This window comes from Alligator mississippiensis, chromosome 1 (assembly GCF_030867095.1).
Source record: "Alligator mississippiensis isolate rAllMis1 chromosome 1, rAllMis1, whole genome shotgun sequence".
NCBI lineage: Eukaryota > Metazoa > Chordata > Crocodylia > Alligatoridae > Alligator > Alligator mississippiensis.
This window is the reverse complement of record NC_081824.1, coordinates 23,002,702-23,146,880: the sequence shown is the minus strand read 5'-3', so window position 1 is coordinate 23,146,880 and position 144,179 is coordinate 23,002,702.

Genomic DNA, 144,179 nt, shown 5'->3' with positions numbered 1-144,179 from the left:
TCAGGAATTTACAAACATTTAAAACAGGTTATTCAACTGTTTGTGCTGACCTTACAATAGCAAAGTATGTGGCTATAAACCAACATTTGTTTTCTCTATATATAACCTTTAGGAAGAGACAGAGGAATGCTTGCTATTTTGATGTTACCAAACTTGTGCTTTCAGGATGCCATGTGCTCCCATTGATAAATTTGGTGAATTTGTGAGCTTTATTTTAATAATTTTCCACAGCAGATTCATATCTGATCTCTTGATTCACAGGTCTCATGCAGAGGGGAGAGCAGAAATCTCCTTTAATAAGATTAAGCAAGACATTAGTTAAGTTATATCAAGAGATATTTAAATGGAAATGTGCATGTAGGCCTTTGCATTTCTGTAAAATGAAGACTATCCAATCTGCCTGAGTAGAGGAGAGCTTATGGCCTTTAAAAAAGGAGAGAAAGTGCAGCAAAATATCTCGAGTTCCACCAAAAATAATTACATGTATTTGCAGTAGTTCCTAAAGGTCTCAAAAAGTTATGCCCTATTGTAGTTTTCCCTGTATATGCAAAAAAAAAAAAAAAAAGAGACAGATCTGGCCTGAAAGAGCTTAAAATCTATTTAAAAACTTAAGAAGTAGATGAAGCAAGCTAGATACCTGAGGTGGGTATAGGAAATAAGGAAACAAATATATATTAGTATGACATGAGATACTGTAGTAAAAAATGCACAAAATGAATGTAATGATAGGGACCCTGGTTTTCTGTGATAAAACCCCCAATTTTCAGTTTAAAAAAAGTAGCCCAAAAATCTACATTTTTCCATGATTAAATTGAAACACCATTAATATATAAATAGATATATAGTGGTGTTTCATTTTAATTGTGGGAAAATGTGGATTTTGGGCTACTTTTTTTAAACCGAAAATTGGGGATTGGTTTTTTTATCAGAGAAAACTAGGATCCCTGGTAGTGAGTGTGGGTATTACAAAGGACAATACAGCACATACAGACTCAAACTCAAAGTAAAAGTTCATTACCCAACATTGGGATAGGGAAATAGAAATGTTGCTGAAAAGAATCTGGATGTCATTTATACTAGAACAGAGATTTGGAAAATAAAAAAGATGAAATCATTCGATATTGCGGCAGTCGGAGTCATTCAGGGACATACACACTAGAAACAGAAACAAGCATGTTTCTTTATGGTCAAAAGAGTTTGTGGAAAATCACTGACAATCTAGGAAGACTTTAAATTGCCTTCAAATCCTAGCATTCCATTAGAAACTATTAAGAAAAATGCCTGCCAAAACAATGGTAGAGCAAATTAGACAAGAAGATATTTGAATGTGAACAGAACAGAGATGCTTGAAAAAAATTCAAACCGGGGTGGGGGGGGGTTAAACATTTGAGGACTTATATAAGAGCCAATTGATTTATGGTCTCATCTCTGTCTAAATACGTATTCATATATATGCTTTACTATAATGCAGGACAATGAAGTCATCTTTCACAATCTGTACACCTAGGAAAATTGTGAAAGTTGGAATTTTTGTGGGCATTTCCTTGTGGGCATTTCCTGGAATTGGTCTATACTATTTCAAAGTGATTAACCTTTCAGATGTCACATATGATCTTTATCTTGGTGTCCAGGCCTGAATGGCGGGGGGGCGGGGGGGGGGGGGGGGAGATGGCAGGCAAATGGGTAACAGTCTAGCAGTTGCTAGTGGCATCAAGAGTAATAGAGTTTGGGTCAGAAATTCTGAAGGACGGTTGTTGGGGACGTCTTCCCTTTTACCTTGCTAAAGTAACCAGGAGGTAGGGATTATAATGAATGATTAGAAGATATTGAAGGTTAGGTTGGGGATGTTCGGTCTCCATGAGAGCAGTAGATTGGCTCTCTTATGATATAAACCAGTTCACTACCTAGGCCTAGTTTGGGTGTAAGACAGGCAAGTGTGGGGAGGAGCTGGAGATGACTTCGTAGTCTGCTAAAAATTAGTAAGAATGAAGGTTGAGTTTTGGTTGGAATTGTCCCTCGTTAAGTTCATTTTCTTTTAACTTATTTTAACTTGTATAACTGACATACTTCCAATCTATTGCCAAAAGTGTGGAAGTATTCTCTGTACAGCATCTTGGTCAACCATATGGAGGTTAGAGAGAAGAGTGAGAAAGGTCTACATGCATTTTACTGAGCCACCTAGGATGCCTGTTGACCCTAATTGAAATTTGCATCAGTAAGTTACTTCAAGTCATTTTCCTAGATTTATGATTTTTGTGGGTGATGTATTTTATTGAACCAGCTGCATAGTTTGGAGGGACATGGATGAGCTTCATATTCTATGCAGTGACTATGTGGCAAATCTGAATTCTGACTCTGAACCCTGTCAAATAGTAAATAAGCAAATCCAATCTGTTATATAAATGCACATACTTCCCAGTAAATATTCTAGTAATGCAGAGAAAAGGCTGCAGCATGATTTCATTCTCATGTATCTCAGCAAATCTGCATATCTGACTTGTGACACTATGCTGTGAAGTAGCATAAAGTAGAATCCCATTTAAATCCCTAAATATTTTTAAATGGCAGAAAACAAACCACAACAAAAATGTCAATGAGCTGTGGTACCCAGTATAATTGATAGAACTGCACTGAAATTCAATTTAAAAAGCACTGCTTTTTAATATAAATCACAGAGTTAAAAATACATAAGTTGAAAATACTGCTACTAAATTCATGTTATAAATATGATAAAGTCAGACACTGCAGCAGTGGAATCTTTGCAGGATTTAATTCCTGAAAAGGTGAAAAAAAGTGTCCATCAATCACCTGCATTGCACATCTCCAGAAATTTAAACACATTGTAATACAGGTAACAGTTTACTTTCTAATTGCATTGGGAATAGTTATTTTGGATGAGAACACAAGCATAATTAAGCAAAATGATATCACAGACAGTTTAAGTTGTAGGAGATAATTAATGCCTCAGGGCTCTGTGTGAATGCCAGGCAAGGAATATGACAGGGAAAAATTCACTATCCCAAATTTCTTCTGCAAGCTTGGAGATCAACGTGCTGAAGGGACAGCCAAGTTTACACAGGTACAAATGTAGTGCAGGTACATCATGTCCCTGTATTTCTATTTGAATTCTCCTCCAGTATGCCTAGAAGGGAGTCTATCCACTGCAATAATGTCACTGGTAAAAAGAGACTACAATGGAGTCCTTCAATAGTCAGTATATGGTATAAAGAAAGTTGGAATATGTACATTGAATTTGCAAGACATGGCATTTCGTAGGTTTGGCCAATAAGTTAAATATAAGAACTTGTATAAATGGAAGCACGGGTTAATCCTGTCTCCTTCCCACTAGTCTCCCATGCTTAATGACAAAGGTAATTAAAAAAAAAAAAATGATCCAAAGCTGGCAAGTTACAACTGCATTTTGGTGTGCCACCACCACTCCATCTATATGATTCAACCTTTTTAGAGACCCAGATTCAAAGTACTTTGTAATCATCAGTGAACATGTTTGCAATCACCTTGTGAGTAGGCTCACAACCATAGGCTCCAAGCACCTTATGGAAAGTTAATTCATGATTTAACTATCATTTGCCAGGTATGTTATTGTTTTTGCCTTTTCTTATCATTCAAAAAATGGGTGAAGCTCATTTAAAATTTATTTTGGTTTACTTTATTTTCTGTCTTCGTTCTCAATTTGCTACTGAAGGCAAGGTCAAAGAGATATGTTGTGCACTTGGAATGGAAAAAGATGAACCAAAAGGGGATTGGTGTCTTGCACTTGGTATCTTACACTTATCTTTGAAGTCAACATCTCCTCTAAACTTGAGGAATAGAGTTGTTAACATGATCTTCATCGCAGAACTTTAACTGATCTTTTAGCTATCCTGATAGACATCTTGAACTTGAATTTATATTTTGTAAGAAGCTAATTTTGGAAGTGATGGAAGGGTGAGATGTGCTTGTGGTGGCCCACATTTCTGAGGAGATACTCTATTGGGTTCTTTGAACTTGCTTGAGTTTTTCCTATGAGCTGATGGTTTCTTTCCCAGATATAGCTAACAATTCTCCAGAGAAGAGCATGTCTGTCTCCTGTCCAGATATAGATGCACTAAACTTGAAGCCAGTTCTTCATCTGCCAGATTGGGATAGAAGCACTGAGTCAATAAGAGATGGAAGGAAGGATTGCCCATGAAGATTGCTATGTAAAAGCCGATCATCAGCAAGGAATCCAGTAGCACCCCTAAACTGCCAACTGAATTGGCAAATTGTAGATGACTACTGTAGACTACACTCTACATAGTAAAGTCTGTGTGACAAATACCAGTAGCTTTACTGTTTTCTAACTTTGTTCCTGAAGCTATTAAAATTCCAAATAGCATTTTTTTAAATGTTTTGAGTCTATTAAAAATTTATCCTACTCAAAAAATGATATAGTAATCTCTCTTTGAAAGTTGGAGATGAACACATAACAGTTCTCAGGTTTAATTTTTCATGATACATTTTTGGGAATATATTGGTTTCCGGTCTGTGCTTCAGCAAAAATTTAACCCGAGTTACAAAAAGGAGTATAATAAAAGGTAAGGTACAGATGTGCCTTCTAAACTAACTGCATCAGAGGACTATAATAGGTACACATAACAAAGCTTCAACATATACCTTACATTTGTAAAGAAATTGGATCAAAGATGAAGTTTCAGTTACAGTGTAATCCTAAGGAATCTTGGAAGAATGAAGTTAGATCACCACAACTAGAGGGAGTGGCCATGTAGTTTATCTTCAGCAGAAGAGTTGTGTAAACCAAAAATATCATCATAATTCTCAAAGACAGCAACTCTTGTTTTATTCATTCTAAGCAAGGAAATTCAATCAAGGGGCTGTAAAGGTCAATGAATAGATATGGAACAAAGGAGGTAACATAGCAATGAATTTTAAGAGATTTGCATAGAAATTGTGCAGATGACTTCCCCTTAGGTATTGTGTTGGAACTGGCCCATGCACAGTTTAATATTCCTATAGCATCTGGCCATGGATCATGCAGAGTTGAAAAAAGGAATAATAAAGATTGTTGTATGCACATTTGTCAAGGGCAGCCATAGTGTTTGTCTTTTTCCACATGGAGCATAAGGGAGAGTCACAGCACTGTCCCAAACCCAAACTCAAACCCTCCTTCTACCTACTTGTTAATTAGGTTTAATGCTGCGCATCATACAACATCACATTGTCCACTATGGTATATGGCTCCCTAGTACACCTGGCAGTGTTCTGCTCTGAGGGAGCATTACTGCAGGGCATCTCCCCATGTCCCTATTTGAAAGCTTCAGTTACATAAAACTTAATGAACCTGTTAGTCCATTAATAAAGCTTCAAGCCAAAAAGTATATTTGTCTTTTGTTTTTTTCCCCTTGTTGCTAAAAAAAGGTTCTTTTCAAAGTAAGAGATTATGGCTTGTCTGTAAAAGGAGTCTCTCAGATATGCTCAAAGGTTACTTTTCAGCTGACCTTCTGTTTGAAACGCTAATCGTTCTCAGGATGAGTCAAACACCACTAAGGGCTCTCAGGAAGAAGTGAGATGAGAAGTGCTGCATGGGGAGGGTTATGGAGCAGCTTTGCAACGCATTTACAAGCAAAAAACTTAACCTTCCTGTACAGCTAAAGCTAAGTGTCACCAATCATACATCTACTGCCCATCACTCTGAGCTTGTTGGGTCTGTGGGTTCAATTTTCCTTGTGCTTACATCAAAGGAAACACCATTAAAGTCTACAGTAGGGAGGTGTAATGGAGGAGAAAAAATACCACCCAGTTCATATGACAAGCCAGTAAGAAATTAAAACAAACAAAGAAGCCAATCAGCACTAATAACATTAAACATTGCTAAGCTTTTGAGAAAAATGGCTGTACTACAAGCTTGAAGATACAGCCAATATTTGAGAGAAGAGCCCAGAAGAGTTTCTAAGGCACTAATAGCAACTCAATCAGAATTCTTCCAAGGAAATTATCTAGGGAAATGCACAGCAGATTTAGGATTCAACTACCTCTTAATGTGATACATTCTATATGTTTTCCTGCCTAGACTTTGACTGATGAGACTAGGGTGAGGATGTTTTCTATTAACTTAAGATTGTAGTGGTGGTCTCAATGTCTGGGTAGGGTACATGTGTTGGTCTGCAGCAAGTGTTTTAAATAAGGGGCTGTTCTCCCCATTATATCTTGCATAACTGGATTGGAAAAATGTTGATTTCCTGCCTGCATCAGATAGAATCTGTGTCTTCCCTATTGAAATGTAGCACAAAAGGTGCAGGTAGTTTTGCATGTGAAGCTTTGCTAAAGTAATCACACAAGTAATGTAATCAGACAAGCCAAGATATTGTGTGACAGGAAAAAAAAAAAAGATAAAAAAAATAAAAGCTTTTTTTTTCTTTCAACCCCAATAAAATATGCCAAAAATAATAAGTGTATTAAAATACATTTCTAATGGTGTTCCACCATACTTCCCCTCCCCTGCATCATATCCCTATGAGTTCACTGTAGCATGACCATCAAGTAGCAAAAAAAAAAAAAAAAAAAAAAAGGCATCTGGGTCCAGTTTTATAAGGATGCTTGTTAAGCCTAATTTGGGTGGAGCAATGAAAGAACTTCACTCACCTGTAGGTTGTAGGCACCAGCTGCAAGTATAAAACCCTAACTTTGGTGGTCTAGGGAAAGAAAGAGCTGTATTTTGCAGAAGTGTTCTTTCAGAGTGCTGCTGTTCCTCAGAAACATTTATCATTTTCTTTCTAAGGTTTATTTCTGGTACTATAGACTCAATGAGTGCTATTTCTGAATAAGGATTGAAACTTTTCTTTTTACATGGGAGGATGAAAAAACTTTCCAGAATAGAAGAATTGTAAATTAACTGCCTTATTTGCCTACTACCACATTAAGGGGCTAGACTATGGGCTGTGCTTTTTGTATTACCAGTTTCCTGAATGAACTATAAGACCATAAAGATAACCACTTTCATTTTCTTGTTTTCCTTTTCCTTTTTATCCTTTCTTAATGTTACCCTGTATTTCATCAACTATCAATAGGGGAGGAAAAGGGAAAGCAAAAAGAGAAAAAATGTACTTCAGTGTAGAGGCAATGGGAAAACTTAAATATTGTGTTTTATGAAATATACTTGTCTTTCCTCAACCAACTCTACTCATTGCACACTCATTATACATGTAAAGCATATCAACGGTGGGGGACACAAGCACCTTAAAAACACAGTGAAGATCTGTTCAGTCTAAGCAATATACATTTAAAGATGTGAGCTATGATTTGTTCTAAAATGATAAAGAGCTTGACAGAGAACACAAAACTATTGTAGTTTGATTAAATTTCTCTGTTTGCTCTCTTCCTGTATTTGTTGTTTCTGCAATCCCAAGAGCAACCTCATAAAATCAGACTTACCGTGTTGTCAGTATGTTTGTTTAAACTATAAAGTTGTCCTTACTCCTAAAATTGGTAAATAAGATGTGAAGGGTGTTTTCAAGGCTTCCTAGAAATGGAAAAATATAAGATCTATGACTGCCCCGAGCCCCCTTTCTCCTGTAGTAGCCAAATATTTATCAAAACATGAAGCAAACTCTCTTTCAATTTCCTTCTTCTTCCCTTTCTCTTGACTGTTTGTTTTGAGCCAAAAATATTTACCTTTCATATTTGAGAGAGGAAATATTTGAATTTAATTATAGGATGCATTTTAATAAATTCCATTCTAAAAATGCACAGTCACTTCCCTGCTAAAGATAATTTGTCACAACATTTTATATTTATGCTGGTACATTTTTAGGGCTTCTCATGGTAAAAAAAAATAATGAACATTTTTTATTTTTATTTTTTATAAAATACTGATAGATACTTCAAACTTTCCAGGTGTTGCCCCATTCCTGTTCATCTGGGACCTTAAAATGTATTCTAGCCTAAGGGGAAAGGATTTAGGAGAAAATTCAGAATTCCTGGCATTCCCTTCCATTTCTCTAGTAAAGGCTCTCCTTTTGCCCTTGGAAACAAAGTGGGCTGACCCATCTTCCAAATCCAGTAGATCCCTCAAGACTGAGGTAGCATAAAAGCCCTTATGGCTTTGCCTCCAATCTCCCCTGTTACCTTAGTCTCTCAGCAACGTGGTTCCAAGTCGCACCTAAGGATTAGCAGCATTTACTATTCTTCTAAAAAATTATCCAGTTTCAGAAGATGCTATCAACAGAAATTGGACAGCTGTGTCTCAAGCTTGATGAAGAACTCGGAGTTTCCTGATTCTGTGGAAAGACATTAGGATGGAGCACAAGTAGTACTTCACCCTTCCTTGCAAACTCTTCAGCAGGATTCAGCTGATATTTTCCCCTCTCATCTTAACCAAGGCCCGGTGAACAATAAGGCCCTGTGTTTCTAAGCTCAGCCCTCTACTTGTTAAAAGTTATAGACAGGCTAACCTTTAAAAGGGTAATTGGTCCCTGCTCTGTTTTGGTGGCTTCCTGGTGGCAAGTACTGAGAGTATAGCCCCATTTGTTCCAATGGATTGGTGCAAGTCATTGAGTTTATTCGTGCATTCCTTCTCACAGAATCATTAATTCAGAACCTGAATAATTTATTCTCTGATTTGGGTCACTCACATTATGTAGTCTGCTTTATTCTTGTCTTTGGCACTAAATAGATGCAAGCCAAAATATCCTCTTAGCTGCTTTGGAAAAATCTGCCAGAGCACAATAGACTCCTATGAAGTACTAATACAAAGTTTGAAATTGTGAACCCCAAACATTCAAAAACCAGAAAGCAAATAAAACAGAAACTCCAAATTACTATTTTTTTAAATCACATAATTTCATCATTCTGGATGATATGGCTCATGGGATTCATAGTATTAAAAACAAAATGACAGAAATATCCAAAGAGACTTCTTTGCAATCCTGAGACGAAAGTAAGAGTGTGTGGGGAGATAAATGACTAACTTGCAGTGTGGTAGCTCTATAAATCGGACACTATTCAAGATATATGAAATACTGAATCCATTTGTAGAAAGGATGGTATAATAGGGCAGAGAATTTTGGCTCAATAATCAGTGTGTGGTACATAAAATCATATATTTACAATCCCTATGTTGGGAAATAGGGATAACTGTCTTGCAGTATAGCGGGCATCTGGCAGCCACTGTTCCAAGTGTTTGATGGTCACTACTATGGGCCAAGATGAAATTGCTCCCCCCCGCCAACCTATGAATACTACTGGCTTCTGAGGAATTTTTTCACCTTTCTCAGAGATCTTGGGATATTGGCCAAAGCTGAATCAGGGTGCATTTTACTGGTGGCCTCTGATGATTCTGCTAACATTTTGAAAATTCAGAAGTTCCTGGCTAAAAGATATTGCTTTTCCAAAAATTAGGGGTCAGGAAGGAAAAGGTCAAACTGAAAAGGACTGTAAGATTTTTTTTTCCTTCCTCTGTATTAAGGGCCTGGTTCTTTCCCTAGGATATTCTGTGCATCTTTCATTAACTGGGCACTGCAGTGTCCTCTCCTGGTTTTACCTGTGCCATGTTATGAAAAGTTCCTGATGTTCTAATATCAGGCTTTGTGAAGTGGTGTGAAATGGTGATTTTGTATATTTTGGGTAAATGATGACCTGAACAGCGAGGCAACTGGATTTGATGGACCAGGAGGCTCCTTCAGCCTATGTTCCTGTGTTCCTAAATGACAGTCTCTCCCCCAAAAAGTCTGGAAGAAATATGTGACAGACAAGTGAAATAAAGCAGATGTTAGAACAAGGAGGGGGCAACAATAATTGGATGGTTTATACTAGACTCGTTGAGTGCATAGTTTAATCACAACTTATACCATCTGATCTATTATTAGAGAGTAAAGAGATCAATTTTAAGGTAGCACTTCATAAATTTCTGAAGGACTCAGCACCATCATAATGAAGGTGGTATAAAGCCATGAACCTTATTAGATAATGCCATGGCTGACATCACCAACAGGTGTCATAGTTGTGCCCAGTCTTAGCATGTGAATATCTATTGGCTTGGTTTCAGGAAGACATGCCACATCATAGGATGAGCTTTCTGTTATGCATGGTTCTAGGCAGAGGGATTTCTGAACACAGCAGAAGACTTGTCTTCTCTACCATGACCTTTGGTTGGAGTCAATGCTTGAAAGAGCATTCTTTCAGAAAATGTGAAAGGGATAGTTATAATCCATAATTTAGATCTTACTACTTAGATCTGAGGGAGTAGCATTTGTCCCTGAATGTATATATGAAGGATGTATATATATATATCTAAAATGTAAATCTGATTTTCCCCTCATTTATCTGAGTGTAAATCAGGAATTAAGTCAGTGCAATTTTATCAGTATAAATTATATCCATAGCAGGAAAGAATATGGCCTAATCCTTTAATTTTACTTGAGGTTAAATTGGCTGCTTCATATTTTTATCATCATTTCACTAGAATGCAGAAAAATGTAATCTCAGATCTTAGACTAGTATTAACCTGTACCTGTATCTGCCCAATATTTTTCAAATAAATCTTTTAAACCAAAATGTCAGCTAATTTCTTGAGAGTAAAAAATTGTTGAGTCTCCCACTTGACAGCAATTTCATGGTAGATCAGGGTTTGCAAAAAATATGAGCTAGCCTAAGGCTGTGTGTGTGTGAAAATCTGTGCAGGGTCTTTCAACCTTCTTCTATTCATTTCAGAACCTAGTTCTAGCATTCAAACAACTTTACCTTTCATCAGCCAAATGCACTATGAGAGTCTGAGTCAAGTACAGCACAAACTAAATGTTGGAGGGTGAATAAGAACATCCGCAGAGCTCTGCTGCAGGCTCTCTGATCTTTGAGTGCCAGGCAGCAGATTGATCCAGTCCACAGCAGGCTGACAGGTGAACAATACAGATGGAGGGGTTTTTTAGATTTTTTTTTTTTTATTTAGGCTCGTAGTGCTCTGTTTAAGAAAACTAGACCCATGTCTAGACCTAGTTACACTACAAGACTAAGTGATATCTCATTGTTCTTGCTGAAAAAGGACATTTCTCAGAAGATGGACAAAAACCAGGCCTAAGCTTTACTAGCAATACTGCATCGCTCTCATGCTGTCTCAATCCACAGACACCCCACGGCTTCACTCCAAAGCTAATGACCTTTTAATGACTCAATCTTATTACAAGGCAAGAAATAAAGAGCTATAATGTCAACTAATAGTTGGATTGAGGGAGATAGGACTGTAGGTTTGTTGCTAGCTCTCTGTAATCCGAGGCAGTGTATAATGCCCCACACTTTAAAGATCATCCACTAATTTTAAGTTCTTCCAATTCTGGATACCAACTCCAATTGAAATGTTTTGGGGGGTTTTGTAAAGGCATTTGTTTAGCAGCTCTGAACATCAGGCTTCAATAGGAATCTCAAGTTAGGTAGATAATTATGCAAGTAGCTAAATCAAATATTCTTTACCATGCTTGTCTCATTCATTTAGTACTACTTCAGTGTAAATGGCTGTAATAACACTTACTATGACTACATTCTTATGGAAAAGTCCTATATGTTTTAATAGAGTTAAATATAGTACTAACTCAGTTTGATGAATGTGGAAAAATTCAGGATATATATTCTTTATACAAATATATGAGTGTGTGTGTGTGTATGTATATGTGTGTATACACACACACACACAAAGTATAAATATATAAATAAATAACTATATTTTATATATATATATATATCCTGAATGTGTGTGTGTGTGTGTGTGTGTGTGTGTGTGTGTGTGTGTGTGTGGATAGATACATAGATAATGGCTTGTATGTGAATGCCTCTCAATCTTTAATGTATTTATCCTGAGTCACAAGACCCCATCAAAGTAGGTAGCGATCGTCCCAGGGACTAGTGCCTCGATCCACAAAAGAAAGCTGTAATAAATATTTAGTGTTGTAGCGCCTAACTTTTAGGCACCCTGCCATCTAGTAGAATATGCCTCCTCCAGTGATGCAGCCTGGCTTAGATTCAAAAATTGATTTTGTGTCTGCTAGTCCCTTTTTAGTTGGAATTTTTATGCTTTTTCTCTAATGTGTGATTCAGCAAAATCCTGCCAAAAAATTGATGTACATGTAGAGTCTTAGATGCTTAAGTGGAGGGTTTTTTTGCTCTAGTTCTTACAGAAGAATAGACCTAAGCATTTGAAAGTATAGTTATTGCACAGGCTGGGTATATCCACCACCTTAAAGGAGGGAGATGCATGTTAGCATTTGAATTTCCTCTGAAGCCATTTGGCTTCACAAACTAAGTGTCCTAAGGAGCTTGATCCATTAGGAAACTTAAGGCAAGCCTTCTGATATTTAGAATCCAACCTGAGGATAACACTTAACCAAGTCAAGTCACATGACCTGCCGCTTTCCATATAAATTTTGCTTCCCAACCTACAGTAAGGTGTTTATATTCTGCTTTCCCCTGCTTGTCCACACAGGTAAGATCATAGAATCATATAAAATTGGGGTTGGAAGGGGCCTCAGGAGGTCATCTAGTCCAACCCCCTGTTCAAAGTAGGACCATCCCTGAGATCATCCCAGTCACAGCTTTGTCTAGCTGGACCTCGAAAGCCTCCAAGGATGGAAATTCCACAACCTCACTGTTCCAGTGCTTTATTACCCTGCTAGTGAGCGAGTTTTTCCTAACATCTAACCTAAACTTCCCTTGCTGCAACTTGAAACCGTTGCTCCTTGTTTTGTCTTCTGCCACCACAGAACAGTCCAGCGCCATCCTCTTTGGAGCCTCCCTTCAGGTAGTTGAAGGCTGCTATTAAATCCCCTCTCAGTCTTCTCTTCTGCAGACTAAATAAACCCAGTTCCCTCAGCCTCTCCTCAGAAGTCATGTGCCCCAGCCCCCAAACCATTTTCATTGCCCTCTGCTGGGCTCTCTCTAATTTGTCTACATCCTTTTTGTAGTGTGTGTGTGTGTGGTGGGGGGCAGGCAAAACTGGACACAGGACTCCAGATGTGGCCTCACCAGTGCCAAATAGAGGGGAAGAATCATGTTCCTCAGTCTGCTGGCAATGCTCCTACCAGTGCAGCCCAGTATGCAACAGGGGCACACTGTTGGCTTATATTCAGCTTATTGTCCACTGTAACCCCCAGGTCACAAGATCTAAAGGGGCAGGGAATGTGAGTGTCAAACTTACCTAGAAGTTCAACAGAGCTTCCTGATTAAGGCCAGACTGTCATTGATGGCCAAACTTGGAGGATTTCAGTGTAGGTGGTTAGTGGGTATGGTCTTGTCCTAACTATCAGTACAGACATAACCAGAAGTGCATAGCAAATTTAGGTGCCTTCAGAATTAGAAAGCATAGAGTGGGAGTTTTGAGTACCAATCCTTTAGATTTAAGGCCCTATATATAAATATAGACCTTGGAAAGGCTTGTGACAGAGCAAGAAACTTAACCTAGGCCTTCTGAATCCCAAGTTAGTATAAAAAGGCACTTATACACATGCTTTGGGAGTGGAGGGGTTGCACTTTAATTACAATGGCTGTGAGACACTCTAATTCAAGCGCCTGGGGCATCTCGTGTATCAGCGTTCCCACACTTCAAAGTTGTGGCAGGGGTACTTTAACTAAAGTTCGTCGAACAAGCTTAGTGAAAACACCATCACCATTTTGAAGTGTGGGGACACTGATACATGGTTGCTGGGGCACGCCAACTATGCTGCTCTGACACACTATAATTACAGCACATTGGAGTAGCCTTGTTCGTGTATAGGCGCCCCTAATCACTTCATTTCTTCTAGTGACACGTTTTGCTTCCCTTTGGCACAAAAATAGTTAAAATTTGGAAACACACATACGGCAAAAAAACAAGGATAAGAAAGCACAGCTAGGAACAAAACTGTCAGGACAAAACCGGCAGCTGTTATCTCTTAGAATGACAACAGTTATTACAGCATCACCTCATCAAACCGGGTTGTCTTGCCTTTTCAGCAAGCAGTCCTTTTCTTTTAAGTTAAATATATTTTTATTACTATTTTCTGATTTAAAACTATGCCAAACATCCTTACAATTCCCTTTTCAAAAGAATTATAAAAAAGTTATAAATGAATATTTTGACAATGTTCTATATGGAAAAGAAGCTGGCCTAGGAGCTAGAAAGCTAATTCTGCATTGATGGAAAGCCATGAGGAACTTGTGGAATCTAAGTGACCTGGGAGAACTTGAAAATATAAATATCTATTTTGGATAGCAATCTATTTTGGAAGCATCTCACTACCACATTTCCTACCGGTATGGCTTTGTCACTCTTGTGTCTTGTTCAAATGCGTACCTGCACCATGGCAGAACCTATCTGTCATCTGAGGGAAATAACTTGTGTCCTTCTGATTCTCATGGTTCCAGGGACCAATTTTTTTTATCTGGCATAGATAAAGGCAATTCTGAAGGTTGTGCTTCAATAACCATGGGCAGATAAAGAAAATATGGAGTATAGAACTGCCTTAACAAAAAATTGCATATTCTTTGAATGTCATCTGTGCTTGGGTAGAGAGAGAGTAAAAAGTTAGCCTGTATTTTTAGATAGTTCTATACATGGAGAAAGTGGCCTTCTGTACTGGAGAAATGGAGCTACTGTGGTACAAGAATGATATTTGAAATAACAAAGTCAGTCTGGCCAAAACCGGTGCCTGGAACTGACTTTAATGTTTACAAGAATAAGGGGATTAACTCTTCTCCTTTAGGTTACAGATTTGCTGGAGAACTACCTTATCAAACACATTTAAATCATCAACTTGGGAGCAAGTCCTGTGCCCACGGTGCTGCTGTTTCCTGTATGCTATCACAAGGTGGCAAGTGCAGGTTATCTGGCAGAGTTTAGCTTCATGCCAGGCAAAAACTCTCCTATATTGAACCCTTCCTCACCCCCCCACCCCAACTCCTGATGACTGGGACCCTACCCAGCCCATGCTGGTGGGGATCAGATTTACATCCGAGCGTGAAAGGATTGTCCATGCTTCTGATTTTTTACCTAAATGCAGTATATGATTACTCTTGCTGATAACATAAATATTACCTGCTAGCTGGGGTAGCTGTATAAAATGAAATTAAATTCCAACTATAAAGCATTGGCTCTAGATTCTTCTGGGAAATTATTATGTTGGCTTTCATCCATCAAACTTTCACCTCTCCTTTCTGAATTGAGAACATTGCCTGTTTTGTTTTTTTTTTACTGTGAAGCTCTCTCGGCTTAAATATATGAACCATTGCCTATTTACTATTCAGCTCCTTGTATTGATATGATCTTACTGTAACAATATCAAATGGTATTTTTGCATTATGCTCTGGTAACCCACATTGCTACTGAAATTCAGTATAAGGGGATGCACTGATCAGGTTCCATTTAAGAATTTCAGTTTATGACATAAAACAGTAAGAAAACTGGGAATAATTATGCTGCTTCTCTGCATCCTTTATTTAGCTAAGGAGCTACTAAAACTGAACTTTTTACCCAGTCCTCTGCCATATTCTGTATCTCTTTAAATTTTGTTTTGCTGCAATGCAGTATTTTGTTTACTCTCCAAGAAATGAAGTCGAGGACAGTGCTAAAGAACTAGAGACAGTGATTGCAGAATAGACTCCATGTAATTGTGAGGCTGGTTGGGTTCTTTTAAAGTTTCTAGTCCTGACTAATCATTCAAAGCAAAGAAAAGAGCATAGACAGGAGGGGAACCTCTCACCAATACATTTGATGAGAAAGAAAGCACTGCAGGAGAAATGCACTGGATTTTAATTTTCACTTGGGAGGGTAAAGAAATTGCGTAGACATTGCTATGTGAATTCCAAAGGTTTGGTCTCTAATATTTTTTAGGGGGGGCATGCAGTTTTATTATAATCATCTACAGATGCACAATGTTTGCATAAAGAATAAACAACAGGCATCTGTGACTGTTTTGGGCTGGCATTACACCATGGGTTTCTGCAACATCAACCACCAAGAAGGTCAGTTGGTTTGTGTGGAATTCAACCCTGTTTCCCAAAATGATCTGTTTAGGGGTTTTTATGATTTCTGTGTATGGAGGCTTTCTGGAAAAGCTGTATTTTTATTTTTAATGAGTTCTGGGATTGCCACACAACAGTACTCACATATGGTAACATGCATATATGAGATTTATTCTCAAAAACAGAGCTTTTACATGTTCATTTGTACACCTAGACATGACACTAGTGAGTACATATTCACCATGCACATGCATGGATCAATAATCAATAATTACGTTGGTTATTTCTATATTATTTGTTTAATTTATTCTATTTGCATACTGCCTATTGTCCACTATATGTTTTAGAGGCAAAACTGAAGATCCTTATTCCAGGGAGTTAACAATCTAGACAATATGAATAGTGAATATTGTAAAACATAAAAAGGAAAGAGGGAAATGAAAGCAACCAAAATACTGTGAATGAGTAGTGAAGTTTAGCATTAATCCCCCAAACCAGAAGGTAAGAGAAGCTCTCTGCTCCCCCCTATAGGAAAAAAATGTAGCTTTGACAGCCCTAATTTACATAAAGTATAATTATGCCCAAATGCATTTCTTAAGAGGGCTCTTGTTCTTTAATTTTGCATTATTTGGTGAGTTCCTCTAGTTTGGAAATGTCTATGCTATATGCCATGCTGCCTGGAAATCTATTCATGGAAAAGAGAGAAAATTTTGAAAGGTAATAGTTCAGAGCACGTGGGTCACCCTGACTTCATTGGATTGGACTCTAATTGGGATGTGAGTCTTAATTTTACAGTTAAGTGGGCCTATTTATTTTTTGAAAGCCTAGAGGACTTTGTTTTCTTTATACTTTCACCCCAGATGTTCCTAATGTTGCATAGAATTGAATGCACGGTAATACTTCATTGATCTTTCCCCATGCTTATCTTGTTTACTCTCCTCTCTTCCTGTGATAATGTCATCTGCCTGTATTGTGTATTTCATTATTATTTTTTATGATGAGAACTTTGAACCTAATGTTTCTCTCCTCATATCTTATATACCTGTCCAAATTAAATGCAAAACAGAAATATAAGAGAAAAAAAAATCTGAGCATTCTATGCCTATTTTACACAAGGCATGCCATTGCCTCATGAGACAAGCCTATTTTTTTTGTATAAGGATATTAAATTGTCATTAGCCTGTGTATCTCTCTGGTGTGTGCACTCATTTATAAGTGGAAGAAATGCAAAAATGCATTAAAATAGATTCTAGTTTTATGAATATTAGGTTGAATGGAGATATATGAATAACAGTTCTGTAAGAGTTGTGCATCTTGATTCATAAATATTAATTTATGCTTACAAATATGCAATGTACATGCATATGTGAACTGATTATTATCTTCATATTATGAAAAACTGGTCTTTGGCTACTCTTTTTCTTAGCATGAGTTCTTTTACGATTATCTATCATTTGTTTAATGACAAACTTTTTAAAATTGTAATACAATATATGCAATAACTGAGCAAACAATGCCTAGTCAGAATAAAATGCTACCAAATCAGATTAGTAGCATTTATACTCTTTCTTCATGGGTGCAGATACCTACACAAATTGGAAGCTTGAAGAGCCAGGCCCACACAATATAATGAAGTGGTAAATGGCAAAAAACTTGTTCCTTGGAGGCAAAGATAGCTTAATTGTGACACACAAATAGTTTTGTATTGCTATATACCTGCTTTGAAATCTGCTCTCCTCATTATTTGTATATACCGCAGTAAGATAGTACCCAGGTTCCCACTGGCCACATCTACACAGACTGCTCAGTCATTACTGCACAGTCCTTTAGTATTTATGTAAATAAGTATAAAATGACTGCGCGATAACCCAAGTTACTGCAGAGTAATGCTGACGAATGGCTTCTTCACGATGCTGACCTCTGAGTAGCCCAAGACAACCGTGCAGTAGGGTCGCGTCACAGTTGCTGCCACGAGACACTGCTGTGCAGTAGTCTCCACCTACTGCATAGTCAGTGTCTCGTGTAGACGAAGCCTCTGAATAGTTATTCTGAAGATTTGCTGGAGGTTATGAATTCCTTCAATTACCTTCAAATGCCTACTGTATCTTTCAACTGACTCTCAAGATTTGTCATCTTTTTCAAACTTCGTTGAATACATTTCTTAATGAGGTTTTCTTTTCCATTTTTGAATGTCTTTGTTAAAGCGAATATTATCAATGTCGTTGCAAACTTCATTTGAACTTAGCCGTGAACAAGCTGTCAAGAGCTATTTGTTGAATTAATGAACAATAGCCTAGATTCTTAAAATTTCCTTTCTTGTGCTAATGTACTTTCTCATTTCCTTTTTGTTTTTTATATTAAGAAAATTGCATGTATGATTTTCTTAACAATGATGGTGGGAATCTACTTCACTGTTTATTGAAGACTTCCTTTTTGTATTATGCTCTGCTATAAGATACAAAAAACAAGCACTACTCAAAACAACCAAGAAAATGAATGTATTTTTTATATGTATTCATGGCCTTATGAATGTCAAAGCCTTATTTTTATTCACTTTTCAGGAATATTTTAATGAATTGACAAGAGTGCTTACCTACATATTGGACTGTATTCAAATATTGAAAAATAATTTCAAAGTGAATTCAAATCTATGTTCGCACCAGAAACTTTACTCCAACTGTGGAGGCTATTAACATATTTAATGGATTTTTTTATTAAATATTTTTTTCCATCAGAAAATATTAATTAATTGAAAATCAGACTCAAAGAGTCAGGTTCAGTGAATTTGTGGCTTTACAATTTAAAAAAAAAAAATCAGTTTCAAAGGTTTTAAAACATCCAGGTGTGACATTTTGAAACTAAACATTTCCAGTTCAGGTTTTAAAACGTTTTTCATTTTGGAATGTAAAACAATTCATGTTCAGACAAAAGCTGTACCAAATTAGAAAGTCAACATCAAAACTAATTGTTTCAAAATTATGAAGACATGATTTTTCTGTTGACCAGATCCAAATTTAAAAATACTGATTCCTGAAAAAGTTGAGATTTTTTTACTTTTCATCCCAGTTGTCTATGGAAAAAGAAATATATAATCTTGGAAAATTATCACAGGATTGGAAAACTATTTACTGCTCAGTTTTAATGATCATCCAGTTAAGGAACCAAAATAAATGTGTCAAGCAAAACTGTTTGAGATTCAAATAGAAGACTCTTACAATACATTTTCTGGGATTCATTTTCTAAGATATAGTCAAAAAATTATTTGGCAAGAAATTGCAATTAGGAATAAACTACAGTACAAAGAAGCCACAGTATCTCCCAGTTTATTAATTTCTGGTTTGTTTTAGCACCAATTCCATACCAGTATGCAGGTTTGGAAGCACATCTGTTGGAAGAGGACTAAAACAGCGATGGGCTTTCAGATAAAGCTGAATTACAGCACAATTCTTATTGCTAAAGCCAATCTCACAGGATGAGGTTTAGATGGATGGAGATTACAGTTGTAGTTGGCAAGCAATTCAGTGAATCTTATAATTCATTGGTAAGATTTCAACCATGAATCAAGGGGTGTTGTTGTTCTTGTTGTGTAGTCCTTCTGCCAGCTGTTTAGTAGCAACAAGGGCTGAATTAAATTGTCTAAGAGGCTCTTCTTAAAATTAATAAATAACACCAGCTCCCAGCCCCACCTAAACACTTCCCCAAATGACCTAACTAGCAAATAATTCTGGCAAACACTGAGTCTGTATATAAAACAAAGAAAGGCCTTGCTAAGGAATCGTAGGGACACAGCTACAGTGTATAATGACTAGTATGACTCTCCATCTTTGGAGGTTTTTAAGACCCCAGCTAGAAAAAGCTTTGGCAGGGATAACAAAGTTGGCGATTTGCCCTGCTTTGAGCAGGAGGTTGGACTAGATGACCTCCTGAGGTTCCTTACATCCCTCATTTTCTATGATACTGTATGTCAAATACCTTCTCTAAAAAGTAAACATCGGTTTTAATAATGCCTGTTTCCTGCTTTTCCTCTGGCTTACAAACTAGTGTCAGTGGGTAACAAAGTCCCACAGTCCTGAGGTACCCTGAGGCAATAAGGTCAAGAGCTCAGAAAGCAGCTCTTCTTCTTCCCTGCTCACCACTGCACGGTGGCAGACCGAAGTTGCTCTCCTCTTCTCCTGTTCTCCCTCCCTTAAGGCCACAGGGCTTACAGTCGCAGTAGCTGCAGTGTGCCTGCACTATAATTCATGTGCCCTGCCATGAAGTTTGTTATTTTTGCTCCTTAAAGAGTACTGATGAAAACTAATGCAGAGCTCATAGGGAGAGGATCAGTATTTCTCTGGCATGCTTCCCCTGCAATCGGATATTCCTCACACTGGCTTCAACCCTTTGGTGCTTTCAAATAGAAATAATATTTAACCTCAAGTCCTTTCTCCTACATGCAGCACTAGTAACATGCTGTGGAGGAATTGCAGAAGGATTTTACCCCTGTCTCGGGCTACCGAACACCAGGACATGTTTAGGATCTAAAGCCATGTCTAGACCACAGACTTAATGTGCTGGCAGTGGTACCCTCAGACATGCCAGGCAGTCCCACAGGTGCTATTCTCCAGATCAAAAGCAATATAGTCACATCTGCCCAGTACTTAGTTTGGGCTAACTCTCAACTGCACTAATTAGCCTGCCCTTGTGCAGGGTACATGCAGCTACAATGTTTCCATTCTGGACAGTAGCTCACAAAGGAGATACTTTGGGGCCCTGCTGCTGGGCATAGTAAGTCTGTGGTCTAGACACAGCCTGGAGTGGTAAGTGGCATCCAGAGCCCTTGGGCCCTGCCCTGATCTGTCCTAAACAGGTTTCAAGTGTGGCTGAACTGAAAGTCCCTGCATGGCTATATTCCAGAGGAAGCAAGAAATGAAACACAGGGACAAATTACTAAATTATCACAATTGTTTCAACAGACCAAACTGTTTCTGTTTCCCCTGCTGTAGAATGGGAATATTGATATTTGTCTTCTGAAAAGCTCTTTGAGCTCTATTAATGAAATAGGTTAAATAACCTAATAATAGGTTTATAGTGAAATAAAGGGTGTTTATTATTTTCAAAAGTGTAATTTTGAACATTATATTTGCTATTTCTAAACTATTTATTTTGCAGAAGGAATGCATATTTCTATTTTAAAATCCATGCCACTTACTGACTGCACCAGATATTCTAAAATGCTGTTACTTTCCTAAACTATGTTGAACAGATTCAGATGGACTTGCACCAAAATATTTCTAAAAATATTTCTAAAGATAAAGAAAAGAGCATCAATACTAAAACTGACAGGCCTATCTACTTGTGACAAAAGTCAGTAACAAAGCTCACGTGATCTTCCATGAAAGCTTTCATTTAAAAGGGAAGCATAGCCACTAGATGATCATATGAAATGGATGAAAAACAATTATAATGCTGTGTGCCTGAATATTATATTTGTTTACTGTTGCCTTCTTGTGTACACCACAGCATGACAAATATAGTCAGTGCATTTGTTGTCTAAATAGAGCTGACTGAAAAGCTGGGACTCCATTTCATAAAAGAATTCAAAAATTGTTTTTAATCTAATTTGGAATAGAATACAACTATTTTAAATTGTATGAGAATATAACGAGATTTTTTTTGCCTTGACTGAAATGTTTTATTTCAATTTTTTTTAGAATTTATATTTTATAAATATGAATAATATTTTATATAATACAACCAAAAATAAACAGTGAAATAAAAGTTGTTTTGAAAGAAGAAATCTAAATGTTTTATTCCAAAAATGTCTACATTTTGTCTCCTTCTGAAAAATTAATTATCAGCAAAACTGACAGGATTTCACAAAGCATTTTTATTATATCAAGGGTTCTCTAAGCAGTTTTATTCTAATAAAAGAAAATTAGGAGCTCTCTTGGATAACAGGAGACTATTCCATGATGGCTCACATTTGCAGGGAACAGATAAGACAGGCTAAAATGGCAACCAAACTTAGATTAGCAACAGGAATCAAGGACAACAAAAAATTCTTCTTTAGGTACATGGGGAACAGGAGGAAAACAAATGGAAGTGTGGGGCCATTGCTCAATAACTCAGGCATGCATCAATCGATGCATCTCTAGCAAAATCAAGGTGATTCTTCTGCTCTGCTCAGCACTGGTGAGACCACAGCTGGAGAACTGCATCTAGTTCTGGGCACCACACTTTAACAAGGATGTGGACAAGTCCAAAGAAGAGCCAACCTGTATGATCAGTCTTAAAAGGCAAGCCATACAAAGAAAGGCTGAGGGATCTGGAACGCTTCAGCCTGAAGAAAAAAGGGCTGAGAGGGGACCTGGTAGCAGCTTACCGCTACACTAGGGGAGTACATCAAGGGCTCAGTGAGCAACTGTTCACCAGGGCACCTGAGTGGAAAACCAGGCGTAATGGCCATAAACTCCTGGAAGACCGATTCAGGCTCAACATTAGGAAAAACTTCTTCACAGTCAGGGTGTCCAGCCTGTGGAATAAGCTCCCTCCAGAGGTGGTGCAATCACCTACCTTGGAAATCTTCAAGAGGAGACTAGACAGTCACCTTGCTGGGGTCACCTGACCCCCAGTTATCTTTCCCGTTTGGTGCAGGGTGCTAGGCCCAATGATCTTCCGAGGTCCCTTCTGGCCTTACAATCTATAAATCTATAATTCCATTAAACAAAGTCATTGAATATTGTAGATCTTGCACCAAGACTAATGATTTATTGCTCTGTGGTTAACATCAGCAAGCCTGATCTGTGATTTTGAACCCTATCTCAACTGAGGTTGAGCAATCTATACCCCTTGCTAGAACTGGTACCTATATCAAATATGATATCCCAGGGTGAAGCTTAGGGCCTTGCTACACATTGCACTTTGAGCTACTCAATTGTTGACGGGTCCTAGTGCTAGCTCGAGTTTGCAGCTGTCACACCTTAAAGCTAAAACCCATCTCCACAGATGTGATTTGACACTAGAGGGCTGGTGAGCCTGACCAAGGAGCTACAGCTGTGAATTGCCACTTGAGCTAATCATCATCATCACGACAACAATCCCTCGTAGTCAAGGACAGTTGTCTTCAATGATTGCCTTATCTGTGGGTCCAAAGATGGCTGACAAGGCCAATCCGAGATCAACCAGTTCTACTGTAATTTGGACGTGTGTTTCCTTGTGAGGTGGATGGCTCTCAATTCCTGATTCAGTCCAGAATATGTTGTTTCTGCTACTCCTGCTTTTCCATCTCCTGTTGTTGCCATGAGGTTCCAAAGTACTGAGATCTTCACAGTAATCTCTTCTTCCATTTGGGGCAGTCCTGGGCAATAGCTTCCCATGAGTTGATGCTGATGCTGCATTTTTTCAAGTTGGACTTGAGGATGTCCTTGAGGTACTTTCTCTGCCCTTCTCTTGAGCATACACCTTGATCAAGCTGGGAGAATAAACCTTGCTTTGAAAGTCTGGAATCAGACATCTGGATGATGTGGCCAACTCATAGAAGTTGATATCGAATGATCATCACCTCAATGCTCATGGTGTTTACTTGCAAGAAGATGCTAATGTTGGTGCATTTGTCTTCCCACTGGATTTGAAGGATCTTCCAAAGGCATTTTTGATGGTATTTCTCCTTCAATTTGAGGTATCTTTTGTACATTGTCCACATCTTAGGTCCATATAGTAAAGTACGGATCACGACTGCTTGATGAACCATGAGCTTGGTTGATGTTGCAACCTTCAAACACCCATTCCTTCAGGAGTCCAAAGGCTGTACTTACACATTTGAGGAAATGTTGCATTTCTTCATCGATGTCAGGCTTCTGCAAGAGATGGCTTCTGAGGTACAGGAAATACTCAATATTCTCCAGAGTCTCACTATGAATCTGAATTACTAGAGCTGCAGACTGCTCATTAAAAACTTGTTGATGGAGGACCTGAGTCATCTCGATGTTAAATGTGAGTCTCATTTTCTTGTATGCCTTGGAAAACATTGACAATTGTTCAAGGTCTGCTTCCAAGTGACAACACACTACAACATGTTCAGCATACTGTACCTCAATGATTGAGGTTGGGGTAGTTTTGGTTTTGGCTCAAAGTTTGCTGAGATTAAACAGCTTACCATCTATTTGGTAGTTTAGCTCCACTCTGACTGGAAGCTTCTTGGTTGTCAGATGTAGCATCACAGTAAGGAATATTCAGAAGAGTGTTGGAGCGATGATGCAGCCTTACTTAACTGCCATCTTAACCTCAAAGAGATCTCTGATAGATCCATTATTGAGAACCAGTGCTTGCATACCATCATGGAGAAGGTGAAAAATGGTGATCCATTTCAGTGGGCATCCATACCTCAGAAGGATCCTCCATGGCGCTTCTTGGGTGACAGAGTTGAAGACTTTTGTGAGGTCAGAAAAGGCTAGGTAGAGGAGTTTGTTGTTCCCAGCATTTTTGCTTGCCAGCTGCAGGAATGAAGATCATGTCAGTTGTGCCTCTTGATGCCCTAAACCCACATCAACTAGAGCTAAGTATAGATAGTCAAAAAGCCCGAGGCAGAATTGATTCAATCCATGCAGTTTTCTCTAAACTCGTAGATTGGACCATTAACAGACAGAAAGCACAATTACTCATCAGTTTGTCAAGGCAGGCAGAAAGTGGGGGATGTGTGCATACCTCCCAACTCTGCCGGGCTGCAAACACCTCAGCCTTGCCCCCTCACCAGCCCCCCACCTGTCAGCTAGGGGAGGATGCATGGGGAGAATGGACTAACACTCTGCCCCCCACACACAGTGGATCCCTATCCCCTGCAAACTCCATTCCTGGACCCATCCTTGCCTTGTGACCTAGATAGCTGGCATGTGCTCTGCAGGATGTTTGCATGGGGTTGCACCCCTTGGGTTCTCCGGGAGGGGAGGGGGCAAGGTGAAAGGGGGAGTTGGCTTGGTGTCAGCACTGACACCTGGGCAGTAAAGTTCATGGGTGGAAAGTTTGTCCAGACAGAACAGAAGAGTGGGAAAAAGGACACTGCATCCTGGGATGCTGGAGGACTGCAACTTGGGGAGCATATCTGAGGAGTGGCCATACATTAATGGAATATGAACTGGGCAACATGGATCTGTGATAAACCTGCCCTGGAGTGGCATAACTTTAAGCTGCCTAACGTATGCTTAAAACTAGTTTCACGTTTCAAAAAGCAAAATTATTCTGCTTGTCTCTTTCTGTCATAACCCCCACCCCCTTTTTTTATTTGATGCATTCCCCAAGGTCAAACATTTGTAAGCAAGCTATTCCTGAGGATATTAAAGAAAACAGTAAAGACAGGCATTATATATATATTATTCATCTGTCTTTCAATCACTCCAAAGAATAACTACCAAGAAAAGCCTTAATTTAAATTTTTAAGAAGACTATAAAAGAGACATTATAATTGTAGCTCTAGTATAATTACAGTTGAGGGTGACTTCTTGTTGAAAAGACAGATATTTCAGGTACTCTAAAATTGACATACTTTCACAAATTCAACATTCCTCATAGATATGTTGGGTAAAGTTAGTAACTCATATCTGGGGTCATTTGAGCAAAGTTTCTCAAGATATGATCTCCTTTCCTACTATGAAAATAAAACCTTCTAGTTACAAAACCACTTCTTTTCTGATTTTCAGTTGGCATACCTGAGGAGCAAACTCTGACTGTAATCCTCTCCAAACTGGCTTCAACTCCTCAGGATTTCTCTAGCCAATATTCCACTTAGGGAAGTTCTATTAAAAGGTCAGAGGGTAACGCTTTAGGGAATCATTCAAATAATATGGCCTACATCCTATTCTATGGCTAAAAAGCACGTATCTGGCTTTTAATCATCAATCCTATACTAGTCCATGCAGCAGCTATGATGCCTATATTCCTTATATGTCTGAACTTGGGCTACTGCATGCACCTAGATGCAATTCAGAATAGCCACCTGAATATGTAACTTCAACTAAGCAGTGTTCCTATCCAAATCCATCTGAAGAATCCTGCAGAGGTGTCTGCTTAGGCAAAGGAAAAACTATACTGAGCGCTTTATGCTGACACAAGGAAGAGCCAACCATGCTTAGTGTTTAGGGCATGTGCTGGGACAGTGAGAAACCTGCGTCCTAGGCCCTGATCAAGCATGAGAGGATCTAGGATTTGGGAAAAGAGGGAGTGGGAACACCAACACACATTGCAGGAGTGGCTGCACCCGCGCTCCCTGCCACTTCCCCTACCATAACTAGTGGGCGTAGACTGTGCTGTGTGTAGATTCAGAAGGTTTCTTTACTTTCAGGTTTGTGTCTAGTAGTAGCGTTTATTTGTGTGAGTTCTTTAATAACACTGAAACTGCTTGGTACCTTTTAAAAGCAGGTACTTCCCTAGCACGACCCCCCCGCCCCTTGAACAGCAACCATTTACTATTTTGCAATTATTTCTGTGTGAGTGAAGAAGCACTTACATGAGTCTCTCTGTAGCCAGGTTTCTATTACTATTTCTACATTTCATTATTTAGGCACCTCAGTTGAGGCATCTAGGTGCACTTGGAACTCAAATAATAATAATCATGCTCTGCATACTGTACTCAGTTTGCTGCACCACATGTTTGAAATATATATTGAAAACAGTATGTGTCCCTAATCTGCAAAGAGTACAGTGCTTTGCATTACAAGTAAACTAGGATATCAAGCTTTTGTTTGAGAAAGACGTAGAACTGAACCATAATGCTGTCCCACTGCCCCTTCAGCATAATATTTTAGTCTGCCTTTTGTACACAGTCGCTGTGATGAAACATCAATACTCCTTGTTTCCAAGAATGCCTCATTTTTGTTTTGATGCACTGAAGTCCCCTTTTTCTCACTTGGCTTCATCCCTTTTCTATTATTTAAATCTATGTGAGAGCTGGGTTGATCTACAGTAGGTTAGATTTTAATATGAAACTAAATTAAAAGGTACAACTGATATATTACTTCCCCTCCCCCCTTCCTGGACCCACAGAACAATTAAGGGGTAGAATCATCACTTCTTATCACTCTCTCATCTCAAAGCTACATTTTCTGCAGAATCCTTGCAGCTTTTTCTTAGAGTTTATCCTTCAAATCTTTGACATCAGTTATATTCATAATCAAGCCATCCTCTCCTGTGAAGAAAACTCTCCCATGTCACATCCTGGTCAGAACTCTGTCACAGCTTCCATCATGGCAGCAGCAGAGGTAACGCCCTGACTAAGCGCATCCTCCAAACGCTCTTATCCAGTGCTTCTTACTTTGGGAGCTTTACTAGCTTCCTATAGTTCCCACAGCTGATGGGAAGTTTTTATGATAGCTGGATGACTTGGAATTCAAGCCTGGACCAGCTTTGTATACTCAGAATTTTATCGCAATGCTCATGATTTGAATATTTTGAATGAAAGTGCAGATAGGAACCTTGTGTTTATATGAGAAGCTCAGCTTTCATTTAAGAAACAGCAAGTAATTGGCAGGCTCAAAAACAGAAGTTTAATAAAAAGTAACCCACAATCATTTCTGAAATCTCTTTCTCTCTTGTAAGCCAATCTCATGTTTTTGGAATCGGACTCAAGATTTCATGGGGCTGGTCATTCTGCTGCATTGACTCTACCTGTGGTCTCATGTCCAAAAGGCTTGGTCCCCAACTGCAAGATAGCCCAAAGTCAAACTCCACCTGCCCTGATTGATAATGAAGTACTCAGAGACATAACTGAAACAGCTGGCACTGTGGATGTTAAAGGCAGTTAAACAAGCTCCTTGTGTGCAGGAAAAAAGGGGACTCAATCAACAAATACAGTACTATAACAAATGTGTAATGAAGAATTCAGCCTCTGCTTCAAGCAGGGGATTTCTGAAGTTTCCTAGCTCTGGAAGGTTAGTTAAAAGTTGCTCAGCTATGCATAAAAAATTGCCTTTTTGGCTTTTGGGTCCTGTCTACTTCTGAAATAAAAGAAGAGCATCTGTTGAATTGATATATCATAACTATACTAGGCATTTTTTCTAGGCCTTATAACTATTCTAGGCATTTTTTTACAGCTTTATGACTTTGTTCTGTCTTGTAGTGCTTTGCAGAAAGCAATCAATGAGATTAGAGATAAAGATGACAAATTCACCTTGACTAAGATCTATGAAAGGATATCAGAGAAGTTCAACAAAACCTCATTAAGGGACTATGAATAAGATCAACAAAAGAATAGATGGCTTTGTACATTTTTAGACAAAGGAAAAAAGGTATTTTAGAGCACTGTATATTAACATTATGCTTCACTAAAATATCACCAGTATTGTATCAAGTACAGAAAAAAACAGGACAACAAGCTCGTTTTTCACAAGATCTTAAGCACTGAGGGACTAATACCATAGATTATGAATCCAAATATAGATCCGGATGTCTATAACTTTAGAACATGTGCCAAGGACTGAAACATATTCTCATCCTTTGAAGCAAGTCCTTCCAGATGCACTGATGCCATTACCCTTGTGTCCTGTAGATAAATGGAGAACTTCATTTTCCAGGATGTTATGCTAGGGCTAGTCACAAGCACTAAATTAACAGGCATTCAACCAAAGATGTCCTCTGTACTCTTTTTTCATGGAATGTAACCTAGAAAGATTTGACTTAGTACCAAGAACAGTCAGTTTCATGTCCCTGCCAGTGCTACCTAAGTCATGACAGTCGGGCACAAATTTTCTTCTACTCTGTCTTCTTCGGTTTCATACGCACATTAAATTGTCTCATGTTTGTTCTCCTGATAGAAAAAAACTTACCCAGATAAACCTGAAAAGACATTTGAATGCTGAGACCCTCGAAGGGCAGACAGCTTGCACTGCTGACTCTGTGTAGCCAGAAGGCCCCTATGTATACATCTCAGCGTGCTCTGCAGACTCCAAATCTGCCTGGTGATAAATAGCAGCGGTGCACAAGGCAGCCCTGATTAACTGACCCAGACTTCTTAGAGTCATCCTGTGTCTCCCTGCACTACAATATGGAATTGTGAAAGAGGCGTACTGTGCTTTGGAGGAGCAGAGTCCAGTGAGAGAGACACTGTCACCCTTGGGATGCTAGAGGACTGTGCTATGATGTCTCTCAGAAGACAATAAAAATTCTTACAAGAGAAACTTTCCCAGGAGGGATCTAACCTTGGTTGTTCCCAAGCTATATTTTTTCCTGGAGTGACCATTTTTATTCTGGGAGAAAAATCCTGAACATCTGTAGACTCTTGGTTTCCCCCAGGAGAGCAACAACACTTCCAGGAGAAACTGAATAGTTTCATAGTTTGTAGGGTTGGAAGGGACCTTGACAGATCATCAGATCTGACCCCCTGCCCTGGCAGGAAAGAGTACTGGAGTCAAACAATCCCAGCAAGGTGTTCATCTAGCCTCCTCTTAAAGACCCCCAGGGTAGGAGCCAGCACCACCTCTCTTGGAAGTTGGTTCCAGATCCTACCTGCCCTGACTGTGAAGTAGCACCTCCTGATGTCTAGTCTGAATCTACCCTCTGCCACCTTGTGACCGTTATTTCTAGTCACTCCTGGTAGTGCTCAGGGGGACAGGGACTCCCCCAATGCCTGCTGGTCCCCTCTGACTAGTTTGTGACAAGCCACTAGATCCCCCTCAGCCTTCTCTTGTGGAGGCTGAACAGGTTCAGGTCCCTCAGCCTCTCTTCTGCCTGCCCTGCTGCCCTCGATCATGCGAGTGGCCCTTCTCTGGACCCTCTCCATGCTGTCCACATCCCTCTTAAAGTGCAGCGCCCAGAACTGGACACAGTACTCTAACTGTGGCCTGACCAGTGCTGCATAGAGGGGGAGGATCACCTCCTTGGACCTGCTTGAGATGCATCTGTGGATGCATGACAAGGTGCAGATGACCTTCCTAACTATGTCCCCACACTAGCCCATGTTCATTTTGGCATCAATAATGACTCCAAGATCCTTTTCTGCCTCTGCACTGACGAGAAGGGAGTTCCCCAGCCTGTAGGTGTGCTGCTGGTTCTTCCTCCCCAGGTGCAGCACCTTGCACTTGTCAGTGCTGAATGCCAGTACATGGCCTTTGTCAGAACCAAAAATATGCATTTGCACCCAAGGCAACTTAAATCTCAATGGAAATTGGAGTTTAAATTTCCAATTCTTAATTACACTAGGACAGCTTATTTTGAAAGTAATTTTGTCTATTGTTTTCAGGATACCTGCACTATCAAATCCATCACAGAACACAACCCTGTGCCCTCAGATTTCTGTCTTTTCAGAAGTGAAACATCTTCCTTTCATCTGGGCATGGGAATTCAGAGTTAGACCTATTCCCATTTTACACATAAAAGAAATCTGCTGCACAATTACCAGAAGCAAATTGTGCCAAGGTAGTTCTTTATCCGTATGGATGTCTCATATGAGTCCACATATAATTAGCCTATAAGGGCAAACCAAGCTGTGACCTAAGCCCTTTCTAAACCACATCTCCATTCTGGCCTTAAGGTTCCTCCTGTTCTCCTACGCTGCACTCTAACAGCAGCACAGTTCACCTGGAGCCAGCACCCCTGTCTATGTTCATTGACTGGAGGGAATGGACATTCCAGAAACAGTTTACCCTTTGTAACAGGGAGCCAGAAGAAAAGAAATTGCAGCAGGATAAGCTGGCTAAGGGAAAGCTAGCAACTAAGCAACTAGCTACCAGCTAACTGAATTGCAGCCAAAAGCCAGCAGTAACAGGCACAAGGGGCAGACAGCCAGACTGCTTGAAGGCTAAGAGCTGCTAACAGCAGCTATGCAGCCACAAGGGCAGGCAGGCAGGCTCTTGGGTTCAGAATGAGCACACTTGTGATGGCTGCTGGGCCACCTGACTGGAAGAAGGCTTACTTCTTGGTTACAGTTTCAACTGGGGATTTGGGCATAGCTGAAAGGACAGCATAAGGAACCTATGGTGGGGCACCAGTGCAGCACATTGTAGGCTAAACCACAGTGGGGTGCCAGGAGCACACCAGTGTTTTGAGGCTTGCTTGGGCCTTTGGTTCAGGACACCATAGGCTAAGGCCTTAGGGACAGGCTAAAGCCTAGAGGCAGTCTGAGAGGGGAGTTGAAGCCCACTACAGATAGGCCAGGGGGCCAGCAGCCCCGGGGAGCTAGGCCCCAACAAGGGAAAGTGACTGGGCAAGTGACATCTGCAAGATATGGGCATGGCTAAAAGGGGAAATGAGGAGGCCATGAAATTGCCCTTAAGGCAGTAAGCGGTTAAACCATAGCCTATAAGCAGTTGAGATCTCACTCAAACATGAATGACACATGCCTCCAGAGACTGGGGGAAGCATGGCGACTGCCCAGAGACGATGGCGGTGAGGGCATGATGACAGCAAGAAGAGAGTTCCTACAGGTGGCCAGAGCAGTGTTGGTGGCGGGCAGGGGGGGTAAGTGGGGGAGGGTGGTGAGTGCTGACTGGTGGTTGACAACCACCCACAGACTGGCAGCAGCCAGCGGCAATCAGTGACCGCCCACAGACACCGCCAGTGGTGTCACTGGCTTGGGGGGGTGGTGAGCAGCAACTGCATGCAGGCACTGCTGACAGCAACAGCAGCAGCCAATCACAGGGGGTGCACTGCAAATCTCAGGGGGTGCATGTGCACCTGTGTGCACCCCCTACACATTGCCAGTGCGCTCAGGGATCCCTGGGCCAGCCTCTCCAAGGAGTGGCAGGCGAGCAGAAGGGGAAGATGCCCAAAAGATAGGGTGAGATGGGGGCTGAGTGGCCACCAGGGGTTGTTACAGCCATCCCTGGGGCCAGCCCCTTGTTACATCTTTCAACAACTCTTGTTAGCTCACATTTCCCTTTCAGGGTTAAAGTATCCATACAGCAATAATCTTAATGAAAATAAATGTCTTAAAAAGAGTGAAAAAAGAATTAACAGAAGCAGCAGCTTGCTGAATATATCTCACTTGGATTTCTCATAAGGGATTCTCAGCTTAGTTATTGGAAGAAAAAGGGAAAGGCAAACTATTTATATCTCTGGAAAGTAATCCCCTCTCAGAAAACACTGTGGTATTTTCTCTTGCTATTCATATAGTGTAGCTTTTTGCTGTAGCTAGTGATTTCTCTGTGACATCCCCAGAGCCTACTTATCAAGCTCCTGCATCTGGGTCTGCTTGCCTGTTCATATTTGTCTCCACAGATCCAGAGCAGCTTCTCTACTTCCACCTTCTGGAAAATGGTTCACTAAGGAAGAGGGGAGACTTTTCTTTTCCATTATTGTGATTATTCTACAAGGACACCATTGTTCTAGGTGCTGTACAGACAGGACAAAATAAAAAATCACTATCCAAACAGCGAAAACAAGAGACAGCAGATGGTAATGGACAGATAGGGGAGTACACCAAGACTGTTTGTCAGTATGATAAGCAGCGGTCTTGGATCACTAACAGCCTAAACTTTGTCTGGCAAAGGAACAGTTTATTTTTGAGGGATTTGAAGCAAAATAATTAAGTGTAATTAAGTGTTAAATCTACCTAACTTCCTTTTTTTGCCAAGAAATAAAACTGATGAAAAGCTCTGAAAATTTCCTGCAATCTGTTTGCCAACATTTAAGATCTGCTTAGTATATTACTCTACAGCAAGATATACTGGCAAAGTATCTACTCCAGTTGATTTATGCATAGACATACCTACAAACTGTTTTGTTACTTTACATTTAATGATCACGTCTGCATGTCACCTTATGTTGCCGTAGCAACATACTACATCATTGTATGATGCAGTACAGTGATGTAGCCATTACATGAGCTACGTGTTATTGGCAGCTACTTTGCTGTAGCGATGTGCTCCCCCATTTTAGCATGCCACTATGGCAAAGTAGCAGCTAAAACGAACTGTGCGCTGTGCACATGACATAGTACAGGCCATTACTATACCACGCTTTAGTACTTCCAAAGAAAATACTAGAATTAGAGCTTTGTACCAGTCATCCCACATCCTTTGTATAGCACTATGTTTGCCTCATAGGTTAAAAATGGGCAGTGGTTAAAAGGTGTCCTGGAATACAGTTGTGTGGCACTTCTGCTACTTTACAGGCTCAATAAACTTTATTTACTCAATAAGTGCTTAATCATAGGAACACTGAACAGGAAAGAGGCCAAAAGTTATCTTGAATATAATTAATCTTGAATATGTTACTTTGAAAAGATAATACTGTAATTACAGCTAGTTAGTGTTAGCCCAGTACAAGTAGCTCTGATAGACCATTCCATGCCATAATCTCAGCATTTTTTGGCCTCTATGGCTTTTTTTTCACATATGCTATATTTGTATATATTTCTGCAGTGAAATTTGTGAACTTGAGTAAACATCTCATATCTAATGATTATTACCTCTCCCTTAAATGTATTCTGGAAAAAATTACATCAATACAATAGTAACATTACACAGTTGGTTACCCAAAACCTTAACTCTGACCCTTATATATATATATAAACTAAGTAAAAACTTATTGGAAAAAATATAAAAACATTTCATTAATACAGTGTTTGGTTGTGCAGTACAGGTGGGTATACTAGAGTGCAAGTAGATGTACCTATGTGTGTGTCAACATAAATACACATACATAAATGCACATATGGAATTAAATCAGTCTCTAGTAGTATAATTACCATTGTCAAAGTGATTTCAGTACATCTTCAGTCATCCCAGGTCTTTATGCCATAACTTTTCATCTCCACATATTTCACTGTGCTTTAACCCCTCTGGGGTTAGAAATCAGCGTCCTGCTAAGGGCTGACCTGCAGCCTTCTCAAAACACCCTTTTCACTAAAATTTCTGGCTATTTGCACATGTGGCTGCATTTGTTAGCACCTGAAGGGATGTTCGGGTAGCCACGACTCTGCTCAGATATCTAGGTTCAGAGAAGCCTTGGGGGAAGGACAGCTGGAATTTTGCTGGGAATTTGCTTTGTGTTCTGACCCTGTCAGACCCCATGACGCTTCAGCATAGGTAGATGCCTGAGCTGGAGTGTGTATTAATAAGATCAGCTTGCTGTTTTTATTTCATATGGATTCCTGTTAGAGTTTCATGGTATCCTCTATCTGCTAACAACATTTTCCACTCACACCCTTCTCCCAGCCTGAAGAACAGTAGAGCTCAGAACTGTTACATGGCTTCTAGTTCCTAGCAAAACATCAGCTTCCAAACTTTCAATTGTCTGTCAGTGTACTGACTTTTTTTGCTTTGTCAAATATTGCTTTGCCTTCCTATGTCCCCTATAATATTCTCCCTGAATGCTTCGTCCTATTTATTCTGTGCACAGCCTGATGGGGGATCAGAGTGTGGACACTGTGATCATTATGGAATAATTACTCAGATTTCACTTTTGTAGTAAGAGCCAGTTCTCCCAAGCTAGTTACCGACAGTAGCTTATTCCAGTGCCTGATACCAAGGAACTTGGTTTGCACCAAGCAAACAGCTATCCCGGGACTAAAGTGAAAAAGGACATGGACACGTGACAGACACACTGGTGTACAGTTACTCCTCGCTTTCCACAGCATTAACTTTCTCCTGTAAACAAGTGACTTGCATCTGTGTACAGATGTATGCTATGTGTCCTCTCCATTTTTACCCCAGAAAACAGGCATTGTAGAATAGGACTCTATGCAGTAACATAAAATACAGTCAGGATCACTGTAGCTTAAGAACTGAGACCATTCGTACACATGGCTGACTAGTGAAATAGGGTGCTAGTGGTGAAACAGGATCTTAGCATCATTAAGAATCAGGATCATACATTTTAAAGCCAGAAAGGACCGTTATAATCATCTAATCAAGAGAACAAGAGATTCTAGTGGAACCAAGTGGGAAAATATATATTACATCTTTTAAGAAGTTGTTCCACTGGTTAATTACTCTCACTGTTAAATATTTGTATCTTATTTACAATCTGAACTTCGCTGACTTCAACTGTCAGTCTCTAACCGGAGTAATCTCCCTCGAGAGAAATCCTATTCAGCTGAGAAAATGGAATATCCAAAGAATATATTCAAACACTCATGTCTATGGCTTGCAAATTATAATTAACTGCCTGATATTTCCCATTAGATATATCTTGAAATTATGCTTAATTTCTATTTGTATTAAATGTCTGAAATCCCTGGGAATGATAGCTGGGAACGATATTGCCTTCGATCCCAAAGATCGTGAAATATTTCTACATTCACAAAAAACAATATGTTAAAAAAATTCATGACTGTAATTAAAAAATAATAATCAAATTAGACCAATCGAACAAATGTTTCAACAATTTTGAAACATTTTGTCTCATTTTGGGCTTTTCATATTTTATGTTTAAATAAAGTCAGCCAAAAATTGAAAATAAAAAGTTTTCTCAAGCTGAAAAATAAAACATTCAGGTCTGCAAAACGTCAAAACAGGATTTTTTTTTTTTTAATTTCAACACATTTTGAGGCATATTTAAATAATGGGGTTTTTTTTTTTTTTTTTTTACATTGCCACTTTTTTGTGCATAGTTGTGGTTTTGATGAATTCAGATTCTCAACCAAATAATACTTTGGCATAAAATTGCTGACTAACTCTGAGCAATACTATTTTTACCTACTTTTACCTTTTTCTATTTTTAATATTATAGATGATCTAACTCAAGTGGGAGACCCCAGCAGAAGATACAGGCAAATCAAATAAACATGGAAGTAAAACCTTTACAGATGGAACCCATCTGACCCTGTGTTGAGCAGGATAATGCATAATTTTTCGGGAAGTACGGTGTTCCAAATACTCAATATTTTTAGACTGACAGCAGCTTAGAGATGATAGTTCTTGGCCTACTGACAGGACACAATGGCTATTCAGGGAATGCTCCAGCTGCTGACAGTTTGGATGGAATGACCTGACAGAAAAGGGAGGGATGGGGAAAACACCTTTAAAATGCCTAAATCATGCTTACCAAGTAATGTTTCTGATGTGACAGAAACAAAAATATTCCGTCCTAATCCAATAAGGGGAAACTGGTATATTAAGTTTATTTATATTGTAGTATCATCTAAGAAAATTAGTCAGGGATCCACACCCTGCTGAACTAAGGATTATGCACAAACAGAACAAAAAGTGAACTAAAGAGTTTAAAATAACTTTATACATGCATTCAAATGATCAGGAAGACTTCTCTGTTTGTCTTCCTCATAGAAAAACTTACCAGAAAGCACCTGAACAGATATTTGAATGCTGAGCCACCAAAGAGCAGGGAGCTTGCAGTGATGGTGTTATGCAGCCAGGGGGGCCCTGTGCACACATCCCAGCATACTCTGCAGAAGCCCTCAGTCTGCCCAAAAACAAATGTCAGACATGCATAGGGCAGTCCTGATTGACTGACCCAGACTTCTCAGAGTCATCCTGCACCTCCCTGCAGCACAATGTGCAGTTGTGAAAGGAGTCATATTCTGCTCCCTATTTGGCTAGAGCAGCAGAGTCCAGTGACAGTCTTCTGGGGACAGGGGGGGGCAGGAGGGGAGCAAAGCACCCTTCCGCGCTGATGAACTATCTTGTGGCTTTTCTCAGAAGGGAATGTGTATAGCTATTTGCTCTCCCAGGATACACTCTCTTGGAAGGGATTTAACCCTGGTTCTTCCTGGATTATTGTCATGGGCGACTGGTGCCTCTTGAGTCAGCGTGCTTCTCGAGTCAACGATCTCACCTGCGGCCACTTCCAGAAACGGTGTGGCAGCTTTTACTGGTGGCCCCACTCCCCAGCCGGCACTCACAGGGGGGACACTGGCACTCTTGCCTGCCTCCCAATACCCAGCACCTAAACAGGGAGTGCGGCCTGACGGGGTGCACCAGCACTCTCAGGGGTGCACGTGCACCCCCATGCACCCCCTATGCATTGCCACTGGTTATTGTTCCCCCAGACTGGCTGTTTTTGCTCTAGGAGAAAAATTCTGAACATCTGTACAGTCATGATTTCTACTGGGAGAGAAGCAACCCTCCCTGGAGAAACTAAATGTCTCTACATGCTCAATGTTAGGGTGAGACAAGACAGTGGGTGAATATTGTCACAAACCCTACCAAATCTTGTGGGATGTCATGGTTTTCTTATTTTTGCTTTACTGATACAGCATGTGTGATCTCATTGAAAATCCAATGTTAGGCCATATCCATTTATGTCACTTTTATCACTGTATGGATTATGTTACACTGTCCATGTACATTTTTATGATTTTGGACATGGTTTTATCAAAAGAACTGAGGAATGCATAAGGAAAAGAGACTAGACGAAACTGCTAGGTATCTGTTGCCATTGTGTTACTAGGGCAAGAACATTTCCATTCCAAAACACGGGCAGAGAGGGCTATTGTTGGGATGGACACCCAAGGTTTTATCTGTCTATAATGGGAAATTCAACCCCTCAACAGCAAAGGTATCTCAGAGTAACTGGCCATTAGCTAGAGGAATTCCAGTTGCCTCCAGCAGGAAATAAATTTCTAAAGCATTCTGAGAGTCGTGAGCAATTAAGACAATACAAATGGGGTTTTGGGGTAGGGCGGCTGGTTTGGAGGTATTTAGGGGCTACATGTGAGGTCGTCCTGGTCTTTTTGAATTATCCCAGACTTGAGGAGTTTCTAGGATCCCACTAGTCAGGGCTGGTAGGAGCAGCAGAAAGGCTGATCTCTGAAAACACTGACAGGTAGGGCTGTGTGAAGCTTTGATCGCTGATTCAATTTGGAGGAGATTTGGCCTCATTTGGCAGCCAAATCTCTGAATCTGAGTCAAACCAAGAGATTCTTTAATCTCTCTGTATTGAATCGGAAGCCTCTGATTCAATTCGGAGAGGTTCGGAGAGATTCTACGTTTCAGCCATAGACACAGTTTTATATGTTTTTTCTACGTACCTCAAGGTACCAGGCATGGCTCATGAACACTGAGATGGTGGGGCGGATTGAGCTTCCCATGGGAGCATCCACTCAGGTTGAAGTACTTCTGGGGCCTGCTGCCAAGCACGCAGGGGACCCCCCCACACTCCCGTGGGACGCTCTATCCGCCCCACCATCTCAGCATTCATGAGCTGTGCCTGGTACCTCAAGGTATGTAGAAAAAAACATATAAAGCTGTGACTATGGTCAAATCGCTGATTCTCCAAATCAGAATCAAATCTTCAGATTCAGATTTGGCCGAATTGAATTGGGACAGTGATCTGAATCACCAAATCAAATCACTGTCCCCTGAATTGGGCCGAATCCGAATTCAATACTGCCCACTTCACACACCCTTACTGACAGGATCTATAACCTAGCCTACAGCCAGATGAGAGGAAAAGAAACTTTTACTTGTCTTGTTTTTCTCTCTCCAAACTTACGTTCTGTTTTTATTATATAATTATTTTTCTATATTATAAACCCTTTTGTTGTTTTGTCTCCTGACCGATTGCCTATGTTAAAGCACTCTTTACCAGAGATTACTATCTCTGGGTGAGTGATGTTTCATGCTAACCCATTCTACAGAACGGAGGAGATAGAATTCTTTCACAACACACGGGGAAATTACTCAAAGCTGGCAGATACCCTTGCTGCAGCTGCGAGGTCAGTTATAAGGGCTGTGGTGCTGAGGCTTTCTGAGATAAGGAATTATCCTAAGGCAAACCTTGCTCTGTTCCATAGGAGAAGCAGCGAGACAATGGAGAGATACTCAGGGCTTCAGGGGTATCCTGCAGACAGGTAGGGCCCATGAAAGGGAAATACGATGTGTATTTCAAGAAAAAGACCAATAAAATGAATGGAAATTTTCCCTACAAGATGATATTTTACTGTTAATCAGCGGTGTTTTCTCCTAGTTAAAAAATATACATTGTCCCATTAAAGATGTTTTCCATCAGAAAGAGAAAAAGAATATTTAATGCTTCAGAAAGTAATAGCAGAATAATTCGTGATTTAAGCTCCTCAAGGATTCAGAGGTAGGATGCATTTAACGTCCTTCCTGCTCAGTTGATTGGTGCTTTATGTTTCAATTATATGGTTTTATTCCATATCATTTTAATTCTTTCTACTTTATTATTCATAGACTAGCTCACACTATTAGTAACACGTTCAGGAATAATAACTGTATTTGGCAGAGTTTGCCAGGCTAATCACCCCCACAGCAAGACAGAATTTTTTATAGGCAAAGAAAGTTTCTTGACTAATTAATTTAAAAAGTTATTAGAAGTTTAAGAATGAGATGAAATATTCAGACCCAGTCCTGTTTCAGTCAAAGCAAGATTTATAATTTGATACAATATTCTCGCTCAGGTTTTTAATTTGATTCAATAGTCCATTTAATTTGGTAACAAATACAATTCATTTTGATGGAAGTGGAAGTTGTTTATGAAGAACAGGTTATTTAATTGGGGACAAGAAACCTTCCAACCTATGTGATGTCACCACTCAAATATCAAGTCATAAAGAGCACACCAAACGTTTTGTGAGAATTCTGCACTCCATCTTACTGAGTGGTTGCCTATTTATTTTGTCCTTAAGCGTTATTTGTATAGCAATTCAGTTCATGTCTTAAATAATATAGTAAAATTACAGTAAAAGTAATGAGCTCCAAACATGGCCTAGTCAAAAGTTTAATAACACATACTGCTTTTCAGATTGACTGAGGTTATGAGGATAATAAGATTTCATGGGTTATAGAGTTACTGTATATCAGAAAATCCAAGCAAGATTTAAATGTATAATATAGAACTCATTTTTATGTACAGTGTTTTACAACCTCTTCTTTGCAATATATTAGTGCCTCACAATATCCTCACATAATTCTGACTGGCTTTCACATTTATTCAGGTAGTTTATAGTAGTAATTTAGTTGGTTTTTTGCCTGATATAGGAATATAATGTAGGCCTTTCCTGTCTAGAAACCTACTGGAGTGAAAATTTTGCTTATCAGCATTGCTCTGAAGCAAAATCAAGCAACCATTATGAACAATGAAATTCTAAAATGTTTCATCATATAAATTTATCATCCAAACATAGTGACCTTTTGCTACCAGGCAGCTCTAAGGAAAGTAACAATAAATGGCTCCCCACAATCTGGTCTTTATTGTGTTTTCTACCTTAAAACTTCCTTTTGACTCCTGTCACTGCTGGACTCACTTTGTAGGCCCCTCAAATTAAATTTCTGAGATTTAAGGTCTTAAGACTGAAACATAAGATTGGAATCTGTAAGAAATGAAACATTACTGTACGCTATAATACTGTGTGTGTTTTGCATATTTGCAGGTCAGAGCCAAATTTAGACACCAGGAAATCCCAGTATCAAAAAAAAAGTGCATAGGAAAAGAATGGGGCAGCGCACATGGTAGCATCACGCACCACCCGAAACCAGAGCTTGACTGGCCAGAACCATGTTCTAGCTGCCGGCCAGGTTCTGCGAGCCCACAGAGCCGTGGGAGGCCACCACTGGAGCCCTGGGAGGCCCCCAGAGCCCCAAGTAAGGCTGCTGGGGTCAGTCCTATGTATGGTAGCTGTGTTGTTCTGGACAAAAAGAAATGCAAAAACCTAAAACTCTTGGTACCAGAATTATACCTTTTAGTAGACCAATGGAGAAATTGAAAAAAAAAAATCTTTTTTTGCAAGCTTTTGGGCTCAAAAAGCCCAATGAGAGATTCCAAGACAGGGGCGGGGAGAGGGTGGATTAAAAACGGCAGGAGAGAGAGATTCTTTGCTAGTTTAAGCCTGCATGAGACAGCTAGACTCTCCCTTGTATGCCCTCTCAGTTGTATGTATTCTGATCAAATGCTAGGAACCATAATTATTGGGTAGGTGTAGTCATTATTAAGTATTGTAACATTGCTATCTAATGTATAGCTAGTATTTTGTTATACTATTTAGAGTGATTGTTTAAAGTAACTAAATAACTGCTATTGGCCTTTGGATTTAATAAAGTCATTTTAGCCGAGTTACTGATGTGGTCAATCAAATTCCTACCCCAGGGAAGGCCGAAAGAAATGAGATTATTTAGTTTAAAGAAGAAAAGACTGAGGGAGGATTTGATAACAATCTTCAACTATCTGAAGGGTAGTTACAAAGAGAATGGTGAATCTATATTGCTCCAGGGGACAGAACAAGGAGCAATGGTCTTAAATGACAGTAAGCATAAAGAAGACCGGTGTCCCTAGTTTGTGTTGATGCAACCCCACTGAGCCATATCCTGCCCTCTTTACCAAAATGTACTGCACAATAAGGCCATCACTCAAAATTTAGATTTGTCAGAAGTGAGGCATTTGGCATCCACTAGAGAAGATGTGTAAAGAGCCATGGGGACTGGGGCTAGAACAAGGCCCACCTTCCTATGCCACAGAGGTAAATTTCCTGCTTACTCTTCCTCTGGCCTGTAACCCTTTCACTTGTGGCTACCCAGTGGAGCAGCTCAGAAAAAGAGCATGGAGAGTTCTCTCAGTTATACTTAGTGCATAGCTTGTTACTTAAAGTATATCTATAAAGTGTGATAGATCCTGGGATACCGGAGGACTTCAACTTGGGTGGCATACTTGTGGGCAGTGGCCATACCTTTAATGGAACAGGAGCTGAGTAGTGTTGCCCTGTGGGGTCAGGCCAATGCTCAGGATCTCAATATCGCACTGTTAGACAGGAGGGCGTGGTATGCAATTGCACATGCACACATATCACCAATTCAAGCACATGCACACCCTAATGCTAATGACATGAAATCATATACAATACACATATACATACACGGGTTAAACACTGACTCAGGTGACATTGTGTATGTGCGTTGGTGCCGGAGCTCAGGGAAAAAGGCAGTGGAGATGAGGCAATAGCAGTGGCAGAGATCAGGGGAAAAGGCAATGGGGACAAAGCAATAGCAAAGAAATGGGTTTGCAGGCAGAGAGGAGCTCAGATGGCTGGAGCCACAGGAGCATGGGGCAGGTGTTGGAGGTAAGGTGAGCCAGAACCAGGAGAGGGAGAAATGAGACAGAAGGTAGAGGGGCGAGAAGCAAAGATTGGAGCAGGGCCGAACCGTAGTAAAGCAAAACTCAACTCAGTAAAGCAAAACCCAACCCAAATAACAGTTTTATTAAATGAACACTGTACTGTACAGCTTGGTTCCCACACACACTCACAATGGCAGCAGGAGAAAGAGACTCAGTGGAAGTGTTGGAGTCCAGGTAGGGAAGAGAAACAGAGTCCAAGTCCTGGTTGAAGAGAGGGTGGGGATGATAGCTACCTATCCAGGCTGGGAGGGGGTCCTCGATGGCTAGTATGGGTCTTTCTCCAGCAGGTATTGTCCAGAGGGGGTCGCCGGCAGGGCCTCTGGGTTGACAGGCAGCATGACATGGAGCAGATCTGGTCCAGGTGAAGATGGGTGTCCCAAGAAGTCAGTCTTCACTACCCCTTTTTATGGGGCAGACTACCTCTGATTTCCTATGGGGAGGGCCTGTCCAGGCAAGGTCAGTCCTGTCCCAGAGGGCTCCAAGTATTCTTACTGAGCAAGCGCAGCCTGGCACAATGGTGGGTTGCCTCATCTTTTTTTTCTTGAATGCTGAAGGTGGTTCCAAGGGCTGGGTTGTTGGTCCAGGTATTGGGGTTGATGGTGTGGTGATTTAGTACAGGGTCCTGCTATCATTGTGTTTCACTCATCCATTCACTCTTTTACTTCAGGCGTTCAAGGAAAATTAATTTACATGGCAGAGGTTACAGACTTAAATGTGAGTCATAATTGTAACATGCTTATTCACCAGGGCATGGGGACAAGATGAGAACAAGATGGGAACCTGACACACAAAATGGATACTTGACATCACTCATGCCAACCCACACTGCAGGCCTAAAGCATACAATGTTAATATGAAACAATAAAAATCAATGCACAAATCATAGGAATACAATATAATACAATATAAAACAGTAAAAATCAATACAAACATAACAGAACACTATTTACAATATAAAAAGGGGCTTATTACAATAATAGCATACAAGAACTTGGCATAGCTTATCTAGTACTACTTGTAATCATTTATAAGGGATAGAGAGGGCAGAGAGAAAGTCAGAAATGGTTAGGGGAAGGGGAGGGAATGTATTTTTAATTAAAAAAAAAAAGAAAAATTGGGGGTTTTGCTACAGTAGTATGGATCAGAAAGAATCCTGCCCTGGAGTGGCATAACTTTAAACCACATAACGAGTGCTTAAAATCACTTTAAGGTGTTAATGTGCAGACAATCCAGGAGCTAAGAGCTCCAAGAGCCACCCAAAATTACCATGTAACAAGGATTTAAGACTGTCATGCAAAGGTTGGAGCACTCTTCTGTTTTTCTCATTGTTCAAGTCCTCAGTTTTGTGAAGACATTTATATCTTGTGTGGCCTAGGGGGGATTAGAATTCCCCTCAGATGGGCAAGACTTAGCACAAAGTAAAATTCCCTGTCAGAATAAATGGAGAGGTATAAACTTCCTGGGAAACAGAGAATCTGTCTCTGAAAATATCTAAGTACTGTACATTGAAAAAAACTGGAGAGAGAGGCAATCCTTCAGGGCAAAGTAAATGAGCCTCTCGAGGTGTACTAGCCTCCCACTGAAAGCAAGACAGAACTACAGGTCTAGGCGGGTGAAGTTGAATGCCTGGAGTCTGGCTGCTTTAGCCTGCAGAAAAACAGAGACAAAGTCAAAGACATCTTAGCAGTAAAGTAGAATTTAACCCTGTGCCATTAAGCTGCTGAACACCAATAAATAACCTGCATCTTCTTTTCTGAGGTCTCAGATGTGCAGTGATATCATCCTTGCTTAAAGTTTATTTTTCACACTGTATGGGGAAAACACCATGTAACTCCAGAATGATCAAAATGATGCCTTCACTTCTATACCATTTTTATCATGAATTTATCTTAATCATGAGTCAAATTTAATCATTTAATTAATAACTCTTAAGAAGCACCATCACTGAAAGTATTGGGCCATTCCCTGTAGCAAGAAAATCAAATACACAAAACTAGGTAGAGAAAAATTCAATGCTGACAGATCATAAATCATAGAATCCCTAGTCGATATACGATGTACTTAGGAAGAAACACATATGTATTGCCTCATTCTGCAATAGCACCCCGTTTATGTTAGCCAATAAACCAATTTTGCTGAAAAATTTAGCCATAAATCATCTTTGTATGTTTGATCATCACAAAACTTAGTATGTTGGTTATTCTGCTCTGTAGAATAGTCTAGCTGTGAATATACATCTGCTGTTACTTCCTGTGTGTCAAAGTATATAGATGTTTCATGGAAAAACAGAGGCAACGTGACAGGCAACTTCATGTGCCATATGGTTTGAACAATCCATGAAATACTAATTAGGATCCAATCCAGTAACTTAAGCTAGGAATGGGCCATGCAGTAAGAAAAAGTGGTTCTCACTTTAGTGTGTCATTTACTCAATGTTAAGCTTGTTATACTTGTAAATTCCATGTTATGAAAGATAAAAATATAACACGTTAATTCATTACAATAACACTGTAAGCTCTTTAACAACCTAAGACATACTGGAGAACTGCTATTCTTGTGTTCTTTTTCTTTCTTTTCCTCCATTATATTTGCCCTTTCTTCTGCTTTCCTATTCCTTCCTTTAATGCACCCTCTAAACATTCATCTCAACCTCCAGCTAGATTTTTAGGTATTGTCACAATCCTGTCAGACACATTTTGTTCATGAAATGGAAACTTCTGAATATTTCTAAGGGTGACGCATCTCTCTTTCAGCATCAAAATGTGCAGAGAAATTTGCTGAGTAATGAAAACATAATTTAGTTTTAGTACATATTGGATCAGCTTTTGATAATTACAGCCTTCTGTGGTTAATAAAGTTATCTTATAATTTCATTAGTGTAATTGGCTCATTTGCTGGTTAGACTAGTATTTTTAAGTGAAAACTAAAGATCAGACTCTCTTGGGAGCCCAGGCATATTTTTGCATGGATGTACAATGCCTTTAGATGTGGACATCGGAGACTGGGGCTTTGAGGTACTCCTACAATGAGGTAATGAGTAACAACAACAATAATAATATAGCCACTATGGAAAGAATCCTTACGTGAAGTATTTACAAGGCATGCCTTCTATATCTGGCCCTAAGGATGTAGTAAGTTTTATATTGCATATAACTATATATTTTTTAAGATTCTGACTGGTCACTTGGAGCCTGTTTATTCTACTGACTCTGACCAAGTGGTCATTCTTCTGTGTAACACATCAGTTGAGTTACTCCAGGCTTACACTACTGTATGCAGAATTTAAATTGTCCTCTATAGTATTTGGTAATTTTGAACTTAGCAAGAACAGATTCATTTCAAAAGGCTTAATGTTCATGGATAAGCACTCTGAAATGTGTGACATCAGGAGGCGAAGGGAGGGGGGATATGGGGAAAGGAAGTGGAGATTCTTCAACTGAAATAAAACAGTGAAGATTTATTGACTTCCTTTTTGGCTCTGTATGCCACTCCAGTTGAACCTCGTTTTTTTAAAATCTATGGATGCCTATACACATGCACCAAGGCTGCGCCAGTGCACTGTATTTACAGCATGCTGGAGCAGACTCGATTAATCAAGCCCGATGGAGCATGGTAATTACCACACTCCAGAAAACTCCAGCATCACATGTATTGGCATCCCTGTGCTGAAAAATGGTCACTTTAACTAAAGCTTGTTCGATGAACTTCAGTTAAAGTGCCCTTGCTGCCATTTTTCAGCGCGAGAACACTGTTACATATGATGCTCTGGTCACTTTAATTAGAGCATCACTCAGAACTGCTCCAATTAAAGTGATGCTCCTCCCCTCCCCCCCCCCCCCACCTTCCGGAGCACATGTATAAATTGGGTAAATAGGATTGTATTTACCCAAATCCAAGATTACTTCAAATTTAAGACAACCTCCTCCCCCAGTAATTAAATTCTGTATCAGGACAATTATAAATTTGTTATAATTTTTCATGTACATAATCTAATTAATGGAAGGTCATCTTAAATTCACCCCCACTCCACTGCTGTGGGGGGAAAAGCAGCAGCAGGAGGAAAGGGGCCAGACCTTTGCCACTTGCTCAACTGCCCCTTGTCCCCCCATGCCTGAGCTTGTCTTCCCATCTGCCTCCCACCATGCACTGCTTCTGCCATGTGTCCTCCTGCCACCTACCCCTCCATGCCTGTGTTTGCACCCCCATTACTCCTGCAGTCTACCTGCACACTCCCTGTCCACCTCGCTCTTACCTTCTGCAGCTCTGCTCTTCTGGGGCAATCAGCAGCAGTGGTGCCTAGCCCCAGCACAGCCCAACCAGGGAAAAGCAGTGGCAGTTCCCAGTTGGACCATACTGGAGGGACTGAAGCCAGAGCAGATGGTTACAGGGAGAGGGAGCAGCTTAGGGAAGGGGGAGAGCAAGGAGTAAGGGGGCAGGCACATGCGGGAAAGGGGCAGGGTAGACTGCAGGCTCTCCCCTCACCCAGCCTATGGCCATGTGCCCCCTCCCCTGCCAAATGAACCATTCTGGCCTGGGGCAGGCAGCAGTTCAGCTCCAGTGTCAGCCCTGTGCCTGGAGCCAAAGCTGGAGCTGAGCTTCTGGTTTGCTCCAGGCTGGTACTTTAATCCAAGTTGAAGCTTTTTTTTCTCCCTGCTGATTGGGAGGGGAGGTGGGGGGAAAGGCCTCATCTGTTAGTACAGTAGTTCTTACAAAGACATATTTTTCAAACATTTTCTAAGGACTTACACTTCTGCTTCCAGATGCAAAAATGACCTTTCCTGATATTCTTCAGTATTTCCATTTCCAGTTTATAAAATAAATTAAGAGAACATTTCAGTCTGTAGAAAAGCTTCATCTGATTTTAAGAAGACTTCAGAAGGCATGCATTGCTAATATTAAATTAAGTTTATATCTTGTATATGTATCCATTGTTATTTAAATTGTGATTTTTTTTTTCTTAGCATTTTTTGTATTAAATTCCCTAGGATTTTACCAGGACCATATTCTAAATTGTATGACAAAAATGCAGGCCTGCCTTTGAGAACAGAAGTCCAACATTTCCAGGTTAGGAATCTGTACACATTTAAAACAATGTTTGCTAAACCTCTCAATTTGCAAAAGAAAGAAAAAGGGGGGAGATGGGGGATGGGGCATTTTGCCTGTTGGTCAAGCTTGCAGACTTTTGAAAATGGTAAGTCTTTATATAAATTTGATATAATAAAAATGCAGTTTCTTATTCCAAGATGACATTGCTATCAGCTTCTTCCTGAAAAGCACAAGATATATTTTGTAGCAGGTCAAATCCCTGAAAAAAATGAAGGCCTGTCAGCTTCTATTGACAAATTCTATGAACATCATGTATAGAATGAACTTCTTACACATTATGCAAAAGAGAGAAATTTTCCATTGTGTGTGTCATATCTATTATCATTCTATTATCTATATATCACTGCAGATCACATACTATAAGGCAGAAAAGTAACAATATCTTTTGGAATTTTTTTTCTTTCAACAATATTATTTTATACTTACTGGGATAAATAATTTCTTGATGAAGCTCTTCACTGGATTTTTAGTTGCCTTTTAATGTAATATAGCCAATGGAAATAAGATGGGCCCATCACCATATAACTTAATGGAGCAGACTTAACAGAGACCACCATCTCATGCTGCATAAATCATCGGTATCCCATAGACCATGGCATGTGGATCACTTTGCTGAAGAAAAAAGATAACACACACACACAAATGGTTATGAGCATTTTAAAGGGGCCACTCAAAACTTATTCTACTTGTAGATAAATTATTAGATTTACTTGCAAGTTATCAGAACTCTGTATTATAAAACAAGGAATTGTAAGAGGTGGAAGGAGGTTATTAGTGCAGTTCCTCAAGGATTGGTATTGGGACAAATCTTATTTAATAATTTAATTCATGCTCATAGCACAAGAATTAGCAATATGCTAATGACATTTTGCAGAGGACACAAAGTTGGGACGCTTCTTCTAGATGAAGGAGGGTTATGATATGCTACAGGAAAAAGTAAATGACATTGAGAATTAGATTAATGGGATGAAATTTAATCATACAGAACAAAAGGGCATGTGCTTAAGGACTAATAGCAAGAAGTTTTGCTGTAAATAGGTATGTATCAGCTAGAAGCAACAGAAAAGTAGAAATCTCTAAATTTATTAGTTAATCACAGGTTGAGTATAAGCCATAATGTAATCCAATCACAACAAAAACAAATGCAATTTTAAGGGAACTATTTCCAGCAGAAGTGGGTATTAGTAGAGTTGTTCAAATCCCTGATTTAGACTTTTTCTGAAATTATATGTACAAGAGAGGAGATCTATTTACTCTCTTTAAATTCACTGGGGGGAGTGGATTCAAATGGTAGAGAGGGAAAGGAGCTAGTTAATCCAAAGGACACATGGAGAAAATAGATATAAACTAGCCACAAATAAATTTAGTCTAGAAATTAAATTAAATTTCTGACCATATGAGGAATGAGGTTCAGCAACAGCCTCCACATAGGAGTTGTAAGGGCAAGAAGCCAAACTGGTTTTATGAAATGTAAACTGTAAAATGTACTAAGGGAATAAGCTGATGTGATTACCTGTGATGGCAGAGAAGTGGAGTCAGAAACCCAGAAGGTCCCTTCTCACCTTACATTTCTTTGTGTGAGGTTTTATTTTGTGAGGAGGATATACTACAGTATTAATCTATAGGCCTGAGCAAAGCGGCTAGTATTTGTTTCAGATTTGGCCGATTCGTGGGACAGTGATTTGATTTGGTGATTTGAATCACTGTCCTGAATCAATTCGGATTAATCTGAGTTGGGGGGGGGGGGAAGAGGTCCCCCCATGGTTCCCTCCCCTAGCCCCCCTCCCCCCGCTCCTAGTACTTACCAGTTTGGAGTCAGCTACAGCTCCCTGCTGCAGCCGCCGGGGACTGCCTGAATCATCAAAGCTCTCCAAATCTTTGGAAAAGATTTGGAGAGCTTTGAATTGATTTGGACCTTTATATTGGTCTCCTGATTTGATTTGGATTCAGAGATTCGTCCACCAAATCAGGCCGAATCTTCTCCAAATTGAATCACCAACCGAAGCTTCGCACAGCCCTATTAATCTATGATGAAAATGATCTTGCTATGTAGCACAAATCTCAATTGTTGAGACACTATTACAGCTAAGTACAGACAGTCAAAAAGCCTGAGGCAGAATCAATTCAATCTTTGCAGGATTCTTTAAACTGCTTACATTGGACTGATAATGAACTGAAGTCGTATTCACTTTTCAGTTAGGAAAGGCAGCCAGACGCTTGCACTAGCCCAGGCTAGAAGGTAAGGAGCCCTAGAGCATGCCTCCTGGTCTGCCAGCCAAGTGGGAGCCATCCCCAGTTGGCTGCCCAGCACATGTCCCTAACCCCTTGCTGTCCCCCTGCAGGTGGGAAAGAGCCTCCTATCCAGGAGCAAGCCCCTGCAGCCAGATGTCTCCTCAAATGGGGGGAGCACAATGTCTCAGAGGCATCAGCAACATATAGAGGGTGCATGCAGGTGCATGTGCACCCCCTAAAATTAGTGGAGCACCCCCTGCAAGAAGCACCACCAATGCTGCTGGAGGGCTCCCCCTCCCCCTCTTGCTTCTAACACTGCCGATGGCATCTGTGGACAGTTGCCAACCACCAGTCGGCACTCACCACCCCACCCCCCATTGCTGACACCACCGCAGCTGCCTGCAGGAGCTCCCCACTTGGCACCACTATGCTCCTGCCACCACCACCACTGCCATCACCTCCTGTGGGCAGTCCCCATGTCCCGCCAGCCTCCAGAAGCATGCATTGTTCATGCTCAGAGGGTTTCCCCCTCCCCAACCTGGGAGCCCCTGAGCCCTGGTCTGCCCTGCCACAGAAGCAAAGGGGTATTCCCTTCCAATCACTCCACAATGGGGTCAGGGTCCAGCTCAGCCCCACCCCCCACAAGAAGGGAGCAGTCCCCCAGGCCAGTGCTACTCCTGTAGCTGGGAATTCACCCACATGAGGAGATCCACACACCTCGGGAGGTTTCCCCTGCCCTGGTCTGGGGTTCCCTGAGCCCTGGTCTGCCCAACTGCATGGGAAGGGGGCAGCGGGGGAATCCCCCTATGCTCCCACTGCAGGGCAGATCAGGGCTTGAGGGACCTAAGCCAGGGTAGAGGAAACACCCTGAGTAATGGAGCCTCCCTCCCACATGGACAAATGCCTGGCTTGTGTGGGGACTGGCACTGCCCTGGGAGACTGCTTTCCCCCCTCCCACCTGCAGGAGAGGGGCTGAGCCACAGCTCAACCATGTGGAGGATGGGTTGGGGGCAGAATCCCCCCTCTGCTCTCACCACAGGGCAGACCAGGGCTTGGGGAGCACCAGGCTGGGGCAGGGGGCTCTGTTCCCCTGTCTTCCTCCCCACCACCACCCCACAGGACTGACAGGTACAGGCAGGGTGCAGGCTGGGGAGCAAAGGAAGGTGCTGGGCTGGAGCAGTGGAGTGTGAGCCATATTCCAGTGGGCCTCTCTGACTAGCGGGGGGACTACCAGAGGGCTGCACAGCATCCTGGGATGCTGGAGGAGTGCAAGATAATTTGTGTTGGGAGATCTGGGACAGAAGTTTGATAGACTGGTCTAACCTGAAATGACTTGGTCTGATAGAACATCCATCCGGGTCTATCTTTGCCAGCGGCAGTGCCCAAATCAACTTTGTCACCAGGACTGTGCGCTCTAGCCTCAAGGACACCAGCTTTTAGGGCCAAACAGTTTGGCTCGCAATAATTCCCACTCGTAAGGCACACCCTCCAACTTGCCCGCCATGCTTTGGTCTTGTAAGAAAGAGGGAGGGTGCTTGGTCATTCATGGCTGCTCCCACAAGTAGCTCAGGTTGCTGGTCCTCGGGGCTCCTATTCCCCTTTTATCCCTAGGGCTGGAGACTCCTCCAACCTGCAGTCTGGTGATTAGGTTTCTTTCTACTCACTTTGCCCCTGCCAGCACTTAGCTACAGCCGGGTTCCACGCTCTGTCTTTCAGGCTCCGGGAACTCTCCCTCTGGCAGCATGGGGAGTGCCCCTATGACATCTGTCCCAATGCACTGGCCACCCCACAGCTGGTATAAGCTGATGAACCAGGGCAGCTGCTGCATCCGTGGCTCTGCCATCTGTACTGTCACTGACCCTTCAGGTAAGTACCCACCTTCTTGAGCCTCCATCACACTTATGCCCAGTCCCGAACCACCACCAGGACTGCCCCTTGGGGCCTTGCCACTCTGGCCTTGCCTTCCAAAGCGCTCCCTGCTGTAACAATCTTAAACCAGGCTTAGCCATTTTGAAACTGGTCTATGTGCAGTGAATTTCTGTTCTGTTACAGGTTTAGACCAGTTTCCAATGACTTATACCAGTTTATGTGTAATTCCGGTCCCTAGTTTATGGAGCAAATCCAATTTCACCTTTTCTACACTGTGCACTTTTTGGTCGATGGAAAGCTTGGTCAAGCAAAGAAGATATTTCAATCAATGAATCTGCGTTCTGTTTCTCTTCCATGTTTATTTCTGGGGGATTGTTTGGTTAAGCAAATGGGGGAGAGGGGAAGGTGGGGATGTTGTTTCTGCTTTTTCTTTTGTTTTGCTTTGTAAAACTGCAAATACTAGTTTCACAATGAACCTGGAATGAACAGATGGACACCCAATTCACATTACCAATATTATGCGGATCAGTGGTCAAATAATTAGCTGCATATCAGTGACAAGACACTGGGTCACTGGGTAATGTTCCCTGTCAGCTGCTTCCTCCACAACCAAAACAAGCAAAAATCAGAAAATATAGGAGACATTCTTTTAAAAGGTATGGAAGAATCCTCTGCTAATTCTGTCCTAACCCAGGAGTTTCAGCAGCAAAGCTGCCATCCTGCTCTCAGTGGTCCCACAGAAAAGGGGCATGAGTTCCCTTAGACTTTGCACATACTTGCACAAGATTTCCTTTCCTTACAAGATAAATAATCTCTTCACAGATACCAAATTATATTGACTATCCTCTTCTTCCCTTGCTTAAATCATAGACACATCTCCTTCATCGTAAGACCCTGCTAAAAAAAAACCACAGAAAAGAATCATTTTCCTCTATCATTGGAAAAGGAACAATATTGGGAACAGTTATTCTGCATTTGTCCCTGCTTCATTGCAGATCCGGAACCAGAAGCTTATACATTTCTTTTCTAGGCCACTTTCCTGTTTCAGAAATAGGAACTGCATACATAGCCTTTATTTTACCATTCCCTTTCTGGTTTGGGTTTTTATTTCTTTTATAAAGTAACTTTGAATTAATGTGAGAGCCAAGGATTTCTTAGGGCAATATCTTTCATTGGACCTGCTGCTTAGTTGGGATAGAGTTAGACAAGCTTTCAAATGACCTGAAGAAGAATGTCTAGCATTCAAAAGCTTGTCTAATTATTCCAACTATGCAGCTGGTCCAATGAAAAATATAACCTTAAGAAATCGTTGACTCTCACATAATTCCTGGACCATCACAGCTACACCAGCACTCTAACACTTTGAATTAATGTTAATATAAACTAAAAGGTCAAATTTTTACTTGCCTTAAGGTCCCTTTATCAACTTTGGCAACAGGCCTTTCTCCAATAAGAATTCAAGTCCATACAAGTCACCACTTGCACCACTCACTCAGGTCTGGTCAACTTCTAACTGTGAGTACAGTGCTGGTGGGGTACTGCTTATCAAATGACAAAATCCAGTCTCCTTTTGATTAGGTTTAAGATTATTCTCAACACTGAGGATCATAGCCTCCAGGGGGCTGCCTATACCACCGCTGCTGAAAGAGCATTGCTAGGAGAGGCGATAGAAAAATCCAGATCCCATGAAGGTTTGGGGAGTAAAACCTGGGACTTCTATTCCTCATGGAGGAATAAACTTATCCCCTAGCCATGAGGCTATTTGGCTAAAACATAGGAGGTTTCCCCTCCTCTCTTTGCAAGTAGCTAGTTTGCCTGATTTTTGGGGGGACTTGTATTTACCCAGGTGGAACAGGATTGTAACAGGGCATAAATGGTCATAAAGGATCCCTTTGAAACATATTCAAGCCAAGCCTAGCATGTAAGTAGAAATATAGAGTACAAAAACTGCTAAAAGGTCCAAGATGCATCTTATATCTACTTCTGGATGCATATGTAACACTCAGACACCTTTAGGAGAAATAGGACGTGCACCTCTGTTTGGCAATTTTTTCTCTCCTAATCATGCTGATTTAAAATGAGTCAATCCTGAGACTATATCATGTGACAATGAGAAAGAATAACCAAAAGAGCTTCTTTCTTCTAAAACTGAACAAGGGACTTTATTCTAATAAGGAAAACAATATTATGCTTAAAGTTTAATTCCTGAAACTTTACACAGCAGTCTTCCCGGTTTCTGCTATAGATTTAAAGAAACAACATACATTTCTTCAATAATCATGAGGAAATCTCTTGTGTAGTCCCTGTCTCCTTTTTAATCCTTGCTCACTGACAGGTTCTATATCAACTTTAGCAAACTCTCTGCTCTACAAATCGCACTGAGGTAGGGGGGAGTCCTAACGAAGCAACAATTTCCTCCAGTTCATTCTATACACTTGCTCTTCATCATAAGCTTGGGTGTGATAATTACATGTTCCAGTCAGAAGCAGAACAAAATAATACATTGCAAGTAAAGTCAGCTAATCTAGCTAGAAATAGAAAGCTTCTTAAACACAAAAGCCAATGGAGCTGATGAAACATAAAGTCATGCTGAACATAATACACCACTCTTTGACTATCTTCTCTCTCATATGAGTAAGGATAGCTCAGCAGAGACTGAGAAAAAGAGAAGAATGATGGAGGAGTGGCAATGGGGCCTTCATATGAGATAAATTTTTAGTGGAGAGAACACTTGGTAGATTTTAGACTGCCTTATTTCTCACTGATGCACACAGATCAAACATTACCTCATCCTGGGTCAGTGATGCAGTGTTCATGCCTGTATAGAAATGACAGCCCTGCTTACAGCTCTGAATAGATCACCTGACCTTTACTTGTACACACTTACACCCTTCCTGGAATAGATGGTCTGAGAGGGAAGGGGAGGAGAGAGAATATGACCAGTGTGTATCGATGTGTATTTGGAGCTGCCATACCATAATTTTCTGCTATTACAAGCTGGCAGCACATTATTACCCCTCCACATTACTATCCCTCCAAAGATTGTGTCTCAGGGTGATGTTGTGTCTCAGAGTAGCACCTCTGAGTCAATATACTTTGCAGGGACACTTCTGGGTACATGCAATTTATGCATCACTTCTTTCTCAGGGCTATGTCTCAAGTCACACTCCTGGCCTCAGTGGCTGGTTACACTGTGATCAGTGGGTCTACTTGAAGGATAATGTACTACTTAGGGGGTGCATCTACACGTGTACCCCACTGCACAGTTGATACCAGTGGGTACATTTAGCAACTACCAAATGTCTGCACCACTGGCACTGTGCGGTCCCAGTGATGGACAGGTCATTTCCAACCCTACCGCTCATTGCTACTGCACAGTAGCGGTGGCATCATGGTTAGTGCCTGTGACACTTGCACCGTAGCAATGAGCTACGTCATTGTAGCTCGTCACTATGGCAACATACCATTTCATGTAGGTGTGCCTCGGGGGAGTGCTAATGGCAGAATCCGGCTTTCAGATGCAAGAAATTCATCACCAACCAGTGAAAGTATCGGTGACAGCTACTGGTTAAGAGTTTAGGGCAAGAAGTATAGACCACAGGATCTCACTAAAATTATGATTCTTATTATTTATATTTATGTGCTGCCCTATCCAAGGAAGACCCAGGATAGCTTATAATAAAACTCACAAGGTATGAAACCACACCCGACTCTCCAAAACCTCAGAATCTCCATCTTATCCACCCCCCTGCTCTTCCCTGCCTCTCATCCATGTGGATTCTTCACCCATCTCAACTGTACTTTCCAACCTTCCCAAACCTCCAAAGTGCAATGTAATTCCTGAACCTTTTAGAGTTGTTAGGGATTGAAGGTGCCTTTCAATGATGAAGTGCTTTGTTCTTGCCTTGTAATTGATAAGTGTCTGTATATACAGACTCCATGAGAGAGCTCAGAGCCAAACAGAAACTTTAGAGATTTAGCAATGCAGTGCTATGCCTATACAAATGCAAAGGCTGCCACTTAGATTAAATTCTGTTAATTCTCAGGACTATTAACATTCAAAATAGAATACATAACTGTGTTCTCCAGACTCTCAGCAAATGGCAGCCTTCCAAACATCCCCAAATTTATAGTTCATTTGGATTTAGAGAAACAATCTTCCCCTCCTGAGTTATGTATAATATGGACTTTATGTGCTATCTCTTCTGAATTATACATGAAAGAGAATTTTCATAAGAGAAACGTGTCCCTAGTGCCATTACTCAAGTGTTTTATGCCTCCATATCAAACTCAGTTAGTTTGTTTAAATGCTAATAATTTTCCCTTTTTTTTTTTTTTGGCATTGTTGTTGCTTTAAAGTAATCTGTTCTGGAGCTGATATTGACCCCGTAATTTGTCATGTATTTCAGCTGCGTGTTTCCAATAGAGTATATAGTGCTACATACAAAAGCTCTTATTTATAATCTAGAAATGTCTTCACTCACAAATACTTACTGAGCAATCATATATATAAAACCTTAACATAATATCCCATGCTGTAGTATTTTACATAGAAAAAACTAAATATAGTTCAAAGAGTGGTACAGCAGCTTCTGGCATTTGGAACTATCTTCGATCTCTTTGAGGCTCACTGGATACGTCTACACATGCATTAATGCACCTTGTCTAATGCACACTAAATTTCATACCTCCAATACAAGGTACTAAATGAATGCACATTACTCTGTGCTAATGTGCAGTAGTCCGTTTGAATGCTTTTTTAGTGACACTTAAAATGCAGTAGACCATTTTACTGCACATTAGCATAATGTCATAGCTTTTTATGTGACATTTTAATGTGCGGTAAAATAGTCTACTGAGAATTAAAGCGCATGTGTAGATTCACCCACCCTTGTGTACCCTATCTTTTCTCTTGTGTATCTCATTTCACTCCCTATCATTGTGCTTCTGTTTGCTATCTAAACTGTGTTTCTTGTATACTGCATCAAATACCTGGCAAAACATTTTACGTAAAGATGGCAGTACAGACAGAAGTAGGTCCAGGCCCTGTTCTTCCTACCTGACCTCTAAGCCTAGGCATCTGATTGGCAAAAAAATACATGCTTTGTTTCAGTATCCTACTCTGCCAGGTAAGGACACAGTTGTCTCTGAGTCTCAGACACTTTAAGCACTAACCAAGGGGTTACCTACAGGCAGCCAATAACAAATTTTAGGCAGGGAATGGGGTGTGAACTCCATAGGCATCTGACTCAGGGGTCCCCATAATAAGCCTCCATCATATCCATATCTATATCTGCTTAAGGCAGGAGTGCAGGACTTAAATGCTGTTGAGGGCCATGTGCAAGGTGAAGGGCTACTGGTAAAGGGAAGGGACTGAGTGTATGTTTGTAAGCAGGAAACTAGATGGTGGATGCCACACAGCAAGGACATGATTTGGGTGATAAGGAGTAACTTGCCTCTCAGCTTTGCTTTTCCAGTCGTTTTTCATTTGTGATGCTTGTGGGACATCGGTGAATGAGTGGTTTAATTATGGCACGTACCAGGATTGCCATATGAGGCCCACAGGCTATAAGCTGACTGCCACTGCTCTTGGAGGAGTTGCTTTCCTGAAGCAGGTTGGAAGAGGAGGACCCACTCACCTTCTGCCCAATAGCATAAAGGTAAGGGGTCTCAGTTAGGAAATGAGAGACCTGAATTTCTAGGCCCTGCTCAACCTGGACAGGCTTCAGCCCACATCTCCCCATTTTTCTGGGAAGTGCTCTAACCAGCAGGTGAAACTAAGCCACTGAGCAGAAAGGTATGCAAGAGCCAAGGGGCCAGAAGGAGAGTGTACAAATAGGACCCTGACACACAAACCCACTTCCTTGGAAAGGAAGAAAGTCCAAGCTTTTGCTCTCAAAGCTGCTTATGCTTATTTAACAAGAGTCATTGGATAAAATGCCTAAACAGCAAAGGAGGCAGAACCCAGGAGGCCCCATACAAACTTCCGCAAGAGGGGAACTCTGGGGATCCCCTGTTTACAGAGGTCCCGATTCCAGGCTTGGCAGCAGTGTTGTACCTGATACGGCTTGAGCTCCCTGAATTCCAGCTGCTGCTGTTGTGGCTCTGGGCACAGGTGTGGGTTCCAGCTGCTGTGGTTGTGCATGGGCTCCCTATACCTTTCTTGCAGAGGTTCCCTGGGGGTCCCTAGTCTGGGCACCTTCCAAATCAGGTCCCAGCATTCATGCTTTGCTCACAACTTCTAGATGCACTAGCACCCTCAGCAAGATCCCACACCACAGCAGCAGCAGCTGTAATGTAGGGAGCCCAAGCTATCAGGCAGCGCTGCTGTTGCAGATCCCAAGAAGTCAATGAAGAATTTCCACCCCCACTCCTACCCTCCTCTGCCCATAAAGTAGAAGTAGCTCTCTACAGCCAACATTGAGACAGACAGCCTGGGCCTTGCTACCCCACTCCCTGTCCCCCCATGCTGTCCCAATGAGAAGCTGTGACTCCTTTCCCTACACCATACCACTGCACTCCCCTGGCTCCACCCCTGAGCCCACTGCTACACACCACTGTATGGTGCAACCTACTCCTCTTCCTCCTGCCCACCTTTGTTTCCTGCACCCTCGCTGATCCTTCCCATCCATTCTGGGGTTCCCTAGGCAAGTGGTGTAAAGGGTCCTGGTAGGACTTCTACAGAATAGAGACTTAGGACCTGCCTGGATGGCAGTAAACAACTCTTTGTGGGCAATTCACATTCTCAAAAGCTTCTTTAATCTTCCATCTCATCAGTGAACAGAGGAAAGTTCTGCCCAGCACCAGCTGTTCTACTTGTCTGAGATACCACATTTTTCACTGCTCAAAAATGTACTCAGAAACACTTGTAGATAGACAAGTCAGACTCAGAAACTTTACAAGAGGGCCAGATTGCTATCTCTCCGGTGTTTCTGCCAGAAGTGGTTCTCTACAATAGCTGACTGCTGTATCTTCTTCAGAGAAGGTTGCTCTATCTTGTGCATTAGTGGTGTCCAATTTAATTGAGTCTGACAGCTCTTAGTCTAAACTGTTCAGTGTTCCTCCGGTTGGTTGCAGAGAATTATGAACATGGAGGTCTCTGTCAGACAGCAGCTTAATGTTAATAAGGCAATAAATAGCAGTGCAGGAAAACAGTGTCTGATCCCAGAGTCATTTGATGTATAGTAAACTCCTTCCCACATGTCAGCTGAATAGCTGTCAGCTCTCCTTATCCTAAGTTTTACCTTTGCCATCAATTTAAAATAGTTGTAACCTAACTCAAAGATCAAAACACAACCATCAAGTATAACCAACTTTCACTAGCAAATCGTCAATTCTGATGCCCAAGGGAATGTTTTAATTGCAATTACATTGACCTGCTGAGTAAAATGGGTCTATTCAACCTCTCAAAATAAAATCAAAATAATATATAATTATAGCTTTTTAAGGATCCAGCGTGTTGAGAAAAATCTAGAGGCAATATAATTTTTGCTGAGCTGATTTAGACTATCTTTCTGTATGGTGGTTACTACTACACAGCAGTACAAATAGTGAGAATCTATCATAATACCGAAGAGACTTGTTTAGGCAGATTTTGTAGCCTATACAACAGATAATTTTAGAGGAAAACAAATGATATATAGCCAATCGAAGAAAAGAAGCTAAAAGTGTTCAGGTTTGTCACCCATGCCTGAGTCACCCTCACCAGTTTTTGTGTTTCAACAATTATTTTTCAAGTTTTTAATTTTTTTCTCTTCTTTGGTACGGTGTCAAAGAAAACTAACTACAAACAAAATATGCTCAAACTAAACAGTGCATAAGGTAAACTGAAAAAAAAAATCTGTTCCTTCAGTGATATCAGTTTTGGCACTTACTTATAATAATAGGTACAGGATTTTCATATAAGGTCCGTTTTAAAATTAACATTGTATTTTTTAGTTTATTGTAGGATTAAGCATTATTAAAAACAACTGCACCTCCAAGTTGTTATTTCTATACTCAAACACGCTGCAGTTTTTGTTAGAGTTGCTTTCTTTCCCTAATCATTTCCAGAAACTCCCTCACAGCCCTCTAAAAAACAAACTCTGACCAAAGTATCTGCAACCAGCACATTTTTAGAACTCTATGCAACGGAAAGATCCAGCAGCCTTTTCTTACTGCATGCTAGCCCCTTCAGAGTTTAGTTACAATACCACCACCTATTGGTAGAAACACTTGCATCACCATGTAAAAGCAGCAAGCTGAAGTACTGGTTGGAATAAACCAAGGGAGGCTACTAGCCAGCACCACTGAAAGAGAGCAACTTGATATGCATGCACCTTATCAAAGTTGAAAGAATAAGGTAGCCAAAGAAAATCACTGGTAGCAAGTGAAAGACAATGCTAAACGTGAAGATCGATGTGCAGGTCCAAATGACTCATACAAGAGCACCATATAAGTGCTTTACTTGAGTTTTCTAACACTATGCAATTGCAGTTATCTCTTACATTACGTATGCTTCTATTAACCCATTGTGGATGAAATTACCAACAGTCCCTTGGTACAAGGATGATAGTCTTCAGGTAAATAGGGAAGTCATTGGTGAGTCTGTAGATGACTAAAGAGGCCAATCTGATGTCTGCATGTTCACCTGCATATATGACAAATAGTTCCAGGAGGAAGGAGTTAGATCCTCATGATGTCAGGACAAAAAGCTTTTTCCCTTTGTCTCTCTTGTCTATCTATTTCCATAGTGAGGCAAGTTTGCCTGAAATGATCAATGGCTCATCGTACATCATGGTGCCATTGGGCAGGATTCAGTGCTTGACTCTCCCGCATATTTTTAATATTGATGTTAATATTGCATTTCTTCAGATTGGCCTTCAGGTTGTCCTTGAATCTCTTCTTTTGCCCAACTCTAGAATGGTGACCATAGGTGAGTTGGGAGTAGGATCTGTTGTAGGAGCTTATTGTCAGACATCCTTACTACCTGTCCTGTCAAACAGCGGGTGCAGTATAAATATGGCTTCAACACTGTTGGGGCTTGTTTGAGCCAAAATGTTGGCATGCATTCTTCTGTCCTTTTAATTGATATGAAAGATTTTCCAAAGACATCACTGATGGTAAAGCTTGTAGGTGTTTCTGATATGCCAGGATCCTGGTATTCCTTGATTAAAAAAAAAATAATCGCGAATTCTCTGATTAAAAACCCCAAAATCCATGATTAAAAGGCCCCTTACATTCCGCACAGCCCCCTGGCCCTGCTTATGCCCCTTATCCCCCCATAGTTCCCCAAGCCCTGATGGTGTCCCTTACCCCCCACCCACAGCCCCCTGCCCCACAGCCCTGTGGAGGAGGTACCCAGCTGCCAGGGCTACAGAGCCAGGACCTGGGTCCAGAGCTCCCTGCCCCTGGCAGGAGGCAGCAGCTGCTGCAGAAGAGCAGAGCCTGGCTCCCCCCTGATGCCTGCCCCCGAAGCTCAGCTCACCACTGCATGCGCTCCTAGAAGGACTGGGGGGCCCCGTGCCCCCCAGGTCTGTGCACGGGGCAGAGGCAGGCCTGGGCTACCAGCTGCAAGCTCAGGGTGCCCACCCTGCTGCTCTCCCCTGGGGCCTCCACAGCCCAGTAGGTGCAATCAGCAGGCAGAGACGACCTGAGCAGGGTGTGGGGCCTGGGGTAAATCAGTCTTTGCAGGGCCCCACCCCTGGATGCAAAGAAGCCACTGGCAGCAGTGGCAGTGGAGGGTGGGGGTGGATGCGAAACCAGTGGCAGCAGCGCAGAGTTACCACAGACACTCCACACAGCTCCATGGGATGCCCCCAAAGCACGGGGCCCGGGGTAGTCACCCCAATTCGCCCCCCTAAAGATGGCCCTGCCAGCAGGGAACAGTGGTGCTGTGCAGGGAAGCTGCTTGCTGCTACGAGCTCTGCACTGCCCTAGCAATGCACCCCCTGTGCATGCAACAGCAACAGGGGTGACAGCACGGGGTTGTGTCCCTCACTGCTGCCGCACAGGCAGGGAACACCTCACCAGGGCATCACAGAGCTCACAGCAGTAAGGAGATCCCCACGTGGCCCCGCTGTTCTCTACAGTGCCCGGTTGCACCCACTGGGCTGTGGAGGCCCTGGGGGAAGGCAGCGGGGCAGGAGCCTGCACCCACAGTGAGCAGCCCACCCCACACACAGATCTGAGGGGCCTGGGTCCCCCCCCCCAGTCTCCCTGGGATTGCGTACAGCAGTGGGGAGCCAGCCATACCCGCCTTGTCCCCCAGATGAGCCATCCAAGACCCCATCCCGCTCCCCACAGGGGCCCTGTGGCCACTTATTGCTGCCCCAAGCCCCACACCCTCCAAAGCTGGGCAGCAACCCCAACCCTGCCCAACTCCCTCCCTCCCTCCCTATGAGGGCCTCAAATCCTCCCCCCCCACCCCACACACACATACCTCCCTGCAGGAGCTACTTTCCAGACTGCCTGGTGGCCATACACATGTGTGAGCGTGCAAATACACATGGCACCCCATGCCTGACTGCCCTCCTCCCACTCCCCCCAGCCCCTTCAAAGCTGGAACTCTGCCAGCCTGTAGAATGCTTCTTGCAAACCTGCAACATCCAAGGGTTTTACCATCAAAGTGAGAAATCTGGGGTTTCCTCTTGTAAAGGGGGAAAATCCACATTTTTCTTTGTTTTTCCATGGACAACAGAAAACCCGGATCCCTGTTAATATGTCATCCAAGTTTCACACACATACAACAGGGTAAGAATGACAATAACCTAGTAGATGGGAAGTTTGTTTTGGGTCCTGATGTTATGTTTATCAAAGACATCATTTCAGAAATGTCCAAGGACAGCACTGACAAATTTTATCAACTGTTAAATATTGTTATGTTTACTTTTTGTGAAAGGTGGCTACCCAGGTAGGGAAAATGCTCCACATTCTCCAAGGATTTCCCACGAATTGTAATATGTAAAGGAGCAGCTGATTGGTTTGTGATGGGCTGGTAAAGGATCTTAGTTTTTGTGAAGTTGACAGCGAGTCCAAGCATTTCAGACACTTCACAGAAATGATCAAGAGCGACCTGGAGCTCTTCAGATGAGTGGGCAACAACTGTCAGTGTAATAGAGGTGTGAGTTATCTTTGATTTGGAACACAACCAGTTGATGTTAAAGAGATTCCTCTCCATGTCAATGAGATGCAGAATAACTGTGATATAGAAGGAAAAGAGTATTAGTGCAATCACACGTCCTTTCTTGATTCCAGTTCTCCTAACGAAGGGGTCATAAGGAGTGTTGCTGTCGTATTGCAAGGTCTGATAGTGGTAAAAAAATTTGGCAGTCATCCATATCTCATCAGGATCTTCCATAAGGCTTCTCTTTTGATTGATTCAGAGGCCTTAATCAGGTCAATGAAGGCCATGTAGTTTTCTTGTGTTTTTCACAGCATTTCTACTCCAGTTGTCTAGCAACAAAGACATATCTATTGTACTCTGAGTGATCTAAAACCACACTGGGAATCAGTGGGAATCTCCTCAGTGTGGAAAGTGAGTCTATTGAGAAAAATGTGTGTGAGGATCTTCCCAGCTATAAACAGGAGTGCAAAACTATGATAATTGCTGTGGGTGGAATATCTTGGGAAAAACAAGAAGTATAGTCACTAGCACCAGTTACTGACTTTGGCCACAATATCAAGTTCTTTTTCTTATTAGCCCTCCTGTATGGCATCCTTTTAATTTTACAAGTAAGACATAAATTAGAAAGGAACACATTTATTTACAGGTCAGATCATCTACTGATATAAATCAGCACTGCAAGCTCATTATGGACCACAAACAACTTGTTCTGATAAACAGTAAGATGGTTCCTTTAAGTGTAGACATTTTTTTGCAGTATATAACCTGAGGCACTGATGACTGAATGGACTCCAAGATCCTTTAGAAATCTGGTACCATTTTGAGTATCCTGTCCACCTTCTCACAGAAATAAGTAATTAAAAGCTATTTGTGATAATGTGTAACCACAAGCTATATCCAAGTTCATATAACAAGGCATTTACTTATTGATGGTCTCACATCTAACCCATGACCTCTAGCTCCTGCAATAGGGGAACTCCTCAGGGCTCAATACCTAATTATAATTAACAGCTGTCTTGTAGTCCTACAGTCCTACAACTTGAAGCTATCATCTGCACATCATTCCTCTGACTGGTTGTATAAAAGAACAGCAACAGGCCTCTGTGTCTAAAAGTATTATGCACAAAATTGTTGCAACCCTTCAGGCTTGAATCTAGGTTTTTTACCTTCCTAGGTACTAGGCAAAGTGAGAACAGTATACCCCACTGTATTTTCGGACAAACTCAATGCAGTATAAACTAGGCAGGCTATGAGAGTGCCTAACAAATTGGGCACCCCCAGAGACCTAAACCTTTCCCTGTCACCACTGTGTTACCACAGAGAACAGAGCTGATGTAGAAGTGGCTGCACAGTCAAACTGGACTGTTTATGAGCATGGGCAGAAGCTAGGTGCAGGCATTTAGGAAGTGTTGTAGTCCAAAAATGGGGATACTGAATGATCTTAGGTGTCTGAACCATCTTATGGCTGTGGAAGAGGGGGCAACCAGGATCTCTGTTTGGAATTTAGGCACCTAATTCTACCTACTTCCTCTTTGGATGCTTAAAGAAACAGTCTGAATCTTTTCCTAACTCTCATAAAACACTAATTCTATGGTTGCATTACTAAATGCATAATGGCAGATCAATCTTTTACATCCATTTCGTTTACAAACATTAATCAGAGAGGATTTTATTATAACAACATGATTGGACCATTCTTAGTCTACAAATTCTTCTATGAACTCTATAAAAATACACTTTTTATTACATAGAAACTGGATAAAGACTAAACTACTATAAACAAATTACAGATAAAAACTAAATTCATTACAGTACCCTTGCTGCTGTTTTTTCAGATTATGAGCCAAAATGAGTGTTTCAATCCAAAGCTATGTACTCTCTATATGCAAAGTACTTATATTTTTTTCTGAAATAAGCACAACTTTTACTTTCACAATAGCATAACATCTAACAAGCTTTTAGGAGGCATGATTCTGAAGCATTTGAGCACATTTCAGGGTAAGCAATTGGCATAGGATAAACACTGCCTTTTTTTACATTCACTTAATATTTTTAGAGATGAAGCCTAATGTTGTTTCATAGGCCTTAATTCAAAATCCACTGCAGCCAGTTGAAAAATTCCCATCAACTTCAATAGTGTTTAGAATAGGATCATTCATAAGAGGAGAGATCCTAGAGTTTATCAAGATAAAGATGGGGGAAAAAAGAAAATATTTACAATATATTTTATAAAATATTACATTTAAAGGATTTTTTAAATTAATATGTAATTCTATAATCTACTCCTAGAGTTTATGGTAAAGGAATCTATTTGGAGACAGCTGTAAGGAAGTAGTCCTCTTCTATGTATATCCCATAAAATGATTCCAAAGTTCAAGAGAACAGTCTATTATGTTTTTTCATTGTTGTAACATACCTTAGATCATTAAGTTGCCTTCTTTGGAGGATTATACTGATTCCAATATGGAAGTGTGGCAGAGCACCTTTGGCTTCTATGTCTAAAAATAGTAGTAGTCACTTTAAGGGCTGAGAGCAAACAGAAGGGCAGCCGGCAGGTGCTGGCCAGTCCTGATGAGGTAGTCACTTGGCTGCAGGAGGGCATTATGATAGGAGGATGGGGCTGAGCAGCCTCCATTTTATATCAGGCTCTCAGGGGAGCCATAAGTCTACTGGCTGCGGCTGTGGAAAGAACACCACCCTGTGGGAGCTGAGGCTTGCAAGAACTTGGAGGTAAGGGCAGGAGCTATGGGGATAACAGGAGGCTCCTGGTCCTGGGTATGACTGAAAACTGCACCCTGCTGGGGAAGGATGGCCTGGTGGTATTGCCCGTGGTGGGGCATTTCCCCCAAAATGCCAGGCAAATTCCCTCCCCATGAAAGGCAGGTAGGGGTACCTTATAGCCCCAGCCCCCACTTCCTAGTGGATGACCCCATTGTAGGGACAGGCATGGGGACCAGGCATGCCTAGTGAAAGGCACCTGAGCCCCATGGGCTGCAAGATCCTGGAGGCCCCAGTGACAAGGGTAGATGATGTGTGGTGGCCCACACAGATTAGGGTGTGCAGTGGCGGCCAGAAAGACTGTGCGTAAGGGGGTGTACAGTAGAGTTGCAGGGGTGACCTGAAAGGCTATACTGCGGGGGTGGGGGGGATGTTGAGTAGGGCTGTAGAGGCAGCCTGCGGGGCAGCACATGGGCCAACCCTCACAAACATAAGAACATAAGTGAAGGCCCTAGTGAGGGTGAGGTGGAAGGTCCTAGTAGGACAGCATAAGTTGTAGCCCTAGGAAGGGGGCAGTTTGGCCAAGGTGAGCCTATGGATGCCTGGAGCCACAGTTGGGCCAGAGGCTAAGACCCCAGTAAGTCCTCAGCCTTAATGAGGCCAAGTTTGGGTCAAAGATTAAGAACTTATTTGGGATGCCATCTGCGAGGCATGGGACATGGTGTAGGGATGGTACATAGATGTATATAACACCCTTCGCATCAGGGCATAAAATGGGAAGCTTCCTACATTTTACATCAGTTATTTATTCATCAAGTCATGGCAGGAAAGACTGGACAGACTGCCCCTAGACATGTGGGTGGGTCAGAGATGAGATGCGGTCCTGAGATGGCATCTCTGTCACAGGAAGTAACAGATTATTTGGCAATAACTTTGAAACTTCATGGAGATCAGGAGAGGTCATGGATAATTAGAAAAGGGCAACCATTGTGCCCATATTTAAGAAAGGGAAAAATGAGGATTCAGGCAACTACAGAACAGTCAGCCTCACCTCAGTCCACAGAAAAATCATGGAGAAGATCATCAAGGAATCTAAGCACTTTGAGAAGAAGCTGATTAGGAACAGTCAGCATGGATTCACCAAGGGCAAGTCATGCCTGACCACCCTGATTGCCTTCTATGATGAGGTAACTGGTTTTCGGATGTGGGGAGACTCGTGCATGTGATGTACCTTGATCTTAGCAAGGCTTTTGATATCATCTCCCACAGCATTCTCTCAGGCAAGCTAAGGAAGTATGTGCTACATGAATTGACTGTAATATGGATAGAAAACTGGCTGGACCATCAGTCTCAGAGGGTAATAATCAATGCCTCAATGTCTAGTTGACAGCCGCTATCAAGTGGAGTGCCCCAGGTGCCAGTCCTGGGAACAGTTGTGTTCAATGTCTTCATCAATAACCTGGAAGATAGCATAGAGTGGACCCTCAGCAAATTTGCAGAGGATACCAAGCTGGGGGGAGTAGTAGATATGCTGGAGGTTAGGGCTAGGATTCAGTGAGACCTAGACAAATTGGAAGATTGGACCAAAAGATCTCATGAGGTTCAACAAGGATGGGTGCAAAGTCCTGCACTTGGGACAGAATAATTCCATTCACTGATACAGGCTGATGGCTGACTGACTGGGCAGCAGTTGTACAGAAAATAGTCTGGGGGTTACAGTGGCCAATGAAATGAATATGACCAACTCAAATGGTTGGAAAAATTCTTCTTTGCACACTTTCAGGTATAAATACCCTTTGTCAGGCTGAGGAAGCATCTGCAGTTGGTGTTATAACCTATACCTCAGATTTCTCTTGTCATTTTTATGACTAAACTATAGGCATAAAGTTCCTTGATGCTCAGCAAATTAAAATTAAAATAGCCTTCTTTATCTCATATTCTCCATTTGTTAATTTCCCCAAATGTTAACAAATATTTAAAATGTGATTTGAGGTCCTTAGAAGGCAGGGTAGACTTACAGGCTGTGTACAGACATTGGGGAGGATAGGAGGAGGTTAGATTGTGTAAAAATAACCACCCAATGTAAGGTAAGTTGGGATGTGGGGGGCTAGCAAGAGGGGGGTTGAGTGAATTTGATGGGGGGTAAGTAGGCTCCAGGGGAGGATCCAAAGATCCATGGGGGAGAGCTAAGGAGGGTGGGCAAGGTCCCCAGGGGGTTGCTGAGATCCAGGAAGGTTTGATGAGATCTGCAGGGGACTTGGGGGAGCCTGACAAAGAACCCCTAGACAAAGAAACACCCCATGGCAAACTGTCCCCCCCATTCCTCCTGCCCCCCCCCCCTCCAACTTACTTCCTCAGCTCCTGGCATTGGGAAACACTGATAAAACCAACACTGGAAGTAGCTTGCAGGATGGGTGTTTTGATGGGCTGGAGGGGTGGGCCTGACTGGTATGTAGGAGGGAAGTTGTCCATATGGGGGCAAGGAGGAGGGGCAGGGGGGTATAAAGATAGTCCAGTGCCAAGGAGGTGGTAGGAAAAGCACAGCCACTGGCTGGGCTTTCCCGGCACTGGAGCTGCACTGGGATCTGTACAGCAATTCAGTTAGATCAGTCTCACTAGACCTAAGTTCAAATAAGTATACCTCTGAGGTAGTCTAACTTAGATTGGGTCAGCCATTTTTAGATCAATCTAACTGTCCTGAACTTCTGTACAGTTCACACCTAACTAGATCCACCTAGTTAAGTGAAAACTGTACAGAAGTAAGTGTAAGGTCTGAACCTGGGTGAACTAAATTAGATCAGGTGGTCATTTTTAATGCCATCTAACCTCCCCAAATGCCTGTACACAGCCATAGACTAACCAAAGTATGCATACATACATACACACATAGAAACATATGTAGCACATGCTTGAGCTAAAGCCCACTTCATCAGATGCTATGATAGGACACGCAGAAAGCAGACAGGGTAAGATATCATTTTTATGTGACTGATTATCTTATTTTTCCATATATTTGAGAAAAATTAACTATAGATATAGCGGCAAATAATCTCTCTGTATTAAAACAAATTGGGCATAACTGAATGTTTCGTGTGTGTACCAACAGGCAGGCAGATGTATGTACATATGCATACATAGGCAGAGAAAAGATTTGAAAATGATACTGTTTCCTTTATTCAAGTATAGTTCCTTGTTCTGTGCTAGAAGAAAATGACTGATTTTTTTTTTTTTTGCCATTGTTGCACAAAAGCTGTGAAGAAGAACGTGAACAGCTTGTTTCTTTGAATACCATATGTCACAGCTATGCAGAAGCAGTGTTGTAATGCAGAGAACACACTTATGATAAAAGGAAGAAAGGAACAGGAATAGAGCACTTTACTACCAGATGACTAGAGCAAGAAATGACCTGACTTTTTGCCAAGTAATTTCAATATGCTGCCTGTGTGCATGCAACATGATGATCTGCCAATCATTTATTGCATATAAGGTCCTATTCAGTGTTTATACAGCTGAACTATATAGGACTACTGTAACAGGAGTAGGGCGCTCTCCTGTTTGGGCAGCCTGTTTCATTCTCGCCTGCCACGTCTTGATGTAGTACTTACATGAAAAAGTAGAGGGAGGCTGCCTTATATATGCAGCCCTGGGGTTGTGGCACTAAATACACGGCTCCACCTCCCCCTACACCATGTCTATCTTCACGCTTAGATCTTAATGGCACTGGCCAATCAATGGAGCCCTCACTCAGGACTCACTGTGTTCTTGTTCACACTGACTTGGGTGCTCAGCTGGAACAATTACCAATCCTTGGTTTTCTTCCAGTTGTAATAATCACAAACCAAAATAATAACTTAAAGCAAGGATCACTAACAAATTTCCCTTCTCCTGGTGACTTTTATTTACAATCCATGTTGTAATAAAGCAAAAGTCAATGGCTGCACTTAGCCAACTTGTACTTTTCCAGGTTGGTCTCTGTTCCCTTCAAAGATAATTTCCTGTGCTGTTAATCCTCACAGCATGGGTCTAGCCCTGTCTCTGTCCGTGACCGGGTTGTCTTGCTGAGTGAGGCTAACTCTTGCCCCACAGTTACAGTCCTCCCTGCCTGGGATCTTCACCACCCTGCTCATGTCTCGGTCCTTGGCCAGAGCCTGACTCTCTCTCTCTCCCCTCCTGCAGATCCAGACAATCTCTCACCTCCGACATTTGGGAAATATTGGCAAAAACACTATTGTTCGGTGTTGCCTTTCCAGATGGTTGCTCTGACATTTGTCCACCAGCACCTCCTCACCAGCTCAGATAAGTTGCTGCACCCAGTTCTGACCCCTTTCCAGGGTCCACTCTTTCACCCTCTGCAGCTTGGAGTCCTTTTCTTCTATGTCACTATCCTGTGCTGGATTTAAAGGAACTGCATCTGTTTTTAATTGAACTTCGCCACTGGATCCCTGGTGTTGGCTTATCTGTAAGGCAAGCACAGCAGGAGTGAACTCTGACTCCTTGCTACAACTGCTTTCAGGAATCAAGCCTACTCCATGTACTGTGGATATGAACATGTTGTTGGTAGTGTAGCTGATGTAATTATGATTGGTTTGATGAGTATAATGTAAGCAAGGTGTAATCTTTGGAACACTGAGTAAGAAAATCATCTTTGTGTGAATGCGGTTCATCAGGGATCCACCAAACTCTGGTGCATAAGGAGTTTTTTAGGCTGGAGTTGTGACAACTAAAGATAGTGCTGGGGATGGGATTGGCCCAGTAGACACAATATGTTACACAGGGGCTGCATGAGGGCTGAAAATATACCACGGGATAAAATTTTAAAAATTATTTTCTCCAAAAGCTAAATCTGGAGCCCAGCATTCTAGAGTTCCAAAAGAGATAATTGGTAGGTGGATGTACCTAGATCCAGTCAATCCTAATTCCCTAAATTGCTTCATACGCCTTGAAGACTGTGTATACACAATAGTTTATCGTTGGGCTCCACTGCTTCTTGGTTGAGACAATTCAGTCATAGAATGAACTTCTGAAAGGGACCATGCAAATCCATATTTTCCATTTCCAGGAAACATCATAAAATTTCCCTCCTCCAAAAGGCCTCTGCACCACAAAACTATACCCATGGAGGAAAGAGCCGGATTTTCTCCATAATAGTTTTGTGGTGTATACACTCAAATTGCCAATAAAGGCTAAATTTTATTATCTTGCCATTTCCAGATGCTTCATCTCTTATGTCTAAGTCATCCTCAGCATCGAGTAACATGACACTGAAGAAAAAAACAAAACTGAAAAGCAACCATGAAAGTAAAAAGAATCAAAGCTGCCTTCAGGTCTGAAATCACTATTTTCTATTCAGAATGAAGAATTTAATGGATGACTGAAATGTTAGTCATTGCAGACCGTTAGTTGAACAGAGTCCAAAGTTAAAAGGAAAACAAATAAAACCTAGTTACTGATTGGGCGGAATTTTGTAGGGTGATATATTGGGGCTGTACTTGGGATAAAAGGGAAAATGTAAACTGGGTACCAGGAAACAAGCTGAAATGTGTTAGAGTGAGATATATTCTTCCAAGTCAGAATACAGAGGAAAAAACATAAAATACATTGTAGGTAGTGCTGCCTATGAGATTTTTATTGTGAATCTCATAATAATTAGTATATCTCTTAAACCTGAAGCCACTGGAGACTGCAAGATATTCTCTCATAAGGTGCCTGCCTGTGGACGTAGAGTGGGGCTGCTCCAATGTACTGTAATTACAGCATGTTGCAGGAGACTCAGTTAATCGAGTCTGGTGGAGCTTGGTAATTACCATGCTCCAGCTAGCCTCTGCCTCTTGTGTATTAGCGTCCCCACACTTCAAAGTGGTTTGGGGGGGGGTTTGAACTAAAGCTCAATGAGGTCCCTTCCAACCCCAATTTTCTATAATTCTATTATTCTAAGTCATGGGAGCCTGTGATAAATGTTTTCAAATTCTTTCTTTTTGGTGGGAAAATGCTGGTTTGTAAAAAGTGAAACTTTATGAGACTATGTCAAAGTCAGCATAAATTTCTTCAGGGTAGGTTTCTCAGCTTCACAGTGGTATTTCTATTTCAAGACCATGGCACTCCTTCCTGCTAAAAATAACCAGCAGCCCAGGGTTTAGTGCACTTATGTAGAATGTGGACCACATTTAAAGGGGGGGGAAAATCGCAAACACCGGAAGGGGGATAACTGGCTTGGCCAACACTTCCAAGAAAGATCTAGTGGTTATTGTAGAACATAAATAATATAAGTTGGCAATGTGATACTATTACAAAAAAATAATTGCAATTTTGGGTTACACTGGCAGATCTTTTCATGTAAGACATGGGAGTTTATAGTACCACTCTACTCAGTAGTGGTTAGTTTTCAGCTGGAATATTGTGTTCAGTTTGGGGCATCACGCTTTAAGAAGGATGTAGCATCTTCTTTAATACTTGAAGACTGTCAACATGCCCCCACTTGATCTCCTTTTCTCCACACTAAACACACACAGTCTTCAAGTATTAAAGAAGATGCTGCAATATTGTTCTCCCCTTCCTCAGAGGTAGGACACACAGGAATGGGTTTAAACAGAAGGAAAGAAGATTTAGATCAAAATTCAGAAAAAACTTCCTGATGACAAGTACTGTAGGACAATGGAATATCTAGTCCAGGGAAATAGTGGACTCTTCTCCACTGGAGGTTTTCAAAAGGAGGCTTAGGCATTTATCCAGAATGGTTTAGGAATAGCACTTCCTAGACTTGTGCACAGAAGTAAACTAGATCAGTGGTTCTAAACCTTTTTTGTACCAGAACCCATTTGTAAACATCAATGGCCAGTCCTGACCCAGTAAAAAATATATGAATAGCCCCCTGGCCCTGCTGATGCCCCTCACTCCCAACCCACAGCCTCCCACTCCTCACAGCCCTGCTAGTGCCACTCACTCCCAAGCTGCTGCCTCTGCCCTGGGCAGAGAGACTCATTGCTGCTGCCACCACTGCTGGGAACCCCATGCCAGCTGTACCACCAAAAGCACAAGAAGTAACAGACAGGAGAGGGGGGCTACACTGCCCTCGTTTCCTCCTGCCACCAGCCACTCAGGCCCTAGGCCGTTTCTCTACCCCAGTGCCACCACCACTCTTCTCGGGATCCCTGCCTCCCCCCCACAATGCATTGTCTATGCCCCTTACCCTGTCCCATAGACTTACCAGCAGGGAGATACAGGAGCATTTGAGTATGGCACTCTCTCCCTGATCACCCTCCTCCCTCCACTCGCAGGCTGGAACTCTGCCATCCTGCAAGGGGAAACCTGCAGTTTCCCACGTTTCTCTCCTTTTAAGGTTAATCCATTTTTAAAGTTTGTTTGCAACCCTTTCATCAATTCTGGTGACCTACTTTCAGGTCGTGACCCACAGGTTGAGAAATGCTTACCTAGATGACCCTTGAGGCCCCTTTCCACCATATGATTTCAACTTTTTCTTTCATTTTGCTTATAGTATAATTTTAATATATGCATAGCATAATATTTCAGCATTATCTAAATAAAACTATTCAATGTTTCTGAATTAAAACTTCTTAAAATTTCTGCTCTACAAAAAGTTTTAAAACTGCTTTCTCATTTAGATTTTAGAACAATATCAGATTTTTAAATGTCAGTTTTCCATACTGTGGGAATTCTGTTTTCTGACTAGCTCTATTATAAAATATACCACTTATGTCAGCTCAGCCTGTTTTAATATTTTCATTATGATCCATCTATAATAATTCTAATTACTGTTCCAATTAGTCTGTCCTGCCTTGAGCTAACTCTGTTTTTACTGCAGTCAGTGTGAATTGGGACTTCTCTGGGGGCGGGGGTGCGATATATCCCTGACTCTTTATTGACTTACAAAGTTCAGTCCACCCACCAACCAGGCTTCAATTTTTAGCATTTTTTTTAAACCTACATAGGCCAGGAAAATATGCCATTTCCTATTATAACCATCAAAATAATAAAAGAGTAGGTGAGTAGACTGCATGGCTGGAATGTAAACGTTCCTGACAAGTTTTCAAGGTAAAGTTAATGAATTAATGTGACCTCTTTTCTTCTTAATCTAAAGAACCAGTTGAGAAGTCCTCATCCATCTGAAACATGAAGAAATTTAAGCCTTATCTAGATTTGTTCTAGAAGAATGACTGCTGGAGTTAGGTTGGCATCAGTATTTTCACTCGATAGCCTGTGGTCAGGAATGTATAAATCAGCTAAAATATTAGCTCAGGGTTAAATCTTGCATATAAGATCTCATCCCAGGGACACACTTCAGATATTGTAAAAAACATATATCCCTTTGATACTTTAAGTTATCTAGCTATTAAAGAAATGCTCCTAACCTTAGGTGAATGTTTTTGCCTTTAATCTTCTTCAAAAATAACTTCAATTTACCAGCCCTTTTCATTTCCTCTTATTTGACCTCCTCCTGATCTCCTTTGGCTCCTTTATTGATTCCTTTCCACAGTTTCAACCCCTGCTTATTCTATGACTCAGAGCCAGGCCTCTTAACTATAAACATTAAGTTAGGTGATAAGGCCATATTCTCCATGAGAGTGGGTGTTCTGCCTTTTATAGGTCAAACTTATGAGGAGCAGTCCATCTTGTCCAGGTCAGGAGGAGCACTCTTGGGTAAACCACATACAGTGGAAATGCAGGACAAAAGCAGAGTAGATTTAAGGGTTGTCATGAGCAAAAATCAGCATCCATTTAGTTCAAGGGCCAGGAATTTGGCAATGTTGTGCAATGAAGATGGATTATAATTAATATCCAAAGCAGGCAACAAACTTTTTAAAGATTTAGGATGAATGTCTTCTTCCCCCTTAATTGCTTTGAATAACCATTGCCCTAAAATGGAACATGCACTATGCACAATAGGACAAGAAATCAGGACCTGTCTACACATCACATGTTTCCTTACCAGGCTTAGAAGTACACTTCTTCCTTTCACCCTTCCTTCCATCTTTGTTTAACACTCAAAACGCATATTCATTGTTGCTGTGTCACCAAAGACGATCAGTCTAGGAATTGCTATTAATTGTTGTCTCAGTCCTGGATGAGCTTAATCTTCATGTCTTGTTTCTGAAAGCCTGAGATGAAACTATTTTAGAAAAGCAGATGGATTTGATCCCAAACACTTGGAGGGTTCTTCATATATATAGAGAGGCCCGATTGTGTCTCGGTTTCATGATCTTGAGGTCACTTTCCCATCTGATTTTTTTTTAAGTAATCTATCTTTACATGTAGTTTTGCTAAGAACAGATCCTGTGATGCCTTCCATACATACTGAGCTCATCAGCTCTTATCAGGAATCTGCAATTCCTATATACCTCACAGCACAGTTGCATGGCTGCCCCTTGTAAAATAGTCAGTTACAATGCAGCAGGCCTTTAAAGGAAGTTGGTCCCTGCTGCACCTGTGATTTAATCATCTTACAATGAAGCCAGGAACAAATAATACCTACAGGTCCCTCTCTCCTGGTAAATGTCATCAAGCACTCAGGTGGCAGAGTGGAGTGAGAGCTGTAAGGCTTAGGCCTTGTATACCACCACCACCACCACCACCAAGGAGTTCAAGTATGCCATACCCATACCCCATTCAGCATCGCCAGCAGGCACACTCTAAACTTGCAGGTATCTCAGTGAGGCTGCTCCACATTCAGCCCTCTACACCAGCTCTTGAACAAGTCTCTAGCAAAGCTGAAAATGGACATTCGGAGCAAGCCTGCAGTAGCTGATCTGCCATATCTCAAGGTCTGAAGCATGTTTGCTGGTGCAGGTGGGCAAAGGGTCTTGAGTCCCTGACTTCTGGGACACACACTAAGGAAGGGATTCAGGGGAGCTTTCAAGCTGAGTAAGAAGCCACATAAGAAAACAAAAGAAGAAAGGAAGAAAAAAATGCTTAGAAGGACATGGCCTATGCTACATCCCTCAAATGTAGATAAGTATCTATCTTTCTCTGACATTCTTAGCTCTCCTGAGGTCAACTCTTCTCATAAACAAACAGAAATGGAGTCATCCCCAGCCAAATACCACTCACCCGGGGTGTGGGCCCAAGGCTGGGATTTGAGGACAGGTTTCCCACCAACCAATTGGGATGTTGGATATAACTGTGTACATACCAAGTTAACCTCAGAACATTTTATCCATATCTGTTATGGGAGACCCAATTCACTAGCTGTGCTTTGAGAACATTTGCCAGATCAAGGTGAAATGAGCAGGAGAAAATTTAGTTTGAAAACCCTGCCAAGATTTGAGCAACAGCCATGGCTCTAAGTACTCAGTGATGTCAGGACTTAGGTTGCTTTCCATGTGCCCAGTAGCAGAAACCTAAGCTCCTTGCAGAAAGTTAGACACAAATAGGCTTTACATGCTGATGGCAGGAGGTGGCAGCTGAGCAGGGGCTTTGAAGACTGCAAAGGTGCCTAATGTTAGTGGATGTTAGCAGGGTTTAAATTACACTTTGACTCTTGCGGGGGGTCTGCAAAAAAAAATTGGCTGGGGACAGAACTGTGTGCATGGGTCCCCACCAGTACCATGGGGCTGGGGGCAGTGGCAGCTGGTAGGAGCCACAGCTGCCACCTGGACTGCTTAGAAAGGTATGGGGAGAACCAGGGTGCGCAGTAGTGGTGAGGTAGGAAGGGGGAAGGGGTATCAACCAGCCCGTGGGGGGGTGCTCTCATCTTTTATGGGGGGGGGGGAGCTTTGTAAGCTCTCCCATAATTCAAACCCTGGATGTTACTGCCTAACTGCAAATTTAGACATCCAAGTCCCTTTGAGGTCTAGATCAAAGTTCCACATATTGCTCCATTTGCAGCTGAGCAACTAAAAGCCAAAGACTTTAAAGTTCAAAGAATCCAGGTCATCCCTTTCCTTTTTTTAAAAAAGCTGCTCAGTCACTTCTACATGTTTGTGTATTTGTGCCACGATGTATCAATGAAGATTAAGGATAAATAATGCATTATACAGATCTGGCAATTAACAATCCAGTTCCCTCCAAAATACAGAAACAAATGGTGTTTCATCAATCTCAGTACTAATGGTTTCATTTCATTATAAATAAAGCAGTACTTATGTAAAACACATTTTTTTTTGTCAAGCTTCCAGCAGGAAAAAGTCAGAAAGAAAATCAACTGTATTTTCACTTTGAAAATGCCAAATATTCCCATTATAGTCTCATTCTAATACGTTGCAAATGTGAACGTATTTGTAAAATGTAAATAATATTCTTACTTTTTCATTATACTTGGCTACTCATTTCCCTTGAAATATATAGATTCCAGTAGTTTGTGGAGACCCACCATTACCCTGTGACTGTACTCTGCACTGGAGTTATACATAACACATAGCCCCTGTCCCAAAAGCTTAGAATTTGAATAAGGGCGATAGGGAAAGGGGATAATATAACAGTTACATAGAAGAAAAACACAGTCAAGACGTGGCAGTACAAGTCATGCTAGAAACTCATGGCAGAATCAGGAGTTGAATTGGGATTTCCCGAATCCCATAATCTTAACCACAAATCTATGCTTCTACCCACAAAAAAAATGCATTGGGTTAAAACAAGACAGGAACTTCTACTTACTTTTTTGCTATCATTCCAAAAAAACCCCCAACATTGAACAGAGCATCAAATGGAGCGATGCCATACACATATAGTGATATAATTTTATTGAGTACCTTAATTCCTTATTTTTGAACATATAAAGAGCTTTGGTAATAGTGAGCAAATGCTTATGAAGGCTATGCTCAAACCTGTTATGCTCAAATTAATTCTCAATAATCAGAGTCAAATATAATGATATCTTGGAAGATGCAGCAGAACAGTCTGAAGTCTAGCAGCTACACTACCACACAGATTCAAGTAATCTGAGTGGCTGCCAGACCGTTACAAGAACGAGTAGGTACAGCAGAAACAATGACCACTATCAATGCCATTTCTGAAAAGAGGCAAAAGAAATGCCAGGGATAATGGCTAACTTCCCTACCAAACTATTAATATCAAGGGACAGAGGGAGTTTTGGCAATTCTTTCTTGCCTTGTTTCATGTTATGTTTGTTATTAGGGCCAGGAAGCTAGTGATGACCTGCAGCATTGCAAATGTAGCAGGCTATATGCTTCCAGGGGGAAGTAGCCCAGTGTAGCAGGCTGCATGGCCCATCCTGGAGAAGGCTGCATGAGCCAGAGGCTACAGCTTAGCTGTAGGCAGCAAGCAGTAACTGCAAGCCTGGTCTGGAGGAGTGGGCACAGCTGAAAAATCCAACTGGCTGGCACAAAGGAAGTGGAAAGACCCAAGGAGGGGAGGGAAGAAACTGATGGTGACAGACAAAGAACAAGAAAAGTACTGGCTAGAGGCTGCAACACTGAGCTAGGGTACTTTCCTGGGGCCTGGGAGAAGACCAAGGGGCTGTCAGGCTGGAAGCAGCACCACCAAGGCAGGGAACTCACTCCAGAAAGGGAGAAGGAAGACTGCAGGGCTGAGGAACCAGCACAGAGCCACAGTCACATTCCCAGGGGCTGGGAAAAGACCCTGGAAGATGAGTTAACCCCTTATACACTATGTTTATGCTTGTTTGCTGATTTCATGGCTTATCTTTATGGTGTTTCCTGTGAGGCAAGAGTGCTCAGGAAAGTAAAGAACTGTGCTGAGCTAACCCTAACATACTGCAAAGGTCTTTTGGGAATATTAATTTATTGCAGGCGAGTATTTTGTCTTTGTTTTGAACATTGCAACTTTTGGGAATGAACACTATGTAGGTAACTCTTTCTTTGGCAGATCTTTCACCCTTCACAGTGACTTGCCTTTTCTCAAGAGCGCTTGAACACCTCCCACCAGAGCAAGATAACAATTGTACAGCAAGATAACAATATTGCAGGAGATGTCTGCACTGCAATGGAGTATAGATCTACCTACGCTAGCTTTAAACTGGTTGGAAGCAGCATGGAATTTTACAGGCTGATCACCTGAATATCTGCATTGCTCAAGCTAGCTTAGGCATACCTACATGGAAGACCCATAACTCCTTTTCTCATGATTATATATTTTGGAAATGGGCACATAAAGGCAAAGTATAATCTAATCAGCAGGGATCTAGATTGAGGATTTGGGAGACTTGTGTTTAATTCCTGGTTTAATGATTAGTCTGCCAGGTAATTTTAGACAAACAACTTCCTTCTGTAAGCATCAGTGTTCCCATCTGTAGAATAGGGATAATAAGACAAATTTGCTTCTATAGCAAAATGCTATAATAAGACGATATGCTTCTATAACGAAATGCCAAAGAAGACTTAAAGTTTTAAAGGACCATAACAGAGTTAAATAAAATTATTTACGTGTCTATTTATCAAGAAATGGTATGAGTCAAACAGTTTACCTTGGATATGTACCTGAACAGAATCAGAAACATTACATCACTCATACATTATACGTGAAGCAAACTGTTACATACATGGGTGACTGATTAACCATAAGTGGGCATCCATACTTCAGAAGGATCCTCCACAACACTTCTCAGCTGACAAGAGTTGAAAGCTTTTGTGAGGTCAAAGAAAGCTATGTAAAGAGGCTTACATTGCAGCTGGCAGGCTGTGAAGATCATGTCAATCGTGCCTCTCAATGCCCTAAACCCACACTGAGATTTCTTCAGCAAGGAGAAGGAGATGGTTCAAAAGGGTTCACAGAATGATCTTTCTTGTGGTGGACAACAAGGTGATTCCCTCTGTAGTTTTCACAGCCGGACTTGTCTCTTTTCTTGAAGATTGTCCCAGTCATGGTGTTCTTGAGGTCATCTGGGATTTCCTTATCATTCCAGATCCTTGGGCATGAAATGGTGATATGACCTCATCTCCTTGTTTTAAGATTTCAGCAGTGATTCCATCTGCTCCAAATGCCTTGTTGTTCTTCATCCACTTGATGACTTTCTTCACCTCGTCAGGGGTTGGACAGATTCTGAGATCATATCTGACTGGGCGTTGCAGGATGGAGTTGAGAACACTCTCATCAACAGCAGTGCCTTGATTGAGAAGGTCTTCAAAATGCTCCTTCCAATGGGCATTGATGGCTCCCCTATTCTTGATCAGGTCTCCTCCATCCTTAGGTCTCAAGGGGGTTGGTAATAAATGAGGGCATTTATACATGTGCTCCAGGAGTGGGGGGTAAGAGGGGCACTTTAATTAGAGCTGACATTTGAGACGATGGCCAGTGCAGATATAAGACTCTCTTGATAGCTAGGAAGAAAAGAGAAAAAGTTACACCACAGGATTAGAAGGTTGTTCTCATAAACCCTATAATTTCATCCAAAGGTTCACATATAACTTGATGGTAGTAATAGCTTATTTACAGCTTTTGCTAATGCAATACAATAAAATGAATAGTAAAAATAAGAATTAAAACACATTTGTATAAAATTTATATATTTGCTAAAATCATATAATAGGATAATATAATCCTATAATAATATAATTGTATAATATAATGTATTCTGCCATCTGAAACAAAATTAAAATGGAACATGGTACATGATGATATAAAAATTAAGCAGTGGACAATACAACAAAGCAGGGACTTCAGTTTGATTTTGGCCCTTATTCTTTGTGCAAGTAACACAAATACCCCTAAGGAGTATAAAGTCTGATTGCTTTTTCTTCATAAGCTCAACATTTAAAATTTCCCTCTATTTTAAAATGAAGAGATTCATTTTCTCTTATTCCTTCAAAGAACAAACAAGACCACAAACAGTGATTGAAGTTATCTCATTCTTCCACAAGAACATATTCTGTCTGACTATGGGGTCTGGTTTAATTTAGTATTTTTGTGAACATCTTTTAACAAATACCTGATTGGCAATCATGGCCATTGGATCCTATGGCCCAAACCCCCTGTGGAAGAGGGCAGTGAGGGAGCATCACATCATCCGCTATTCCAGTCCATGGGTTAGAGCAGCTGAAGAAGGGGTGTCAGCCATGTGAGAGCTATACCCCAGCCTGAACTTCCACTGATCTAGCTCTCAGTTGAGGCAATGAAATACTTTTTCTCCTCTTTAAAGAGAATTGAAAACAGGCCATTTGTGCCTGATTACTCAAGCTTTGGGGGCAGAACCACTCTATTGGAGAAAAGAAGTTTTGCTGTGTAATTATGGGTGCAGACAGAAGTGCAGCTCCCCACTGTAACTGAGAACGCTTTGCAGAAAGCATTCTGAGTTACAACCATCCCTGAAACGAGCAGAAGATCAATGTTGCTTGCAGGGGGGAGGGGAATCTCGCTGCTGGCTGCAGCCTTCAGCTGGTTTCCCCTAGCAATGGCACCTCCTGTCTCCCAACCTGTCCCTGTTTCAGAATGGGATGGGGGAAAAGGAGCAGAGGGAGTTCATTCTAGGGGTTCCCCAGCTGGCTCTGAAAGGTGGGGTGGGCGAAGTGGAGCCTCCTGAGGTGGGGGCTCCCAAGCTCGGGGGTCTCCAACTCACCCACCCCACCCTCCAGTGGGTGCTGGAAACCCCACAGACTGAACTCCCTCCACTCCATTTCCCCCCTCCCATTCTGAAAACAGCTTGAGGCTGGCAAGCAGCTCAGATACAAGTTACAGAAGGCACTAGCAGGTCTTCATCTGACGCCTCATGCAATGAGGGGTCAGATTTTCACCTGATCAGCCATTTTTGAAGCTATCTGCAGCCATGCACTTCTGTTTGGTCATGGATATAAACTGCTTTCTGTGGCCAGATTGGGTGAAAATTGTCACTTCTATCTGTGCCCTAAGTGAGTTCACCCTCAGTGAATTGCTACTTCATTAAAGCATGAAAACTGTTTTTCTACTACTTTGAATACATTTGATTTGTTATGAATGATTTGTCCTGTCATTTCTGTTGAATTCTGCATATAGGCATTGTCCCTTTGGTAAATTCCCTCTAAGCACTTTAATACCATGTAGATTAAATTAATAAATTATATCATACTCCACTGCTATACCCCTTTCCTGCTTATTCCTAAGTACAGGAATGAGCCTGGTATTTTCTGTCCTTCTGCATTGGGACTACGTGCCTTCCTCCCTATTGCAGGGTTGCTACAATTAAAAGGTCACCAGCATAACCTAGAGTACGGAAATCCCTTTAATAAAGCATATTTACCTCTTGTTTGTTTGTTTCGTAGAACACCAATACGCTACGTCACCAACTGTACAAAACAGTGAGGTAAATGTGTGTTGTCCATTATTATTTTCCCTCTTCCATTACTGATTTTAGTTCTAGCTAGAATCATTTCCTTAGCAGATCCATTGTCTCTTATGTGAAACAATCCTGCAAGAGGCACATGCAGTTTGATTCACCACTCTGTTACTGTAGTGCTACCCTGCTGAAATCAATCAATGTTACTCCATGATAACAACTACATACAACAAAGTGATCCAGCAATAAATCAGGGCTTTGATTTGTAAAGCCAATGCAAGTGCCTTCTGTTCACGTTTCTTCTGTATTGCTGACCGCTATAGACAGAGATGCCTGTACAAAGTTTGTGGACTTCCTAACTTACATAGCCACAATAATACTCCTCGATGCTGATTCTACAAAGGCTACCTTTTCCTATCATAGTGATGGCAAGCTATGATGAAGAAGGGTACATGCTGTTTCTAAACCATCTCTACAAAGGGTTCAGCATAGATCAGATTCTGTCTTTCGGTTTGGGGGTTTTTTTTCAGTTTTATCACTATTTGCAGTTCTTAAGAAGTATCAGGGGGAGAGGGAATTACATATGTGCCTGTACAATGGCCAAATGAAAATGCCTGTATTTTCAAACAGATACTACACAGCATTAGCTAGGATGCTGCAATGTTCTCTGACTATAACGACAGATTATGGAAGTAGTATACAGTTCCATGCACTCACATAAAGCCTGAGTGCTTGATTTCTATGCAACTAAAATACTCAGGACCTATGAGCAGAGCTAATAATTATTCTCTTCTACTTATCTGGTCCTTTGCACCTGTCAGGATCTAGATATACCCAGTCATTTGTCCAGGTTCCTATACCTTTTGTTTACATCTTGTATATCACTATCATTGCTAATTCTCATCTGTCACTGAGTCTGGCAATACGCTAATCCCGTCCATTTCTCCCTATATTTCCACTGTCTTTCTGCTGTAATTTCCTTTTAGGAACCATCTCATGTAATAACCCCCTCCCATGCCTCATCTTCCCATCTGCTCTTGGGTTTTGCTCTTGGTCTCTTGTGCTCAGTACACATCCTCAGCCTTCCTTGTGCTATGCTGTCCTCATGCATTCTTTTTACATGTCCAGACCACATCAGCCATCAGCTTCCTCCTTGGATTAAATCTCCTGATTTAATTTGCTTCTTATACAGTCACTCCTCATATGATTTTTTTTTCTGTTTCCCCAGGTTCCCAGGAAATGTCCTTAAAAACTATTTCTGCAACTTACTAACCAGAGTTGGAGCAGCAACCAAGCTAAAATGCCTCTACCAGCCCCTGATTACTGAGTTGGCCTGATTTGCCAGTGGCCTAACTCTTACCTTTATTGTTCTTCATCCCAAATTCTCCTCTGTTCAGGCTTGACAAATTAAGACTGTGCTTCTTCCATATTTCTCTCTCAAATGTTCACACCTGCATGGCCTTTGCTTCTTTCTCTACCCTCTTCTTCTTCATTCAAAGAAATCCTTCCAGAACTCAAAAAGTATGGAACTCAACACACTACCGTGCTCTGAACCACGCTCCATCAGAAACCTTTCCTATGCCTCCTCTGTATGTATTTTTCACTTTGTAAACTCCCTTAATACAATCTCACGTATAACCTTTTGATCTATCCTCATGCCTTTTTCTCACAGCATGCTATCATAAGCTTTCTCAATATCTAGGAAAGCAAGAATAACTTTTTTATTATGCCCCCAGCTCTTCTCTGTCAGCTATTTCATAACAAATATTAAATCTCTCATCAGTCTGTTCCTTCAGAATCCAAATTGTTCTTCACTTAACTGCTCTTCAGTCTTCTTTTCAAGCAGGACATGGACAGATCCAATGCTTGTAAATACTTCTACCCTGAAACTAGAATTGGTATTTTTTCTGGCTATTGAAAATGTCTGGATGAAGTAGGATTGATGATATGTTGTAAATGTACTTTCCTTATAAAATCTTACAGGAGGAATAATAATTACTGTTCTTTTTACTTCTCACTAAATCAGAACAAAAATTGTAATGAGGAATAAAAAGATGAGTAGTAACAGTTATGGATATTAGATATAAATGCTAAGGTCAGGTTTAGATCTTAACTCTTTGACCATTATTTGCAAAATTCCCCAGAAAAAATTCTATTAAGGGAATTTTATTTCATACATAAACATTATTACCATTTATTTATATTAAAGGAACTCTTGGAGATCAGGGCCCTTGGGGATGAATTAGGTTTACTACACTTGATATATTGTAGGTCTAGGCTTCTAACACAGAGAAGTGCTATTTCACTTAAAGCACTAACAGTAATAGGTACAGAAGTGCTAATATGTTAAGTAAGACTTTTAGGTTCAAGATAAAACTAGCCCAAATAGCTGAAGAAAGGAAAAGAGGACTATTCACAAGTTTCTTTGAAAGAAGGGATGATGAGATTTGTGGCTAAACTATTTATTTGTTTTAACCCTAGAAAAATGCAGAAATAATAATCTCAGTCAAGACAAACAAGATGTGTGGATCATTTAGGTTTACTCTTGCATACCTTGCAAGTTTTGTAACATTAGTCAGAGGTCAGTTACAGCAACAGTATATTGTAGACACTGCCTTTGCCAGGTTCAATGGGGAACTTTCCACCAAAAGAGATGTGTGTTTAAAATATGTTAGTGATTCAGATATGTAAGTAAGAGCAGTAGTTCTAGATTCAACCACTGACCCTACACAACTGAGATGCAATACTAGTGGATTTCTCTTTCCTCAATTCGGAGTATGATTCTCATGAACAATTTGGATGCTTTTGACTAACTAATTGAATTTACAAGAGTAAAAACTGTTTGGTCTCAAAGGGCTCTTATACATGTGTGCGGAGCCTGCTCGGATGTGCTGAAAATCAAGTCTGTAGGAGCATGGAAGTTGACTCACCCTGGCAGCCTTCTGTGTCCCAGTATGTCTCCACACTGAAAAAATGGTGGTGGGGCACTTTGAAATAAAACATGTTCAATGAGCTTTAGCTCAAAGTTCCCCGCTGATATTTTTTCAGTGCAGGGACACTAATATACATGACGCGCAGGCGCTTTTATTTAGCATGCCTCGTTAATTAAAGCGTCCTGCGCCGTGTCCCATAGCACATGTAAAAATGCCCAAACTTAGTATATGCTAATACTGCCCTTGGAAATACAGAGTTTGTTTTTCATCTGAGCTAAACAAAGTGTCCTTTGGCTGTCCTAGCTCTGTGATCAGTTTAGAAGTTAAAATCTGCTATCTTTCCTCTCCTCCCATTTTTAAACCAGATAAACCAAGGATTTAAGATACCAGGTGCATCTACATGTCACCCTATGGAGACATAGTGATGCACTACATCGCTGTATGGCACACTATGGCAACGTAGCAGTCATGTATGTCTACACAAGATCACCAGCTATGTTGTCATAGCAGCGCATTCCCTGGGTATAGTGCATCGCTAGGACGATGTAGTGGTGAAATCTACCCATGTGCCACGCACACAGCAATGCTGCCATACAACGATGTATAGACACGCCCATCTTGTACATGATTTGGTGCAATGCCTGGTGCTGGTGAGACATGTATTGCTCTCCCAATCAGTACATGAATGGATAAAAGATGATGGTTAAAAACTGACACAGTTCCACATGGGACATGCATAATTTAAAAGTCAGATCCTGCCATCCTTATTCATATTCAGCTTAATTAGCAGCCCAGATCACCTTACTGCTATTGCCAAAGTTTATGCAGTGGGACAGCAGTAACTGGTAACCAGATTTGACATAATGCTGATTTTATACATAACAAAATAAAGTCCTAAGTACAAATAACTAACACAATTGTTATCTGAATGGTTGACATGGCATCAGAACTAGAACCGTGGACTTCCCACAAACATAGGTTTAAAAATGTAAGTGCATGCTATCCTCTTTAGGGGTCCTTGGCTAAAGTTCCTCCCAGGAGTGAATGAAAGAAGGAAAGGATAGATCTTAGACTCATCTCTTCAAATAGCCCTGGGAAGTATCCAGATTCTTTGGTTCTCAGACCATCCTTATCACTAATCTAGAATAGAACAGAGTATTGCTGCTCCCAGTGGTTTTATATCCTGTAGGGCTGGCCCTGGAGAGTGAAGCATACACGTGCATGCACACACGTTGTAGTCATCCCTGGAAACTGCTGCAATATTTTTGCATAAATAGGCATCACACAATTACATTTAAGTTGCGTGAAACTGTAATTAACAGAAAAAATTAGAGCTCATCATGTCTTGAGAGTAAACAGTGCACACTAAAATCTCAGATAATTTAATGCACATTTTAAATGTATTGTACTTTAAAAATAGTCTAGTTATAGGCATATTTTAATTATGCACTTTTATAAACTGTAAGTAGGTAATATGAATTTTAATTAGATTTTATTAAAAATGTCAAGACCTTAAAAAAGGCCATAATATTTTCCCTAATTGGTTTCCACTTATTCTGGTTCCTCAGTTAAATTATACAATATATTAAAAAATGCTTAATCACAGAATTGCCCAAGAGATCTGAATGTCTCTATGGGAGCTGCCGAGTTCCTTGACTAAATAATAACATAATACTGGTAATAATAATCACATCTTAAGAGTTCACACCAAACTAAAAACCTAGTTTGGGGAGATGAGCACTGAAGGACCACTACCCCTACATTTAGTCATTGAGCCCCATAGGTATCATCCCTCTTATAATCAAAGGGTGCTGTTTCTTGTGACTGCTCCATTGGAAATGCATTGGTCATTTGATGGATAAAATGTAAAATGACAGCTGGGAATTAAAATTCTGTTTTTTAATGTCAATATTATGGCAGTATTCTTTTATGTGATTCTTTTACTTATTATTATAAAATATTTTCCTCAACTGAAAATTGGCCTGTTACCAGATATACTGCCTAACTGGCTCCAAACCAAAGCCCTGGTCAGTAGCATAACTGAGTGGGGTTCCTGGGGCACCAGCCCTGAGTACTTGTTGCCTTCTGTGGGGGAAGGCACAAAAATAGCTGCCATCTGGGCAGCATTGGGCCATGCCACTGCCATTGGGACCATGGCATCTGGCACTGTCCCATGTACCACAGCAACTCAGGGTACCGGGCTGACCTGCTACATCCCTGGCCCAGCAGATCCAGCATTAAGGCTTCTGAGCCTTTCATATACAGAAAGTCCATTGGAAATTAGAGTTTTAGGCTAGTGGAGCCTAAAAAAGGAGTTGGGCCCAAAACACTTGTCAGCTGGTTGCAGATAAATACAAACAGCCTAATTGCCTTGCACCCTGGCTATGCAGTGCAGCTCTTCTGAGGAGCTAATGGGAAAAGCATACCTCTTGGTGCCACTGAGCTCTACAAATTGGGTTATAGGCTCTACAAATTGGGTTTCATGCATGGCAGCAACTGTTCTGCAGGCAGAGACCCATGGAGGAGACAATTTACTCCAAAAGGATAGAACACAGTGAAGTAAAGTACAAGGCACAACACTGACTCAAGGTCTGATCTTGTTCTGATTGAGTTTACTGGTGACAGTAGGCATCAGTCACGTTCATCCCATTCTCATTCTTCCTGTAAAAAAGGTGTTCCCTTAACTAATCATAGATCTAGCCAAAATCCTCTGGTTCCCAGCTGCTCACATGGCAAATTAAAGCCCAAGGAACCATGTGTCTGATATGGACAACTCCAAAGTACAGCCACAGGTGAGCAATCCAAAGCAAGGATAAAAATCATACAGATGTAAACTCAAGGCCATGATCAGGGAAAGTACCATCCCATGTGCTTTAGTTTCAGTGGAATAAATGGGATCTAAGCCAGTTAAGCACATCGTTGAGTTAGATCCTTACCTGAAGTGTGGCCTGAATACTGCTAATAGCAAAGCCATATCAAAACCAGGAATTAAAATTCAAGCCAACTCGCTAAAACAAATATCACTGGCCGACTAACAAGGCTATGCCAATACATGGCCTAATCCTGCAAACCCTTGCTTTCCTAAATTAATCCAACTAAAAATTATCCTGGCTATGACTTTATTTAGAACATTATGGGATAGTTCAACTTAATAAAGTCCAACCATGTGATTGCTAGGAATTAATCATTTTCAGAAGCTGGCCCTGTACGAGCAGAAGCATCCAAATCACTGCTTTGTTCCCTATCAATTCTGATCTTTGAACAAAATATCTGATTTCCTCCACTTCTTTACTATGATACAACATTTCTGAGGAGATATTACTATTTTACTTCTATGAGACCCTTAAAATAAATCATTAAGCAAAAAAGTTATGATTCTATGTTAACCTACATTGACTTTAGTCAGTGACAAAGCCTGCTGATTTCAATGGTGCAGCTCAAGCTTTTACACTGTATAATGCATACAAGAAAAGCACACAAGTATTTCACTCCTCTCTTGTCACAAGTCCCTATACTGTTAAGGACAGAATAGATGGATGGTCGAGAAATTAATTTAGAATTTGGGAGACAACATGCTTGTCTTCCATATATTTCCTGTGTAATGCTTGGCCCTGTGTAATCACTTAGGCCTAGTCCAGAAAACCATTTAATAGGGCTGCGTGAAACAGCATCATTCTGTTTCAACTTGAGTTTCGAGGTTTCAAAGGAACAGCATTTGGTTTCGAATTTCCTTTCAATTTGAAACAGCTGTTCCATTTTCTTTTGTTGAAAAAGTGAGGCTGTTTCAATGTTTCACCCATACACTATAATGGGGAAGCTTGAAACAGCCTCTCTTATACAGCAGGCAGATTGGGGGCCACAACTCCGGGAGGGCTGTGGGGGATGTGCCAGTCCTCCCAGGGCTGTGGACCTCCTATCTGCCTGCCAGATGAGGGAGGGAAGCCAGGTGCTGCTGCCTGGGACCAGGGAGCTGGGGAAGGGAACTGAGCCCAATCACTCAGTTCCCCTCCCCAGCACTACAGTAGGGCTGGGGAAAGAAACTCAGCCCAGCTGGGGTGAGATCCCCTCCCCAGTGCTACAATCAGGCTGGGGAAAGGAACTCAGCTCAGCTGGGCTGAGTTGCCTTCCCAGCTCCATCATAGGCCTGGGGAAGGGAACTGAGTGATTGGGATCAGTTCCCTTCCCCTGTGCTGCGATCGGCTCCCCGCATCTCAGCCACGGGAGACAGGGAGTGCCAGGGCTGTGCTTCTGGTTTAGCTACGTGGGGCTGAGCAGCCACTGGGAGCACAGCCCTGGTTCTCTCCTATCTCCCACCACCTGGCTGCTGGCTGCTTCGAAACGCAAAACATTTGGGAACTTTTGAAACATTTTGACTAGCCTCATTTTGTTTTGAGGCTGTTTCAAAGCCCTTCGTTGCGATTCAATTTTGCTGTTTCGAGCTCGATATGAGTCAAAACAGTGTTGAATCAAAACAGCTAGCGAAATTTCGCACAGCCCTACCATTTAGGTACCTAATTCCCAATTAAGTCACTGGGGATCAGGTTCTTAAATCTGGTTCTTAATTCCCAGCTGTAAAATGGGGGCAGTAGTACTTCTCTACCTCATATGTGTGTTCAAAGGGAATATTAAGTGCTCAGGTACTGTAGCAGAGCCATATTCCATGACCTTAGAGTCTAACATGTATAGAAAGATTGTCCACACATCTTTTTGCTTCTCTTGTCAAGGCAGTTGCCTCTGAAAAGTTCACAGATTTTTTTTCTTGGCATTTGTAAAAGGAACACCAGCTTTATTTTTGGGATGTAGCTAAAAAAATACTTTAACAGCTGTGATTATATTTAGTTTACTACTTACACATTTAAATAAGAATCTGTTCAAGTAGGTAAATAATATCATACCCAGCTTCAGTGCTCCTAAATCAATTTATAATTTCATAGATTTCATAGACATTAGGGCTGGAAGGGACCTCGGAAGATCATTGAGTCCAGCCCCCTGCCCAAAGGGCAGGAAGTCATCTGGGGTCATAGGATCCCAGCAAGATAAGCATCCAGTTTCATCTTGAAGGTGTTCAATGAAGGCGCTTGAACGACCTCCGGTGGCAGGCTGTTCCAGACCTTGGGGGCTCAGACAGTAAAGAAATTCTTCCTTATGTCCAGCCTGAAACGATCTTGTAGTAGTTTGTGACCATTCGACCTCATCATCCCTTGGGGCGCTCTGGTGAACAAACGTTCCCCCAGATACTGGTGGTCACCCCTGATAAACTTGTAGGTGGCCATCAGATCACCCCTGAGCCTGTGCTTTTCCAGGCTAAAGAGCCCCAGGGCTCTCAGCCTGTCATCATAGGGTCTGCTTCCCTGACCTCTGATCATGCGCGTGGCTCTTCTCTGGACTCTCTCAAGCTTCTCCACATCCTTTTTGAATTGTGGAGCCCAAAACTGGATGCAGTACTCCAGCTGCGGCCTCACTAAGGCTGAGTACAGGGGGAGAATGACGTCCCGGGATTTGCTTGAGAAGCATCTATGGATGCAAGCCAGCATTTTGGTTGCTTTACTAGCCGCAGCATCGCATTGCAGGCTCATGTTCATCTTGTGGTCAATGATGACCCCCAAGTCTCTTTCTTCCATAGTGCTAGCCAACATAGCACTGCCGAGCCTATAAGGATGCTGCAGGTTTTTTTTCCCAAGGTGGAGAACCTTGCATTTATCAGCGTTGAACACCATTAGATTCTCATCTGCCCACTTGCTGAGCCTGTCCAGGTCAGCCTGGATCATCCGCCTGTCTTCTGGTGTGGATGCTTTGCCCCAAAGTTTGGTGTCATCGGCGAACTTGGCCAGTCCGCTTCTGACTCCAGTGTCCACATCATTAATGAAGATGTTGAACAGTATGGGTCCAAGGACAGAGCCCTGGGGGACCCCACTGGTCACAGGACACCATGATGAGTGACTTCCATCAATTACTACCCTCTGGGTCTGACCCCGGAGCCAATTTTCCAGCCAGTGGATCGTGGAGGACCCAAGGCGACAATTGGCTAGTTTCTCCAAGAGACGATCATGGGACACCAGATCGAAGGCTTTTTTGAAGTCAAGATATATGGCATCAATCTCATCTCCCTTGTCCAGGTGATAGGTCACCTGGTCGTAGAAGGAAATGAGATTGGTCAAGCAAGACCTACCCGCAACAAACCCGTGCTGGCTATCCCTTAAGATGTTGGCATTGGCCAGTCCATTAAGGATGGCCTCTTTAATAAACTTTTCTAAGATCTTCCCTGGGATAGAAGTCAGGCTGATGGGCCTATAGTTAGCCGGATCCACTTTCCTCCCTTTCTTGAAGATAGGCACCACATTGGCCTTCTTCCAGTCTTCAGGCACTACACCAGAGCACCAAGAGTTTTCAAAGATCCGCGCTAGAGGCTGGGCTATGATGCTTGCCAGCTCCTTGAGTACCCTGGGGTGAAGATTGTCAGGGCCGGCTGACTTGAAGGTATCCAGCTTCTCAAGATGTTCCTTCATGAAGTCAGCATTAATGGAGGGCAGGGGATCACCCTCACCCGGACTTCCCGGCCCTGTAGCGGGCATGGGCGTCCCATGGGGCTGATGAAAGACCGACACAAAGTACCTATTTAATAGGTTGGCTTTTTCCTGGGCGTCAGTTGTCAGTTGCCCCATCTGGTTCAGCAGGGGTCCAACGTTGCCCCTGCTTTTCCTCCAGCTCCCCACGTATCTGAAAAAGGACTTTATTGTCCTTGATGCTCAAAGCTAGCTGGAGTTCAGTTGCAGCCTTGGCTTTCCTGGTCAGCTCCCTACAGGACCGGACCAGTGCAGAATAATCCTCTTTGGAGGTGACTCCCATCCTCCATCCTTTGTAGGCCTTTCTTTTTAGCCTCAGGAGGTCTGCTAGGTCCCTGGAGAGCCAGGGGGGCTGCTGTGCCCTCTTGCTGCCTTTCCTCTGAGATGAAATAGACTTAGTTTGTGCATTGAGGATCGCTCCCTTGAGGAGCAACCACTCTTCTTGAACTCCCCTCTCCCTGTGGTCACAGTCCCTTAGGGCCTTACTGACAAGCCTCCTGAGCTTGTCAAAGTCGGCTTTCCTGAAGTCAAGGACTTGCGTGTTGCTGACTGACTTGCCAGCTTTTCGGCGGATGGTGAAGGTGATCAGCTCGTGGTCACTGTCACCCAGCTTCCCATCGATCACTAGGTCGCTGACTAGGTCATCCCCAGTAGCCAGTACCAGGTCGAGCAGCGCTTTGCCTCTCGCTGGCCCATAGACTTCTTGAGTCAGGTAGAGGTCATCCATGCATGAGAGGAAGCTCTGCGACCGCTCAGATTTTGCTGAGCGATCCTCCCACGAGATGTCTGGGTAATTGAAGTCACCCATGACAACCATGGTCCTGGAGCAAGCTGCCTCAGCCAGTTCCTGGGCAAACTCCTGGTCAAGCTCAGGACTTTGGGTGGGAGGTCTGTAATAGACTCCCACCATTGTGTCCCCTGTGCCGTGTTCCCCACAGATTTTAACCCAGAGGGTCTCCAGCTGTCCACCCTGGTCGCCAATATCGGCTTGCAGGGATGCATAGCTTTCCTTAACATAGAAAGCTACACCCCCGCCCCTTTTCTCTACACGATCCCTCCTGTACAGGGTATAGCGATCTATCCCTGTGGTCCAGTCATGGGTGGAGTCCCACCAGGTCTCCGTTATCCCTATGACATCGTAATTGTTTGCACTGAGCAGGAGGATGAGCTCCTCCTGCTTATTCCCCAAGCTCCTGGCATTATTGTACAGGCAGGCAAGTGCCCCCTGGGGGGGCTCCTTCCTTGCCCACAGATTTTACCAGGGCTGGGGCTGGGGTGGGCTCCCTTGAGTGCCGTGATCTGCTGGCTTTGCAAGGATTGCTCAGCGGGCCAGCAGTGGCGGTAGTCCCCCCGTTCCCCAATGGGCTTAGTTTAAAGCCCGGTGGAGCAGGTCAGCCAGTCTGGCTGAGAAGAGCCTCCTCCCTAGGGGAGAGAGGTGGAGACCATCTCTTCCCAGCAGCTCGCTGCCTCTCTCGCCAAAGAGTGGGCTGTGGTCATGAAAGCCAAAGCCTTCCTGACGACACCAGCGCCGCAGTCTTTGGTTGACCACATAGATCCTCCTGTCCCTTCTCAGCCCATAGCCTGAGACTGGGAGGATCGACGAGAACACCACCTGTGCCCCCAGACCCTTAAGCCCCGCTCCCAAATCCCTGTAGCGCCTCATGACCTGGCTGGGAGTGTTCCGAGCCGTGTCATTGGTGCCCACATGAATAAGGAGCATGGGATAGTGGTCTGTGGGTTTGAGGAGCTTGGGGATCCTCTCCACAATGTCCCGGATGCGGGCCCCTGGGAAGCAGCAGACTTGCCGGGCTAAGGGGTCGGGGTGGCAGATTGGCCCCTCCATCCCCCTCAGGAGGGAGTCTCCCACAACAAACACCTTACATTTTGTCTTGGGGAGAGCAGGGGCGGGAGTTGCAGTTAGGCCCATGTTGCCTGTGGGGGCCGGCAACTCAGCAGGCTCTGCTGGGGCAGCAAGAGGTGCGTACCTGTTGCTCAGTTCTGGTGGGGGAGGGGCCTTGGTGTGGCGGGCCTTAGGGCCCTTGACCACCTTGGTCCATGCCCCTGGCTGGACACAGCAGGAGGTCCCAGAGTCCTCCTTTGGCATGGAGGGAGACTGTGATCTACCCTCTGCCTCCCGGGGGAGAAGGGCCTGGCAGTAGGAGTCTATCTCCTGCTCGCAGTCCCTGATGGCACGCAGTCTCTGGACTGTGGCCTGGAGCTCCTCCAGCTGGCGCACCAGAGACCCCAAAAGGGAGCAGACCCCGCAAGGGGAGGTCGCCATCCTCCCAGGCCCCAGACCCTGAAAAAGGGACAGGCAGCCCCCACAGCCGAGAGCCAGGGGCTCCGTCTGCGTGGAGCCCGGAACCAGGGGCTCCGTCTGGGTGGCCGTCTCTGAGGTGCCAGAGGGGGGGGCTGCGGAGCCCTAGGGGACCCTCGGGGTGCGGCGCGTGCCCATCCGTGGCATGCCTCTGGTAGGCTGGCTACAGCTGGGGCTGTCTACCCTGGGGGGTGCGCAGGCCGGGTCCGGCGCCCTCCCGTGTGAACTCCGTGCTAACTCACGCTCCGGCAGAGAAGCGCGCTTGTTTGCACAGCCTGTTTGCGTGGCTCCCTGTGGGGCTGGGCGAAGTAGGGGCCTGGGCGGGGCTTGACCCAGCCCGGCTCCACTCAGCCGCCGCCTCCCACACACACACTAAGGGGTTAGCCCCCTCTCTCCACGGGCCCCGCTTACCCCATCTGTGCTGGGGGTTGGCGGGGGGCTCCGCGGCTGCTGGAGGGTTTCTGGGGGGCTTCGGGGGAGCGGGGGCGCAACGAGCTTTCACCCGCGTGTCTCTCGCCGCTCCCGCGTCTGGAGCAGGATTATTTTCAGAAATCTGAAATGCATGCCTTCTACTAAGATCAAGGGCTAAGTCCTATTTCACTTTACACATCTAAATGGTATGCATGCCACTACATCACTGTGGCTTTTAGCACTTATGCACAGTTTGGGATTCTGTTCTGTCTTGTGACATAGATATGAATAGAATTGTCCTGTCCTCATACCTACTGGAAATAACATAGAGGTAAGTCCTCCCGTGCCAATAATTCACTGGTCAAACTACTTGCTCAAGGGTGAACGAGATCAAGGTTCTAGACCCCTAACCAAAAGGGTGTTTTAGTTATTATCTCAGCAGTGTTATTATAACCAACAGGCTATACATTTCCCAGATCCCTTTCCAGCCTTCCTCTTAAAGCTGACTCATTGCATCTTACATTCACTATTCATTAGACTAGTGGTTTTCATCCTTCTTTGACTCAAGGTGCCATTCAGAAAATGCCACCTTAGTTTTCACACATTTTTTGACCATGGAAAAGATAATAGAGTAAATTTTCCATTGCAAAGAATTCAGACTACAGAAGAATGTTTTTAACTCTGTGGATTCCTATTTGACACTTCTGGGTTTATCTTGTGAATCATATTCCTTGGGCATTTCCTTAGGCACCCTGCAGCACCCTTGGAAGGATCTTAAGGCACCCCACAGTGCATTGGCCTGGTTTAGAATCACTGCGTTAGATAAATAGCACTAAGAAAGTTCCTGCCTCACTGAGATCATTGGCCACAGCAACAACCCAGCCTTCCCCTTCCCCCAGCATCACTGAGCCATGCACCTCTTAGATTACATTCTTTCTCCAGACCCCCAGACCTTCAGTATGGGGCTCAAACATGGGAGGGCATTCCACATCCAGCACCTAAAACTATGGGTGCACCAGTATGTTGGTCCATACCGGATCGGCACCTATAAAAGGAAAATTGACATTATTGGCAATTAGCTTTTTTTGGCTGGTGCAGCCAATAATGTCACCAATAAATGTAGTGGGCCCCTGGCACGGCTTTACGAGCTCTCGTGGTGCTCTGGCTAGGTGCCGGATGACTGGAAGAGAGCCAATGTGGTCCCCTTCTTCAAAAAAGGGAGGAGGGAGGACCCGGGCAACTATAGGCCCATTAGTCTTACTTTGATCCCGGGGAAGCTCTTTGAGAAAATTATCAAGGAGCACATCTGTGAAGGGCCAGCGGCAGGGATGATGCTCAGGGACAACCAGCACGGTTTCATTAGGGGCAGGTCCTGTCAGACCAACCTGATTGCCTTCTACAATCAGGTCACAAAATGATTGGATGCAGGTGTCACATTGGATATAGTCTTTCTGGACTTCAGGAAGGCCCTTGACACTGTCTCCTACCCCATTCTCATTAAAAAGCTAGGCAACTGTGGCACTGATGCCTACACAGTCAGATGGATATCAAATTGACTGAGGGGTCATACTCAGAGAATGGTGGTGGATGGCTCATATTCGACCTGGTGGGATGTGAGCAGTGGAGTCCCCCAGGACTAGGTCCTTGGGCCCACACTGTTCAATTTCTTTATTAGTGACTTGGACGAGGGGGTGAAAAGCACCCTGTTTAAATTAATGGATGACACCAAGGGCATGTACCCGCCAGATGTGTTCATGGGGTGAGGACAAAAGCAAGCTGCCTGCTGTGGACTTGGGGCTGGGGTTTGTGCCTGCCTCTTCCCAGTGTGGGGCCTAGGCTGGGGCAGTGCTCAGGGTAGGCAGGGGTAGGGCAGGAGGTGGCGGTGCTGGGAGGGGGAGCAAGTGACAAAAAATGCAGTTATGAAGTTGTGTATGTGCTGTTTAGGCTTGTAAAGGGAAATAGGGTCTACCCCAAAGTTTATAACCACACACAGGACAGTTATTACATAGTACTTTGGCAAATGTAAAGAACTAAGCAAGTGTTAACTACTCTTTGGGTCAGAAGTGCAAGTCCATTGTGATATAAATGCAGAGTCTAATGTCATTAGTCCATGAAGGCAGTTTCCTGGATCAGCATGGTATTTTCTTGTCTGATAAGCTATGTTAGTATGCCATCTTCCCATTATTTCTTGCTCCTCTTTGGTCTGGGTCCATTTTATTTTCTTATACTATAAAGCATAGAGCAAATGGAATAATGAATATGACTGTATTTTACTTACACTTCATTAGGGGGAAAATGCAGGCCATTATTTGCTTACCTACTATGATCATCCAATTGCTTTAAAACTAGGAACACATCTTATTACATCTACCTATGAAGTTTCTAGTAAAGTTAGCAAAACTTTAGCAACTATAATAAGGCTGTATAAGAGTTAGTCGATTAAAATATAGGTGCGAGTTAGAAATTGTATAGAATGAAATTAGAGTCCCATATGAAATCCTTCTCTTTAACCACACCTCTTTCTAAAAAGCAAGGTAAATACAGTACTGGCGTATCAATGTAATGGAGATGATTTAGCATCCTCATTCTTAATAAAACTTTTTTGGGTTTTTTTGTAACTTAACTCTTGAGTAATAAATGTAGTGGGACATATTGATATGCCTGGTCCTGAAATCCAACAAACTCAATAAGAATCTTTTCATTGATTTCAGTTGGCTCCAGGATGAGTCCCTCTGTGAGCAACCCCACTGTTTTCAGCAGGACTTTTGGCAGTGTAAGGGTATACGAAACAGGTTCTACTCCTAACAATCAAATGGAAATAGCAGGCTTATAAACAAACAGAAAAGTCATTCCCTGAAATGTGGCATATACCACAGTTTACCATCCGAATCTGGACTTCAGTATCCACTAATGCACACCTAAACTTGTTGGAACTTTTGTTATCCTGACTAGAAATGCTTACGATCTTTACCGGCTTGTTTTGAATGGATCCTATTAGGGGAAACTGGCGGTCACCAGCATCCATATCCACACATGAAAACCAATGGCATGTGGCCATTAGATGTATAAAACCAGAAGCTGACCATGAGACAGCAAGGAGTGTTCACCACCCAACATGCATGGCAGGCACATGAGTACCAAACAGCACTCAATTTAGTTTCTCTTTCCTGATCCTCCCAATGGGAGGCAGTTTGCTTAATCTCAACTGTTGCCAACTGTTCTTTATTTATCAAAAGTATCTTTTGCTTGTTTAATGAGTGTGGATGACTCTGGTCTCTCTAGCAGTTGCTGCTAATACCCTGTACTGGGATCCAGGCAGAATTCTGTTTAGAAACAGATGGCCTGATATGCCCAGTTGTGCTCCGTGCACAAACACCCCGATGGTCAGGAAGCCGTCAGTCAGAACCAGCACATGGCAGCAGTCAGCACTAAGAAAGAAAGCAATTTGTCCCCTTGCAATAGTTCAGCATGGGGAATCCTGTTTTTCACTATCAGGACTGCATATGCACAGGCTGCATCTGCTTTTGCTTCTGCTTACCTTCATGATGTTCAACTGCCTAGCCAGACTTCTCCAAGCTCACAGCTGTTTCACAGTTGTATCAGTGGCTGAGCTGTGGGAGCAAGACAAAAGTTGTTTTAATAATATTGGCCTAGATCCTAAATTAGTGTCAAAACAATGTAGTTTCACCAAAGAAAATGAATCTCCCAATAAGAAATATTGATTCCCAAAGTACCCTGAACCTCTGGATTCCTTTCAGCACCCTCACCACTAGCACTGCTATGGTCCTCATACATGGTCTTAGCCCAAAGTAGAATTTAGCCTCAAATGGTATCCATTTTGGGATGATAAACTGCATTCTCACTGCATAACCCTTCTTTTAGAAAAAAAACTCAACACTTCCTTAAGTATTTGGGCAACCAATAAATAAATCACAGAGATTGTTTTCTATTTGGTCATACAAAAAGATCTGTGCTACAACAGGATAGCAGCATAATCACTAGAGCACAATAAAGCTGTTACTTCAAATTTATTACTCCACAATCCTGGAATCGGTGTCTTTCTTCTTTGTCTTTTTATAGCAAACAGCACACAAAATCACCCCCAGCTATATGATCCTATTTACTTAGGTACTAAATTATTGGTTTATAGTTTCCAGCAGGAAGTCTGAAACTGTCAGATGCTATCCACAAAACAAATAATAAAAGCCTCGAGTGTATCATAGGAGCATAGGAAAGTAGGGCTGGAAGCAACCTCATGAAGTCATGTAGTTCAGCCCCCTGCTGAAGGCAGAATCGTCCCTGATTAAACCATCCCAGCCAAGTATCTGTCTAATCTGTTCTTGAATATTTCCAGGGATGGAGAGTCCACAATTTCTCTAGGTAGCCTGTTCCAAGTGTGACTCCCTCCCTCCCCCACATCAGAAAGTTCTTCCTGATCTCCAACCTAAATTTCTTCTGCTACAGCTTGATGTCATTGGCCACTGTGGCCACATAGAAAAGTCTATCTCTTTCCTCTTTGTAATCTCCTTTCACGTATTGGAAGACTATTGTCAAATCCCCCTTCAGTCTTCTCTTATCCAAAGTAAATAACTTTACTCTTTTGGCCTTTGCTCATAAATCTTGCTTCCCAAGGCCCTAATCATTTTTGTCACAGGCCCCTAATCATTTTGGTGTCTCTGTGCTGGACTCTTTCCAAACTGTTCAAAACCTTCTTGAAGTGTGGGGCCCAAAACTGAACGCAGTACTCCAGGTGAAACCTCACACTGACAAACGAAGCAAAAGGATCACTTCCCTTAATTTGCAAGTAGCACTCTTGTTAAAACAACCCAGCATGATGTTGGCTTTTATTTATTTTTTTGAAATGAGCATACTGCTGACTCATATAAATCTTATGGTTTACTGAAAATCCTTCTCTGCAGTATTTCAGCCTAGACATGTACATCTCACACTTAATGAAGTGTGGAGGTGCACCACCTTAAAGGATGCAAGACACCTCCTGGCCATCAAAGAGCCACATACATGTATTATTGTATCCCTTAGTGGGGCCTATTTTTCTGTTGTCCACCCCTCCTGCACAGCTGGTCAACTCTGTTACAGAGCATATGTAGGTCCTGCAGATGACTGTAGTGCCCTGTACTCAGAGCATCAGAAATCAAGTGGTCTAGTATACAGCGATGTGTAGCCATGGATCCCCCTCCAGGCCACTCCTCTTTGTCTCCTCTAGGGCACCATGTCTGTGAAGCAGCTCTTATGCTTTCTCAAATACAGGAGCTGCAATTTCTTTGTTGCCCTTACATGAATTGTGCAAGGGATGGTAGATGTGTCAGACTCTCCTTGATTCAGCATGCCTACGCAAGCAGATTCTGGCCCTAAATGAATCAGCAAAAATCTTCCCCCGAGTTTTCTACATATGGCTCAAAACTGAATATTAGGAAGCTGCTAATTTCAATATAATATCATTATAATGAGGATTTTTTTCCCAAGAGACTTCAGTCAGGAAACATATTTATCAGTACTGGTATTAGGACATTTGAATTGACTTATATAAAATATCTTTACTTGTTTCCAACAAAATCTAGCATATGCTTTAACTACATGTGTAGGCTCAGAGAGCCATGAACTGAAAATAGAGTTATTTATAACACTCCATATCTTGATTCATAAGAGGAAAGAAACTCTTCCTTGACTTGCTGCAAAGAAAGTGGGGTTTTTAAGCTCCACTGTGTGCTCAACATCCTAAAATGAAAATCTCCTTTTATGCCTTTTTCCTTACACTCTAAAAGTTCAAACTCTTCCTGTATTATAGATAAGCAATTTCCCTAGTCATTCACGATAATTATGTAGACATTGTAGTGATTACTGGGTTCAATAAACATAGACATATATGAATAAGAACTAAACAATGAACTTTATTGCAGAGCAGTAGACAACCTCTGCAGACCCTTTGTCCTTCAGTATTCCAATTTAGGGAGTATCTCTAAATTATAACTTCTATCACTATAGACATGGTGTTTATTGGAAGCTTTTAATTTCTTTAAGAATTTTCTGTCTTTTAAATAATGGAATCGTATTATAGTTCCCTTCAGGCAAAAAAAGTTAAAATGCAGCAGAAATTCTCAATGTAGTCTGTTGAATCTTTTTTTTTTTCCTTTAGACCATTATAGATTAGTTAATGTTTGCACAGTACTTTGGGAAGAAAATTAAGTGCTAAGCATTATTAGCACTACAGTTAGAGAATATACCTAAAAGGTACTAAATATATTGCTGTCTAGGGTAGCTGTTTTGAATTAGAATCTAATAACATGATCTGAGGAAGGGCACTTGATGCCCAAAAGCTTTTCCAGCAGCTCTTCCAATTACACAGTAGGTTCGGGAAAAGATATTTTAAAAAATCCTTTCATCTCTAACATAATAAAACAAGTTTTTGTTTTTGTTTTTCATTTTTAATCAGGACCCTTTATATAAACACATACAAAATTATTATTTAGCAGTGCCATGTTGGCTGTAGACATTAGGTTAATCTTTAAAACATTTCTGTGAAGTATGATTATTCCTCACAGGATACTGGGGAATGGGGATGCTGGAATTCAGACTTAGGCCAAAGTTTTGAAATGCGAATACATGCAGTCAGTCAACTATCACCAAATTCAGGCTCAAACACACAAATACATGGCCTCAGTTTCAGAGATGGGGTCCATCCACAGCTTCATTGATTTAACTGTCATTAATGCATCTACAAAAGGATTCAAGTGCCCAAATTTTGTAGTTTGTCAAAATAATGTGTGCAAGGCCATATATATAGTCAGTAGGAAAGATTCACAATTACAATTAGAGCCAGCAGTTCCTGGTTCATGGAACTGCAAAACAATACTGTAGTGCTTAATCCTGCTTTACAGCTTTAAATCAGTTTGGTTTGATCCTCTTACCTACACTGAGTGGTAAATACCTTGTCTCCCAAGTAATCCCATTGACTTCAATAGGAGCATGAGTATATTAGGGCTTTATTCCACATAACATAAGGGTATCGTAATCTAACCTGTGAAGTACCGAAAAAAGCTGTGCTGCCAATTTAATTTTAAAGGGTTGCCTGTTTCTTGCTTACAGGTTAAAGGGCTGATGGGTAAAAGTGTGATTCATATCTTGTTAGTTACTGTTGCAACTTAAGCTTTCTGCAAAGAAGCTAGTTATAGGGTCCCCCTATTAGTTATTTTTTTTTTGTTATTGATTTTATTCTGCATTCTGTATAACATAGCCCTTTGACTTTGAGGAAGGTGAATTGTTTTGCACTTTATCTCAGAAAATTTACCAGATCATCCACTTACAGTATTTCATAAATTAATTTTCTCCCTCCTGCATTCCTGTCTTACCCAAAGAAAACCAAATATCCCTTAATGTAAATAGCCCAATAATATCCTCTTTGTCTTAGCTGCTTTAATCAAAGTCCTTTGACACATACTACTTTTGACATTTTCCTTGTTTTTTTCTGTATCCCTCCCACCGTCTTGAGACATGAGCATAAATCCAGATGTAATTTTATATTTATGTAGCTATTTATTAAAATTATTAGGAGAATCCTAATGAAAAGTTTTCTGTTCTCCCCATCCTCTGATAAAGGAAGAGTACATCTATAAGAGCATCTTAGGCTTACTTTAAGGGTGTTATGAGGATATACACGTGAAAGACTAAGGTGCATAGATATTACTGTGATCAAAGTATCCAAGGTAGACAAACAGCCTATTTTCATAAACTACTTTTTCTCATTTGGAAAGTCATCCCAACAAAGAAAATCACAAAAACTAAGCAATGTCATTTGTAGTCAAACATTTGATAGGAGACCACTAGAAAAAGCTCAGCTTTGCAGGAGGAGATAAAATAGATTTTAGAGATCTTCACTTTGAGTCAGTATGAAACCAGTGGCCCAGTAGGATGTTAGTAGGCGTTGTGCTGTTGAAGCTGCCTTCTGGAGCTGTGTTACAGAATAAATCCTATTTCACGTGCTGCTCCATGACCGTCTTTTTGGGTCAGCATAAAGCTGACATTATTGCTTTTTTTGTGGCATCCCTGTTTTAAGCTCTCTATTTTAACTCTCAGGCCCACAGAGATATAAATTGCACTTTCATTATAGTGCAGCTGTAACACAATTTAATTGGCATTTCTACCTACTACACTGCTATTTCTGCTCTGATCAACTGTTTATGGGCTATTCAGCAATGTGTGCCCTGCAGCTTTATATGGGTGATGTTGAACAGAACAGAAGCACAACAGGCTGATTATCACTTAGCCTAAGCATTTTCTAAGCATCTCTCTGGTGTTTGTTCTCACCCCTTCTAATCCATGCAGGAACTTCATCATATTTAAGAATGGAGAAAAAGTTGGATGGTTGTGATTTGCAGACTTGCAGTCCCCACACTGAAAAATACCCCAGTTAAAAATTTTTTAATTTGAGACTTCTGTTCTCTGCTCTTTTTGAATCATCTCTTCCATGATATTCACGTTCTCTCATAAAAAAAATAAGCATTTTTATTTTCTCAAAACAAGCAAAGATTATTTCACTTCCACAACCTGGGCCCTGCCTCCTACCATAGATAGCTTTTGCTGTTCTTCATACCCAGTTTCAGCTCCCCATCTTTTTTTGGTAAAAGTTTGTTCTGCAAATAATTCCTTGGATATCAATGGAAGTGTTTGGAGTAAGGTATTGATTAAAATCAGGGTAGTTTTCATATACTGTTCTGCCCCCTTTCAAGGAACTTTTAAATTCACTATTGCTATTACTGTAAGAGCAGCCAGTAAATTCCTATGATATTAGTATCAATCTTTTGTAACCCTAATTTATGCCATGTGACTTGCACCAAAAAAACCTGATGACCTGTCTTTTGTCAGCACTTCTGTACATCATACCTCTCATTAGCAATACCTCAATTCTAAAATGATCTTGACCACAGCTCATTGATGAGTCAGGAGTTGACTTAAGAGCCCAATCCTTGAGCCACACATCCATCCACAGAAGTTTCAGGTTTTTCTACAGGGGGGATTAGGCTCCTTTTCCTTCCTCCACTCTTCTCTCCTTCTCTCTCTCTTCTGCTTTGAGGACAAGACACTTTACCTTGACATGAGCTGCCACTTGGCTGAGGTTGTGGTGCTGTTGGAGTCAGTTGGCAGCCAGCTCCTCCCAACACTTGATGTCAGCATCCATTTTCTTGAGGTACATCTTCAATGTATTCTTGTAGTGCTTCCTTTGGACACCACAGGATCTCAGGCTGTCACTAAACTGTTACATGAGCTGTCAGTGCAATGAAGTAGCTAGGAGAGCAAACAATACTCTGGCATGCATCAACTGATGCATCTCAAGTAAAACCAAGGAAGTGATTCTTCCACTTTACTCAGCATTAGTAAGACTGCAGCTAAAGTACTGTATCCAATTCTGGGCACTGCAATTCAACAAGGACATGGAAAAGCTGGAGAGAGTCCAGAGAAGAGCCACCCATATGATCAAAGACTTGCAAGACAAGCCATACAAGGAAAGGCTGAGGGACTTGGGCCTTTGCAGCCTAAAAAAGAGAAGGCTGAGAGGGGGGCTTCATAGCAGCTTACTGCTACATCAGGGAAATAGATGAAGGGCTCAGCAAACAACTGTTCACCAAGGCACCCTTGGGGAAAATGAGAAGTAATGGCCACAAACTCCTGGAATATGGTTTCAGGCTTAACACAAGGAAAAATTTTGTCACAGTTAGGGTGTTCAGACTGTGGAATAAGCTCCCTTCAGAGGTGGTGCAGTCACCTACCCTGGAAATCTTCAAGAGGAGACTGAACAGTCACCTCATTGGGGTCACCTGACCCCAGTTGTCTTCCTGCCTAGTGCAGGGGGACTGGACCCAATGATCTTGTAAGGTCCCTTCCAGCCCCTAACAATCATGACTCTATCAGCTGGCAATAGAGCACTTGTTTGGGGAGTTGAGAGTTAGGCACCTTCACACAATGTTCAGTCCAGCAAATCTGGTGCTTTGAGGATCACCAACTCACTGCTGGTAACACAGGCTTCAGTAAGGATGCTAGTATTTATGTGGTGATCTTCCCATTTAATATGGAGGATTTTCTGGAAGCATTGTTGTTGATACCTCTCCAGGCTGTTGAGATTCATAGATGTTAGGGTCGGAAGGGACCTCAATAGATCATTGAGTCCGACCCCCTGCCTGGGCAGGAAAGAGTGCTGGGTTTAGATGACCCCAGCTAGATGCCTATCTAACCTCCTTTTGAAGACCCCCAGGGTAGGGGAGAGCACCACCTCCCTTGGGAGCCCGTTCCAGACCTTGGCCACTCGAACTGTGAAGAAGTTCTTTCTAATGTCTAGTCTAAATCTACTCTCTGCTAGCTTGTGGCCATTATTTCTTGTGACCCCCAAGGGCGCATTGGTGAGTAGAGCCTCATCAATTCCCTTCTGCACCCCCATGATGAATTTATAAGCAGCCACAAGGTTGCCTCTAAACCTTCTCTTGCGGAGACTGAAGAGGTCTAGTTGCCTTAGTCTGTCATCGTAGGGCTTGGTCTGCAAGTCCTTAACCATACGAGTGGCCCTTCTCTGGACCCTCTCCAGGTTATCCACATCCCTTCTGAAGCACGGCGCCTAAAACTGCATGCAGTATTCCAGCTGTGGTCTGACCAGTGCCCGATAGAGGGGAAGTATCACCTCCTTGGATCTATTTGTCATACATCTGCTGATGCACGATAAAGTGCAGTTAGCTTTGCTGATGATTTCATCACACTGATGACTCATGTTTATCTTGGAGTCCACTAGGACTCGGAGATCCTTTCTGCTTCCGTGCTCCCGAGCAGGTCATTTCCTAGGCAGTAGGTGTGCTGGACATTTTCCTCCCTAGGTGCAGCACTTTGCATTTCTCCTTGTTGAATTCCATTCTGTTGTTTTCTGCCCACTTGTCCAACCTGTCCAGGTCTACTTGTAGTTGTTCCCTGCCCTCCGGCATGTCCACTTCTCCCCACAGTTTTGTGTCATCCGCAAACTTGGACAGAGTACATTTCACTCCCTCGTCCAAGTCGCTGATGAAGACATTGAAGAGTATCAGTCCAAGGACCGAGCCCTGCAGAACCCCACTGCCCCACACCCTTCCAGGTTGATACTGACCCATCCACCACGACTCTCTGGGTGCGACCCTCTAGCCAATTCACCACCCACCGAACTGTGCAGTCATCCAAGTCACAGCCTCTTAACTTGTTCACCAGTATGGGGTGGGATACTGTATCGAAGGCCTTCCTGAAGTCTAAGTAAACGACGTCAACCCCTACTCCTGCGTCCAGGTGTTTTGTAACCTGGTCATAAAAAGAGACTAGATTAGTCAGGCATGATCTACCTGCTACGAACCCGTGGTGGTTTCCCCTCAGCATAATTTTTCCTGCTGGGCTCTCGCAAATGTGAGCCTTGATAATTTTTTCAAAGACTTTGCCTAGGATGGAGGTGAGACTGACTGGCCTATAGTTGCCCGGGTCCTCCTTCCTCCCCTTCTTGAAAATGGGGACCACATTGGCCCTTTTCCAGTCCTCTGGGACCTGGCCCATGTGCCACGAGTGTTCAAATATTCCTGCCAGTGGCTGTGCAATGATGTCGGCCAGTGCCTTCAGTACCCTCGGATGGAGCTCATCCAGGCCTGCCAACTTAAACGCATCCAGTTCCTCCAAGTGTCTCTGCACCGTCTCAGGGTCTCTGTTTGGTAGTCTGGCGCCTTGCTGCTGCCTCTCTACAACCCCAGTGAGAGACTTATCTTGCCCCTCGCTTAGGAACACTGAGGCAAAGAACTCATTAAGAGTTCAGCCTTGTCCCCCCCTGTCCGTCACCAATTGCTTTTGCCCATTTAGCAGGGGTGCTATTCCACCCTGGGCCTTCCTTTTACTCCCTATATATCTAAAAAACAATTTTTTGTTATCCTTCAGTTGGGATGCCATCCTCAGCTCCATGGTAGCTTTGGCCTGTCTAACTGCCTCCCTACAAGCACGAGCAGAGGAGGTATACTCCTCTTTAGTAATCTCTCCCTGTTTCCACTTTTTATATGCCCCCCTTTTAGTTCATAGACTGCTCTGGATTTCTCTGGTCAGCCAAGGAAGCCTCTTGGCCCCTTTTCCCCTTTTTCCCCGCATCGGGATAGTCTCCCTCTGTGCCCGAAAGATCATTTCCTTAAGGCACAGCCACCCTTCCTGGGCTCCCAACTCTTTAAAACTCTTACTCTGCAGTGCGTCCTTGACTAAACACCTGAGTTCATTGAAATCAGCTTTCCTAAAGTCTAGCACTTTCACCCTACTAGTTACCTTGCCCACTCAATGTCTTATGGTGAATTCTATTATTTGGTGATCACTGTCCCCCAGGTCACCACCGATCTGTAGGTCTCCTACCATGTCGTCCCCCGTTGCCAATACCAGGTCCAGTAAAGCATTCCCCCTAGTGGGGCCATGTACCTCCTGCACCAGATGGAGGTCCTGTACACAGGATAGGAACCTGCATGAATGGTGGGACTTTGCTGTCTGCGTCTCCCAGCAGATGTCTGGGTAGTTTAGGTCCCCCATGACTACCGCCTCTTTAGCTTTTATGGTCTCCGAGAGCAGCCTCAGGAGCCCCAAATCTAGTTCTTCCCCTTGGTGTGGGGGTCTGTAGCAGACCCCTATCACCAAATCCCTTTCTCCTTGACCTCCATGCAACCTAACCCACAATCCTTCTACTTTCTCCTCCTCCAATTCCATTTTGATAAGGGTCGATGTATATTGCTCATTGACATAGAACGTCACCCCTCCCCTTCTCTTCCCCACTTTATCCTTTCTGTACAGCTTATAACCCTCAATGTGTACCGCCCAGTCGTGGGAAGAATCCCACCAGGTTTCTGTTAGCCCTACTAAGTCGTAGGTGTTTTCTGCAAGCAGGAGCGCTAGTTCATGCTGCTTGCTCCCCATGCTTCTAGCATTAGTATATAGGCACTTGAGCCCTGTGACTGGCGCCTTTGCTGCCCCCCAGCTCTGATGCCCAAAGGGCCCCTTATTGCTTACCTGCTTATTGCTTACCTGTGGTGTACTGCTGGCCGCTCCATGGATTGCAGGTTCCTGATGTTCTCCTTCTTCAGGCTGGGCTGTCCTTGTGGGTGCCACATGGTTTGGTGGTCCATGGCTTCCCTCGCCCTCATCTTCCCCTCCCCCCGACAAGCCTAGTTTAAAGCCTGCTGGAGGAGATCCGCCGACCTAGAAGAGAACACACGCTTACCCAACTTTGAGATGATGACAATACGTCACCCACATTTCACATTCATAGAGGAGAGTGGGGATGATGACTGCATTGTAGGCCTGGATTTTGGTGTTTTTCCTGAGATCTTGATGGATAAAGGCACACCCAAAAATTTTTCCAAAGAAGGCACTTGCACAATGGATCCTGTGCTGGATCTTCTCTTTAATGTTCACTGTCTGAGAGAGGTGGCTGCCAAGGTAGAGGAAGTGCTCAGCTACCTTCAGGGACTTTCCCTCACTGGTAATTTGGGGACAGAAGTCACATTCATGGCCTGGGACAAGCTGATAGATCACTTTAATCTTCTCAATGTTAGGAGAGAGACCCAAAGTTGGTAGGCTTCTCCAATGAGATCCAAGGCAGTCTGAAGATTTTCCTGAGTGTGTACAAGGATGGTGCAGTCATCAGAGTACTGAAATTCAAGGACTGTTGTTGTGAGTACTTTGCTCACACATCTAGTACAGTAGTGGTATGTCAACACTGCTGTTTAGAGCTGCAACTTCGTATAGTAAAATCCCCTAAGCTGAACCCCCAGTGATACTCCAGGCCATCTTTAGAAGTTCTGCCGTGTGTTGGGTCCTGAGGCCAATCCTCCTTCCAACCCAAACTTCTCTGCAGTCTTTCACTTCAAGGCACAGAAGGTTACAAGCAAAGAAGTCTGCCAGGATCAACCCCACAACTTCTTTGTTCTTGCCCCCTCTCCTCCCAATCCTTCTGTAGAGCCTAAAGTTAGAGCCAAGCACAGAAGGAGAGAGAAATAGTAGACAGACACATTCCTAGGAGTGTCCTCAAGAAATAGGAAGCACAGTGTAACACAGATAGGTAGAGGACACGTACATGGCTTGGGGCTACTTGATAGCAAATATCAGAGTAAACTTTAAATAGCAAACAAGCTGTATCTTAGGAGGTAAAAAATCCAGAGTTCTGCTAATTAGGCATGCATTCTAAGTAGCTCTTTTCTTAGCTTTAACTTACAAATCAGTGGCTGTGCCCACTCATGGAAGTAAATGAAGTAAATGAAATTTGCTTCAGGAAAAAAATCCCTTTATATTGCATAATGAATGGCAGTGAATTCTGGGAGCTGTGGCTATAGAAACAGATCATTTTTCTGCATATATGATTCCCAGATAGAAAACTTCTTTTTAAAAATGTACTTGAAATAAGAGCAGTAAATAAAAGGAATTAAAAGAAAGGATTGTTAGTATATGGCAAGCTCGGTGACATATTTGTAATAAGGCAAGAAAGACTGTTGGAAAACATTCCCAAAAGTTAACTACAAACTTGATAATATAAGAGAAACATGAAAAGCACTTTATCCAGGTTGCTATTTAGATATCATTCCCTTAAGGCACAGTTGTTAATTATTGCTAGACATGAAAGTAGTCTCCGCAGAAATGTTCATTCAGAATTTAAAAAATGCAAGAAGAATTGGCGAATAATCATTTCTGTAGCGTGAGATTTCGAAAATCTACCTAAAATACCATTTCACTTGAAATCCTTTCAAAGTTATCATTGGATTTTCATGTGAATGTAGCTTCTTCTTCAGCTACACTAGCACAAGGGGATGAAAACTGTCTGAAACTCCCCAGCTTAGAATTGGTACAGCATGGATACCTTAGCTGGCAATGAATCAGTGTGTTTATCTGCTAAGATGAAATCCTGCTATTCAAAGGTAGGCAATCCTTTGGAGGAATATTACTCACTTGCATAGATTATCATATAGTTAAAGAAGTCCAAGCCATGTGTTAAGCTATGCCTAGATCAGGAAAAAGTGTTGAGCCATCATGAGACTGGGGATAAATCAGATAATCTATATTAAAAATACAACTGTAGAAGTCCAAGGTTTTACTTTTTCTTCAATCCCACAGTGTTGGCTATTTGTATCAGAAGTCCAAAAGAAAAGATAAGAATTAATCAGTGCAGCACAGGATGATAACAAGAACCTTTCTTTTTATTTCTGGAGTGATATTTAGGAGCCCAGAGGCAAACTAGGAAAATAACAGCTGTTTCATTCAAAAGTTGAATCCTTGCCTTCGTGAGCTGAAAAGACCACCTCTGACAGGCTCTCTTACCCATACAATGATCTAGCCTAGTAAGTTGAAAGCATTATTGTATTCTGGCAGCTGTCATTGGCTGATTGACAAGACTTAGGTCATGGCATCTTCTCAGAAGCGGCTTTTAAAATTTAATTCTTTCCTGGTGTTACACACAACACATGTCAGACTGACTAAAAGGGAAGAATGAATGTTTTCTCAAGTCTCTTGGTAACTGTAACAGGGAGCCCAGAGAGCTCCTGTTACCTGAAGGGAGAACTAGTAGCCGGGAGCTTCCCAGGTTGGGGGAAGGCTGGTCATGAAGGACTGGCTGCAGGGGAATAGAGAGCCAGGGACTCACAGGCTGTGATCACCTATTGCTGGGCTAGGTACCCAGCATAGAACGAAAGTGAAGAGCCCTGTTGAACCAACAAGAAACTGCTATGGCAGCCAGGGTAGCAACACTAAGCTGTCCATTAGAATAAAAGAGTCAGCTGAGGGCCAGCATGCCACCTGACCAGGAAGGGACAAGGATTAAGAGGTATATAAACCCAGGGCCTGAGCCAGAGCAGTCAGTGTTGCCCTGCAGACAGCAGAGACAGGAGCTTCTGAGCAGGATGGTTACAAGGAAGGGACTGCCTGGCACTTGAGCTGCCCTGGGGACTGCAAGTAAAAGGTTGCAGGTAGTATGACCTAATGTGGGGACATTTAAATTATAGCCAGCAGGCTTATGTTTTTGCTTAAGTTTTATACCAGCAGACTAGAAATGGCTATCAGGGGTGATGAGGAGGCCACAGAGGGGCACCTGAGGGTGCACTGAGGTTTATCCCACAGTAAGATACCTAAGGGGTGCACAGTGGTTTATGCCACAGTGGGGTGCCTGAGTGATGCACATTGGTCCTGTGGGGCATGTACAGTTTTGAAGCCCTGCTAGGGGCCAGGTCTCAAGACAAGGCAGGAAGAAAACAGAGAAGGGAAAAGCCTACAGGACCAGGGGCCCACAGCCCAAGAGGGGTGATACCAGGGCTGGAGCTGGGAAGCCAGACGACGGACCTAAGCTGAGAGGGGGCCAGCCAGATAAAAGGGGCCAAAGTTGGGAAGACAGAAGCCTCAACCAAGGTGTGGGGGCCTGAGGAGGCCTGAAGTGATAACTGGCAATGTCTGCAAGGTATGGGCATGACTGTAGGGGAAGAAGGAGGCCACAAGTAGTCCTTAAAGCTACAGGTGCCCTGGGGAATATGGATGGGCCAGGGTGGCCCACCTAGTACTTGAGGGGCAGGACTGGGATCAGCAGGGTCCAGGAGTGGCCTGCTGGCTAACAGACACATAAGGGCTCATTCTGTGACTCTGTTTTTTTCAAATTAACTAATTACATCAAGGTGTGGCAGGAAGAAGAAAGGAAGGGTACCCACAGAGCCAGAGTGAGACAGGAGCCATGTGGCCACCAGATGGTGTCACAGCCACCCCTGGGGCCTGACCCTTCTATGGTAACATCCAAACGAGTGAGATAAATTTTTCTTTGTGTTGTGCGCATATTTTTCCTAAACATTTTATTAATAGTCATAAAACATGTCTTATAGATAGCTAGTCTATGTATGTAGTAAAAACACGTTTCCAAGGTTAGGAAAGGAAGCTGTCTGCTGCAGTGTGCAGATGATGCATGCATTCTGGATTCACATATTTTAAATGATTAAAGGGCTTCATGGAAAGTCAAGATCATAATGAGCATTTAAATGTTTAAAAGGATGATCATGCAAATGGTGAGGTCATTCGTTTTCAGTGGCACTTTTGTTAGCTTGTTGACATTTATTCATAATTAAGTACTGTTTAGGCCAAAATGTAACTGCAAATTACATTTATATGCAAGTCCACCCAAACACCTGAGTTGACTCAGACACAAATGGATTAACTATTACATGAAGAAAGTGTAGCAGAAACAATAGTTAAATTGTGTACCACTTTCCTCACTTGGTCATGGTTTATACATGGACTCTTCTTGTCACTTTAAATTTTGAGTAAATCACTTATGCATTCTACTTGTCCCTCTGTAAACTTAAGGAAACAAGTGTATGGAAAACAAAACTCTATTTTTCCACTGTATGGTGCAGCCCCTCTTTATTGCAGTCCACACTTCTAAACCACAAATGTCTTCCTAACTGTGCCTCCGAGTAAGGACCCTTATGTGAAATCTGATCTTTCAGGACCTAGCTGGTTTAAGTATATCCATGTAAAAACAGGGTCTCTAAGTGCCTCCCTCCATCTCCCCTGCATGATAAGTGAAAACTGTATGCTTTCCCCTGCTCAGAATGTCATGTCTAACTGAAGGAAGTAGATAGCTGTATATGCCAATAACCTTAACCTTTTATCTCATCATCAAAATAGTCAATGCTGATGGCTACAGGTAACTTTGGAATCAATTCAGTTTTCAGTATTAATTATGCTGACTGAAAATATACTTTGCTGAACCTTTAAAATTCCACCTATCATGACAAAACAAATGGCTACATTTTATATCACTTTAAGCACCTAACTGCAGGTATGAAGCCATGTAACTACAGTTTTAATCTACATGCAGCGTGGGATTCTGTTTTGCCACAAGGTAAAATGCAACCACACTGTATGTGTCTACTGGAAGAAAAGAGAAGAGAGGTGCCTCCCACCTTTAAGGTCTATAACTTATTAGTTCATGCATTTGGGACCCAGCTTCTGTGAGTTCCTTGAACCTAAAAAGTTTTGTAACCCCTATAGGTTTGACATTACCCAGACCCTTCTCCAGATCTCCTCTCAAACCTGACCAAAATGGTCCTAGGTCATTAAAATTTAGGCCTTCTTCCTCCATATCTAGATAATCCCATTTCATGGTGCAGCTGCCTGGACAGGATGCAGCCCTATCCTTAAGACCTAGTGCACACTTATGTATCCAGAGCTAAATCACATACTCTTCATAAGAGTTGTGCTGCAGTGTGCATGCCATCTAGGCTTTAGCCCACTGTCCTTTATATAGGAGCTCAGTATTGTTCAATAGAATTCACTCTCTCTCGGGCATCTTAGCTACCTAAGTGCAGTATTTAGGCACCAGTGAGATCCTCCAACCTGCTCAGTGTATGCTTGTCTACACAGATGCCTAAGTTTCTGGTCATGAGCATGTGCAAAACTGCTGATACCCAGAGGCGTAGCTAGCGATTTCAATACCCTGGGATGAGCTGGGGGAGTTGCAGGGAGGGGTACTGTGCTGAGCACCAAATTACAGAGAAGGGGAGCTTATGTACCATGGCATGGGCTCACCACACCCTGGTGGCAGTAGCTGCTGCTCTGCTGTGGCCTGTGCTTGGGCTGTTGCAGCTGTGGGATGGGCTCCCTAGATCCTGGCTGCAGCACTCTATAGTGACATGAGCTCCCATTATAACACCCCTGCAAACTGGAGTCCCTGGTGCCCCTTTCAACTGCTACTACCACTATGGCTTATGCCCCACTGGGATTCTTGAGCTTGGCATTCCCCTGTTATCTGTGAGGTCTGGTCCGCTAGATGTTCTCAGAGCCCAGCTATCAGACTGAGTCTAGGAAGGGGGAAAAGAATGAGACTTTTCAGAAATGGTCCCATTTTATTAAGTAGCCAACACTCACCTGGAAGGTAGGAGACTTATTTTCACATATCTGTCTTAACTAATGTATGGCAGAAATTTGAAGACTGGTTTCTATGTTTCAGGCCAGTTTCTTAATGACCAACAACCTGTGTTCTGTGGAAAGTCTCTCAGCCTTTCCTGTTCAGCCTCTTCCACTTTGCATATATAATTATTCATTGAGAAAGAGAGAGACTGAATCTCTAATCAAGTGCTTTGGACATTGAGGTAGGATAGTCAAGTTCAAGTCTTTGACTGATTGATTGATTGATTGACTGTTTACACAAAGCAGAGCTCCAGCAAAAGAAACAGAGACTTGACCCAGAATATTAAATCTTTAAAGCTGTCAAGGGATGTTTTGTTTGTTTTTGGCTTGAGGCTTCAAACAGCATTAGGAAGAGCCTCCTAGAATGCGAATATGGTGGTCCCTATAAGGCTAGTTTTATTCTGTGAATTTGCTATTCTAGTATAGACAGCAGCACCCTTAAATATTTCAAGGTAAGATTTATCATCTCAAAAAAACAAAATAAAATTTCCTGTAACTTCCATGGTAAGATTTAACAGATGGGATTGCATAGCTATTTCTGCTGGCTCCGTACAAAACTCCTTTCTTCTGCTTCTGATGAGGGCGGTGTCCATTCTATTCTGCCAGACAACTTTGCTGATGTAGCTTTCAGGTGGAAGAAAAGAAATGCTCTTTCCTCAGAAGAAATCCCAGCTGCAATCACATCAGAACAAAACATTCATTAATAAGCAGGTTCAAAACTCTCTAGGCAGAGAGCTGGAAACTTTCCAACAGACAAATCTAAAATGCTGAGGATTTTTTTTTTCCTTCTTAACTTTTTTTCTGAACAAAGCTGCAATAATTTTTAATCTTCAGATTTCTTTGGACCAACTGAATAATCTCCCTAGCAACACTTAAGTGTTAGGAAAAAGCAGATCAAGTATCTTTAAAGTCTTTTGTTTTATAATATTATAAAAGGCAAAAATCAAGATTGGCACCATAAGCACCTCAAATTTTGGATTAACATGCTTAAAAATTAGAAGTCTGACCTCAGGAGAGAGATTCAAAGAAATGGGATTATGCACCCAAGATCTTTATAAAGTCAATGGAAAGACATAGGCTCTGTCAAGGATGATGAGAACCTGGGTACTAAGTAGGCTGTGATGTACTGCTAGCCAATAGGAAACCCAAGGTAGTGTCTGAAGTCCAACTCTTGTCTCAAGGTATTGAACAACTTGACATCCAGTGTCAAGTCCTTTTCTGAGGGTAGGCATCTAACTGAACAGGAAAACAGAGCACAGCCCACCTTGTGTTTAACGGTATAGTCAGAGTACTCATCCCCCTCCCAACTCAGAGCTCCAACGACCAGGTTGAAGAGCCTAGGTATATAGGGATTAGGAGGCCCTGTCATAGGCCAGGAGCCCATCAGGCTGGGCACTGCACAAACACAGGACAAAAGACCTCATCTTAGAACATGGGGTGTATGATTTTACACCGCCTGTATTGACTTCAGATTTTTAATTACTTGAAGTCCAAATAAAATCACAATCTATTTCAATTTCTGTCTGTTTATAATGTTGTTATTGGGTGGCAGTAGTGCCATAATGCATTAACTGCCTCCAGACGCATACGTTGCTCTGAGAGAGTCCAGTTTAATTTATTCCTTCCAGCAAGCTAGTTCTCCTCCTTATGCCATTTATGCCTGAAACATACTGTCATCAGCACAAGGAGACTTCAGGGTAGACAGAATGTATTGACGAAAGTGGGCTGCTGCTTCAAAGGACACTGTCCTTAGATGGTTTGAAGCCTGGGGAAGAGACAGTAGGTTTTAGGGAGTTGCTTACAAATCCCCACATCCCTGCTAGAAGGCAACCATTAGGATGACTATGACCACCACAAATATCTGCCAGATTGCAGGTGAAGTTGGACCGAGAGAACTCCATGTACTAGAGACTCAATAAGCACTGCTAAAGTTGTGCAGAGCAGAAAAATTCCATTTTTTAAGGATTTAGAAATTACTCTTCAATACATGGCAAAATAAAAACTGAATTTTTAAAATTCTCTGAGGGTAAATCCTAAATCTTCTTGTTGCTTGTTTTTTTCAGATTCATAGAAACCCTACGTTTCAACTTTCATTATTTTATGTTATGTTGTGGTGCAACATGTAACACACTTTTTAAAGTGCATTTAAAATGAAGTCTTTTCAATGTCAAATTTAAAGACTTGTTTGAAATTTTCAAAACGAGACATTACAGTATTTCTAGAACTTTATAAAAGTGGTTCACTTCTAAAAATGAAAATCAGGGAAAACAAATTTCACAAAGTATTTCAATTTTGGCAGAATAGTGCCTTCTGATAGACTGTCATTTCAGAGAATCATAGGCCACCTCAAAAGTCATCTGGTCCACCCCGCTGCATTAACACAGGGCAGCTGTTCCTAAACCATCTCTGACCAATTTTCAACCAGCCTCCTTGTAAAAACATCCAATGTAAAAGATTTCACACTTTCCCTGGGCAGTCATGCCACTGCCTCACTGTTCTAAAAAAAAATAAAGCTTTTCCTGAGGTCTAAGTCTTATTAATCTGCTTTTCTACAATTTAAAACCATTGCTTTATGTCCGGCCCTCTGTGATAAGGGAAAACAGCTGTTCTCCCACTTCATGGCACCATTTCAAATTCTTGAACACTGCTGTCACATCTCTACTTAATCATCTTTTCTGCAAGCTGAACATGTCCAGCTCTCATGACCTTTCCTCGTGTAGTTTGCCTCCAAATCCTTTATTATGCATGTCCCTTGCCTCTGGACCCTCCCTAGCTTTTCAGCATCCTTCTGAAAATGTGGAATCCAAAACAACCCACAATATTCACTGCTGGGTAGGCCTCATCTAGGATAGAGTGGTACTATTATCTTTCATATCTTACTCATAATACTGCTGTTGAAAGAGCCCCAAATTATATCACATCACATTGTTGAGTCATGTCAAACCTATGATCCACCAAAATTCCCAGATTCTTCACAGCAATGCCCAGCTAGTTATCCTTATCCAAATATTTTCTGACAATATCTATTTTCTCCTAGTCTTGTGACTCACAGGCTAAGTCTTCTTAGCGGTTCTTTGTGGACAAAGATATTAGAAAGGTGATTGCCCATGCCAGTTGCAGGCCCACTGCTGACTAAGCAGTCTGACTGCAGAGAGACAAATCCTGCTGCAATGGTTACACATGTATGACAGACTGCTGTTGGTGGGAGTATATCTTTCCTCCTCTTCCTCTTCTCCTCAGTGTTGGCTCTGTGCAGACATTCAAAGAGGGCTTTTGCCTTTTTGATTTGGAGCTGCCAGGCATCACGATCTGCAGCCTGTGTTTCCCACATTTTGTGGTCAATACCACAAGAAGAAGAGGACCACTTCAGGGTATCCTTGAAGTGCTTTCATGGGGCCGCTCTGTCATGTTTCCCAGTTGTCAGCACCCCATACAGCACAGCTTTTGGTACGTGGCTGTCATCCGTCCAGGCCACATGGCCTGCCTACCACAGCTGAGTCTGCAGGAGAATCACCTTGATGCTGATGGTATTGGCTCTTTGTCACATCTCCACATTGGTGACATAATCCTGCCGCTGGATCTTGAGAATGGTGCAAAGGCAGCGCTGATGAAAGCACTCAAGGATGTGTACGTGGTGGTAATATAAGACCCATGACTCATCCCCACCATACTGTATGGTGCTAACAACAGCTCTGTACACCTTAACTTTGGTCTGTGCCTGTACTATGCTGTGACTATTCCACATCCTCTTGTGACTGTTCCAGACCTGCCCTGCTAGTCTTGTAGCTCATGGGCTAAATAGAGACAGTCAAAAAGCCTGAGGCTGAATTTATTTCAATCTTCACAGCATAGTCTAAGCGGCACAGATTGAACTGATAAGCAAGTGAACAGACACTCACTTATGATTCTGAAAAAGCAGCCACATGCCTACAGTGGCCCAGGACATAACCGGGGGGGGGGGCACTAGAGCACACCTCCCTGCTCTGCTGGAGCAGACAGCTTGGGTCAAGGCTAGCCTATCTACCCTGAAATGGGGAGTTTGCAAGGGAGGTGCAAAGTATCCTGGGATAAGTTAACTTGAATCTGGAGGGGATCTGGGATACAAGCTCAATAAGGTGATTTAACCTAAATCAGTTAAGTCTGGTACTACAGCCATCCAAATTTATCTTAAATTGGTTTTGGCCATTTTGAAAGTGGTTTATGTGCATTGAACTTCTGTTGTGTTACAGATTTGAACCAGTTTCTGATTATTTATACCAGTTTATGTGTAACTTCTGACCCTAGCCATAGAGTACTTTCCTCAGCTACTGTGGCTTTCAAGATATTTCTAAATGGATGGGAGAGTAAGCATGTATTGAAGGCTTACCTCTACTTCAACTATGTTTATCCAACACTGGCATTTACCCATATCATCCTTGCACAGAATTCTTTTTCTGCCAGCAGTAACTCCTGTATGGGAGGAGAAACAGAGTTAAATCCTCTATCATCCCTCTAACTCTTCCCTCTTCTCAGAGCAGTGATTTTTTTATGCCACTTCCTAAAAAAAGACCATCATGCATGATACATACTTTAACCTATTGCACACTTTAGGGATTATGAGTCATAATTTACACTTGTAGTCCTGGAACAAAGAGGTTTTTTAAAACTAAAATAGAGTTTTAAAAGTATATGATTCTTCTCTCACTCACTTGAGGCTGTATAATTTGGAGTGATGTAAGTCAGGAGGAGCTCTGATGAAACCAGTGGAGTTGCACTGCTGTAAAAGTTGAGTGAGGTTAGAATCAGACCCCAAGTGATTATATTGATTTTTAATATAGCTGGAAGGCAAGGTACATTTGGTTCAGGTTATTATAACAGATCAGCTTGTAATGACAGTAGATTGTGTATAATATAGAAGCTAAGAAAAACCTGTGTCACATGTTTTTTAAATGTCGTTTCTTTTTTCAGCATCCATTTTTGCACAAACTATTTCTCCTATTATAGAAGTGTCATTCTGAATACGAGATATTTTGTAATCAAATAGATTTTGTAATCAAATAAATCTTAGTATGTGCTGAACACAATGGATACAAACATCACATTTTGAGTTCAATGTGACTTTGAAAAAATGTGAAATGTGAAGGTATTGCTCAACAATAAAAGCCAGTACAATGTACTGAATATGATGTTCTTTGGAACAAATGCATAGACACACCCACATTTTAAAAAACAAGTGTTGTCATAAAGTCTTACCTGTTAATTACTGTATTCTGTATTCTGCATATTAGTAACTTGCTGGCATTTACACGTACAAAAATATGTGTGTCCAGACTCCATTTAACATGCACAAGAAACAGAATCCTCAAGGCCTTCGAGAGTCCTTGCCTATCACGGCATTCTGTTCATCTTCATTTGGGACAGTACAACAGAGGATGGTTAGCTCACCAGTCCTTTCCAGTCTGCAGAATTTCCATTGCCATGGGCATTACACAAACCAGAATGAAAAAAATCTGACTCTCAGACCCCAATTTAAATTTGCATTACTGACACCTAAAAGGCTGGTCTTTTATTCTTGCCAGCTGGCTGCCTATGAGAGGGACTATATATGAATGTAGTGAAACCACTCACATAGGCCTGAGATCTTACCTATGTTACTACCATCTTGCACTGCTCTGATGCACATATTTTATAGTATGAGGAAGATACAAAAATGACAGAAGTATAAATGTGAATCAGAACCTTAAATTTGATCAGAAAACACCATTCTCCACAACATACACCTGCCTTAGTGCCAGTTCCTAACCCAAATGATTGGTGCCTCCACTGATGTTTAGGTGCTTCATCTCAGGAGGTGATCCAAATGGGCAGAGTTAGACCTAGATGCCTCACAAGAGTGGTCCAGACATGTGCCAAAGTAACACTAGGCCCATGGCTATATTTGAATTTCCACTCTTCCTCAGAGCTTAAATATCTGACTCAGGTTCCCCCGGAGTGATTTGGATCCTGACATGTCTCCTTGAGAGTTCTATCTGACCAAAATAGCCTAACTGATGTCTTTAACTAAAGACAGTATGAAATACTGTATGCTCTTCCTTAACCCTCAGGTTATGAGCTAGCTGGGTGGGCTCCCCTCCTCTCCTACTCCAAACCCATCCTCTTCTTCTTTAACCTGCTAGCTGCCTTCAACACAGTCAACAATGGCCATCATCTTCAAATCTTGTCCTCCCTTGGTATCTGTGACTCATCTCCCTTCTGATTTTCCTCTTGCCTCTCTCCCTTCAGTGTATCCTTTGACGGATCCTCTTCACCTCCCCTTCCTTTTCCTGTGGGGGTCCCACAGGGGTCTCTCCTGATACCCTTTCCCCCTTCTATACTGTATTGTTAGGTAATCTCACCTGGAAACATAAATTCAACTATAATCTCTTGGGTAATTATTCAAAGATATCTATCTTTCCTCTAAACTAGTCTCACACTGTCCACGTTAAAAATATTAAAACATCTCTGATGTTTCCTCATGGATGCAAGACTTTATGTCAAGCTCCACATAGCTAAACAGAGCTCTTTAAACCTCCTTCATAAATTCTCCCTGATTTTTCCTCTCTCAAGAACTATCAAAGATGTGACCAAGTTGCATGTTGTTGAGGACCAGAAATCAGCTATCATGTTTGATTTGGTCCTTCCACTAGTTCTGTTGCAGTTGGGACACGTGGCCAAACCTGGGGGCCAATTAGGGAAATCAGAATTTCCAAGTTGGATGGTTGTAGCAACAGAACCAGGTATCACAGAGCCATGGACCTAAAGTGACAGAGAGGTCCAGGTCCAGGATCCAGAGGTTCACAAATCAAGCATTGTTGGAGGAGAACAGTCAAGGATTGGGAAGAAACCTGTAATCTGGACACTTCCCGTTCTTCTCCCTGATCTTAAAAAAAAATAACAGGTCAGGTGTTGTGGACCAGCCAGTGAGTCCCCGGTTGAGGGTACAACCTTAGCTGTTGATAGAAATTTTGGACTGGCTTCATACAGCCCTCAGGAGTTGATGGTGAGTCAGGGTAAACTGTTGTATTACTGCAATATCCTTTTCTCTGGCCCTGCAAAATGCAATCTTTTCCTCCTGAGAACAATTCAGAGTGCTATTGAAAAGATCATTTTCCTAGTATATCATTTTAAACTGTGCCACCTTTTCTATGCATGCCTTCCCTGTCTCTGCTGCATCAAACATAAGCTGCTTGTCTTTCTGTTCAAAGCTTTTCACCGTCTATCCCCGTGCTACCTATTATCTCTCGTTCTGTAGCGAAAGGTCAACTAGTGCTTCCCATCTAATGAGACATGATACCAGCTCTCATTAGTTACATTTCTGTTTAGGTAAAAAAAACAAATTGGTCTAAGTTCCTCCAAGTTTAGGTTACTTAAAAATTAGGAGCATACCTCATAAACAGTCACCTAACTGTATTGGTGCTGTGTTTGTAGAGCAGAATGGAGTTTTGGATCAAGAATAAGACTTACAAGGACTGCAGGAATACAACAATGAGAAATAATGCCACCAAGGAAGAAAGTTGTTTATATATTCAGTTCCTTTCTCATTCCATGTCAGTCAGGATTTAAAAGATCCAGTGGAAAACCATGTAGAGACTTAATTCTGCATGGATGATGTTCCACAGAAACGACACCATGCCATGTTCCACCTACATGGACCTCTAATGACTCCTTTTCAGTTGAGGGTCAGTCCTTAGCGTCCATGTCCAGACCAGGTTTCTCTCACCCTCACCTGGGATGTAGATGTTAATCCTTGATGTTAATTCTGCAAGTAGGTCACTGGAAGAGAGTGCCTTGCTGGCAGAGGGACAGGACCTCCTCAGTCAAGCCCCCTCTAGGTCTCCTTTCATTTAGCTTCTGATGGCTTCTTAACAGCCAGACCACCCCTTTCAATGTCCTGTGGGTTATTATCAGCCCTCCCTGGATTTGTTCCACTCTATTGCACCCACTTAGTCCCTGTTGTATCCCTCCCAGTGCCTGTCTTTTTTTCTTTCTTTTTTTTTTTTTGGAGGGGGGGAGGTTCTAAATAGCTTTCATTAAACCAACCTTTTTTTGGATCTATTTGATCTTAGCCTGGTTTCCCTCTGCTCATGCCTTTGCCTCAAGCCTACTAATTGTCCCTCAATTCTCCTACACCATTTCTCCCTGAAATACTTCTGTCCTGGAGTACTGGGACTCTTTCCTTATATCCCTGTGAGTGTAGGCCCTTCCTGTGTGGTCCCTCTTAAAGGGCCCTTCCCCTTTTCCCCCTCCTTCTTTGGAATGGTGACCAAAGGAGACCCTATTACATACATCCTTTTTTCCTGCTTAGGGGAAGGAATTATAGATATTTTTCCTATTGCCCACCTCTATATTCTTCCTTGAAAAAATCTGCTTCATGTTCAGTTTCACAAGCTGGCGTTTTACTGAAAGTACTACAGCTATTGGCTTAGGTACCAAAGTGTGAGTTTTCATTTGCTGTAAACATTTCAGAGGAGTGTGGCCTGTAATTATTGTAAAATGATCTCCATAGCATTTCAATAGCCCATTTAATGGCCAAGCACTCCCTCTCAGTTGTGGAATATGCTTTGCCATTATCATTTAATTTCCTGCTTATAAAGACCCTGGGATATTTGTGGGTTCCACCTTCTGTGATAAGACTACTCCTGTCATTAGGGTGGCGGCATCTGTCTACAATCCAAAAGGTTTTTTGAAATATTGCTCTACTGAAATATTTTTCACTCTTTTTTGTTCTATCTGTTTTAATTTGGGGGCCTTCCTGGCACTACCAGTTGGTAGTCTAGGTGCAATTGATAGAAAGCTCCAAAGTCTTAATATATCCCTGACCAGTAAAATCAAATGGGGAGGAGTTCCCTGGTTTTATCCCAGCCAAAGTGTCCTCCTACTCGCACTCACATTGAGACAAGTAATTATTTGTTAGAGTAGCTGGAAGCTGGATGGAAGGGGAGGAAGTTGAGCAGTTCTTAGTGCCTAAGATATATAACAGGGCTCTGATAAAGATTGCATATGCAATCCCAGTCTGAGTTGTCCCTCTAAAAGATCCCTTCCACCTGGTAGGCAGGTGCTCAGCCTTAAAATCTGAACTTCCTAAACCTCTTTTTTATGAAATGGTATAATTGCATATGCAATCTTTTTCAGAGCCCTACTATATATCTTAGGAAGTAAGAACTGCTGAGGCACCCTGGAGTGCATTGAGATCCTTTCAAGGCTGCCACTCAATGTTCACATTGTTCAGTGTATAAATATGATTCACAGAATAAGCCTAGAGATTTCAAATAGAAATCCACAGTGTCAAAATCATTCTTACCTGTTGTGGTTTTCCTGAGTTCTTTGCAACAAATAATTACTGAAGTATTTGTCTGTAGTCAAATAACATGCAAAAGCTAAGAGCTGGCATATTCTTATAGTTTCACAGTTGTTAAGAGCTGGAAGGGACCTTACAGATCAATGGATCCAGCCCCCTGCACTTGGGCAGGAAAGACTGCTGGAATCAGATGACCCCAGCAAAATAGATGTCAAGACACTTTTTGAAGATCGCCACATCTTGGGGGAACCTGTTCCAAACCCTCGGCACTCAACTTGTAAATAAGTTTTTCCTTATGTCTAGCCTGAAGTGATCTTCAATCAGTTTATGCCCATTATTTGCTGTCCTCCCCTGGGGGGCCTAGGTGAATAGATGCTCCCTCAGGCCCAGAACTGGACACATTGTTCAAGTTGTGGTCTCACCAAGGCCGAGTAGAGTGGGAGGATGATATCCTTTCCCTTGCTTCAGATGCCTCAGTGGATGCATGCCAGTGTTTGATTAGCTCTGCTAGCTACGGCATCAGATTGGTGGCTCATGTTCATTTTGTTGTCAACCATGACACCCTAACCTCTCTGTCAGCCCTCATCAAATCCTCAATTAACGCTACAGCTTGTTTAGTGTGTTTAGGGGTTGGGGAGCAGAGGAAGGGTTGTGTCATCACACCCACCTCCTGGCACCAGGGTCCTGGTCCCATATGAACTGCTCTAACACAACCTGTTGTATTATCTCTTTTGTAGTTCTGGCCTCTGATTATAGCTGTCTGTTCTGCACCTCTCAGCATCTGTGCCAAGTGTCTTGGTCAATATGATATATTTGTTTTCCTCCTGTAGAACTTCTGACAATGTATCTTCTGAGATCTTGACATGATTTAAATTTGTTTGTTTCACTAGATCTTAGTCTTGGGTGACTTTTCTAGGCAATGAGTGAAAGTGACCTGGACCTCCTCAGCCAGGGTACCTGGACCTAGGCCCATGGTTGGCAGCTCAATTGGGCCACTATTTTCCTCCTCTCAAATACCTCAAGGAAAGTTTCCAGATCATCAGCTTGGGTCATTATTTTCTGGAGTAAATCCCAGCAACTCCCACCCTTCCCAGCAACTTCCCCATCTCCCACCCTTATTTCTTGGTGTGTTTGTGACATCCCTTGCTGCTGCTGTCTTATTGGGATGTTTCTTGTCTGCACAGTTGCCCATTTACTTTTCCATCTTTCCTAGCAGATCTTGACTACCTACATATGGCAGTCTAGGGTGTTTTTAGCTTGCTTTTGGTCCACCTTCTACTGCTCCACAGCATCTGTTTCCTGCTGATCCAGGAGGTGCAACAGTTGCCCTATATTTTAGGGTTCCCTAGTCTCTCTCACCTACCATGGCTTCACAGCCATAGGTTCAAATGTGACTGGTCACTTTACAGACTGTGCCAATGGACTGCACAATGTGGCCATCTCCTTTTTCAGGGACGATGTAGTCCTTATGGTTCCCACACAGACCAGGTGCTCTCTTGCTCTCAGCTTCCCCACCTGACTTTCCTGCAATGCCTTGATTCTAATTCAGCAAGCAGGTCACTGGGAGAGAGATCCTTGCTTGCAGGGGCACAGCACCACTCATGACTGAGTCCCTTCTAGATCTCCTTGTGTATGGCCTTCTCTGGGTTCTTAACAGCATTTCACCCTGCTCAATATCCTTGAGGTTTTCTATCATATCTCTCAGGACTCTCCCTGCTGGGTTCTTCCCAGCCTCTGGCTTTACTAAGCCATTTCATAGTCCTTCTAATAAGTTTTCACTAGTCACCAGCCTTCCTGCCTTCCCTGGCCTACATGGTCTGTCTCTCATTTATATCCCATTCTGGCCTGTCTCTAAGATTATTTGCAACATCTGCCTCCTGGATCCGGTTTTCTCATGTAAGAGCTCTACTTCTACCTTGCTGCTGGGGCACTTCTTGCTTTACTGCCGGGGCCTACTCTTTTATCCCTGGAGGTGAGGGGCCTCCAGGTCTGAGTTGTCCCAATAAAAGGCCCGTTCCACCTGGTATGTAGGTGTGAAGCATGGGCGAATCGTGCCTCCCAAGTCTGGGGGGGCACCAGATCATGGACAGGAGTGGGGGGGGGGTCCCCCAGTGGCCGATCGCCATGCCTGGGGCCACCAGCAGTGAAATCAGCAAAACTGAAAGTGCACTTCCACTGGCACTTCTGGTTTCATGGCTGGCACTTCCAGGGGGTGCACCACCAATCTCAGGGGGTGCACATGCACCCGCGTGTGCCCCCTATGCATCACCAGTTTTGTGCAGCCTTAGAATCTGAACTTCCTAAACCTATTTTATATGAAATGGTATTATTTAAAAAAAAGAAAAAGAGGAGAGAGACTTTAGAGCCAGATAAATAATAAATTCCCTCACGCTACAGTTATTACTTGCAAGGTTAATTGTGACCTCAAGCTTAGAGTTAGAAGAAAGGTGCAGGACCATGGGCCAGAGTAGGGAAAGAACATGTTAAAGACTATTTAGATAGGTTAGGTGCATTAAAGTTGTCAGGGTTTAATAACATCTGCCCGAGTACTTCAGGACTTAATCTAAGCTTTCTCCAAACTACTTGTGATTATCTTCAAGAACTCGAGGAGGACAGGGGAAATCCTAGAGGACTGGTGAAGATCAAAAGCTTTTTCTTTAAACAGGAAAAAAAAAAGGGGGGGGGGGGCTACTCATGGAACCATAGACCAGTCCGCCCATCTTTGATAAACCAAAAGACCTGGGACAAATTATTAAACAATTTGTAATCACCTGGAGAATAATGAAGTAAGAAAAAAAAAGCCTACATACATTGGCAAAGACAAATTATGGCAAAAAAATCTAATTTCCTTATCTGATCAAGTAGTTTGTCTAGTGGAAATGGGGAAGAAGTAGTTGTGATATATCTTGGCTTCAGTAAGGCTTTTGACGCAGTCATACCTGAAATTCATAAGCAAACTAAAATGACTCTTTATATCCTTAAGACAAAGAACCCTGTATCTGCAGGATGAGTAAGCAGAAATATGGTCAGATGAAATTAGTATAAGGTGGCTGCACAGCCGATTGCAAAATGGAACTCAGAGATAAGTTGTCAATAGTTCACTAACAAACAGAGGCAATGGACAAACATTACCTTTGTGATGCTGCACACACTTCGGTGATGCTACAAAAGTTAAAGGTACAGACATGCACTACAAGAAGGGTGCAAGTGCCACAAATGTTCCTGGTCAAAATAGGAACTTTTCTGTAGTGCTACATTTTGTATGGCTACATGCCACATGCAGTGCTTGGACAGGGCACTGTAGCACTCCTGCATCTTGCAGTATTCAGCAATCTTTCCTCCTTCCAAAGGGGGAGAATGGGGTGGGGAGTTAGTGAGCATTGCCTAGGTACTCATCTGTCATTGGGACTGGGGCTTGGAGGACAGAGCTGCAGTGCCCTGCAACTGGGGGTAGCATCATGCTCAGTGAAAGCTAGCAGCCCCACACAGGGCTGGGGGAGGGGGTGCAGAGCAGGAGTTAGCAGAGCTGCAGCCCACTACTGTCTGGACTATGCTTATCCCCCAAGCTCCACAGGGGTTCTTGGGCTCTGACTCATCATATCAATCACAGAATCATAGAAAATTAGGGTTGAAAGGGACCTCAGGACATCATCTCCAAACCCCTCTCAAAGCAGGATCATCCTCACCTATGAGCCAAGGCTTTGTCTAGCTGGGTCCTAGAAATCTCCAGGATGGAGATTTGACCAACTGTCTAAGGTAACCTATAGAAGTGCTACCCTACTGGTGAGAAAGTTTTTCCTGATATCTAACCTATACTTCCCTTGCTGCAACTTGAGACCATTGCTCCTTGTTCTGTCATCTGCCACCACGGAGAACAGTCCAGCTCCATCCTCTTTGGAACCACCCTTTATCAGGTAGTTAAAGCCTGCTACGAAATCCCCTTTCAGTCTTTTCTGCTCCTGACTAAATAAGTCCAGTTCCCTCAGTCTCTCCCTGAAAGTCATGTGCCCCAGCCCCTCACCATTTTTATTGCTCTCTGCTGGATTCTCTCCAATTTGTCCACATCCTTTCTATTGTGGGGGGCCCAAAACTGGACAGAGTATTCTAGATGTGGCCTTGCCAGTGCTGAATAGAGGGGAATAATCACTTCCCTCCATCTGCTGGCAACGGTCCTACTAACGCAGCCCAGTGTGCCATTAGCCTTCTTGGCAACAAGGATACAGTGTTGGCTCATATTCAGCTTATTGTCCACTGTAACCTCCAGGTCCTTTTCTGCAGAGCTGCTGCTCAGCCAGTTGGTCCCAAGCCTGTAGTCTTGCTTGGGATTGTTCTGCCCTAAGTGCAGGCCTTGTCACTTGTCCTTGTTGAACCTCATGAGATTTCTTTTGGTCCAATCCTCCAATTTGTTGAGGTCTCTCTGAATCCTAGCCCTACCCTCCAGTATACTACAACTCCCCCACACCTTGGTGTCATCTGCAAACTTGCCATCCCATCTTCCAGGTCGTTGATGAAGATAATGAACAAAACTGGCACCAGGGCAGACTCCTGGGGCATTCCAATTACAACCAAATAACAATTAGACAAAGAACTATTAATTACTTGCCAGTCCACCAACCTCTGAAGAAGTCCACCAGGCAATAAGACAGATGAAGATCAAAGCATTTGGCCCTGATGACATACCTGCTGAGGCCTTCAATTTTGGTAGGAAAACCATGACCAACAAGCTCCACACACTATTTCTCAAAATCTGGAACACTGAGCAAATTTCTGCTGACCTAAAGAATGCTTATATTGTCATCATTTTTAAAAAGGGAGAAATGTCTGACTGTAGAAACTATCAAGATATTACCCATCTCTCCATTGCTGGGAAGATTCTTGCTTGAATTCTGCTGAATCAACTGCTCCCTCTTGCCAAGGAAATTATTCCCGAGTCTCATTGCAGCTTCACACCATCAAAAGACACCATGGACATGATTTTTGTGGTCCAGCAAATATAGGAAAAATGCCAACACCACCACTAGTCACTGTATATGGCCTTTATTGATTTGACCTAAGCCTTTAACTCTGTTAACCATGGGTCTCTATGGAAGACTTATCAAAGTTTAACTGCCCAGGGAAATGTATCACTATCCTAAGACTCCAGCTCTGTTTGCTATCTTTCTTGCAGTCATCAAGCTTGCTCATCTATGACCATTTGCCATATGGCATCAACATAGAATACAGGATGGATGGGAATCTTTTCCATCTATTCTGCCTCCGTGCCAAAACCAAAGGTATTTCAGCCTCAGTTGTGGAACTTTAGTACACTGATGATTGATTGTGCTGTTGTTGCACATATTGAGGAGAACTCAAACAAAGCTCCTACTATATACGGCTGTGATAATCCCAATTCTTCTCTATGGCTGTGAAGCTTGAGTGATCTACAGGGACCACCTAAAAAGCCTGGAACACCATCATCAGCACTACCTTAGCATAAAGAAAGTGGGAAGCCCATTACACAACTGCCAGTGTACTGGCAGTAACACTACTAGTAAGTAAGTGTTAATTATTCATCATCAGCTGTGGTGGACCATCACTACACAATGCACTCACAATCAGTGTTTCAGTGTCCCAGTTCACTGACAGGCTCCCCTCCACAGGATCAAGCAACCCCCCTATTTCCCTGCTGGCTGAAGAAGTGCCCCCTGACTCTGAGTGCCTTTGTAGCACTGTGTCTGGGGGCTGTGCATACCTGTCCATGTCTTGTAGCACTGAATTTCTGTAGTACTTCAAAGTGCTGCAGCACTTGCAATGCTATTAATGAATGTCTGTCCACAGTCTGAGAGAGCATACTAAGTGGGCACCTGCAGGGAATGCTCCTGGGTCCAGGCCTATGCTGTTTTCATTAATGAAATGAATACTGGCATACAAAGCACACTTCTAAAATGTGTGGAAGATACTGAGCTGAGATGATGTGCAGGGATGTAGGACAAGTTCCTTTGAAGGAAAGGGATTGGAATTCAGACTGATTTTGATAAATTGGAAAAATCAATAAGATGAAATTCAGTATAAACAAGTGTACAGTTCTACAGTTATGAAGTAAAATAAAAAATTGAAGGCACAAATTCAGGAAGGGAAATAAGAGGTGAGGCAGTGTTACTGCATGGAGGCAGTATATGGGAGGGGTTATAGTGGGCCAGAAACTGAATGCGAGCCAACCACCATGATGCCACTGCAAAATAAATCCTGTTCTGGGTTGTATTAACAAATGTGTCACATATTATACATGGGAAAATATCCTTCCTCTCTACTTAACCCTGGTGAAGCCTCAGCTGGTATATTATGCCCAGTTTGGGCACCACACTTCAACAAATATGTACACTAATTGGAGAGAGCCCAGGGGAGAGTAACAAGAATTAAAACAGGTTTAGAAAACATGATTTATGAGGACAGGTTGAAAGAGTTGGACTTGTTTAATCTAGAAAATAGAATACTAGGGTAGAGGGGACATAATAATAGTCTTTAAATATGTGAATACAATTATAATGAAGACATTCATAATTGCTCTCCATGTGCATTGGGGACAGGATAATAAGTCATTGTTTTTAATTTGCAGCAAGAGGTATTTAGATTAGATGATGAAAAAAATCTTTGAGCAGAAGCCATTTCATTTTATGTGCCCACATGGCAGTTACCCAGCTGGATATGCTGTTGGCATTTATGCACAGGTTGCAATCCTATCCCTCGTGCAATGTGGACAGTAGGCTGTGCTCTAGCCAGGTAGGGACGCAGCTCTGTACATATGTACCTGGACAAGCATAAGTCCAGAAATTGTAGCAGGGTAAAAGTGCACGACTAGCAGGAGGACCCACCCAAGAGTTCAGTCCAATAAGTTAGGGTAAAACCAGACATCAGATTTATTCCAGGACAAAGTCTTTTATCCTGAAATCCTACAGATGTATGGATTGTCTCACTGTGAGTACCTTTGAAGCATTGGAGATAAGTTTTTCCTGGCACAATCATTGCTGTTTCTGAGTCACCTCCCATTTATTCCAGGGACAAGCTACATGCAGAGGGCTACTCCACTGTAACACTGACAGTTCTGTGCTGATGTAACCCAGTCCTGTCCTAGCCTGCCACCAGGCTCCAACCTCCTCACCCCCATTTCCAGGCCCTCTGGGTCCTGCCCCCTCATAGCTATCTCCACTGCCATGACTTGATGTTATAGATTCATAGGGAAGCTTCCCCCAGAGGCAGATACAGGGCAGATACAGGCCCTTCTGGGTCTTGGCTCACTTTTAACCTGACTGGATCCAACAGGTCAGAGTCTACCACATAAGGACCCTAGGTTCTCGGTTCCCAGCTCCTGCTCAGCCTTCTGTGGGATCTGAACCCCTTGGCCCCTCAGTATGCCCCTTTTTCAGGCACAAGGTTTACAAAGCTCCTTGGTCTTTTCTGCCAGCTACCCAAACCTCTGACATGCCACAGTCCTCCTTTTTGCAAGATATTTGTGCTATTACTCGCATGCAACACTCCAGGCTCTGGCCCCTACAAGTGCTCTAAACTGAGTGCCCTGCTGCACCATGGTGGCCTCCAATCTGCCCTTCACAGCCACCTTGGGCCTGTGGTTCAAACATAAACCAAAACTATGAGTGTCCACATCCAAACATAAGGTTTGCCAAACACAAGCTCCCCCATCAGGATTAAGTCTCACCCCAAGGTAACACAAATTCAAAAGGTTCAAAGTACTTATCTTAAGAGGTCTCTGGAATTCACACTGGATGTGCACAGCACAGTGGCTTCTTTAATCTTGGAGTTTCTGTGCTACCAACTTCCCAGTAAGTACTCTGTTACCCTGGCCACTCTACCCTATTACATTACTGCTGAGCCTCTTTTTCTGCACTGGGTGCCTGCAGCTTATCAGTTCTCCACTGACTGGCCTCTCCTGGCTGCTGGTAAGCAGTTCCCTGCATCTGGGGCTCCCTGCAGCTGTTTGCTACTCTTAAAGTAATAGGGAGTCCCCAGCTCCCTATTACAGATAGTTAGGTAATTTCTGCTTAGTGTCCCTGTGGGATTCCATCATTGGATGCTTGAAGAAACAGGTTGGACAAACATCTGTCAGGGATGTCAAGGTATGCTTGAGCCTGCCTCCAATTAGGAAAATGGACTAAAGAATCTCTTGAGATATCTTCTAACCCTGCATTTCTATGATTAGTTTTATTATAATATGGGGGGAGGGAGGGGAAGGATTCTCAAGTTACAATCTGAGGACCCAGCTCTGAGTTTTGCCTTAGCAAGTGCTATTCATCTAATTAAAGATATAGATTTGGACTTAAGCTAAGACAAAACAATAGGAAAGGACAACAACATAGGCAGGGATGGAAGAAAGGAAAGACAGACAGACAGACAGACAGACAGACTTTGACTTTTAAGAGACCTTTATTCCCGGGAGGGTGATATCTCGGAGCCAGTAAAGAGCATGTACAAGTATGCCCGAAGCTCTGGACCTCATGGACAAGGCCTGGGCTCATGGCCTGCAAGGCCTGCCCGTACACTCTAGACAAAAAAAAACAACACAACGAACAAGAGGACTATTTACAGTATTTACAGTTCTGCCAGCAGGGACACCCATGGAGGCCTCCGGGGTCGACCCGCACGAGCAAAAGTCCAGGGCCTCGGCCCGCTTGACGCGCCTCTGCGGCTTGAGCAGCCGGTGCCATCACAGTACGAGGATCAGGCGTCCCGCCTCGACCGGGCACAGCACCCCCTGGAGGGCCCAGCGCTCCTCAAAGGCGGGCACCGTCCGCCGGAGGACAGCGTGCTCAAACTCGAGCGAGAGGCGGGCCCGCACCAGCAGGTGGAAGAGCTGCAGGGCGTCGACCATCCCGGTGCCGGTGAGCTGGTTTCGCCGGCTCTTCACGGTGGCCATCTTGGCCTGGCCCAGCAGGAAGTTGGCCAGGCTGACCGTGGCCCGTTCGGCAGCCCGGTACGGAAAGGAGTGGACGTAGGCGTCTTCAGAGAAGTCCCGGCCCAGCGCCCGAAGCAGTGCGCCCAGGGCGGCAAAGAGAGGCTGCAGCCAGGGGCAGTCGAGGAACATGTGGAAGATGTCCTCGTCCAGCACCCCCGGGCAGAAGGGGCAGGCCACCGAGGCCGCTGGGTCCGGGTGACGCACAAAGGTGCCGGTGGCCAGGATGCCGTGCACGAGCCGCCACTGCAGGTCGGCGGTCTTCTTGGCGATGGGCACCTTATACAACGTGCACCATGCCGGGGTCCCGGGCCGCGCCAGGCGCCGCCGCCACGCAGTGTCAGGGCGGCCGGCGAGCACCTGGGTGTGCCGGGTGCGCACCACCCACATGTAGAGGCCCTTGCGGGGCAGGGTGCCAAAAGGGCAGCCCGTATTGCTGCTGGGGGGCACCGGGAGCCTGAGCAGCGTGTTGGGCCGCTCAGCCAGCTCGCCAGGTACCGCTGGGATGACGGGTAGCGGTGGGAAGGCGTGTTCTGCGGCATCCGCGGCGGGGAGGGGCCGGCGAGTCTGGAGATGGACTTCCAGGGCGGTCGCTGCCTCCGTCGAGAGGGCGGCCCTAACGGCCCGCAGAAGCCGCCCCGCGGTGCGGACGGAGCGCATCGCCAGCCGGGCAGCCAGGGCCTCGGGTGACAGCCAGTCCGACCAAGCGGGGTCCAAGAGGTGCTCCAAGCGGGTGGAGCGCGCCAGGACGAGAGCTGCCGTGAGGCTGGCGGAGGCCAGGCTCGGCACGACCCGGTGCAGGGCCGGGTTGTGGACCAGGGGTTCTCGAAGGAGTTGCGGGAACCGCAGGTGCCTGGCCTGGGGACAGAGATGGAAGGCCGCCCGCCAGGCCTGCACCATGCTGCGGTAGAACAGGGGAAGGACCGCCCCGTTCAGGAAGGTGAGGTCTAGTTGAAACAGCTCCCGGTCAAAGCCGAGGCCCCCCACTCGCCACAGGAATCGGCACGCCAGCTGTCGCCACGGGATGTGGCCGTCGGTGTAAAGGAGCCGCTGGAGGGCCTGCAGCCGATAGGCGGCCACCCTGCTGGCCAGATCGATCAGGCCCTGGCCCCCCTCGCCGGTGGGCAGGTAGAGGGCAGCTCGTGGGAGCCAGTGGCGTCCGTCCCACAGGAAATCGACCAGGAGCCGCTGCAGTCTTTCCAGTAGCTCCGGCGGAGGGTCCAGCACCGCACAGCGGTGCCACAGGGTCGCCGCCGCCAGGTTATTGATGACGAGGACGCGCCCCCGGTAGGAAATGCTGGGCAGGCGCCAGCGCCACCGCTGCAGGCGGGCCTCCACTCCCTCCTCGAAGCCATCCCAGTTGCGCGCCATGAAGGTCGTCGGCCCCAGGAACACGCCCAAGACCTTGAGGCCCTTGCGGCACCAGGCGAGGCCCCCCGGCAAGTCCGGCGGAGGCCTGCCAGTCCATGCGCCAAGCAGCAGAGTGTCACTCATGACCCAGTTGATGCGGGCAGAGGAGGCGCACTCGTAGGCCCGCTGGCAATCTGCCAGAGCCCGCACGTCTTCCTGGGTGGCGAGGAAGACGGTGACGTCGTCCGCATAGGCCGACAGCCAGAGACGAGGGCCAGCGGGCGGGCCCGTGGCCGATGGCAGGGCCACCCCACTCAGGCGGCGGCGCAGCGCGCGTAACAGCGGCTCGATGGCCAGGGCGTAGAGCATGCCCGACAGCGGACAGCCCTGGCGAATGCCCCTGCGCACGGGGAACGGAGCGCAAAGCACCCCGTTCACCTTGAGCAGGCTGGAAATGTCCCGGTACAAGACCCGGAGGGCCCCGGTGAAGAGGGGCCCAAAGCCAAAGGCCTCCAGCGTGCGGAAGAGGTAGGTGTGGCCCACGCGGTCAAAGGCCTTCTCCTGGTCGAGAGAGAGGAGGCCGACGTCGAGGCCAAAGAGCTCGGTAGCCGTGAGCAGGTCCCGCAGCAGGAACAGGTTGTCTTGTATGGTCCTGCCCGGCACGCAGTAGCTCTGCTCGGGCCCGGTGAGAGAGGCCATGACCGCGCAGAGGCGGGTGGCCAGCGCTTTGGCCAGAATCTTATAGTCCGCGCACAGCAGGGAGACCGGCCGCCAGTTCTTCATGTAGCCCAGGTCTCTCTTCTTGGGCAGCAGGGTCAGCACCGCTCGGCGGCAACTGATCGGCAAGACCTTGTTGGCGAGGTTCTCCTGGAAGACGCGCAGGAGGCTGGGGCCAAGGAGAGGCCAGAAGGTTTTATAGAACTCGGCAGGCAGCCCGTCGAGGCCCGGGGCTTTGCCGGAGGCGAGGCCAGCCGTGACGGCCGCCAGCTCTTCCAGGGACAAGTCCCGCTCCAGCTCGCCAGCCTCCAGGGCATCGAGACGCGGTAGGCCCTCGTGGAGTTCTCGCGTGGCCTCAGGGCACGACAGCTCGGCCGCGAACAGGTCGCGATAGAAGGCGACGGCACGTTCGCGGACTTCGCCCGGCTCTGTAATGACCCGGCCCTCAGGAGTCTTGAGATGGTCCAAGACTTTGCTCGCTGCCCTCCGCCGCTCCAGGTCGAAAAAGAAGCGGGTCGGGGCGTCAGTTTCCACCAGCTCCTGGCAGCGGGCGCGGATCCTCGCGCCCCGGGCCGCGCTCTCCGCCAAGTCACGCACGCATTTCCTGCGGAGCTGGAGGCTCTCGCTCCATGCCGCGTCGCTGCCAGTGGCCAGCAGAGCAGCCTCGAGCTCCGCCACGTCCTCCTCCAACTCCCGGATACGGCAGCGCGTCTCGCTTGCGGCCAGCTGGGTGTACTGCTGGCAGAAGGCTCGGGTCTGTACCTTGCCCACGTCCCACCACAGCTTCCAGGAGGAGTGGCTCGGTCTCGCAGCCTCCCACCTCCGCCAAAAGTGGGCAAAGCAGTCCCGGAAATAAGAGTCCTGAAGCAGACTGACGTTCAAACACCAATACGGTGCCCGTGCACAGGCTCTCCCTGGCAGGCTCAGTTCGCTGAAGGCTAGGCCATGATCTGATAGACCCGAGGGAGCGATGCGGCTGCTGCGCAGGAGTGGCAGGTGGTGCCTGGTGATATAAAGGCGGTCGAGGCGAGCCATGGTGAGACCGCCGGCACTCACCTTGGCCCAGGTGTACTGGCGCGCATCAGGTTGCAGGGCTCGCCAGACGTCCACGAGGTCTGCCCCCTCCAGGGCAGCTTGCAGCTTGCGAGTGGAGGGCAGGTGGGGCTCAGGCCCTGTGCGGTCGAGGAGCGGGGCAGTGGTGCAGTAGAAATCGCCCCCGAGGAGGAACAGGTCATCATCCTCGCTAGCGTCGCGCAGGAGGGCAGCCAAGGTCTCAAAGAAAGCGACCCTCTCCTGGCCATCGGAGGGCGCGTAGATGTTGATGAGCAGCAGATGGTGTTGTGCGAGGCTGACGCGGACGGTCAGCAGGCGGCCGGGGACGACCTCCCGCGGCACCGCCGCGTCAAGCTGCAGCTGCAGCGATAAGACTGTCGCGACCCCCACGCGGAGGGTGGTGCCGTGGCTCAGGAACACCTGTCCTCGCCAGGCAGCCCGCCAGGCCGCCTGGTTGAACCTGTCAGAGTGGTTGTCTTGTAGGAAGGCGACGGCCAGCCTCTTCTGTCGCAGGAGCTCCAGGACGGCCTCGCGCTTCACCGCGTCTTGACAGCCATTGACGTTGAAGGTGCCAATGGTTGTGGCTGTCATGGGTGTGGGTGTGGGAGAAGAGGAGCAAAGCAGAGTGCGGGTGGAAGAGCGAGCACCCAAGAGCAGAGCAAGGCAATACAGACAGGTCAGGGAAGGCCTACCGTGCCCTACTCTAGTCGAGGGACCCGCCCAGGCCCCACTCCACTCTCACCCTCTGGGCAAGCTTGTCCAGACGGTAGGCCATCTGACGTGTGCCTCGATCTTGCTGCATGAACTTGACTGCCGCCCTGGCAGCCTTGACAAACACTTTGGGGTCCACACACCACTGGGTGATGTGCCCTGCTACATTTTTCTGCCCCTTGGTTAGCTTCAGCAAGGACAGGAGTCCCCCATAGTCAGGAGGGACCCAGGGGGGCTCCGCCAGCTTGGGGTGGATGTTGCCTACGGAAAAGCGGCGAGGCCGCCCCCCCGGCGGGAGCTCGCCCGCAACTGCAGCGTCGACCCCCTCGATGTCCAGGCACATCAGCCGCCTCTCGTTGTCTGAGTCAAGGACCGGCTCCGCGAGGACATTCCCTGTCTTCTTGGGGGGGGAGGAGCCATCCCGCTCATGACGTCTCTTGCGAGACTCCGAGAGCTGGATCTCCATCTTGCTAACTTCCCCATCTGCTCCGGTAGGCTGGGGCGTGATGAAAGGGGCAGCAGGCTCTCCAGCCACCCCCGGGGCCAGGCCACCGGAAGAGAGACATTCGCCACTATCCCTGCTGCCGCCCGACTCCGGAGGCTGGGGGACAGGCGAGGGGAGGGGGACCCCTGAAGGCCCCTCCCCCCCACCCGCTAAGTCTGCCCCGTCGGTGGCTACATCCAACGGGGCGGGTGGTGTGGCAGCCGGAGTGGGGTCCGGCTCTGTAGTGGAGGGGCCCTCGGCACTGGCCGAGGAGGGGTCTCTCAGGGATGGGGTGTCCTGAGAGGCCCCCCTCATCTCCCTTTCTTTGTCGGGTGGTTGGGAGGATGCCCAAGCCCCATCATCCGATGAGGCTCCAGCACCGCAGTCCCCGGCCACCCCAGCCACTTCGGCCGGGGCAGGCAGGGGGCAAGGGGAAGCGTCCGCCCCTCCACCCGGTGGGGCTGCCGCACCGAGGGCAGGGGGCGCCACAGATGGGGGAGGGGGCGGTGGGGCCATGTTAGTAGCACCAGCCCCTCGGCTGGACGATGGCTTCCCACTGGAGACCCCGGTCCCCTGAGATGGAATAGGGGTGGAAGGAGGTCGGGAGGAAGAGCTCCCAGCCTCCCTGGGCCTGCCGCGTGCCCCAGAGGTCGACGCGCCGTCTCTCGGCGCTGCCGCAGGTGGCGATGGTCCGGCCACCTTGCCCTGAGGGCACTGCGCGGCCAGGTGGGAGGAGCCCCCGCACTTGAAGCACGTGGTCTCTCCCACAGACAGATAGATAATGAACCTTCGCCCCTCGAGCGTGAGGCTCAGGGAGCAAGGCAGCGACTGGGGGCCCTCCTTGAGGAGCATGAAGACCTGCCTCCGAAAAGACAGGACGTGCTTGCCCTGAGGGTTCTTGTTTCCCATCGGCAGGCGGCAAAAATGACTCGCGGTAACCCCATAGGCCTCGAGTCCCCTGGCCAGCTCCCGATCGGAAACGTGCGGTGGGACGTTGGAAATCACCACCCTCACTGCCTGAGTCTCTAGGGGCGTGACAGGGTAGTGGATGCCCGCAATGTCCAGGCCCTCCGCACACACCCTGTCAACCAAGGCGGGCTTGCTCAAATAGATCATCGGGACCGTGTTCACGCGCCCCGCGTAGCGGATGGTACGCCATCCCAGGAAGGCGGCCAGAGCCTCCACGCAAGCCTCGAGCCCCACATGGAGAGGGGTATGAACCCTCAGGCCATGAGTCAGCGGGAGGTCCCGAGAGGCATCCTCATGCCAGCTGCCAGGCGTAGGAGCCGCCATTCCTCGCCAGGACAGGGTTAAACTGCAAAGCTCAGCAAAAAAAAAAAAAAAAGCCTCAGGCTGACACGGGGGACTGGGACTGGGACTGGGAGGGGGCTGAAAACGCCCCAAAATCGGCCTGAGGGGGGGCAGAGCAACCCCGCAGGGGCTCAGGGCAAGCCCCAAGGCAGGGGCAGATGGCAGGGACCAAGGGAAGGTGCCCTGGGGGAGGGAGGCAGCAGAAATCAAAGGGACAACTCAGGCGGGGGTGGGGGAGGGGCAGAGGCAGATGAGGCTGCCAGAGCCCAGGGGAAAAAGGCTCAGAAAGTGGGGGGAAGGGGCAGGGAGGGGGTCCCCAGGGACAGGGTGGGGAGAGGCAAGGGTTGTTTTGGGGGGGGGACAGGAAAAGGGGGGCAGGGAGTGCGAGGCAACGAGCTGAAAGCACCTGAGCTGGAGGAGCTTAGAAGGGCTTCAGCTGTCGGCGGCCATCTTGAAAGAAAGAAAGAAAGAAAGACTTTTTGACTTTTAAGAGACCTTTATTCCCCGGAGGGTGATGACTCGGAGCCAGTAAAAAGCATGTACAAGGATGCCCGAAGCTCTGGGCCTCATGGACAAGGCCTGGGCTCGTGGCCTGCAAGGCCTGCCCGTACACGCTAGTCAAAAAAAAAACAACCAACACAACGAACATAAGGACTATTTACAGTATTTACAGTTCTGCCAGCAGGGACACCCATGGAGGCCTCCGGGCTCGACCCGCACGAGCAAAAGTCCAGGGCCTCGGCCCGCTTGACGCGTCTCTGCGGCTTGAGCAGCCGGTGGCATCACAGAACGAGGATCAGGCGTCCCGCCTCGACCCGGCACAGCACCCCCTGGAGGGCCCAGCGCTCCTCAAAGGCGGGCACCGTCCGCCGGAGGACAGCGTGCTCAAACTCGAGCGAGAGGCGGGCCCGCACCAGCAGGCGGAAGAGCTGCAGGGCGTCGACCATCCCGGTGCCGCTGAGCTGGTTTCGCCGGCTCTTCACGGTGGCCATCTTGGCCTGGCCCAGCAGGAAGTTGGCCAGGCTGACCGTGGCCCGCTCGGCCGCCCGGTATGGAAAGGAGTGGACGTAGGCGTCTTTGGAGAAGTCTCGGCCCAGTACCCGAAGCAGTGCGCCCAGGGCGGCAAAGAGAGGCTGCAGCCGGGGGCAGTCGAGGAAGGCGTGGAAAATGTCCTCGTCCAGCACCCCCGGGCAGAAGGGGCAGGCCGCCGAGGCCGCTGGGTCCAAGTGACGCACAAAGGTGCCGGTGGCCAGGATGCCGTGCACGAGCCGCCAGTGCAGGTCGCCGGTCTTCTTGGCGATGGGCGCCTTATACAGCGTGCGCCACGCCGGGGTCCCGGGCCGCGCCAGGCGCCGCCGCCACGCGCTGTCAGGGCGGCCGGCGAGCACCTGGGCGTGCCAGGTGCGCACCACCCACATGTAGAGGCCCTTGCGGGGCAGGGTGCCAAAAGGGCAGCCCGTATTGCTGCTGGGGGGCACCGGGAGCCTGAGCAGCGTGTTGGGCCACTCGGCCAGCTCGCCGGGTACCGCTGGGATGACGGGTAGCGGTGGGAAGGCGTCTTCTGCGGCGTCTGTGGTGGGGAGGGGCCGGTGAGTCTGGAGATGGGCTTCCAGGGCAGTCGCTGCCTCCGTCGGAAGGGCGGCCCTAACGGCCCGCAGAAGCCGCCCCGCGGTGCGGACGGAGCGCATCGCCAGCCGGGCAGCCAGGGCCTCGGGTGACAGCCAGTCCGACCGAGCGGGGTCCAGGAGGTGCTCGAGGCGGGTGGAGCGCGCCTCGACGAGAGCTGCCGTGAGGCTGGCGGAGGCCAGGCTCGGCACGACACGGTGCAGGGCCAGGTTGTGGACCAAGGGCTCTCGAAGGAGCTGCGGGAACCGCAGGTGCCTGGCCTGGGGACAGAGATGGAAGGCCGCCCGCCAGGCCCGCACCACGCTGCGGTAGAACGGGGGAAGGACCGCCCCGTTCAGGAAGGTGAGGTCCAGTTGAAACAGCTCCCGGTCAAAGCCGAGGCCCCCCACTCGCCGCAGGAATCGGCACGCCAGCTGTCGCCACGGGAGGTGGCCTTCGGTGTACAGGAGCTGCTGGAGGGCCTGCAGGCAATAGGCGGCCACCCTGCTGGCCAGATCGATCAGGCCCTGGCCCCCCTCGCCGGTGGGCAGGTAGAGGGCAGCTCGTGGGAGCCAGTGGCGTCCGTCCCACAGGAAATCAACCAGGAGCCGCTGCAATCTCTCCAGTAGCTCTGGCGGAGGGTCCAGCACCGCGCAGCGGTGCCACAGGGTGGCCGCCGCCAGGTTATTGATGACGAGGACGCGCCCCCGGTAGGAAAGGCTGGGCAGGCGCCAGCGCCACCGCTGCAGGCGGGCCTCCACTCCCTCCTCAAGGCCGTCCCAGTTGCGCGCCATGAAGGTCGTCGGCCCCAGGAACACGCCCAAGACCTTGAGGCCCTCGCGGCGCCAGGCGAGGCCCCCCGGCAAGTCCGGCGGAGGCCTGCCAGTCCATGCACCAAGCAGCAGAGTGTCACTCTTGCCCCAGTTGATGCGGGCGGAGGAGGCGCGCTTGTAGGCCCGCTGGCAATCTGCCAGAGCCCGCACGTCTTCCTGGGTGGCGAGGAAGACGGTGACGTCGTCCGCATAGGCCGACAGCCGGAGACGAGGGCCAGCGGACGGGCCCGTGGCCGATGGCAGGGCCACCCCACTCAGGCGGCGGCGCAGCACGTGTAACAGCGGCTCGATGGCCAGGGCGTAGAGCATGCCCGACAGCGGACAGCCCTTGCGAATGCCCCTGCCCGCGGGGAACGGAGCGCAAAGCACCCCGTTCACCTTGAGCAGGCTGGAAATGTCCCGGTACAAGACCCGGAGGGCCCCGGTGAAGAGGGGCCCAAAGCCAAAGGCCTCCAGCGTGCGGAAGAGGTAGGTGTGGCCCACGCGGTCAAAGGCCTTCTCCTGGTCGAGAGAGAGGAGGCCGACGTCGAGGCCAAAGAGCTCGGTAGCCGTGAGCAGGTCCCGCAGCAGGAACAGGTTGTCTTGTATGGTCCTGCCCGGCACGCAGTAGCTCTGCTCGGGCCCGGTGAGAGAGGCCATGACCGCGCGGAGGCGGGTGGCCAGCGCTTTGGCCAGAATCTTGTAGTCCGTGCACAGCAGGGAGACCGGCCGCCAGTTCTTCATGTAGCCCAGGTCTCCCTTCTTGGGCAGCAGGGTCAGCACCGCTCGGCGGCAGCTGATCGGCAAGACCTTGTCGGCGAGGCTCTCCTGGAAAACGCGCAGGAGGCTGGGGCCGAGGAGAGGCCAGAAGGTCTTGTAGAACTCGGCAGGCAGCCCGTCGAGGCCCGGGGCTTTGCCGGAGGCGAGGCCGGCCGTGGCGGCCGCCAGCTCTTCCAGGGACAAGTCCCGCTCCAGCTTGCCGGCCTCCAGGGCATCGAGACGCGGTAGGCCCTCGTGGAGTTCCCGCGTGGCCTCGGGGCACGACGGCTCGGCCGCGAACAGGTCGCGATAGAAGGCGACGGCACGTTCGCGGACTTCGCCCGGCTCTGTAATGACCCGGCCCTCAGGAGTCTTGAAATGGTCCAAGACTTTGCTCGCTGCCCGCCGCCGCTCCAGGTCGAAAAAGAAGCGGGTCGGGGCATCGGTTTCCACCAGCTCCTGGCAGCGGGCGCGGATCCTCGCGCCGCGGGCCGCGCTGTCCGCCAAGTCGCGCAGGCATTTCCTGCGGAGCCGGAGGCTCTCGCTCAGTGCCGCGTCGCTGCCAGCGGCCAGCAGAGCAGCCTCGAGCTCCGCCACGTCCTCCTCCAACTCCCGGATACGGCGGCGCGTCTCGTTCGCGGCCAGCTGGGTGTACTGCTGGCAGAAGGCTCGGGTCTGTACCTTGCCCACGTCCCACCACAGCTTCCAGGAGGAGTGGCTCGGTCTCGCAGCCTCCCACCTCCGCCAAAAGTGGGCAAAGCAGTCCCGGAAATAAGAGTCCTGAAGCAGACTGACGTTCAAACACCAATACGGTGCCCGTGCACAGGCTCTCCCCGGCAGGCTCAGTTCGCTGAAGGCCAGGCCATGATCTGATAGACCCGAGGGAGCGATGCGGCTGCTGCGCAGGAGTGGCAGGTGGCACCTGGTCATATAAAGGCGGTCGAGGCGAGCCATGGTGAGACCGCCGGCACTCATCTTGGCCCAGGTGTACTGGCGCGCATCGGGATGCAGGGCTCGCCAGACGTCCACGAGGTCTGCCCCCTCCAGGGCAGCTTGCAGCTTGCGAGCGGAGGGCAGGTGGGGCTCAGGCCCTGTGCGGTCGAGGCGCGGGGCAGTGGTGCAATTGAAATCGCCCCCGAGGAGGAGCAGGTCATCATCCTCGCTAGCGTCGCGCAGGAGGGCAGCCAAGCTCTCAAAGAAAGCGACCCTCTCCTGGCCATCGGAGGGCGCGTAGATGTTGACGAGCAGCAGACGGTGTTGCGCGAGGGTGACGCGGATGGTCAGCAGGCGGCCGGGGACGACCTCCCGCGGCACCGCCGCGTCAAGCTGCAGCTGCGGCGATAAGAGTGTCGCGACCCCCGCGCGGAGGTTGGTGCTGTGGCTCAGGAACACCTGTCCTCGCCACGCAGCCCGCCAGGCCGCCTGGTTGAACCTGTCAGAGTGGGTCTCTTGTAGGAAGGCGATGGCCAGCCTCTTCTGTCGCAGGAGCTCCAGGACGGCCTCGCGCTTCACCGCGTCTCGACAGCCGTTGACGTTGAAGGTGCCAATGGTTGTGGCTGCCATGGGGGTGGGTGTGGGAGAGGAGGAGCAAAGCAGAGTGCGGGTGGAAGAGCGAGCACCCAAGAGCAGAGCAAGGCAATACAGACAGGTCAGGGAAGGCCTACTGTGCCCTACTCTAGTCGAGGGACCCGCCCAGGCCCCACTCCACTCTCACCCTCTGGGCAAGCTTGTCCAGACGGTAGGGCATCTGACGTGTGCCCCGATCTTGCTTCATGAGCTTGACTGCCGCCCTGGCAGCCTTGACAAACACTTTGGGGTCCGCACACCACTGGGTGATGTGCCCCGCTACATTTTTCTGCCCCTTGGTTAGCTTCAGCAAGGACAGGAGTCCCCCATAGTCAGGAGAGACCCAGGGGGGCTCCGCCAGCTTGGGGTGGATGTTGCCTACGGAAGAGCGGCGAGGCCGCACCCCCGGCGGGAGCTCGCCCGCAACTGCAGCGTCGACCCCCTCGATGTCCAGGCACATCAGCCGCCTCTCGTCGTCCGAGTCGAGGACCGGCTCCGCGAGGACATTCCCTGTCTTCTTGCGGGGGGGGAGGGGCCATCCCGCTCACGACGTCTCTTGCGAGACTCCGAGAGCTGGATCTCCATCTCGCTAACTTCCCCATCTGCTCCGGTAGGCTGGGGCGTGACCAAAGGGGCAGCGGGCTCTCCCGCCACCCCCGGGGCCAGGCCACCGGAAGAGAGACATTCGCCACTATCCCTGCTGCCACCTGACTCCGGAGGCTGGGGGACAGCCGAGGGGAGGGGGACCCCTGAAGGCCCCTCCCCCCCACCCGCTAAGTCTGCCTCGTTGGTGGCTACATCCGACGGGGCGGGTGGTGTGGCAGCAGGAACGGGGTCCGGCTCTGTAGTGGGGGGGTCCTCGGCACTGGCCGAGGAGGGGTCTGTCAGGGATGGGGTGTCCTGAGAGGCCCCCCTCATCTCCCTCTCTTTTTCGGGTGGTAGGGAGGATGCCCGAGCCCCATCATCCGATGAGGCTCCAGCACCGCAGTCCCCGGCCACCCCAGCCACTTAGGCCGGGGCAGGCAGGGGGCAAGGGGAGGCGTCCGCCTCTCCACCTGGTGGGGCTGCCGCACCGAGGGCAGGGGGCGCCACAGACGGGGGAGGGGGCGGTGGGGCCACGGTAGTAGCACCAGCCCCTCGGCTGGACGATGGCTTCCCACTGGAGACCCCGGTCCCCTGAGATGGAATGGGGGGGGAAGGAGGTCGGGAGGAAGAGCTCCCAGCCTCCCTGGGCCTGCCGCGTGCCCCAGAGGTCGACGCGCCGTCTCTCGGCGCTGCCGCAGGCGGCGATGGTCCGGCCGCCTTGCCCCGAGGGCACTGCACGGCCAGGTGGGAGGAGCCCCCGCACTTGAAGCACGTGGTCTCTCCCACAGACAGATAGATAATAAACCTCCGCCCCTCGAGCGTGAGGCTCAGGGAGCGAGGCAGCGACTGGGGGCCCTCCTTGAGGAGCATTAAGACCTGCCTCCGAAAGGACAGGACGTGCTTGCCCTGAGGGTTCTTGTTTCCCATCGGCAGGCGGCGAAAAGGACTCACAGGAACCCCATAGGCCTCGAGTCCCCTGGCCAGCTCCCGATCGGAAACGTGCGGTGGGACATTGGAAATCACCACCCTCACTGCCTGAGTCTCTAGGGGCGTGACAGGATAGTGGATGCCCGCAATGTCCAGGCCCTCCGCACACACCCTGTCAACCAAGGCGGGCTTGCTCAAATAGATCATCGGGACCGTGTTCACGCGCCCCGCGTAGCGGATGGTACGCCATCCCAGGAGGGCAGCCAGAGCCTCCACGCAAGCCTCGAGCCCCACATGGAGAGGGGCATGAACCCTCAGGCCATGAGACAGTGGGAGGTCCTGAGAGACATCCTCATGCCAGCTGCCAGGCGTAGGAGCCGCCATTCCTCGCCAGGACAGGGTTAAACTGCAAAGCTCAGCAAAAAAAAAAAAAAAAAAAAAAAAAAAAAAAAAAAAGCCTCAGGCTGACACGGGGGACTGGGACTGGGAGGGGGCTGAAAACGCCCCAAAATCGGCCTGAGGGGGGGCAGAGCAACCCTGCAGGGGCTCAGGGCAAGCCCCAAGGCAGGGGCAGATGGCAGGGACCAAGGGAAGGGGCCCTGGGGGAGGGAGGCAGCAGAAATCAAAGGGACAACTCAGGCGGGGGTGGGGGAGGGGCAGAGGCAGATGAGGCTGCCAGAGCCCAGGGGAAAAAGGCTCAGAAAGTGGGGGGAAGGGGCAGGGAGGGGGTCCCCAGGGACAGGGTGGGGAGAGGCAAGGGTTGTTTTGGGGGGGGGACAGGAAAAGGGGGGCAGGGAGTGCGAGGCAACGAGCTGAAAGCACCTGAGCTGGAGGAGCTTAGAAGGGCTTCAGCTGTCGGCGGCCATCTTGAAAGAAAGAAAGAAAGAAAGAAAGAAAGACTTTTTGACTTTTAAGAGACCTTTATTCCCCGAAGGGTGATGACTCGGAGCCAGTAAAGAGCATGTACAAGGACGCCCGAAGCTCTGGGCCTCATGTACAAGGCCTGGGCTCGTGGCCTGCAAGGCCTGCCCGTACACTCTAGACAAAAAAAAACAACCAACACAAAGAAACATAAGGACTATTTACAGTATTTACAGTTCTGCCAGCAGGGACACCCATGGAGGCCTCCGGGCTCGACCCGCACGAGCAAAAGTCCAGGGCCTCGGCCCGCTTGACGCGTCTCTGCGGCTTGAGCAGCCGGTGGCATCACAGAACGAGGATCAGGCGTCCCGCCTCGACCCGGCACAGCACCCCCTCGAGGGCCCAGCGCTCCTCAAAGGCGGGCACCGTCCGCCGGAGGACAGCGTGCTCAAACTCGAGCGAGAGGCGGGCCCGCACCAGCAGGCGGAAGAGCTGCAGGGCGTCGACCATCCCGGTGCCGCTGAGCTGGTTTTGCCGGCTCTTCAGGGTGGCCATCTTGGCCTGGCCCAGCAGGAAGTTGGCCAGGCTGACCGTGGCCCGCTCGGCCGCCCGGTATGGAAAGGAGTGGACGTAGGCGTCTTTGGAGAAGTCTCGGCCCAGTACCCGAAGCAGTGCGCCTAGGGCGGCAAAGAGAGGCTGCAGCCGGGGGCAGTCGAGGAAGGCGTGGAAAATGTCCTTGTCCAGCACCCCCGGGCAGAAGGGGCAGGCCGCCAAGGCCGCTGGGTCCAAGTGACGCACAAAGGTGC